This window comes from Amphiura filiformis, chromosome 1 (genome assembly GCF_039555335.1).
Source record: "Amphiura filiformis chromosome 1, Afil_fr2py, whole genome shotgun sequence".
Taxonomy (NCBI): domain Eukaryota; kingdom Metazoa; phylum Echinodermata; class Ophiuroidea; order Amphilepidida; family Amphiuridae; genus Amphiura; species Amphiura filiformis.
The window spans coordinates 33,068,965-33,177,710 of NC_092628.1; the positions used below are offsets into that span (position 1 = coordinate 33,068,965).

The 108,746-nt window shown below is 37.2% G+C and overlaps 5 protein-coding genes across 6 annotated transcripts in view; 2 read left to right on the forward strand and 3 right to left on the reverse strand.

Moving 5' to 3' along the window:
• The window catches only part of LOC140145794 (angiotensin-converting enzyme-like), a 14,212-nt gene extending 13,059 nt beyond the window's left edge, over window positions 1–1,153 (reverse strand). The window contains exons 1-2 of the mRNA XM_072167476.1: window positions 716–1,153; window positions 340–498 (exon numbers count right to left, since the gene is read on the reverse strand). Coding sequence (XP_072023577.1) covers window positions 340–498; window positions 716–985 — 429 coding nt within the window. The 5' untranslated portion in view covers window positions 986–1,153. The remainder of the gene's footprint in view (window positions 1–339; window positions 499–715) is intronic.
• Window positions 1,154–20,783: 19,630 nt separating this feature from the next.
• Window positions 20,784–46,727, forward strand: LOC140145825 (WD repeat-containing protein 18-like). The gene is made up of 10 exons (XM_072167509.1): window positions 20,784–20,943; window positions 28,124–28,234; window positions 30,335–30,468; window positions 31,761–31,905; window positions 39,303–39,446; window positions 40,105–40,187; window positions 40,816–40,940; window positions 41,969–42,186; window positions 43,240–43,305; window positions 45,915–46,727. The coding sequence occupies exons 1-10, from the start codon at window positions 20,920–20,922 to the stop codon at window positions 46,050–46,052; spliced, it is 1,188 nt and encodes a 395-aa protein (XP_072023610.1). The 5' UTR covers window positions 20,784–20,919; the 3' UTR covers window positions 46,053–46,727.
• An 8,748-nt stretch (window positions 46,728–55,475) lies between these two features.
• On the reverse strand, window positions 55,476–71,586 carry LOC140145832 (RING finger protein 11-like). The gene is made up of 3 exons (XM_072167521.1): window positions 71,365–71,586; window positions 67,503–67,651; window positions 55,476–56,736 (listed from the first exon to the last, which is right to left on the reverse strand). The coding sequence occupies exons 1-3, from the start codon at window positions 71,464–71,466 to the stop codon at window positions 56,565–56,567; spliced, it is 423 nt and encodes a 140-aa protein (XP_072023622.1). The 5' UTR covers window positions 71,467–71,586; the 3' UTR covers window positions 55,476–56,564.
• A 5,180-nt stretch (window positions 71,587–76,766) lies between these two features.
• Window positions 76,767–89,123, reverse strand: LOC140145844 (PAT complex subunit Asterix-like). Its single transcript, XM_072167532.1, has 4 exons — window positions 88,926–89,123; window positions 80,588–80,687; window positions 79,846–79,943; window positions 76,767–77,738 (listed from the first exon to the last, which is right to left on the reverse strand). The coding sequence occupies exons 1-4, from the start codon at window positions 88,973–88,975 to the stop codon at window positions 77,669–77,671; spliced, it is 318 nt and encodes a 105-aa protein (XP_072023633.1). The 5' UTR covers window positions 88,976–89,123; the 3' UTR covers window positions 76,767–77,668.
• Window positions 89,124–89,361: 238 nt separating this feature from the next.
• LOC140145853 (protein PET100 homolog, mitochondrial-like) lies at window positions 89,362–108,526 on the forward strand. 2 transcript variants are annotated; one of them, XM_072167552.1, is made up of 4 exons: window positions 89,362–89,518; window positions 102,652–102,750; window positions 103,180–103,221; window positions 105,053–108,526. In XM_072167552.1, exons 1-4 carry the CDS (start codon window positions 89,489–89,491, stop codon window positions 105,182–105,184), a joined length of 303 nt encoding a protein of 100 aa, XP_072023653.1. In that variant the 5' UTR covers window positions 89,362–89,488; the 3' UTR covers window positions 105,185–108,526. The 2 variants fall into 2 exon arrangements, with proteins under 2 accessions (XP_072023653.1, XP_072023645.1); XM_072167544.1 differs by lacking the exon at window positions 89,362–89,518 and adding an exon at window positions 93,674–93,830.
• Window positions 108,527–108,746: the final 220 nt, after the last annotated feature.

Genomic DNA, 108,746 nt, shown 5'->3' on the forward strand with positions numbered 1-108,746 from the left:
CGAAATGAGCAACAAAATGATCGCAATCATCACTCACAATCACTGCCATCACATTGAATCTATTATTTTGCTAATTTACGTATATTAGCTGTATCCACGACAACTTTCCGAGAGTGAAATGATTTAAAAGCACTTGAAAGATAGAATCTATTTTAAAAATAAAGGACAATCAAATTTTTTAATATCCTTTGTGCATGTGGTGAGGGACTTTTTAAATATTCGTCATTTGCACAGTTCTGTCTTTTGCCATTGCAAAGTACAAAGCCAACAGACTGTTCGCTTTTCAAAGCGGCAGATGCCTCAAAGAACATGATGTGAGGGAATATAAAATCTTAATACTTCTTCAATCTTGGCCTCGTCATCGAGTGCTGCTGTCCCAATGTCTTTGATAAACATCAGCTGTCTCTTAACATCTTCAGGGAAATTGGTATCGTCAAAACGACTGGCGTTTTGGTAGGCTTTCTTGTTGAACTCAGCTAAGATCAAAGTGGCATCTATCTGCACGTCATTAAAAAAACATGAAAAAGGGATGGTATCAATAATAATAATTAAAAACCATCCGTTTCATTTGCTTACTAATTTCGATTTTAGGAATCAATAATTTATATAAAGTGAGAAAATTCTGTAGCCTAGAGTAGAGGAAAACAGTGTCTGACCACTTGTGTCCTGCAAATCGAAAATTTAAATGGTACAAAAATTGTAAAATATAACACACCTCTGTTTGTTGGTTGAAATCCGTGATATTGGTAGCGTAATTCCATCTTGCTGATTCGGTATCATAGTTAACTATCATTGCCTGTCGATTGTACTCATCAAGAAACGCTCTGGCTTCTGCAAGATTCGTAATCTGCTGCGCGTTTGAGATACAGATCAATGTACACAATGCAAAGAGCATTTGATGAATACTTTTTGGTGGAGAATTCATTCCCAACATTCTGCTCGATGGTTCATCAGCCGTTATGTGAACATTGCTTGTTCCCATCATATAAAACCCAAGTTTGGAAGGAAGTATGTACGTCTCGCTTGTTATACAAATATTATTGTTTCATTATAATCAAGCTTAATCAAATGCATTCATTTGAGCACCAATGTGATCATGGTGATAATATTTGATAACATTAATTTTTCTTGGTAAACAAAGTGCTTTGAAGTAATAAATTGAACTAGACTTAGCTGTGGTCTAAGACCACGAACACAGCCGTGTTGTGGCCGCTTAATGACCTTTGACCCCAAAATATATGAAAACGCCATAGACATTGCCTAATGCCAATGCATGTGTGCACGTGGCATTGCTTTGCCATGTTATTTGTGGCCGAGCGGCATTTTGAATGTTTTTCGTCTCAGACCGGAAGTGACCTCTTAATGCCCTTTGACCCCAAATAAAAAAAAATACCACATATACATTGGGTAAACACAATGCATGTGTTAAAATACCGTCACACTCCTATGTTTTGTTTAGCTAATAAAAATTTTTGAAGGTATTTCGTTTTATACCGGAAGTGACCCTTTAATGACCTTTGACCCCAAATCTGTGTACACCCTGTAGACACTGGGTAATGACAATGCATGTGTGCAAGTGGCGTCACTGTCCTACATAATTTGTGGGAGAAGATGCATTTTAAAGGTATTTCGTTTTATACCGGAAGTGACCCCTTAATGACCTTTGACCCAAAATAAAAATTACCACATATACATTGGGTAACCACAATTCATGTTTGCACATACCGTTACTGTCCTATGTTTTGTTTAGCTAATAAAAAATTTTGAAGGTATTTCGTTTTATACGGGAAGTGACCCCTTAATGACCTTTGACCCCAAATCTGTGTACACCACATAGACACTGGGTAATAACAATGCATGTGTACTAGTGGCGTCGCTGTCCTACCTAAGTTGTGGGAGAAGATGCATTTTTAGTTGAAATCACGTTTTTGACCCCTGTGTGACCTTTGACCCCACGAGTTTCATGTGGCATGTAGGGGCACGGTCAATGATCATTATGACCAAGTTAGGTCAAAATCGATGTAAGCATGTGAGTGCTAGAGCAAATGTAAAGGTTGACAGAAAGAAAGAAGAACCTGTAAGAAAAAAGACACAGCCGTGACTAACGTCACGGCTGTGTAATTCATGTAGAAATTGTTTTGCTTCAGTCCTGGCTTAAGTAAAAATGATTGAAGTGCACTGCACTGTTACATGTAAGCATTAATAAAGGAAAGGGTCAACAACATTCATTTCTCTTGGCAAACAAGGTGTTTTGAAAGCAATTCAAAATGTTGTATGCTATGCGTGATCTTGAACTTTTTTGTATAGGTACTCAAATTAATTATGTGGGATCAGGAGCGAAAATAAACAAACAACGTCAGCTTTATATAAGAAACAAAAACATTGAACTGTTCATTAACCCGCTCTACAGGGGTAGATGCACTATGAGTTTCATTTTTTTCCTTTTCATTTTTGTGGCGCCCTCTACGGAGGGGCCACATATAGGCATGTACTTTGTGAAAAGCTTCTAATTTCACTCTTGCTAGATTTACTCCTTAATTGTTTTGCTAAAATTATGCCCAGCTCAGAAATAAAACCACAATATGCTAGGATTTTATTTTATTATTGTTTTCTGATATGCACGGGATAAAATGATGTGTGTATATTCTTTGTTTAAAATACAAAATTAATGGACTTATAAAAACACCAAATAACCCGTGACCTTTGTATGGTTTAAACCAGTTTACCGCCTCTTAGAACCCGATAGACGGTGACATTTGACCATTCTAATTATGTATGTTTTGAACATGTTTGCACATGAACTAGTTGTTTACAGTGTGAAGAATCTACAACATGCTCATCTATCAGGGCACAGTTCTTTAACCCCAATACATTTGTGCATTCATTGAATGACCTTTGAAAATGTGAGTACAATAACTCATACTTTGCAAATTAAGGTCAAATTTTGCACTATGATTGTTTAATTGAGGTTATTGATAATATAGTGATTGCACACAGTGCACCTAATCCTTAAACCAACACCAATTAATTATAGTTGACCAACACAACCACTGACCAAACATGAAATCACTAATGGTTTATGTGCTTGAATACAGCTCAGTATCTTTGTGGTGACTATCTCTGATAAAAAACAAAACATTAATTAACGAAAATCAATCCTGGTCAGCAGAGAAAGGAATAAATTTGGAAGACATGACTGTGTTGAAGGTCAGAAGTTTATTTGCAAAAATAATATTTATTGTAATATGCCTAACTGCTGGGAAGGGTTCCTAGCAAGGTAAAGTGAAAGAAACCCCAATGGCTATTTTGTCTGTTTAAAATAGAGTTCTATGGCCGACTTAAAGTCATAATTATGACGTAATTTTGTTATTTATTAATTAATTTTTAGCAGAATTAATAACATAAAAATGGGCTGTGCCTGTTTCATGAAGAATAACGATCGATCTTACCCTTGATTTAACAGGCCTGTCAATTTCTTGGTATTGTTTGATATGAAAGGAGGGTATGATTGTTTTGTATTAGTTTAAGTATTTCCTAGCCTCTCTTAGCCACATGGTTGGCTACAAAAGACACAGAGTAGCCTATACCTTATAAACTGGCATGAGTGCGCCGACCCCAAGTTTTCAACATTTCAGGATTGTTTCTGGACGGAGGTCGGGTGAAAAACGAAATTACGTTTACATGACTTTGTCGAAATTCGTCGTGTGACAAGAATGAGTGTATAGATGACTAGGGGGAAGCTTACTTATTTGTGTCTTCTAGTTATCCATCATATACCCTAGGTCCTGATAACGAAATTCAACAATATTCAATATCCAAAGCAATATCCTCACTACAACGGCCCCAAAAACAGAACTCCCACCCCACATAATCGCAAATTGACACGAAAGCTTCATTCCATGAAGCATTTCTCTCATTTGATCATCTTCTACTCTTCCCTAAAAAATCATTATAATACCAAATCTAATCACCATGGAATTCACCATATCCCGTCCAGCTCACATTGGGCGCCACATTCCTTTTTTAAAGGAATTTTTATTTTACTTTGGAAGGAAACCTTTGTCAATTTCCAAGGTTAATTTGTTATGCCAACTAGTCACCTCAGTCTAATAAGTGATACTAATACGGTTTTCATACGTGATTTTTTTTTCTGGTAAGCCTAATAATAGGCTAGATTTGGTATACACGGGAATAAACAATTACTGGCCCAAGATTCAGAATAAGCACATCATGCATCAAACAGTAAAGTTAAACTTATTTAAATATGGGTGACTTGATCGACAGCCTCATCCCCCGACTTTTTCCTATCAAAATGGAGATTTTGGTATGAAAGGTCATGTTTTTCTCATAATCCCGGTGAAATTTTAGGCCTAAAATATATTCCATTTCGATGTTATGAATGTAAATGTCCAATACCACACGCACCGTTCTATAGGCCGTTGTGAAACACGTTTTTCCGCCAAAATTGAGTTTATATGCTTTTTTATGGGGTTGACCCATAACTTTCATGTCAAAATTTTTGAGGTCTGTTTTTTTTGCATCAGCCCCCCCCCCAAGTGTTTGTGAACGGTATGCACGTATATAGGAAGAAGAAAAAGATACATTGCACAGCCTATGGGAGTTTCAAGTTTGAAGTGCCCGGCCGGGTTGAACCCAGTGGCGTAGCCAGTGGGGGAGGGGGGGGGGGCAGGGGGCCGGTGCACGTCGGTTCATGTAAGGCCGTCGGTAGACGGAAGGCGTTGGTGAAAAAAAAATTGGGTTAACAATAGACTGTTTTTACCCAGGGTGACAGAAAAAAGGGGAGAATTATCAAAAAAATAATGAAAAATTGTGAATGAAATTGAATTTTACATAAAAGTTTTGTGTTTTATGTTGGTACCGCCTATTCTGTCGGTCCGTGCCACGTCACTTCCGGTTGATGATGCGACTCACGGTCGAGTGAAAACATTCGACTTTTGTTGATGATTTCTGTCATTGGTGTTATGTAAATTTCGATCGCAAATAGTCAGTGGAATCAATCAACCGTTTCTAAGTCTTCAGAGTGGAAGAAACGTACTTGATTTACCGTTTATATACTGACAAACTATGTAGCCTCCTTCACAGCCGGTTTCTGTTGTTCATACAAACCGTGAGCCACATGCAGTTTTGTGGGCCCGAGACTAGACTAAATCCGTCAGTCTCCTAACCTATGCGCACGGCCGCTTCTCTGAAACCAGGTCACCAAACTCAAGGTGTAGGGTCTTAATAGTGTGCGCATTTTGGTGATTGCAACAAATTATCAAATCACAGGTACCGTATTCGTTCCATTGCCCAGGGCGCTTAACAAAATCATTTAAAATCATTTTGGGTGGGCGCTGATTTTTTACATTTCTTAGGCCAAGAAGATGTAAATAAAGGTCCAAAATATTCATCTATCATCGTGGTGTGTCATATGTTTCAGATTTGCATGGGCAGAACTAATAATGTAATATTATCAGTTTGCTTGATGTAAAGTCACTACAAATTATGTAGGTGGGCGGTTAATGGAACAAATACGGTACGGTACGCCAACCTAATCCTTCAGCCGCAGAGCGTACACATACAATGGTGGTCTGTTGGAGGTGGCACACTGAAAGTAGGCCCAACTGATGTTAACTATCAAACTTGAAGCAAGTAAAAAAAATACTATGGTTAATGTTTATGAATTCTAAAAATAGGCCTAAATGTAAATAAACCAAGACTTCTAAATGTTTTGTATTGTTTTTTTTTTCAGTACACAACATGACTGTATAGTGTTCAGCAACTTGAAGTTTCACAACTCAGATGACAATCAATTATCACTGCAGGTATGTACAAATTAAACAACAAAAAACATTGTGAGAGAAAGATATGATCACTTCCATATTGAATTTTGAACTGGAAGTCATGTATACAGGTCATAAGTTTTGTGTTATTTAGACCAAAATGTTTTGTGTTTATTAAAGGAGTATTTCGTGATCCTAGCATCCTCTATTTATGTCATTTTTCATTAGATATCCACGAAAAAACCTATTCCCAAAATTTCAGTTGATTCCGATTTTGCGTTCGCGAGTTATGCATGATTATGTGTATTACACTGCTCCATAGACAATGCGTTGTAATTTCGTTCTGGTGCACCAGAACGAAATTCAAATTTCACAATATCTTTGCTAAACGATTTAATCTGCAAGAAATATTTTGTACATAAACATTATGTAGCTAGAGGTTTCCAGTGATATAAAAATCTCAACTTTTTTTGAGAAAAGTGGGGGGATGAGGCTGTGGATCACGAAATGCCCCTTTAAGACAAAAATGTAAACCAAATAACCAATGTAGGCCGAGTATGCCCGCAGGGGGGCAGAGTGCCCCGGGCTTTTCCCCTGACAAAAAATGGAAGAAAAAACTACCTTTCTGACAAAAAATGAAAGAAAAAACTGCCCTCTGACAAAAAATGAAAGAGAAAATCTGGAGGACAAAGGAAAAGAAATAGAAAAGGGGCAAGGAGCTCCTTTCCACCAATATTCACCCTGATCATGGGCAAAAATATTGTAAAATGCATGAATGGTGTTGTTATATGTGCAAAAACAACAACATTTTAACTGTTCAAATGAGGGGCCTTCATGAGGCCTCATCGTACCACTTCCGCATGAAGCCTAAAAAAAATGTTTGATCGGCGTAGCCCGACCGACCCCCAAAAGAGTCCCGACCCTGACTTTTTATTTTTTGCAAAATGAAAAATAAATGAATTAAATTTTTTTAAAGAAGAAAAGTTCAGCTAAATGGGTCATCTGGTTACGCCAATCAAGCAATTTTTATGCCTATTTCAACAACTTTTGAAATTGGAATGTGTTACGATTTTGAAAGCCAACATGCTGTAATACCGTACATGATTGCATATCAATATTCTTTACTTTCTTTTTGCGTTCTTTTTTGTTGTTATTTTGCAGATCAAGAAGATGGATTTCAACTATAACAAGTTTTGCCTGAGACAGCAACAATAGATGAATGATTAGCAAGCAATGGGTGCTGGCATTTTGCTGAACTGAAAATATGAAAAAGAGCAATATTGTAACATTCACAATCATTGTTTAAGAGAGCGATTTTGTAACTCTTAATTCACATTCCTCCAGGAGTGAAATTCATACCGTAGTTTTCCTTACTGATGTTAACAGTAACAGTATCCTGCAGGGTTCATCAAAAATAAATGAAATAAAAGATTGGGTCAGATTTTTATCTAAGTCCACCTCATCTCAGTCATCTGAGTCAGAGCGATTCCATTTGTATCCAGGTCAGTCAGCCACTTCCGAATTCATTTGTGTCTGAGTCCAGACTCGAATCCAAGTCTATCAAGACTATGGCAGATTTCATGCTCATAATCGGAAGTTACAGATTTTATATTTAAGATTCCAAAAAAATTGCCACCAATCCCATTGTAGATGTTCAGTCACAAAAACAGGTGTTATATTTCTTGTAACTCTGCATCCATACATTGTGAATCGCAATCGCAATGCATGTAGAGTCACAAGAATTAAAACACCTTCGGCGGGTGTTGTTTTCTTATGAATAATGATTACTCTTCATGATTTTGTTGTTTATTATGTAGGGTGTCATTTTTGGGTAATTTACTGCCCGGGTACACGGCGCATTTTTTGGGCGGGTAACCGGGTACCCAAAATTGCAAAAAAAAGTTATTAATTTTTTCGGTTTTGTAGGGTCCCTGGACCTAGACCTAAATGCTAGGATCATTCATGGTTGACGATGTTTTGTGTTTTGAATATATGAAAATTTATACTTTGTTTTCATGTCATACTCTATTAATGATATCAAAATGCATTGAATTTGAAAAATGCACAAAACATTGTGCAAATTTATGTTTTTTTTGGTCAACCATGAATGATCCTAGCATTTAGGTCTAGGTCCAGGGACACTGCAAAACAAAACAAAAATTAAATTTCGGGTAACTGGGCAGTGTAATCTCGGGCGGGTACCCGCGAGCCCGTCCAAAAATGCCAGCCTTATTATTATGTCAATGCACCTATTGGGTTGATCTGTGTTTATCATTACCCAGCTTTTTGGCTGTCCGTGCTTCTTGCCATGTGCATTCACTTTCTTCTGGACACAGATCATCTCCATGTACCGTATTTAATTTTAAAATAACTTTCATAATGTGTGATTTGATTGTATGAGCAGTAGTTGATTAAGAGCAGGGGGCTGGTGGTTATTCTCTTTGTACCAGAGATGTAAGTTTTCGGGAAATTTCCTGGGTTTGTTTTGGTTTGGTTCTTTTTCGTGGAATTTTCATGCCTTTCACAGGAGTTTTTTCATGGCTTACATCTCTGTCGTGTGTCTTTTCCCCCACCAGTCCCAAGTACAGGAATAAAAAGGAAAAAGAATTAAAACACCTGTTTTTATCTTTTTCTAAGTTTTATGATTAAGAAATAAACAATAAAAAAAGTGCACACTTCACAACCGGATCAAACTGCACCACTAATAATAACAAAGAAAAAGTAGCATTTTATTATTATTAATAATAAAACATGCAAGAAATCATTAATGTTGTGACGTGACCAGATTGACTCTTCTCTTACAATAAATCATCACTTCCCTGATCATACAAAGTGACAAAAACAACAACACTCCAACCCCTTCAGATGCTCCTTTTTTTGTCTGAATTCAGTTCCTAAAGTTATGTAATGGGACTACTCTGCACTGCACACCCCTACCAAGATTTTAGTTCAGTGCTCGCACCACAGAACCAGTCACACAATGAGTCCTGAATACATACTTATGAAGAGGCAGCTGCTACTATGAGCCCCGACTTAGTAACTCAGGGCAACGCTTTAGTAACTCGGGGCCCGACTTAGTCACTCGGGGCCACAACTTAGTAACTCGGAGCCTTGACTCAGTAACTCGGGGTCCGAGATAGTAAGTCAGGGCCCCGAGTTACTATCTCGGACGCCGGGTTACTAAGTCGGGCCCCAAGTTACTTAGTAACTTGGGGCCCTGACTTAGTAACTCGGGGTCCGAGATAGTAACTCGGGGCCCTGACTTTTTTGTCTGAATTCAGTTCCTAAAGTTATGTAATGGGACTACTCTGCACTGCACACCCCTACCAAGATTTTAGTTCAGTGCTCGCACCACAGAACCAGTCACACAATGAGTCTTGAATACATACTTATGAAGAGGCAGCTGCTACTATGAGCCCCAACTTAGTAACTCGGGCCATGACTTAGTAACTCGGGGCCCGACTTAGTAACTCAGGGCAACGCTTTAGTAACTCGGGGCCCGACTTAGTCACTCGGGGCCACAACTTAGTAACACGGGGCCTTGACTCAGTAACTCAGGGTCCGAGATAGTAAGTCAGGGCCCCGAGTTACTATCTCAGACGCCGGGTTGCTAAGTCGGGCCCCAAGTTACTTAGTAACTTGGGGCCCTGACTTAGTAACTTGGGGACCGAGTAAGTAACTTGGGGCCCGACATAGTAACCCGGGGTCTGAGATAGTAACTCGGGCCCCGACTTAGTAACTCGGGTCCGCGATAGTAACTCAGGGCCCCCACTTAGTAACTCGGGGCCCCCACTTACTAACTCGGGGCCCGGCTTAGTAACCCAGGGTCCGAGATTTTTATTTTCTTTCATGTCACTTTGGGGGCTCCGTAGACATATGACCATCCATCAGGCACGTAAAAAGGATAGAAGACAGAACCTAAGCTACTAAGGGTGGAATTGCACCACCAGCAACTTATGCAAGTTGACCACTAGTGCATAGTGTAGTGCTAGAAGTTCCATTTTAAACCCTTAAAACACATTTTGTGCAATTGACATATTAAAGGTCTGTAGCTGTCTGTGACCCGATTGACAGCCTCATCCCCAAGTTGAGATTTTTATACCATCATAAACCTGAATTACCTGATACTACATCACATTAAAATGTATTTAACTTTACTGCGATATCGTTTGCAGTACGATGCAGTGCGGCACCGCATCGCAAAGCAACGCATCGCAAATTTGCGGTGGTAGTATGAACGGACCTTCATGATAAGATCATGATGTACCGTACCATAAAAAGGTGTGACATAGGCCTAGCCCTAGCTGAGGCTAGCTCTAGTATTAGACTTAGAGCGCTCACTTTTTGGGTATTAGTTCCAAGGGAAATGAAGAAATCCTTGTGACCAGATCCACAGTACCCACACATTAAAGGTCCGTTCATACCACCAACGCATAATTTGCGATGCGTTGCTTTGCGATACCGATATATCAATTACTTTTTACCGCAACTCAACGCAACTCGTCACATTTCCAAGTTAAAATGTATTTAACTTCATTGCGATATCGCAATGCAGTAAGGTTCGTTCATACTACCACCGCATTTGCGATGCGTTGCTTTGCGATGCCTATATATCGATTACTTTTGCCGCAACTCAACGCAACTCGTCGCATTTCCAAGTTAAAATGTATTTAACTTCATTGCGATATCGCAATGCAGTATTTTGCAGTGCGACACCGCACCGCATCGCATTTGCGATGCGTTGCTTTGCGATGCCGATATATCGATTACTTTTTACCGCAACTCAACGCAACTCGTCGCACTCAAAGTTAAAATGTATTTAACTTTACTGCGATATCGCAATGCAGTTCTTGCAGTGCGACAACGCACCGCATCGCAAAGCAACGCATCGCAAATACGGTGGTAGTATGAACGGACCTTTAGTTTGCAGTACGATGCAGTGCGGCAACGCACCGCATCGCAAAGCAACGAATCGCCAGCGTGGTGCCGACGATCAACGATTGTGACACAAGTTTTACTTTCATATTAGGGCATATATGTACAACTACAAGAACTCCAAAAATCATTTGAATTTCAGTAGCCTTCGGTCGCGGCCTAAATGTCGGGCCTAGCAGTGCAGTCGTACATATCATAGTTTTAACATTAAACCATGTATAGGCCTACTAGGCCTAGGCCATACATGCCATATAGTAGTCACAGACACTATAGGGGCCTAGTATAATTTAAAAGAGTCCTGTACTCCTAGGCTATATATTTTTCACCCATGCATGTGTCAGTGATGTCAATGCATTGTGGAGGCTATTTTCACTTACACATCAGCAATCTATGTGGTGTCCTTACTCGTGTGCAGGTGTACACCAGCAATTTCATGGTACGCTAGCTATTTGAACTTGAAGCTGCGCCCAAATGCAATGAAATGCGCAGTCATGTCACTGACATCTACTCACTGCCACATCACAGGTTGCTAAATGGTAGAACTATTATACCAATATGGCAATAATATTTTTGTTGAAAACAAGTCGAGTCGGTCTGGACAAACACATATTAAAGTAACATCCGAGATGACATCATATTCATAGGCCCTAATCCTTTCCCTTTTAAAGTAATTTATTATAAGCTGAAGCTTATACTCGGTTTTGTGAGTAAAGATTTTTACACACTGCACTGCGGCCTCGGCATGATCAGTCTCAGCAGTCAGTATTCTCAGCCTCAGGGCCAGGCATCAGAAACCCGATAATATTGCATGCTTGTGCATAAGCTTTCTTGCAGATCAGGCATGCATACAATGCATAACTATGCAGGTCGTTTGACAAAGATATTTCTCGGATAATCATCCATAATTAATACCTGACTAAGTTGACGGTAGATGAAAACTTGCATTCGGCCTACATGCCCGGGCCTACATGATCATGTCTGAAAACACAAGCCCTTACCCGGCCGGTTCTGCACCGGGGTTCTGCATGCCCTTTTACTGATGATGAAGCTATTCTGAACAAATAAATGTAGTGATTCCTCCAAAATAATCATGAAATACATGATTAAATGGTTAAATTACGATCACCAACGACACAGTTTATGTAAACAACTTCACGTGTGTGATGACACGATCCCGGCACAATAAACCTGTACCGCTGATATTTATGACAAAACAGGACACTACTGCGCACGCTCAAATGGCAGGAATCCTGCCAGAAAGTGCTACACTTTTTAACACACAAGTTTTGTCAGGCCCTATTCGCGGCCGAACAGGATTATGGGTAAAAACGAACAGGATTGTGGGTAAAGTAGGACGCCGCCGCGATAGGGCCTGACGGAGATAGGCTAGCCCGAGACTAGAGATAGCCCGGATGTTGGACCGACAGAATAATCCTTTTTTTTTTTTTTTTTTTTTTGCTCTTCACTTTTTCAAACCATGCAAAACAATTTTGGGTCAACAAATCACAACTTCAGCCGGCAAAAAATATTTCCGTCGGTATAGTACAGGAGCAGCAACCTCAAAAAAATGACTAGTCGTTCATCCCCCACTACATACAAGGTTTGACACCATAGGTAGTTAGTATGGACCCTCTAGATCACTGCTAGGTAGGTAGTGGACTCAAATTGTGGTATCACTTTTTTTTTACAGGTCATTTTATGTATGGACGTATAATCGCATAAAATCACCAAAAATAGGACAAAATTAAGGGGTAGGTGAGATATAAATTCCCATAACTCAACTTTTACTCGTGATTTTGAATTCATTTTGGTATCAATATGTAGCTAAATGATTTTCCTAACTTTCTAGTATTATTTTTAAACAAAAACAGGTTTCATTTGAGCATATTTGGAAGTATATAGTCCATAAATGAGTGGTAATCTGATTTTTTAAACTATATGTGTAAAGTTTGGCATTGGCCTCAAATCTCACAACTATACCACTTTATATTTTCAAAATTGATTCAGTTTCCATTTTTAATTTTTTAATTTAAATTTTAATGTTTAATTTTGTTTTTAATGTTAAGCATATCAAGGGAAACATTATTGTAACAGTTCCAATCATTATAACATGTATGAGTTCGTTGGGGTGTCTGTGGGACGAGGTGTGTGTGTGGGGTGCTGGGTGTACATAAGGTATGTGTGGGGGTGAGGGGATGAATGTGTGTGTACATGTCTTAATATGTCACTTCACTGCACCAACTTCCATTTACAAAATCCGTTAAGTTTCCATTGATGTGAATATTTATGTGTAGGACGTGATTAACCACTGGGAAAAAGACAAAAAATTTTAAAAAAACCAAAAACCCAACAAAAACTGATGTTGATTTCCCTCGTATATCAGCATAACATAGAAAAATATTAAGGGGTAGGGGAAAATAAATCATCAGAACTCAATATTTTACTCATGATATTGACTTCATCTTGGTATTAATTCTATTCAATTCAATTTAATATGTATATCTAATTGATTGTTCTAACTTTTTTGTATTATTTTAAAGCAAAGCGACCATTAGTTGTCAGGTAGATACACAGAAACTGTGAGAAAAGGGTACGTTTTCTATGTCTAACAGCGTAAATATGACAATATTAAGGGGTAGGGGAAATATAAACTGCCATAACTCAACTTTTACTCATGAAAATGAATTCATCTTGGTATCAAAATATATCCAAGTGATTGGTCTAGCTTTCTAGTATTATTTTAAAGCAAAGCGACCATTATTTGTCAGGCAGTATATACAGAAACTGTGAGGAGAAGGTAATTTTTCTATGTCTAACAGCGTAAAATGACAATATTAAGGGGTAGGGGAAATATATAACTGCCATAACTCAACTTTTACTCATGAAAATGAATTCATCTTGGTATCAAAATGTATCTGATTGGCTGTTCTAACTTTCTATAAACAAAGCGATCATTAGTTGTCAGGTAGATACACAGAAACTGTCAGAAGAAGTCATTTTCTATATCTAGCAGGTTTGACACCATAGGTAGTTAGTATGGACCCTCTAGATCACTGCTAGGTAGGTAGTGGACTCAAATTGTGGTATCACTTTTTTTTTACAGGTCATTTTATGTATGGACGTATAATCGCATAAAATCACCAAAAATAGGACAAAATTAAGGGGTAGGGGAGATATAAATTCCCATAACTCAACTTTTACTCGTGATTTTGAATTCATTTTGGTATCAATATGTAGCTAAATGATTTTCCTAACTTTCTAGTATTATTTTTAAACAAAAACAGGTTTCATTTGAGCATATTTGGAAGTATATAGTCCATAAATGAGTGGTAATCTGATTTTTTAAACTATATGTGTAAAGTTTGGCATTGGCCTCAAATCTCACAACTATACCACTTTATATTTTCAAAATTGATTCAGTTTCCATTTTTAATTTTTTAATTTAAATTTTAATGTTTAATTTTGTTTTTAATGTTAAGCATATCAAGGGAAACATTATTGTAACAGTTCCAATCATTATAACATGTATGAGTTCGTTGGGGTGTCTGTGGGACGAGGTGTGTGTGGGGGGTGCTGGGTGTACATAGGGTATGTGTGGGGGTGAGGGGATGAATGTGTGTGTACATGTCTTAATATGTCACTTCACTGCACCAACTTCCATTTACAAAATCCGTTAAGTTTCCATTGATGTGAATATTTATGTGTAGGACGTGATTAACCACTGGGAAAAAGACAAAAAATGTTTAAAAAAACCAAAAAACCCAACAAAAACTGATGTTGATTTCCCTCGTATATCAGCATAACATAGAAAAATATTAAGGGGTAGGGGAAAATAAATCATCAGAACTCAATATTTTACTCATGATATTGACTTCATCTTGGTATTAATTCTATTCAATTCAATTTAATATGTATATCTAATTGATTGCTCTAACTTTTTTGTATTATTTTAAAGCAAAGCGACCATTAGTTGTCAGGTAGATACACAGAAACTGTGAGAAAAGGGTACGTTTTCTATGTCTAACAGCGTAAATATGACAATATTAAGGGTAGGGGAAATATAAACTGCCATAACTCAACTTTTACTCATGAAAATGAATTCATCTTGGTATCAAAATGTATCTAAGTGATTGTTCTAACTTTCTAGTATCATTTTAAAGCAAAGCAACCATTAGTTGTCAGACAGATATACAGAAACTGTGAGGAAAAGGTAACTTTTCTATGTCTAACAGCGTGAAGATGACAATATTACGGGGTAGGGGAAATGTAAACTGTCATAACTCAACTTTTACTCATGAAAATGAATTCATCTTGGTATCAAAATATATCCAAGTTATTGGTCTAGCTTTCTAGTATTATCTTAAAGCAAAGCGACCATTATTTGTCAGGCAGATATACAGAAACTGTGAGGAAAAGGTAAATTTTCCATGTCTAACAGCGTAAAATGACAATATTAAGGGGGTAGGGGAAATTTATAACTGCCATAACTCAACTTTTACTCATGAAAATGAATTCATCTTGGTATCAAAATATATCCAAGTTATTGGTCTAGCTTTCTAGTATTATCTTAAAGCAAAGCGACCATTATTTGTCAGGCAGATATACAGAAACTGTGAGGAAAAGGTAAATTTTCCATGTCTAACAGCGTAAAATGACAATATTAAGGGGGTAGGGGAAATTTATAACTGCCATAACTCAACTTTTACTCATGAAAATGAATTCATCTTGGTATCAAAATGTATCTAAGTGATTGTTCTAACTTTCTAGTATATTTCAAAGCAAAGCGATCATTAGTTGTCAGGTAGATACACAGTAACTGTGAGGAAAGGGTAAATATTCTATGTCTAACAGCGTAAATATGACAATATTATGGGGTAGGGAAATGTAAACTGCCATAACTCAACTTTTACTCATGAAAATGAATTCATCTTGGTATCAAAATATATCCAAGTGATTGGTCTAGCTTTCTAGTATTATTTTAAAGCAAAGCGACCATTATTTGTCAGGCAGTATATACAGAAACTGTGAGGAGAAGGTAATTTTTCTATGTCTAACAGCGTAAAATGACAATATTAAGGGGTAGGGGAAATATATAACTGCCATAACTCAACTTTTACTCATGAAAATGAATTCATCTTGGTATCAAAATGTATCTGATTGGCTGTTCTAACTTTCTATAAACAAAGCGATCATTAGTTGTCAGGTAGATACACAGAAACTGTCAGAAGAAGTCATTTTCTATATCTAGCAGCGTAATAGACCGTTCACAAACACTTGTAAGGGGAGGGGCCTGATGCAAAAAAATTTCATCGCAAAATATTCTTTCGAGCCCCCCCTTTACAGACCTCAAAAATTGTAGGGCCCCTTTTGACATGAAAATTATGGGTCAACCCCATAGAAAATCATATAAACTCAATTTTTCCAGGAAAATTTTTGATCATTTTTTTCAGGCCCCCCCCCTTAGGAGGGTCAAAATTTTCAGACCCCCCTTTTTGCATCAGGCCCCCTTTACAAGTGTTTGTGAACGATCCCTAAATATGACAATATCAAGGTAGGGGAAATATAAACTCCCATAACTCAACTTTTACTCTTGATAATGAATTCATCGAACGTTCTGGTATCATTAGTTGTTATGTAGATACAAAGGAAATGTGAGAAAAAACTTCCATGTGTAACAGTGTCAAATATGATAATATTAAGGGTAGGGGAAATATTACCATAACTCAACTTTGGCTGCATTAACTGTGAAGGGGAACACAGGAATACAAATCGTTGCACCAAAATTTGAATGTAGTATACGATTGAGGTTTCTTACGTTAATTGGTGCAATTGGGCCATTTTAAAAATTTGACATTTGTGATATTGATATATTCGACGTTATAACCCCTAAACTAAGCTTCGTAGAACTATGACAATTGTCTTTTTTTAAATTCTTAGCGATGAGAGGAACAATTTGAGATTACAACATTACAACATGATAGGATAATTTTTTAGTATTGGCCCCATTATGACCTTCAACCCCTCGTGGGAAACTTAATTGCTTTTAAAATAATGCCAGAAAATGAGAACAATCAAATAGCTACATATTGATGCCAAAATGGAATTCATTTTCGTCAGTGAAACTTGTGTTTTGGTGATCTGTATGTCCCCTTACTCCTTAATATTGTCATATTTTACGCTGTTAGACATTGAATATTAACATTTTCATACATTTTATGTCTATCTACCTGACAACTAATGAATTTTAAGTTGCTTTTAAAATAATACTAGAAAGTTAGAACTATCAAATAGCTACATATTGATGCCAAAATGGAATTCATTTTCGTCAGTGAAACCTGTGTTTTGGTGATTTGTATGTCCCTTACCCTTAATATTGTCATATTTTACGCTGTTAGACATTGAATATTAACATTTTCATACATTTTATGTCTATCTACCGGACAACTAATGGCTTAATTGCTTTTAAAATAATACTAGAAGGTTAGAACTATCAAATAGCTACATATTGATACCAAAATGAATTCATTTTCATCAGTAAAACTTGAGTTTGGGTGATTTGTATGTCCCTTACCCCTTAATATTGTCATATTTTACGCTGTTAGACATTGAATATTAACATTTTCATACATTTTATGTCTATCTACCGGACAACTAATGGCTTAATTGCTTTTAAAATAATACTAGAAGGTTAGAACTATCAAATAGCTACATATTGATACCAAAATGAATTCATTTTCATGAGTAAAACTTGAGTTTGGGTGATTTGTATGTCCCCTTACCCCTTAATATTGTCATATTTTACGCTGTTAGACATTGAATATTAACATTTTCATACATTTTATGTCTATCTACCGGACAACTAATGGCGTAATTGCTTTTAAAATAATACTAGAAGGTTAGAACTATCAAATAGCTACATATTGATACCAAAATGAATTCATTTTCATCAGTAAAACTTGAGTTTGGGTGATTTGTATGTCCCCTTACCCCTTAATATTGTCATATTTTACGCTGTTAGACATTGAATATTGATATTTTCATACATTTTATGTCTATCTACCGGACAACTAATGGCTTAATTGCTTTTAAAATAATATTAGAAGGTTAGAACTATCAAATAGCTACATATTGATACCAAAATGAATTCATTTTCATCAGTAAAACTTGAGTTTTGGTGATTTGTATGTCCCCTTACCCCTTAATATTGTCATATTTTACGCTGTTAGACATTGAATATTAACATTTTCATACATTTTATGTCTATCTACCGGACAACTAATGGCTTAATTGCTTTTAAAATAATACTAGAAGGTTAGAACTATCAAATAGCTACATATTGATACCAAAATGAATTCATTTTCATCAGTAAAACTTGAGTTTGGGTGATTTGTATGTCCCCTTACCCCTTAATATTGTCATATTTTACGCTGTTAGACATTGAATATTAACATTGTCATACATTTTATGTCTATCTACTGGACAACTAATGGCTTAATTGCTTTTAAAATAATACTAGAAGGTTAGAACTATCAAATAGCTACATATTGATACCAAAATGAATTCATTTTCATCAGTAAAACTTGAGTTTGGGTGATTTTTATCTCCCCTTACCCCTTAATATTGTCATATTTTACGCTGTTAGACACTGAATATTAACATTTTCATACATTTTATGTCTATCTACCGGACAACTAATGGCTTAATTGCTTTTAAAATAATACTAGAAGGTTAGAACTATCAAATAGCTACATATTGATACCAAAATGAATTCATTTTCATCAGTAAAACTTGAGTTTTGGTGATTTGTATGTCCCTTATTATACATTGCATATTAACATTTTCATACATTTTATGTCTATCTACCGGACAACTAATGGCTTAATTGCTTTTAAAATAATACTAGAAGGTTAGAACTATCAAATAGCTACATATTGATACCAAAATGAATTCATTTTCATCAGTAAAACTTGAGTTTTGGTGATTTGTATGTCCCCTACCCCTTAATATTGTCATATTTTACGCTGTTCAACATTGAATATTAACATTTTTCTCATATTGTATGTTTAACTACCTGATAACTAATGGTTTAATTGTTTTTAAAATAATGCCAGAAAATGAGAGCAATCAAATAGCTACATATTGATACCAAAATGGAATTCATTTTCGTCAGTGAAACCTGTGTTTTGGTGATTTGTATGTCCTCTTACCCCTTAATATTGTCATATTTTACGCTGTTAGACATTGAATATTAACATGTTCGTACATTTTATGTCTATCTACCTCACAACTAATGGTTTAATTGCTTTTAAATAATACTAGAAAGTTAGAACTAACAATTAACTACATATTGTTACCAAAATGAATTCATTTTCATCAGTAAAACTTGAGTTTTGGTGATTTGAATGTCCCCTACAACTTAATATTGTCATATTTTACGGTACTACACATGAAAAATTGACATTTTTAAAAACATTTTATGTCTTTCCAGCTAACAATTAATGGTTATTTTGCTTTAAAAGATTACAACAACCAAATAGCTATATATTAATGCCAAAATGAATGAATTATAATGAATAAATGTCGAGTTACGTTGGTTTGTACGTCCCTAACCTTTAATATTGTCAAATTTTATGCTGTTACACATTGGAAAATTAACATTTTCATCATATTTTATGTCTATCTTATGGTTTTTCTGTTAAAAATAATACTGGAAAGTTAGAACAATCAATTAGCTACATGTTGATACCAAAATGAATTCATTATTATGAGTAAAGGTTGAGTTATGGTGGTTTTATTTCCCCTACCCTTAATAATGCCATATTTGACATGGTTATACATAGAAAAGTAACCTTTTCTCGCATTTTATGGTTATCTACCTGACAATTAATGTTTGCTTTGCTTTAAAATAATACTAACACGTTTGAACAATCAATTAGCTACATATTAATTCCAAAATGAATTCATTATCATGAGTTGAGTTATGATGGTTTATATTTCCCCTACCCCTTAATATTGTTACACACGCTGCTACATGTGGAAAAGTAACTATTTTTTACATTTTCAGTCTATTTTCCTGACAAACAGCGGTTGATCTCACCCCACACATATAAATATTCAAAATATTACATGAATGGCAACTTAACAAACAAATTTTGTTAATAGAACTTATATAGTTCAGCCGAGTGACATATTAAAACATGTAAAACACCCCAACCCTGAACCCTATACACACCCCGCACCCACCCCCACATACCCACACACACCTACCCCAAACCCACACAACACAAACCAACATGCAAGCAAACATGCACATACATAAATATTTGAACCAGAACATCAAAGTTTACCTAGATATGCTTGATATTAAAAACAAAATTAAAAAAAGGAAACTTAATTAATTTTGAAAATAGAAATTGGCACAATAGTAAAATTTGAAGCCAATGTCACAAAAACACCCACCCTGCGCATTGTTGTGAAAAATCTGATTTTTCTCTAGTGTATGGACTGGCCACTTCCAATCATGATCAAATGAAACCTAGGTTTGCTTTCAAATAATACTAGGCAGTTAGAACAATCAATTAGCTACATATTCATACCAAAATAAATTCATTATTATGAGTAAAAGTTGAGTTCTTGGAGTTTATATTTCCCCTACCCTTAATTTTGTCCTATTTTTGGTGAATTTATGCGATTATACGTCCATACATAAAATGACCTGTAAAAAAAGTGATACCACAATTTGAGTCCACTACCTACCTAGCAGTGATCTAGAGGGTCCATACTAACTACCTATGGTGTCAAACCTTGTATGTAGTGGGGGATGAACCAAGTCCTTATTTAGGCCCCCTGTGGGATCTTGCTCCTGGACTAGTACATTTACAAGTTGTACCCCCTCGGTTCCAAAATCCTGGCTACGCCACTGGTTGAACCCGGGGTAGAACTCCCATAAATTCAACTCAACGAATGTAGTGGTGCTCCTACGCACAAGGAGGAATTTTAATATATACGAAAGAAATGGCAGCGCCCATGGAAGTTCTCGTGACGAGCGATTCTGCTGGACAACTTTGGAACTTCTGTATTTGGGATGTTTATTCTGGTGCAGTACTTGCAAACTATAAAGGCGGGTGTAGTTCACAACGTACGCTATCTTGCTTAGCAGGAGAATATTTCATTTCAGCTGCTAGTAATAAAACGTTGATACATGTCTGGACCACGCAAAAAAAAGGTAAGCTTAAAAGTTTAACATATGGTCATTTTCACAGTAAAGGGTGTAACTTTTGATTTTTAGGGTCAAATTTTCAAACCACTTAAATATGTTTCTGTTTACTGAAATCATGCATAGAAGCAACTTAAATTCCAGTAAAATTTGACATTTTCATAACATTTTGGTTAAAATCTAAGAAAAAATGTATTTTACATTAAAGCTCAGAAAATTGTGAAATGAAAGCTGGTATACATGTGAAATTTCATTCCAAAGTAAGTCAACAGATATAAGTTAAATTTTATACCATGTTTTGCTATGTTTGTACTTTTTTGAAAATCTTTAACATCAATGTCAACTTCAAGTGTCATTTACAATGGAAATTTCCCTTTCCCAACCTTAAACATATTTTTTAAGTTTTAATTGGGTTCCTAAAATAATTTGAATGTCTAACTTCATGTACAAATACTACCAGGCTGTTGCAACTCGTATACTAGCGCAATACAAAAAGGTGGCGACAGCGTCGGCTTTCCCTGTGTATTTATACTCTGCACTTAAATGGCGTCCGATGGCGTCGCCAAAAGGCACCAAATTGATTCAAGGGCTGCGCCATATTGGAAAAGTAAAGAAAATGCTGCTGCCACCACGATAGTACTAAAAGCTACGTAAAAAAATATGCGTAGTGCTGTGGAGACTTATGCTAATTAAAGAAAAATGCTGCTGCCATCTACGTCCACATGTTGCAAGCGTGATGATCGCTGACCTCACATCGACGACCTCACATCGAGTTGCAAGTCCATCGCACTTCGTGCTCTATTATACATCCATGATATATACTACTTGATAAAAGGAACCTCCCAGCCAAGTTTCATAGAAATTGGAGTTATTTTTTAGAATTGGCAATTCAAGCGATCTGTGTTTCGGAGACGGAAGCTTCAGTTAACAATACAAGTGATCATAAAAGTAAAATATTTGGCTAAACTACTACAAGTTGACATGAAAAAATAGGTAAAAAATATCACAATTACCAATTTTCATGCTTTGCTTACAAGTATTGAATTTCAGTTGTAACAAAAAGTAAATTATCACAGCAAGTCATGATTTTTTGTTTCGGAGGCTTCATGTTAACAATGGTTAAACATTGCAGAAGTAGTTTTTTGAAAAGAACACTGTTTGGATCATATAAGCTGTTATTTTCTTGTGTGTATTGAATAATTAATTCTATGCTGCAGATATTGTAGATTTATCACACTTAAATTTTTTCACCCATTTGTTAAGGCAGCTGTGTACTCTCAGACATGCATGTAGTAAAAGTGCAATAACTTTGTAATTATTCGCATAAGACATATAAAAGTATACATTTTTATGAAGGCAAGACATCAATAAATCTTAATATAAATACAGATTTGGGGTAAAAACAACAATTCTGAAGAAAATCACAAAAAAGTGAGTTTTTGTCAATATTTGTTAGGTACATCATAACAAAAAAACACTCTTTCCAAAATATTTTATTTTGTTTTTAGCTCAATCTTGAGGGTCCATTCCAAAAACTTTTTTTTAATTTTTTGATATTAGCCTTATTTTTTGAGATATTGACCATATGGCATCAAATTGAACTTTTTAAAATTCACAAACGCCTATTTGCACAAAATGATGCCTAAAATCGGAAATAGACCAAAATATAAAAAAATGAGAAAACTGTTTCTTGAGTCGATCATGCTTTTTATGATGATCATATTTGCTTACCTATAGATGCTGTATTTATTGAGTTATCGTGTACCTAAATCGTCATTTTACCGAGAAAATGAACATTGAAATAATGGCCGTTAAAGTTTAAAGTGGTCACATTTTGCACTTTCATCGAAACTCACAGGAGAATGCGGCAGTTTTCGTTTTTGTACCTTATATTACGTGAACCTCGGTAAATCCACAGCCCCTTGAGAAGTTTGAGCGAAATCCATTCATAACTTGATATTTAAATCGGGGAAATAACTTGAAAAACCCACATTTTATCAGCTAAAACGGAGCCATTTGACCACTAGGTTTTTGTGAAATCAGTGCTTCCGCGGTGTTTCCATAAGATGCGCCAAGCATGCAGATAAGCGTCGGCGTATGTCGTAAGCGTGCGTATTTGTGCGTTAACAAATTGCGCGATACGCAACGCGATGCGTTGTTGCGCTGCAGTACCCTGCTGGTTCAACAAAGATTTTCTTTCCTTTTCAATTTCAAACACGAGTGGAATAGTGAAATAAAATCCTTAAAATATTGCAGTTGGAGTTTACAAATCTGGATTTTCATTCCTTGTATTTATAAAAACATAACAAAGTACAAACATATCAAGAAAACTCAATTTTGCGAAAGAAACAATGTCTAGAGTACACAGCCGCGTTAAGTATGGTGTTAACTTGCATGTGAAGCCTCCGAAACAGGCTTTCTTGGGTACCGTATCAGTATATTTTTCGAACATTAACCATAATATCAACACTTTTTTAAATTTATGACATTCTGCACATATCAAGTAACAATTACAATGCAGATATCAGTATGAAACACACCAATTTAGATGTACAAAGATGATAATTAATCTTATTGTTGTTTCAGAGACTTCATTTGTTTCGGAGGCTTGTTTGTAGTGGGTCCCATTTTCAAACGGTGATGTATAATATATCTCCACTGTTTAAAAACAAGTGACTTGAGGATCTACTTTGCTACATTTTGATAAATAGATTGGATGAGCTCTTTTATTTATATTTGCACAAGCTAGCTGAACAGTTTGTTTCGGAGGCTCCAAAAGAGTTAATGGAAAATCGCCTTTATGAAATCAAGATTTTATAAAAAATTTAAAAGCTTGCAAATCGGCTAATTTTTGTTACCCATTTCAAGTTAAGTTAGGCTATCGAAATTTGATGTTGAGTTTAGCGTCCCATTTTTTTCAGCTCATAATGAGGCAACTATTTCATTATTCATTATTTTCAAGGTTTCATTATCAGCGGCCTTTTACCAATGCTTATGCGCCTTTGTTCATTCTAATTGGGTATCGCCAGTTGGAATATAATGTAACAAACACACATAAACATATATACATGTGTATAACCATATCAAAACGATGCACTTGTCGGCTGCTACATGTGTCTCATTTCACATAATAGAGCTAGGAATAAATACCAGACTCATATCAAGTGCAGGTCACTTCAAATCATCTTTAAGTCAAATTGTATAAGGAATGTTCTCTGTATTCCTAACCCATGTGACTTCGGATGATTTGAAGTGATCTCCACTGCGGAGATGAGTCTGGTATTTAATCTTGGCTATTATGTGAAATGAGACACATGTAGCAGCCGACAAGGGCATCGCTTTTGATATGGATGTACACATATAAAAAGTATATTTATCTTGCTTTTTGTTTTTCAAGTTTTAAAACAAACTAAATGTATTCCGTTATAACCTCTCTGTATACATTTGAGGATAGGGGGTAATGGGGGCGGGGTTGACTCATTAAATACAAAAATAACAATCATGCAGAACATTATGAAATTAATTTTTGGCACCAATTTGTCAAAACTAGGTCTTTCCTAGTTAAATCATTTACAACATCAACAATCTGGTAAAAACATTTTGGCTAGGTTGATTTCTCTTCTACATTTGTACATTGTAGTCTACCCTGGTATCCCAAAGGTATAATTGAAATAATTGGATAGAGCAAGGGTCAAAAACCTGTATATTTTTATTGCCAAAATATTTAGATGGATTCATCTAATAGTTCTCAAGGCTTTCTATAGTTTTTAAAAGGGGTTTAAAAATTTTGCAGAACAAATTTTCTTTCTGGTTTAGTATTAATTTGCAAAATAATGAATTATTTTCAGATTTTACATCTCAAACGGGGCACAAAATTCATAACGCGGGCGGTGGACGCTAAACTCAGAATCAAATTTCAAGTGCCTTATCAACTGTTATGAGTCAAGAAGAAATAAAGAAATAACAAAGAATATGAACCAAAGCTATCCCCACAAAGTTTGTTTTACAATTATTGTTTACGGAAAATGAAGCCTCCGAAACGACAAATATCGAAGTCCGGTTCTCAAAAATACAGGGCTGTTCACAATTAAAACTAATGTGGCAGTTTTTACTGAGCACATGACTACAGTTTCAGCATAAGAAAAATTATCCATGAACTAACTGAAGAAAACACAGGGCTTTACAAAAATGTTACTATTTTTTAGTACATCAAAAAGGCCATGGACATTTTAGCCTGCCAAAACTGAACGCAGTAACTCCCAAAGATGATTATGCTACCCAAGGTAGCTGCTAACTAGATGACTTATGTGGAATTTTGTAGCTTTATTAGACCACTACGGATCAAAGTGTTAAAAATCCAAAGTTCACCCTTTACCGTGAAAATGACCATATGTGTAGTACCGGTACCTTAATGCGTATAACATCCCAAGCCTTGTATATAAAAGTCCAATGTATGGACCAAAGATTTTGTGCACATAATTTTAAGCTAGATATCAAAATGTATATTTTGGACAGCTATCAAGTATCGTTTCTACCCTATGACGTTTGAAAGTTTCTTGTTATCAAAGTGTCCGCAAAAAACTGGTCATCACTAGCATCTTTGATTAAGAAAAATGAGAATATTCACACCGGGACAGGCCGAAAACCTTACCTCAATCGTAAAATCCTGTCGGGAAATTTTGCACATGTCACGTCCTGGTGCACCGTGGTGCTATGTGGCTTCACTTTTCTGCAAAAATGAGCGAGGGGTATAAAGTCAGCGACTCAGCGTCACACCTGTGATTTATGAAGCATATCTGACATTAGTCTCCGTCCCAGCCGATTTGTGCTCCTTCGTCACTAAACAAACCATCTGGCGACAATCTCATAAAATGTCTTTCCTGATTGGCTGAATTGTGTTGCCAAATAAGGCCAGTGATGGACAGCCATGCGGTGATATAAATCCCCGTATTAATCAACATAATGTGTGTGAGTACGCGTTGCGAGTTGCTGACATGAAAGGCGATATCAGACGATTGGCGCCTCAGTGGCTGCAAGCTAGCGTACATTTTGTGTTTGCGGTATCTACAAAGCTTGGCTACAGGCTCGTTTTTATTTCTGTATGCATGCCCAGCGAAACGTGTCAGGCTCTCTCTGATCTTCTTCGATAGCTCACCATACAGTTCTTTGTTCAGGATGTGCTGCCTCCACTTGATGTTGTAAACTGCTCTAAGCATTCTTGTGTAGCAACCTTTAAGTTCTTTACATAGTCTGGAAGACATGGTCCATGCTTCGCATCCATAGGCTAGTACTGTTTCAACGGTAGCAGAAAATATACAGATCTTGAATTTCCTTGGGAGAGTTGACCTCCAGATTTTGTTGAGGCTGTTACATGCCCTCCATGCAGCTGCTTTGCTACATTTTGTGTCAGTAGACTACCCCGCAGTCCACTTGCCCATTGTGCATACTCTGGATATTGAATTTAAGCTTAAAACTCAGATTTAATTAATTTGTGCACAATTGATAGATTTTCACAACTGATCATCTTTTCAGTCACCGTACTCCCTCTGTTTGTTAGCTTCCCAAGTGGAATACTGACTTTGGATTGCGGTTTACATGCTTAACACCGCTGTCTATGAGCTTCTATGGATGAGATTGTCGGATTCCTGGCCTACTAAAATTGGCCATGATGTAATGCATCTTTAAATGGATCTGGCTTGTGATTGGTCGCACAGATCTCGTTATGGTTTAAATACTCCGGGCACCTGCCATTACCATTATTAACTACATGGTACACAACTATGCGGCCTTTGTGTCGGCGGGAACATGAGCGCGTCTTGTACCATGCTTGTATTTCCAGGCTTTGTGCATGCGGTTAAATTGGATGATAAACAAGTATGATTGACAGTGTTTGTGTTAGGGATCAAGGTCCCGTTTAAAATTGAAAGTCCATAGTCTATTTTTAACTGGGACTTATGCGATTAATAAACTGGTAGATTCTAAAATCAGAATTGTTCAGTATTGAAGTGCTTATATAATGACATTATGATGTTGCATTCAATAATATAAGTCTACATCTACTTTACTTTTACAGTCACTAATATAATTATATAAACTTTTTCATAACAATTTTATACTAGTATTTTGATGTAATAAATATCAGTCCCAGAACAACGCCAAATATGGATTAAAAGACCTTTGACCTTGGATGTACAACAGCATGTTATGATCTAATGGGAAACTGTGCACATCAACAAACACCATTTCTATCACTAAGGCAACGTCTGATATAATTTGAAACCACATAAATTACTAGAGTTGGTTCTTCTCTTGGATTTGGACCAAGCTTTAGAATATCGAATGTTGCGTTTTTGAAATAAAACAAACCAGAAATTTATCACCCATTGTAAAAGATATGGCACATGTACCGAATACATGTACATACATTGGCTGACCTTGTGGATTTCCTGGCCCAGCCATGCTAACCACATAAGGAGATTATACGATTTTAAAACCTAGTGCAGCTATTGTCATAGCAGGGTATTATTATGTAATACTCCTGATCCATATTTGGCATTCTCTTGGACTGAATATCAGTATAATTTCGAGTTCAACTGAATGCTTTCATCATGATTAATAACATGTTTTATTTATCAAAAATCGACTATGGCATAGTCTACTGCTTTGCGTGTTTTTATGTCTTCTCTGTGCTAACCATCCATGCACCCAGATATTTGAAGTTGCGCACTTCTTCTAGTTTGGTGCCATTGTTATGGTTATGAATAGCTATTTTAAATTAATAATCTTTTAAGATCTTGCTTCTTGTGTACAAGGCACTTCATGATCAATCACCTACTTATATTGCTCAAATGTTCTCTTATTATGTTACTGCTCGCCCACTCAGATCTTCAAATGATCCTTCACGTCTTGCAATTGACAGATTCAACTCTGTTGCTGGAGAACACAGGTTTCCTGTTGTTGCTGCCAAAGCATGGAATGGTCTACCACAACACATCAGGGGAGCCTCATCTACAGTCACTTTCAAGAAACTCTTAAAAACACACTTGTTCTGACTTTCTGGTTGTTATTGCTTATGTATTTTGCTCATGTTATTTTTGTAAACGCAATGTTGCTTTGGCGAATTGCGTCCTAAGAAACTTTTGTATGTATGTATGTATACGTATAATTATTCATTTTTTTTTCATTACAGGATCAGCACCACTTGCGTATAGTATGTCCTGGGGTAGTATCTTCCCTTGTTGCCTCTCCTGATGGAATGTATTGCATAGCAGGAATAGCTGAAAAGATTTATGTATGGCAGGTAAACTTATATAATCAGGCCTCTTGCAGCAGAAAAACTTGTGTGCATGCCTTATTTTTGGTATTTTAAGATAATGTAATGTAAGATATTGTAAGATGTGGGGGCATGGGAGAGAGAGAGAGAGAGAAAGGGGAGATGCTTAGAGGGAGCAAGAGAAATAAGGGAAAGGGAATTTTAAAGAGATACCTACCTAAAGTTTGTTCGGCTTATGGCCCATTCTCCGTTAAAGCGTCCAAGTTTGGTCTCAGGAATGACAAAATGCCAACCACAAAGAATTCATAAAATTCATTCAGAATCGTAAACTTTAATAGTTTAAGAACACAAAACAGTGCATGGGTGATTTTTCAACAATACTTCATTTTTAAGCAATATTACTTGTACATATTGGGGGTAAATACGTTACAGTGGTAACGTATCTGTGAAACCCTTTCCCATCTTTGTCTTAATCGTGCAAGTGTAAAAACTGACCGACTTAATACCCATACTTGATCAGTCATTACCCAATGTACTAAAGTCTGGTATGGTATTTGGCTTCATTTATCACAGCGTTTTTCCGAGGGAGTAGAATTTAGGTAACGTATCTGTGAAGGCATGAACGTAACGTCAGGACTTTTTGCCATTAATAGACCTGATTTTTTTACTTTGAAACCATTATGTTTTGTTCCATATATATAATATAACTATGGAGACTGCTTGATCCATCACATATGAGAACATACATCTAGCCAATTATTTTCACAGATTATTATCCATTAGAAATATGGTAACGTATCTGTGAACAATATTGGCGACATAGTCTGAAAGACCTGTTGGAAAAATGTAATAATCTGTGTTGTGATGATTTATACTTTATAATTAGGGCATGATACCAGCTAATTAAAAGTACCTATAATCCATTATATGCGCGCATGTTTAGAGAGCAGGGACACATTATACAGAACACACCTTGGCTGGCGACATGGAGGAAAACAGTGGACATGCATAATCAGCTCTATTGTTTTATTCTTTCTAGGCATGTTACAACCTCTAGCCTCACACATTTTAAAAAGCAACTCCTAAGTATAAGTTATATTAATAAAAGTTATTTCTTTCTGGCGAAACAAGTCTGAATACGACTTGAAACTATGGGCGACACATATTTGGCATTTTGAACGCTTTATCGGAGAATGTGCCTTATATAAGGCGGAAAAATAAGACTCATAACACTGTGTATTGATATAGAATGGCATGCACGCTATTGGGCGCAATATTTACGCTAGGTGTGTGTTGTGTAATGCGTGACACGCTTATGTGAATTTACGCAAGTGTGAGTTGGGACCTTATTGACGTGGGCAGTAACAAAAGCTGAATAATTTCCGCCTTATATAAACCGAACAAACTTGAGATAAAATGACATCTAAGAAGTAGCAGCATACAGACTGATATTGGACTCGGTCATATTGATATTTTCTGGCTTAAAAAGTTTCTTTTTCAGAGTCTGTTTTGAGCAGCAGCTTGGCTTGAATGAAGACACTGTGATGGTGTCACAAGCTACGTCACTGCTCAATGCAGAGACTGAAAACTAAGGTAACTTTTTAAGCTTGGGCCAAATAAAGTAAATAACACATATATCGTCAGGATTTTCTCAAAATTTCGTGAGGGAGGCCCTTATTATTTGTTAATTTGTTACAAATTTACTATTCATTTCTGTGTAAAATTGCAATTGCAAAGGCTTTGTCATCACATCATAAAAATGGGGAGGCCCCTAATATTTTGGTTTTAAAAGTCCTACACCTGGCTTGAAGAAAGTATTTGCAATGTGTTTGTATGATAACCAAGAACTTCTACCATGTCTTTTCATCACGACAATTTTAGAAACAAAGTAAGGGACCAAAATAAGAACAATAACAAAAGTGTTTTAAAGTCTCCAAATATCGGTGAGGGCAGAGACAATATACATTTTACTTGGCCTTACCATATCTAGAGAAGTAATTCTGAAGAGAGTAAAGGCTTATTGGCAATATGGAGTTTATTACATGTATGTATATAAACATGGTACTGGGATATTATAGTTCAACACAAAGTGATTAATTTTGTATTTTTGTGTTGTTTTGAATTAAGATATCAACAGGCAATTTGTTAGCAGTGGTATCACGGCATTACCAGACAGTGACCTGCTTACGTATCACAGATGATGGCAGCCATTTTGTTTCGGGAGGAGATGATAACCTGGTTATGGTGTGGTCTTTAGCAAGGTGACTATACCATTCAGCATATTACTTCAACAGTGGTTCGTCTGCTCTGTCAGATTATCGCGTAAAAAGAACTAGGTCATGCATTGCTACACAGCTTGACCAGCGAATGAGGTGCCGATGTGATGATGATGTGATTCAATTAAGTCAATCAGAACCACACTTCCATATATATGCCATAAACTGCACTAAATTGGCTGTCTGCTGAAGTTCTCTGCTGAAAACTATAAGACTTAATAAAATTCAAGAATAATGTGTACATTTTGATATTATTTCAAAGCATTTAAGGCAGGTATGGGCAACCTACCGACCGCTGGTCGCATGCGGCCCACTAGTAATTTTTGTGTGGCCCGCGAGACTAAGTACATGTAGAAGTAAAAAAATTGAAAAAAGCTACCTTCCGTGTTCCTATTGTGTATGTAAAATAATAATTTTTTCCACAGACTGTCATCACCATATGATTTCGTATGTACTTGAAGCATGTGCGTGCCACATAATTTGATATTTAAAGAATATTTTTGGCTTGATGGGATGAAAAGGTTGGCCATCCCTGATTCAGGGTGTTTCACTTTCCAGACTCATTTGATCACTCATTGCAGACAGATATGGAAGCTTGAGAATGATGTGATCGGGCTATTATGCCATCCCAAACAAGCTTTATTTTGGGTATGATGCACCATTCTCAAAGGTCAAAGGGTGTCAGGCAAGAGAGTCATGCCAAATTCTACAAATTCTCCTGTAATTGAAAACAAATAAACAATTAGAATGGCTAGTGATTAGGCCTAGGGTTGCAAATATAACTAGCCCGGTCTTAGCTAGAATATTGAGGTTAGCCTGTCATTTGAATAGAATTACCTGTCCTAATTTGGCCTTTATAAGCATTTACATGTACCAGACTTCTACAGCCCATTTGGGGTTCAAAGAGTTCAAATATATGTTGCTATGGCCTTGTTTTGCAAATATGTTTACTATAAAGGTCAATAGCCTTTCTCAACACCTGCAATTACTCCTGCCTAAAATGATGGGTAGATGGGTGGCTAGCTAAAACACTGGCAACTAGTGACATGCAGTAAGACTTCAAAATATCAGCCCCTCCCCCCCCCCCCCAAGGATTATTATTAGTGTTAGAATGAGGGTTAGGGTTAGCTTCTGTGGTTAGGGTTAGATATTAAGGTTTGGTTCTAGGGGAAGGATAAGAGTTAATCATAGGATTAGGGTTTGGATTGGGAGATTAGGGTTAATATTAGGATTACGGTTGGGTGGTAACCACTATTACTTTTTTATTTTTGTTGCAGTGTGTTACAGGAAGGCCAAAGCACACAAGGTGTGGACCCTGTACATATTTGGTCTAACCATTCCCTACCAGTCACAGACCTACACTGTACAACAGGTGGTATGATGGCAAGAGTTGCATCTGCCTCACAAGACCACACATGCAAGGTAAGTCTTTACAAAGCACACAAGGTGTGGCCCCTGTACATATTTGGTCTAACCATTCCTTACCAGTCACAGACCTACACTGTACAACAGGTGGTATGATGGCAAGAGTTGCATCTGCCTCACAAGACCACACATGCAAGGTAAGTCTTTACAAAGCACACAAGGTGTGGCCCCTGTACATATTTGGTCTAACCATTCCCTACCAGTCACAGACCTACACTGTACAACAGGTGGTATGATGGCAAGAGTTGCATCTGCCTCACAAGACCACACATGCAAGGTAAGTCTTTACAAAGCACACTAGGTGTGGACCCTGTACATATTTGGTCTAACCATTCCCTACCAGTCACAGACCTATACTGTACAACAGGTGGTATGATGGCAAGAGTTGCATCTGCCTCACAAGACCACACATGCAAGGTAAGTCTTAACAAAGCACACAAGGTGTGGACCCTGTACATATTTGGTCTAACCATTCCTTACCAGTCACAGACCTACACTGTACAACAGGTGGTATGATGGCAAGAGTTGCATCTGCCTCACAAGACCACACATGCAAGGTAAGTCTTTACAAAGCACACTAGGTGTGGACCCTGTACATATTTGGTCTAACCATTCCTTACCAGTCACAGACCTACACTGTACAACAGGTGGTATGATGGCAAGAGTTGCATCTGCCTCACAAGACCACACATGCAAGGTAAGTCTTTACAAAGCACACAAGGTGTGGCCCTGTACATATTTGGTCTAACCATTCCCTACCAGTCACAGACCTACACTGTACAACAGGTGGTATGATGGCAAGAGTTGCATCTGCCTCACAAGACCACACATGCAAGGTAAGTCTTTACAAAGCACACAAGGTGTGGCCCCTGTACAAATTTGGTCTAACCATTCCCTACCAGTCACAGACCTACACTGTACAACAGGTGGTATGATGGCAAGAGTTGCATCTGCCTCACAAGACCACACATGCAAGGTAAGTCTTTACAAAGCACACTAGGTGTGGACCCTGTACATATTTGGTCTAACCATTCCCTACCAGTCACAGACCTACACTGTACAACAGGTGGTATGATGGCAAGAGTTGCATCTGCCTCACAAGACCACACATGCAAGGTAAGTCTTTACAAAGCACACAAGGTGTGGACCCTGTACATATTTGGTCTAACCATTCCTTACCAGTCACAGACCTACACTGTACAACAGGTGGTATGATGGCAAGAGTTGCATCTGCCTCACAAGACCACACATGCAAGGTAAGTCTTCACATAGCACACAAGGTGTGGACCCTGTACATATTTGGTCTAACCATTCCTTACCAGTCACAGACCTACACTGTACAACAGGTGGTATGATGGCAAGAGTTGCATCTGCCTCACGAGACCACACATGCAAGGTAAGTCTTTACAAAGCACACTAGGTGTGGACCCTGTACATATTTGGTCTAACCATTCCTTACCAGTCACAGACCTACACTGTACAACAGGTGGTATGATGGCAAGAGTTGCATCTGCCTCACATGACCACACATGCAAGGTAAGTCTTTACAAAGCACACTAGGTGTGGACCCTGTACATATTTGGTCTAACCATTCCCTACCAGTCACAGACCTACACTGTACAACAGGTGGTATGATGGCAAGAGTTGCATCTGCCTCACAAGACCACACATGCAAGGTAAGTCTTTACAAAGCACACTAGGTGTGGACCCTGTACATATTTGGTCTAATCATTCCTTACCAGTCACAGACCTACACTGTACAACAGGTGGTATGATGGCAAGAGTTGCATCTGCCTCACAAGACCACACATGCAAGGTAAGTCTTAACAAAGCACACAAGGTGTGGACCCTGTACATATTTGGTCTAACCATTCCCTACCTACCAGTCACAGACCTACACTGTACAACAGGTGGTATGATGGCAAGAGTTGCATCTGCCTCACAAGACCACACATGCAAGGTAAGTCTTTACAAAGCACACTAGGGACCCGGTGCTTAATCTCGCCGATTACCTCTGCGTCGTCTCGCAGCATTTCGATGGCTCTACTGCGTCTTGCAGTTTCAAGCCGCAGCACGCCGATGAATTAATATAGTGTAGCCATATACCTGGTTGCGAATTCGCGAGCAGTTATGGGCATCGAGTTCGCAACATCTTGTCATCTTCTTGCTCTGCGGTTTGCCATTCATTACTCAAAACCTTTATATTAATGTTTATTGTAGTACGTACTTGAGTTTACTCACCGTGAGCAATTTGCGGATCAGTCGACATAATCCGGCAATGAATCAACGCAATCAAGGACACTAATTTGTAAGGGTATTGTTGTCAGTTGTCAAGTGTTATAAGCCGGTTGCGAGAAATGTAGGAGTTGGGCCGATCAAGCCGATGAACGGGTGACTGAACATGGCTTTTCATCGAGCAGACACACATTTTGTTAGTGCATATCGCAACAGTATTTTATTTCTCAGCATAGGCGCATCGGCTTGGGTCTGCGTCTTGGGTTGCGGGCACGCCGCAGACTTTATCGGCGAGATTAAGCACCCAGACCTAGGTGTGGACCCTGTACATATTTGGTCTAACCATTCCCTACCAGTCACAGACCTACACTGTACAACAGGTGGTATGATGGCAAGAGTTGCATCTGCCTCACAAGACCACACATGCAAGGTAAGTCTTTACAAAGCACACTAGGTGTGGACCCTGTACATATTTGGTCTAACCATTCCCTACCAGTCACAGACCTATACTGTACAACAGGTGGTATGATGGCAAGAGTTGCATCTGCCTCACAAGACCACACATGCAAGGTAAGTCTTTACAAAGCACACAAGGTGTGGACCCTGTACATATTTGGTCTAACCATTCCTTACCAGTCACAGACCTACACTGTACAACAGGTGGTATGATGGCAAGAGTTGCATCTGCCTCACAAGACCACACATGCAAGGTAAGTCTTTACAAAGCACACAAGGTGTGGACCCTGTACATATTTGGTCTAACCATTCCTTACCAGTCACAGACCTACACTGTACAACAGGTGGTATGATGGCAAGAGTTGCATCTGCCTCACAAGACCACACATGCAAGGTAAGTCTTTACAAAGCACACAAGGTGTGGCCCCTGTACATATTTGGTCTAACCATTCCTTACCAGTCACAGACCTACACTGTACAACAGGTGGTATGATGGCAAGAGTTGCATCTGCCTCACAAGACCACACATGCAAGGTAAGTCTTTACAAAGCACACAAGGTGTGGACCCTGTACATATTTGGTCTAACCATTCCCTACCAGTCACAGACCTACACTGTACAACAGGTGGTATGATGGCAAGAGTTGCATCTACCTCACAAGACCACACATGCAAGGTAAGTCTTTACAAAGCACACAAGGTGTGGCCCCTGTACATATTTGGTCTAACCATTCCTTACCAGTCACAGACCTACACTGTACAACAGGTGGTATGATGGCAAGAGTTGCATCTGCCTCACAAGACCACACATGCAAGGTAAGTCTTTACAAAGCACACAAGGTGTGGCCCCTGTACCTATTTGCTCTAACCACTCCTTACCAGTCACAGACCTACCCTGTACAACAGGTGGTATGATGGCAAGAGTTGCATCTGCCTCACAAGACCACACCTGCAAGGTAAGTCTTTACAAAGCACACTAGGTGTGGACCCTGTACATATTTGGTCTAACCATTCCCTACCAGTCACAGACCTACACTGTACAACAGGTGGTATGATGGCAAGAGTTGCATCTGCCTCACAAGACCACACATGCAAGGTAAGTCTTTACAAAGCACACAAGGTGTGGCCCTGTACATATTTGGTCTAACCATTCCCTACCAGTCACAGACCTACACTGTACAACAGGTGGTATGATGGCAAGAGTTGCATCTGCCTCACAAGACCACACATGCAAGGTAAGTCTTTACAAAGCACACAAGGTGTGGCCCTGTACATATTTGGTCTAACCATTCCCTACCAGTCACAGACCTACACTGTACAACAGGTGGTATGATGGCAAGAGTTGCATCTGCCTCACAAGACCACACATGCAAGGTAAGTCTTTACAAAGCACACTAGGTGTGGACCCTGTACATATTTGGTCTAACCATTCCTTACCAGTCACAGACCTACACTGTACAACAGGTGGTATGATGGCAAGAGTTGCATCTGCCTCACAAGACCACACCTGCAAGGTAAGTCTTTACAAAGCACACTAGGTGTGGACCCTGTACATATTTGGTCTAACCATTCCCTACCAGTCACAGATCTACACTGTACAACAGGTGGTATGATGGCAAGAGTTGCATCTGCCTCACAAGACCACACATGCAAGGTAAGTCTTTACAAAGCACACAAGGTGTGGACCCTGTACATATTTGGTCTAACCATTCCCTACCAGTCACAGACCTACACTGTACAACAGGTGGTATGATGGCAAGAGTTGCATCTGCCTCACAAGACCACACATGCAAGGTAAGTCTTTACAAAGCACACAAGGTGTGGCCCCTGTACATATTTGGTCTAACCATTCCCTACCAGTCACAGACCTACACTGTACAACAGGTGGTATGATGGCAAGAGTTGCATCTGCCTCACAAGACCACACATGCAAGGTAAGTCTTTACAAAGCACACTAGGTGTGGACCCTGTACATATTTGGTCTAACCATTCCCTACCAGTCACAGACCTACACTGTACAACAGGTGGTATGATGGCAAGAGTTGCATCTGCCTCACAAGACCACACATGCAAGGTAAGTCTTTACAAAGCACACTAGGTGTGGACCCTGTACATATTTGGTCTAACCATTCCCTACCAGTCACAGACCTACACTGTACAACAGGTGGTATGATGGCAAGAGTTGCATCTGCCTCACAAGACCACACATGCAAGGTAAGTCTTTACAAAGCACACAAGGTGTGGCCCCTGTACATATTTGGTCTAATCATTCCTTACCAGTCACAGACCTACACTGTACAACAGGTGGTATGATGGCAAGAGTTGCATCTGCCTCACAAGACCACACATGCAAGGTAAGTCTTTACAAAGCACACAAGGTGTGGACCCTGTACATATTTGGTCTAACCATTCCTTACCAGTCACAGACCTACACTGTACAACAGGTGGTATGATGGCAAGAGTTGCATCTGCCTCACAAGACCACACATGCAAGGTAAGTCTTTACAAAGCACACAAGGTGTGGCCCCTGTACATATTTGGTCTAACCATTCCCTACCAGTCACAGACCTATACTGTACAACAGGTGGTATGATGGCAAGAGTTGCATCTGCCTCACAAGACCACACATGCAAGGTAAGTCTTTACAAAGCACACTAGGTGTGGACCCTGTACATATTTGGTCTAACCATTCCTTACCAGTCACAGACCTACACTGTACAACAGGTGGTATGATGGCAAGAGTTGCATCTGCCTCACATGACCACACATGCAAGGTAAGTCTTTACAAAGCACACAAGGTGTGGACCCTGTACATATTTGGTCTAACCATTCCCTACCAGTCACAGACCTACACTGTACAACAGGTGGTATGATGGCAAGAGTTGCATCTGCCTCACATGACCACACATGCAAGGTAAGTCTTAACAAAGCACACTAGGTGTGGACCCTGTACATATTTGGTCTAACCATTCCTTACCAGTCACAGACCTACACTGTACAACAGGTGGTATGATGGCAAGAGTTGCATCTGCCTCACATGACCACACATGCAAGGTAAGTCTTTACAAAGCACACAAGGTGTGGACCCTGTACATATTTGGTCTAACCATTCCCTACCAGTCACAGACCTACACTGTACAACAGGTGGTATGATGGCAAGAGTTGCATCTGCCTCACAAGACCACACATGCAAGGTAAGTCTTTACAAAGCACACTAGGTGTGGACCCTGTACATATTTGGTCTAACCATTCCTTACCAGTCACAGACCTACACTGTACAACAGGTGGTATGATGGCAAGAGTTGCATCTACCTCACAAGACCACACATGCAAGGTAAGTCTTCACAAAGCACACTAGGTGTGGACCCTGTACATATTTGGTCTAATCATTCCTTACCAGTCACAGACCTACACTGTACAACAGGTGGTATGATGGCAAGAGTTGCATCTGCCTCACAAGACCACACATGCAAGGTAAGTCTTTACAAAGCACACTAGGTGTGGACCCTGTACATATTTGGTCTAACCATTCCTTACCAGTCACAGACCTACACTGTACAACAGGTGGTATGATGGCAAGAGTTGCATCTGCCTCACAAGACCACACATGCAAGGTAAGTCTTTACAAAGCACACAAGGTGTGGACCCTGTACATATTTGGTCTAACCATTCCCTACCAGTCACAGACCTACACTGTACAACAGGTGGTATGATGGCAAGAGTTGCATCTGCCTCACAAGACCACACATGCAAGGTAAGTCTTTACAAAGCACACTAGGTGTGGACCCTGTACATATTTGGTCTAACCATTCCCTACCAGTCACAGACCTACACTGTACAACAGGTGGTATGATGGCAAGAGTTGCATCTGCCTCACAAGACCACACATGCAAGGTAAGTCTTTACAAAGCACACAAGGTGTGGACCCTGTACATATTTGGTCTAACCATTCCCTACCAGTCACAGACCTACACTGTACAACAGGTGGTATGATGGCAAGAGTTGCATCTGCCTCACAAGACCACACATGCAAGGTAAGTCTTTACAAAGCACACAAGGTGTGGACCCTGTACATATTTGGTCTAACCATTCCTTACCAGTCACAGACCTACACTGTACAACAGGTGGTATGATGGCAAGAGTTGCATCTGCCTCACAAGACCACACATGCAAGGTAAGTCTTTACAAAGCACACAAGGTGTGGCCCCTGTACATATTTGGTCTAACCATTCCTTACCAGTCACAGACCTACACTGTACAACAGGTGGTATGATGGCAAGAGTTGCATCTGCCTCACATGACCACACATGCAAGGTAAGTCTTTACAAAGCACACTAGGTGTGGACCCTGTACATATTTGGTCTAACCATTCCTTACCAGTCACAGACCTACACTGTACAACAGGTGGTATGATGGCAAGAGTTGCATCTGCCTCACAAGACCACACATGCAAGGTAAGTCTTAACAAAGCACACTAGGTGTGGACCCTGTGCATATTTGGTCTAACCATTCCTTACCAGTCACAGACCTACACTGTACAACAGGTGGTATGATGGCAAGAGTTGCATCTACCTCACAAGACCACACATGCAAGGTAAGTCTTCACAAAGCACACAAGGTGTGGACCCTGTACATATATAGTTTTATTAATACCCACATTTTTCCACATCCCTCTTAATTTTTTATATTTATTTTTTTTCTTCAGGTGTGGGACATGTGTTCAGGTGAACTTTTATGCAATTTTGTGTTTGATGTACCGTTAAACTCTGTGTGTATGGACCCAGCTGAGTATAGGCTGTTTGCAGGAGCCATGAATGGGACAGTGTATCAAGTCAACTTATTTGAATCAGTAAGTTATGAGAAATGAAAAACTATTATGTTGATTGTCTATCAAGCTTAAATTATCATGAAAAGTTACAAGTTGGCAAGAATGTACCACCAAAATAATATTGCAGATTATTATGCAAAAATGAAAATTAAGAAAACAAGTAAATGTTAATATCATTATTTATATTGCTACTGAACCTGCAAATTATTGCTGGTAGCTTGTGTGACGATGATGTTTCACAACCCCTATAGCATCATGTACTGCTTCCCACACTACATGTTATTTCTATACAAATTTTGATTGTCAATCTTCTGATGATGTGTTTGTCATCATCATCATCATCATCATCATCATCATCAGTCGGCTGCGGAGCAGGCGACTACTAGCTTTCTCCAACTAATGCGATCTTGGGCAAGCGAAACAATTTTGTTTGGCTGCAGCATCCCTCCAGGAGGTGCTGGACATACTGTAAGTACAGTGTGCACGGCGGTCCTGGTTTCCTCTTCCCATGTGGTGTTTGTATCAGCTTTTAAAAACGACTTTGGGTTGTGGGTAGAGAATTATGCTTTCTATAAATAAATCACATTCAAGTTGAGATAAGAATAATGGCAAGAAACATTGAAAAAAAAAAAGAGTTTTAGGCAACGTTTGACAAATTATTGAATTTGAATTTTTATAGAATTCCTCTAGAGAAAGGCATATAAAGGTCAGGGAGACAGGTGAGGATGAGGATACTACTACTGCAGTATTTGCAGGACACAGGTAAGAAATATGTGTTATTGCAAATGCATACCAATTACCAACAAGTGTAATTTTTACTATTTCTGTGAAATTCAAGAAACTAAGTGAGATAGCTATCCCCGAGAAAGCTATCTGTTGGTACCTGCTAGCTGGTGGTTTTTTAGGTTTTGAAGAAGTAGTGAGCAAGCAAATAGAGGAGAGAAAGTGTGAGAGGATGGAGGAATTCATGGAAATGTTCATGCGATGTTTCAACCTGAGAAATTTATCATTTTGTTTCAGTGTCCTAGCATTTCTGGATATGACACCATTGAAAATACTGAATGTATTCCAAACAAGATATAAATAATGTTTCTCAAAGGTATGAACCTTGTGCAATTAAAACATGGTAACGATGATAGGGTTATACCATGCAACTTCTGTACTATTTGGGGCTATATAAATTGCAAAGATTGGTTGATTTTTGATTTAGGTGCTATAGAAATTGCAATGATTAATTCATTGATTGATATACTACATATGTTCCTGTGCAAAAGTCTCGCTGTATATTCCTTTACCAAAATGACCTTCGGCACCGGACCTACAGCAAATTTTTGAAGTCCTGTGCTTTTAACAGCCATACTGTGTTTCTCTAACTTTATTATTGTTACAGCAAACCAGTGACTTGTCTTTCTGTGTCTTTGGATGGTTCCATGCTAGTATCTGGTAGTCAAGATCAAACAGTATGCATATGGCATATACAAAGCAAGCAGTGTGTTAGAACCATCAACCATAAAGGTAAGGGTAAATAGATATTTGGGATCAAATTCTTCCAAACTGGTACTTACTTCTGTTTATATATCATGGGAGTACTAGTTTTCATAGTTTCAGATGCAACTGACTTTTTCAGTAAATCCTGAAAGTTTTGCGATTGGACCCTAACGACGTATCACCGATGAGCACATGTTTACTGCGCAATAGAGGTTATCCATGTTCTATAAGCTGCATATCCTATCAGCGACTGCTATACCTTGTTTAGGACTTTCAAAAGAAGTACCTGCATGTGCAACCATGACTGTTTCAAGACTATGCAGGTACCTCTGAGGTCGTGCATTGAATTGGTTTGAATGAGTAATACTACAGGAACCAGTGCCTTTTATTAGAAGTCACACATTAGTGGAGTGGATAATCTCTATTCATCATTGCATACATCTTCATTGCGTATGTTGTAGAGACGCCACATTTCCATATTTATACTCCTGCTTGGACATGATATCATATTCAGGAGGAACCTTCCAAAGGAACAATATCATACCTGTTTGCCCTTGATTATGTCCCAAAATAAGTGTCTGAAATTGGTGATTTTTAGTTCTAGAAAGCCTCAATACCCACTAAAATTGGGGGATAGAGGGGTCCCCCCTCAACCCCAACAAGGGGTGTTGCACCTGGACCCAACCAGGGCCCTAAAGGCTGGCCCATGGACCCAACCTGTCCCGTAAAAGTTTTGCACCTCAATGAGATATACACCATTAGGGATCCAATGAAAAAGGCTTTTTGGATTTACCGAAAAGGGGATCTCATTTCCCCATTTACCCATGGCAGTGTAAGGCACCAAGGTATTTGCAGAAGGAAACTATGGGGCAATTTGAATGGTAAATAAGCTACTAAGTTCTGCAAATGCAATACATGCAAATTTTAAAGTGGATGAGAATATTGTTGATGTACTGGTCGTAGGAACAATTATGTGAGACAAAAGAACTGTTCATGTTTATTCAGTAGTCACACTAAACCAAGTATGCTTCTAATTAGGTAATTATGTCTTATAGGTGCTGTAACAAATGCAATGATCATACCCACTCCTCCAAACCTGCAAAGCAGCCAGACCAAACCAACACTACCAATCCAAGTGTTCAAAAGACATCTACATGTACCAAACCAATGGAATGGGCTCCACTCTTCAACACAGTCATCAAGGAATGGGAGTGATAGACACACAGGGACTGTGGCAGTAAAGCTGAAGGGGACAAAAAGTGAAGCAACTAAGGTGAGTAAATGATAACTAGCTGTTCAATTTGGTCACAGAGTTATGAACCATTTGGTTATCAATTTTCTATTGTTTTTGCTAATCTGCATCTGGTTTTTTTAAATTTAATTATAGCCAGGATGAAAACTCATAACTGGGATCAAATTTCATTTCATGTGACTGTAGAGCAGGCAATTACTCAGTTTCTCCAAGCACCACGTTCCATAGCTAGTGAGGCATTAGCATCTGGTTGTAAATCCTTGTTATTAATCCCCAACAGCTTCTGTTACCCTGGTCTCCTTTTGCCATGATGGAACACAAAGAGCATATCTTATCAGGACGTCTCCACTGGCCTCCTCAGGATGTGTCCGAGGAAGTGAATTCGACACTGCTTTACTAGGATAATGAGAGGCTGTGTGTCAGTCATAACATAGGTCTGGGCATTGCTCACACTGGGATCTTGTCTACCTTAATAATTGCACAAGAGACGTTTTCCGAAGTTTGTTATGGATGACCCCGTTTACAATTCCGGGTCATCAACGCTAACGCAAATGCAACTATTACGTCTGAATACAAATCTACATGAAGGACACGGTCAAGCATTGGGTATAGCTTGTGCAAGAGATTGATATTTATATTGCGAAGACCACACAAAGACCAAATCAAATGTGCGGCAGGCGACAAACATTTGCAATTTTTCTTTCTTTGACTGTCACTTTGTGAAGTGCCAAATAGTGGAAGTGTTAGTTCAATACCTTTAGAAAATATTTCTCTGTGATGACTCATGTTGATTTTGGCTCAAAAGGGCCTAGCTTACTGGATAAATACTGTGGTTTTCCCGATTTTTTTCCGATCTTGATTTGAAAAGGTCTATTTACTGCTATTGTGAAGCAAATATGTCATTGTTCCACATAATGGGATGACTATTAGTTATTGGTTAAAGCAGAGGCAGGACATAATCATTATTATTATTTAATGATTATTGTGTGCAAATTGTAAGCATCACCTACGTGTATGTGGGTTAGTTTTACATTATAAAGAAATTCACTTTTTGTGTTTCTTTTGTACTTGAAGGTATCCACAAGTGGCACCAATCTATCCGAAGCTGAACTTGAAAGTTTGTTGGCAACAATAAACCAGGTACATATACAAAGTAAATTCCTAACTATGAAATGGTTTAGAAATAATAATCCAACTTGAGGGACAATCTGAGATTTGTGTAACTTCTCCACTTAGGGATTCAATCATGTTTCACCGTTGTTCATCACTGATTAACAACGATGCGTCCGTGTCGTCTGAGTGGTTTACTTCGCTCGGGCAGCCGCGAGTTGTTAATCGGTGATGAACAACGGTGAAACATAATTGAATCCCTTTCAACAATGAAACAAGCTAAAGCTGTCTAATTCACGCGATTCTTTCATTCGGAATGTCCGTTTGTCATTGCCACCCAACTTTACAAGAAGATTGTGGTATTTCTCTGTTGATATCAGCAATAAAACTAAAGAATAAAGCGGTAATATTTAGCTGCTACCACCAACATGAGAGAGTTCATGTTTATGCATACGTTCCAGGCATGACGAATTTTACGCGCTCATGCGTAACACGTACGCGTAACCTTGCGTTCGCGTATACGCTACTGGACCGTGGATTCATCACCGATTAACAACGCTTGGCTCCTGTACAAAGGTATAGGAAGAGTTGTTGAATTAATGATCACAAACATAAGTGGGTCATGATTTGGTTGGAAGTGTTATGTGCTTGTTTTGAAAATTCAAAAATCTGAATTTTGGAAGAAAGTGAGTGTTTTCTGTAGCAAATCATAGAATGGCCCTTCAGTGTTATAACCACAAGCCTGAATAACGGGTGTGAGAAGCTATGAGATAAGGACAAGTTATTCTTGGCATGCCACGCCTACTACCTACTCCTTACAAGTAATGAAAAAGTTTCATTTTGAACTCTTTTAGTTGTAGTCAAAGAGAACAGACTCCAAACCTGCCTAGTCATGGAGACCATAATAGTGTACCTCCATCACTTAGCAGTAAAAACCAGAAACAGACAATAATTTGCATCTTCAAGCTTGAGCATTACAGTGATTTGTGCATGCAGTGCTTTAATGTGTGTTGCCATGCATCACATGTAAAGTGCATTACGGTATTTATTCCAATAACCGCCCATTTTGGGTGGGCACTCATTTTTTACATTGTTTTAGGCATCAATCACCGTCTGATAGTATTTATAGTAGGAATTCCAATTGAATGAATGCAGCTTTCAACAGCTGTACTCGATCCAACTGTGATTGTATATCACATATTTCAAACTACAATGCGAACGCACGACCTTGGATACAATGATAACCAATCACGAGTGCGTTGGCATGGTTGGATTCAATATCGCCTTACTCACGCACGTCGCACACGCTGGCGTACATCGCGCAGTCTACACACAAAAAATCGTCACGCTATTGAAAGCTGCGTTCATTCAATTGGAATTCCCACTATAGTTACTCACTGTTAGTGCGCCCTCAAAAAAAATGTGTCCATATTTTCCAGTTTATGGATTTTGAAGTTAGAATCACCTCAAATTTGGCCTTTTAAAGGCATTTGCAGATGTTTCTTCTGAAGTATTCTTTAAATCTGTACATCTGCCCACTATGAAATGGCATCAGTGCACATTTTGGATACTTTTGATGCTCAATTTCCCACATGCATGCATGTATAATCACTCGACATGCTCATCAACCGGTAAGCTTAATGGAAGTATTTTGACAACATTGGATGGGCAGCTAATAATTTCACATTTTGCTTATTGTAAAGTCACTGGGTGGGTGCTTATATGGGCATGGGTGGTTAATGGAACAAATATGGTACATGTAGAATGCAAACAAGCATGAACTTGTAAATTTTTATTGGCCGCATGGTGAAAAAATCCGGAGGTACACTACACACACAAACATGGTGGTCTGTTCACTTCAGGTCTAGTCTTTGGATGTGGTGCATCAAATTGACCAGTAACCAGGTGACCATTTGCCATTGCAGTACTTGCAGAATTATTTGCCTTGAGCATTGCCTGTGACACAAGCAAAATTCTAAAAATAATGATAGAATAAGTTCAGTGAACCCAAAACAGGTTATTCCTTCATGTAATTTTACACACGAAATTAGGGTTAGGGTTAGGGTTAAGGTTGGGGTTAGTTTAGGGTTAGGGTTAGGATTAGGGTTTGGGTTAGGATTAGGGTTATGATTAGGATTAGGCTTAGGGTTAGGATTAGGGTTAGAGTTAGGATTAGCTTACACGAAATAATTACATGAAGGATCAACCCCAAAACAAGACCAGACAAATAAATCAAGGTGATATATTGAAGTGACTGATCCCAGAAGGGGCAGAGGGATGGTTTACCTTGTCAGTGTCAAATTAACAATTTTGGACAGGCAGAGTTGGTGAAAATAATGATGGGCACTTGTCAAATCCAGCTATTAAAGACTCTTGCTTTGAGTGAGTTTTTGAAACATGTTTTTGTGAATTTTTTGTGGAATGCAGACAAGGTCTAGGCATCCATCATTTGATTGATTTTGATGGAGTTGCAATGGAATTCAATACCACATTTTATTTGGCTCCTTACTATTCTAATAGTGGTATTTTTGAACATTTTTTACAACCAAAGGCAAACTTTGGTCAAATGATCATTATTTTAGGGTGTATTTTTTTCAAACTTTCTATTATTTTTTTTCTTTTCCTTTTACAACTTGCAGGAAAGAAGCAGTTCATCATCAGAAGCAGACATTGAGAACTTGTCAGCAAAAGAATTGCACCAAAGATTACAGCAAGTACAGCAACTCAACAAGGATATCTTCACCTATGCTACAAAGCAAATCTTAAACACTAGGTAGTACTTGTATAATGACTGCCAAATATCAAAAGTTTTGTGGTTTTCACATTATTTTCGAACCCCAACTAACTACAAACCATAGAGGGCGACATTATCAAAGTTTTCAGTGCCAGGCGGCATAGGACACGCGACATGTGACGTTCGAGGCTGGCGAAAATACAAGGCTGACAGCCCCATTCAAAATACACGGTTAGCAGTTATAAATTGAAAAACAACATACTTACAGTGTGGTACATTGTCGTACCCCAACGGTTTTAGAGTAAGATAATTTTGCTTTGACACCACGTAACAAATTTAGAATTGTTTGTGAAGATTTCATGATTATGTGTTAATCCAGTGGCGACGTAAAAAATGACGATATCGCTTCCACCACCGCCTGTCAGTGCAAAGTCACTTTTGCCTATAGTCGCCAAACCATTTTTCACCCTGATGTGGCAGTGAGGTCATTATGCATTTCATTGGGCGAAGTTTCAAATCGCTAACATTTGATCAAAGTGCTGGCATACACACGCACATGCTCAAAGATGCCACAATTAAGGTTAACTACTTCACAGGTTGTAATACCTTTGGGTAGGGACGACTTACAGTCACATGGTATTTATAAGTATGTGGAAATAATGAGGACATCAACAATTCTATTTGAAGTTCAACAGCCTCATTTGGGCAAGAATAAAATTACATACCTTTATCCTACCTTTGTGTTAATTGTCTGTTGTTTTTATTGCATTGTTCTCACCTTAGTCATTCCCATGTTTGTTTATTCATGCTTGTTCCACAAATATCAAATTCTTAATTTTCATGGATTTTTGGAGGCTTGTCCCTTTAGGGGCTATGCAATAATTATTATCCCTGGGGGAGGGCTAAATTGGGGCGTATAGACCACTTGGCATGTCATGTCATTGCCCGGCAGTATGTGCGCGCAATTATCAAACAATAATCAAAGTTAATTTTGGTCTGAATAAGCCGAAAATCAGATGCACTTTGCAATTTTTGGGTGACTGTTCCATTATTTTGAGGGGGGAAGGTGTTAAACAAATAAAATTACAACAGGACAAAAGTAACAACTAAACTGTACACTCATGTTTCCTTCTGTATGGTTTAATTGCAAACAAAATAAACTTACAAATAAATAATCAAGATAATAATTAAAAACAAAAAAACATACATAATAATATAGTAACTGAGTTGCTGACTTGATAGATTTTTCCAGCTAGTGAATGTGAACACCACATAGGACTAGGGGTACAATACATGTACACTGTCAACACAAATCTTTCCATTTTCAAACACTTGTTAGTGGATCAAAGAATACAATAGTTTCTGATGATAACTTGGTTGTTTCATAATAATGTGTCATGTGATCTGCTTTGATCTTGACCCCATTTCACACAAAAAGCCGTAAGATTAATCTTACGAAGGATTTACCACACATAATCCTCTATTTAAGCGTAAGTCTTTGTGAAATGGGCCCATGATCCGCTCTAGTCCAGAAAGATAATGACCACAGTGACAGATCATTTGTTTCATAATAGTGGAGAAATTAAGTATACTAGGAATATAATTCTCTCTTTTTAAGTAATCTTCACATATAAAATTGGAAGTTATGATTATCTATGGGAATAATAAAATATTTTATTTACAAAGGGCATTTGGAATACAAATCTTTAAGAACTTGAGCAATTCTAGATCAAATCAGACCACTTGAATAATTTACATAACCACATCAATTAGACATTTTTTTCTTGTTAAACCATGCACCACATCTTCACTGGGCAATTCTACATGTAGTTGAAATTCATACACCCCCTATATGGAAGACATGACCTTAATCTCCCACACAGGGGGTGCAAATTTCAAATGGAATCACCCATTCAGGTAATTACCCGATTTGAAATTCACACTCCCTGTATGGAAGATGAAGGTCATTCCACAGTGGGTGTATGAGTTTCAACTGGAACCACCCATTCACTAGCTGGACATATACTACAGTAATTGTAATTTATTGTATACTACATGTATGACTTATATGGGCAATTACAGAAATACCTAAGACAACAAAATTGTGCACACACACATCGCATGACTGTAAAGAAGTCATTACTGAATCATTTTTATATCCATTTGGTATCTGAAACAAACAATTATTGTAGGGAATTTAACAAATTCAATGTTAAAAGTCAAGTTGAGTTCCATGTGTAACACATACCATTACATAATAGAGTTAGGGTTGTGTGCTAAGTCCAAAGATAACAGTTTGTGATGTCTCAAGTTACTATAGTCCTTAATCAGCAACGCCCAATGTGAGGCATGCCACCTGTGACACCTGTTGGCCTTAGCTCTCCCAACAGCTCACCTTGGGAGCAGTACTTAAGTCTTTAACCCTATGAGAACTACCTGCCTATTGGTCAAAAAGAAGTTTTCATTATCAATTAGACCAATCAGCAACATTGTTAGAATAATTTCACCACACAAAAAAATTGGTGTGAATTATTTGCAAAGCTCTTTCTGATTGGTGATTAAAGTGAAGATATCACGAAATTGACTAATAATAATGATAGATCGGCAGGTAGTGCTCAGGGGGTTTTAAACAACATTATTATATAGAAAGACTTATTACCAAGTCCCAGATTTGTCATTTTATTTGATTGGCTGTGCACACGATTCTAGCGTGAGTGTTCAGAATTTTTTTGATATAAACCAAGAACTGCAATGTCAATTTGCAGCTTATTTAAATCATACCAACTGTTATTCTATGAATAACTGACCACTCAAACCAATTGATTTTTTGTGAGCGTCTTTTTCCTTCAGTTATACAGCTGAGTATATATATAGTCCACAACTTGACAAATACATTTCACACAATTTTTAAACTGATTGAAAGACTTCAATGATACCTCTACAGTTAAAACAGAAAAAAAAACTGAATAAGATGCCTTAAAAGTAAATCACACGATAATAAACCTTAAACTAACAAAACTACACAGCACATTTTGTATTACTTGAGCTCCCCATGGCAACCTCGTCAGTGATTGTTTTAATCAAAGCAGTTACATCAGAGTCCAGACTCCAAATAACAGTCTGCCATTACTGGATTGTCATTCATGGGGACAAAAATAGCATACCTCCTGCATAGTGAATTATTTGCCAAAGTGTTGCAAAGGTATGTTGCCCATGTATCGCTTAACATGCGCAATCACCACAAGCAAGCAAGCACATGCCTTTAAATCAAAGTTTGTTGCACATGTGGTGAAATAATCCTGATGTTCACTATTTTGTCCACTGTAAGCGACACATAAAAATTGTGTAGTCTGGCATAAATAAAGACCATTCACCAACAAGTCCAATCATCACCTGTTAATGAGGGCCATTGTTCCATGAAGTGTGACATACAAAACTGCCACCCACATACCACATATTTTATGGTATTTCGCATAAACGTGGAGACATGCAACAATGCTGGCATGATTTGTTAGACACCCACAATCAAATAATCAGCCCTCATGAATATGCGAGAATTCACAGCAACAGCATACAAAGCACAAGGACTTTGGCTTTTAGTGAATAATCTGTGCAGTCTGGACTAAAAATTTGAATATCACATAGCTGACATTCCCCACAACCTGTTATATCCAGCATGAGGAATGACGGTTGCCTGTATTACTACATGTATACTACATATTACATTGAGATGATCTCGTGCAATTTTTTTGGCCATTGTTCACACAAATTTTACACAAGCAGAGTCAACAACATATTTGAATAGAATATCAGTTTGGCATGTTGTTATAAATAATGATGTACAATAGATTTCAAAAACCTGTTTATTGCTGTTAAAAACAAATATTGTCCTTTGTTCCAATATTATGAATGTTTTCCATGCCACTGATAACTAAACTTGTTGCTACAACATATTATCAAGAAACACATTATAGGCTTTTTTCATTATGTGAACTGGCCTGGTTTTGGGAGCTTTCATTGTAATACTAATAGAGGCCGTCAGCCTTTCTCCATCTTGTGGGTAAAAGCTGGTCTACAGGTCAATACAGTTGCATTTCCCTTTATTAATATTATCACGGTGCAAATCTGTGTACTCGTCTTTACAACTGTAGGTGATCACATGATTTCTTTTATACTTATAGCTAATTATATTGACTTATCCACAAGATGGCTGAAAATGAAGTCACGCTGACGACCAGAATACATTTGCCATATACATGTATGTTACGATTTGTGGTTTGATTTTGATTTGAGAAGCAAAAAATAAGAATACAAAGAAATTTACTTTTTTTTTACATCATGCAATGTGTTCATAAATTCATAAATTAGATTTGTATGTTGAAAATGACAAAACAAAACTAAACCTCACACTTAGTGAAAGTAGTATCTATTGAAGTAGTGACGTAAAAACTTGGACCTTGAGCTTTTATGAACTTCAATATGTTGCTTGCAACAGAAACATATACAATGTATACCTTGGTATCTCAACATACTATATTTCTTTCTTGCTGAAACTAACAAATAATTTATTTTTTCTTTCACACCAAAAATGTAACTTTCTCCATTCTTTTGGTATGCAAGTAGTTTCACTTTTGTAATGTTGTTAGATCCATGCCCTATTCTATGCCATAACATTGTACTTACAACATATGTGACTGAGGCAACAACTTGCTCATTTCATTATGGGACACACTACGAGTCAATTCCAAAACCTACAAGTCCATTCCAAAATTTCTGATATTCAACATTCATGTTGGCTCACATGTTTAAAAATTCCAGAATCTTTCATTATCCCATAATGACCCAAAGTCTCAAAGATTACATGTTGTATCTGGTTGCATGAAAGTCTCACTAGGATCCACAACATGCTCATCTATCAGGGCACATTCTTAAACCCCAATACAGTTGCACATTCATTGAATGACCTTTGGAAATTTGGGTACACCAACTCATACTCTGCAAATTTTGCTCTATGATTGTTTAATTGAGGTTATCGAACTATGGCATTGGGATGAGGCCATTGTGATCCATAGTGTCTACATGTAATGATTAAAAAACTGCACAAAACAAAATGTGCTACAGATACTTGTACACATGTACTATCATGGGCTATCCCAGTTAAAATCCATACACTCCTATGGAAACATGACCTTTAATTTCACACACAGGGGGTGTAGATTTCAAATGGAGTCACCCATTCAGGTAACTCCATTTAAAATTCACACTCCGTATGTGAAAGATTAAGGTCATGTCTTCCATAGGAGGTGTATGGATTTTTTACTCGAATAACCCATATTGCAGGACAACTTCTTTGTTGCAATGGACAATGTTTGATTTATTTATGAACCTGTCTCAACAACAGCTGAAGTCATTGCTTGCAAAATTGTTTTGTACAGTTTAGAAACTGAACTGAAACATATCATTAAATGTTAATTTTCACATTAAAAACTGAAACCCATGATACCACAAGTCTAGTGTAGATTCTACATGAGATTAATAATTTCCAAGAATATAGATGATACAGATAAAGCAAAAAAACACCCACTTCTTACAAGAATCTTCAACAAAACAAAGGGGGGAAAATGAACATGCACGCAATGGTCATGTCACATTTTAACAATAATATTTAAATATACTTTTTTTTTTACTTTTTTTTTTTTAATTTAAATAGTTAACCTTTTTTAAGTTAATATGAATTTATAGTTTTAAACTTTTTTCTCTTAAATATGTTGATAAGTTGAATCCAATTCAACTGTTTAAAAAGCACACACTACACAATACACTATATCAGCGATTTAAAAAAATCACAATCATAAAATCACACCAGTACTAATACATGTAGCAATAAATCACCTTTTGTAAAAAAAATACCACTGTTGAAACTGGTATTGCCTTCCTATTCATCTGTGAAAGAACATATAAAATATAAAAGGTACCAACAACAATGTGTGATTGTGAGTGACTTTTTCCATTCCCGTTACAAATTTTACTCTTGTTCCCTCAACTTTCACAGGTCTCCAAGGTATCTTTACCCCTTGCAATATCTACCCACAGGTACATTAGCCTTTTATCTTCCAATCAACATCATTTTGATCACCATAATATACCCCATCTACTTCCTTTCTTAAAGTCTACTTGGCAATATCCTGAATGCTGATCAGTCCCAACAATTCTAAGTACAGATACATGTCAGTCAAAATCCTGACATACATCATCAAAACCAACATAAGATATTACCATCTACATTTTGTTGCCGGAAGTCAGTTTCACATTGCTTATCATTAGATAACACGGTTATGGTCAGGCCAATCTCATCGATATCAAAATTTGACAAGAATGATAGCGATTACTCAACATCCTTTTCTTATCACATGTCATTCATTAATATCAAAAAAATTTACAGAATCCACCATCTTTGTGACAGCATGTGACATAACATCAAATTTTAGGTAAAAAAGGGAAATACCCAAAAGTTTCAATCAGATCTACATGCTATTCTAGCTGAAATCCATACACCCCTAAGGAATACATGACCTCAATCTTCCACACTGGGGTGCAGATTTCAAATGGAGTCACCCGTTTAGGTTACCCCATTTGAAATTCACACTCCCTGTGTATGAGATTAAGGTCATGTCTTCCCTAAGGCGATATCTGGATTTCAACTGGAATAGCCTAATATGCCTAGTCTTGATTCTGGGTTCTTCCAAACTTAAAACTTTGCAGTTGAGAAAGTGTTCAGCAAGTGAAAAAATCAATCTACTGGGCTAGCAACTTACATTTTCAGCTACATGTACCTCCTTTGTGCCCAAACAGTAAGCTTTGACCACCAGCCATACCACTGATGATGTACAATGCAATTCAATACACTTTACTTAACAACATTAAAATCTGAATTACACTGTAAAATGTATTCTGACTTCCGCAACAAACAATACTAAACTGAGCTCAAAAAGAAACTTATAATTTTTTACAACTTGTGAATCACAAGGTCATATCTTAAAATAGTGTCAATCAAAATAAACCAAAATTACACACAGGATTACTTTAATACTCTACTCAAAACACATGTCAGTAACCAAGCAGTTGTCCAACTGACACAACAGCAAAATGCACTGTCATGGGACAACTTCCTGGACTTCCTCCACTTTCACAGCCCAATATTTGGCACCCAGCACAAAAAATCTGTGAGAATGCACACAAGATCCTTGAACAGATGATAAAATGGTGCTGCTTTCTGCTTTTCATACACTTTTTTCATGAAACAGGGCTGGGCTGTGAATGTGGTCCACGGCTGTTCCATGTCAGTGCATTTTGCTGTTGTGTCAGTTGGATAACTGCTTGGTTACTGACATGTGTTAAGAGTAGAGTATTGAAGTAAACCTGTGTGTAATTTTGGTTCAATTTGATGGACAGGATTTCAAGATATGACCTTGTGAAAAATTATAAGTTTCTTTTTGAGCTCAGTTTATTAGCACCACAATGAGTTCCTCTCCTCACAATAAGAAAATAACTTGCCACAGTATGCTGCATGTGCTACCAAATTCAAGCAAATCGATAATATTAATAAAGTACATGTATGTAAAAAATAAAGGGAATGGTCGTGAGGATTACAGTGTTTAAGTACCATCTCTTGATTAAAGAAAGACCTTAATATATCAGTGCCTACATGTGTTACATCAAAGGGACAAAATAGTTTTAAACATACGCAAGTGCAAAGTTGTAGGATGAGTCAAAGTTATAAATGAAGACAAGCAAGACAATTGTGCTATTCCAGACAAAATCCATATCGAGTCATCGGCACTAGCTTTGAAGTTAAGTGTGAGCTGTGTTGGCTTAGCATAGTTTCTTGCGTGTACATATGCGGCAGGTTGATCGCGCTCGTAAAAGTATGTACATGCACCAAGTAACGCAAAGCTAACGCAGAACACGCTGCACTAGTGCCGGTGACTCAAGGTAGTTATACAGACTATACATGGAAGACATTACCTTAATCTCCCACATAGGGGTGTATATTTTACATGAAGTCACCCATTCTGGTAACCATTCACACTCCCTATGTGGGAGATTATGGGTAGTCTTTCAATTAGAATAACCCATACTATCAAGCACTTAAAGCAGAGATGCCGCTCCCCTTAACCGTCAATCTATGTAGGAAGGTGTCAATCACACACTGACTTGCTCCTGCTCAACAGAAGTAGGAGGAGCTATGAATATGGCAAACATCTGAAGTACCGTAGTACATGTAGTACCGCACACTTTTTAAAATGCCCCCTAAGCCCACTGAAAAATTGGAACCTCACAACGAGTTGTATCCCTTTGAGAAATTGTGCCCATGTGTGGGTCTCTTTGGGTCTACAATCCTTTAAATTAACCACCAGTATATGAAGTACATGTACGGCATAAAAGAATTCAAGAAGTGTCAATGTATATGAAAAAGCTGGTTTAACTATTCAGGTTAATATTTGGGATTACATCTCTGTGAGTTGTATAATGATTTAACTGGATGCTACTTAATACTGACTTTGTTGTAAAATTGGGCTATACAGACTTTGTTACTTTGCAGTGAGTGACACAAATCTCCTCATGGCCAAGCCTGCAGGTCTTCACTTTCACAACTTGCACCTGGACATCATGGTCATCAAGCTCCTATATATATGTAATTTTTATTTCAACCATTCTAGTTTGTTCAACTTATAAATGGCAAAAATCATTTGGCTTTTTTGTTACTCCTTGCGCCAATGAAGTCACAAAAGCACAGACACTCAGTGTAAGTGCTGCATCAAATTGTGTACACACCATTCTATATCAATCCACGATGACATATGTCTTGCCATTTATAGCTTGTACAGTGTATAACTGGATTATTTATATGTACACAAAAGTAATATTACCAATTCTCTCATGAGAGAACCATTATTTTTGTCTTCCACATATAACATTGTACATAAACCATTTGTGTAAATGCCAATAGCGCACAATCAGGGCTTGCATTGGTAAGTAGTGTGGATCACATGCCAACCATACAGGAACTGAAGTGTTTTCAACTAAACTTTGGTTACTTCAAGGTAGGTAGTTGACCGTAGACAGGACCTTATTTCGCTGGTCGCAGTATCGAATCTCGTATAGTTAATTATGCATAGCGTAACGCAAGATTACAACAGCACACAAACACCAATGTTACTACCAAACTTGAGGCAAACCAAGCATAGAAACTTGATTTTAGACACTACCTTCGACAGTAAATGAAATTATAGCAGATAACCTAAATGATGTACATACTATAAAAACAACCAGGACTTGATGAAACAGAGAGCTTTCATTTCAGTCAGAGGGCATCATCATCAGAAAGCAAGAATACTGTGCTTTTAAGTATTGCATTCTCATAGTTTTGTGTACTACTGTACATGTATAACAGGACATTTTTAAGTTCTCATTTTCAAGCTTTCCGCTGTTTATTTTGTTACAATGAATTGAAACATACACCTAATAATGTAGGACTATGACAAATTGGAACAAAACCAATCACTGACAAACTGGTCAGAACTGCCCATTCATACATAATATCTTAATATTAAATTCTGTTATACAACAACTGCTCTGTTTCAATAGCTCTACTAACCTTTGAAATGGGCTATTCCTGTTGAAATGCATACACCCCATATGGAAGACATAACCTTAATCTTCCACACATAGTATGAATTTCAAATGGGGTTACCTGAATGGGTGACTCCATTTGAAATCTACACCCTCTGTGTGAGAGATTAAGGTCATGTCTTCTATATGGGGCGTATGGATTTCAATTGTAACAGCCTGTAAGTCAGTGTCTAATCAAAAGTACACATGTAAAAGGAAAAATGCCTTGAAGCATCCTTGACAGACATTACTTCAGCTCCTCTATCTGTCAGCAGTATGATTTTACAGCATGTCTGCAACCTTTTTAGACTCAATCCCCGGAGAATACAATGTCCGATTAGTGGTACATGACTATTAATATAAACAAAATGCTTTTATTTATACATTGTACCATAATATGTAACAGTTCTACATATGTCATAAACAATAAAAAGATTTTGTAACATGTACAATCTTGTTGTTAGTTGTTGGAAAAAAAAAACAAAGTTGAAATATATTATTTTCTAGCATTGAGACTCTCACAAAATAATCAGTCAGTCCATTGTTTTAAGATGCTTGACAAATTACAGGCCCTGAGCTTCGATGCACAATTATCAGTCGGTAACTCGGCATTCCTTCGTATGATGAACACCAAATCCTGGGCGTTAAAAATCATGCTTCACATGCTCAGGTCAAATCCATTTGAAATAAAGTTTGTATTGCTGCTACTTGGCACAATTGCTGCAGCAGCACAAATTTCCAGGCATTCCTGGAGCGTTTTCTTTGCACAATAGAAATGATGCATTGTCTTTTACCACATCATCTGAAGTTTTCTTTAAATATGAATATTTAACAGTAGTCTCTTACATGTGTGTCACTGTCATCACACACTCAGCGTTTGTTCTTAATGAGTCTCATACGTAGATAGAAGAGCAGCATCTACAGGTTCCATACACGAGGGACATGTGAAAGATCGCATAAGCCAGTCGTCGATGCATTTGACGTGGTAGGTGTGCATACATGGTAGGTATCGGACTGGATCCTTTATTTGGAAATCTAACATACAAATTACACATCTGGGGAGGAAAGAAGAGTGGAAAATAAATGCGTTAATTCAGACAAAATATTACAATGAGATGTTTAGAAAGTTCTGGCAGCCAGCAAGGATTTCTCGGCCAGCTGAAACAGGTGGGCAGGTGATTTTTAGCAAACCATAAATAATTGTGCAGGCCCCTTAAAGTGCAAACTCTCAAAAGTTTTTATTAGGGGCTGTACAATTAATGACGTGCCCTGGTGGAGTGTAAAATTAGGTGGGGGAATTTTTTTTTGGTAAGCCAAAATGGGGGACAAGCAATTTTTTGCGAAAAAGAAAGGGATGTGATTATTTGTACTTAAAAAAATGCTCTAAAGAGGATTAAGAAAACAAATGCAGACTTTCCTGCTTGCTACATGTATGCTCATATTTAAACCATTGAGATTTGCAAATGGGGGGGGGGGCAAGCATGCCATTTGGAAAATTTTCCCCCAGACAAGCTCATAGTTATTGCAGGGGCCCATTTTAAGTCACTTGAACCCACACTTTAGTACAATGTATGTGTATAGTTCAATGACCCCCATTATGACCTGTGCGATTCCTAGGTCATAGTTCAGTTAGATTCTTGGAAAAGAAAGTAGGATATAGGAAAACAAATTAAGTTTAAATTAAATTATATATAATTTTATTGGTTCTTCTTAAATCTGTAATTGATGAACTTTGCTTTGTAGCTCTCTCAGAAAAACATCGCACTCCAAATTATACATGGATAGTGTACATAAAATTCATAAATTTATTTAACATTATAATAAAAGGGTTTATGGTTTTCAAAATGTCGGGTTATATAAATGTCAGGAAACCGTTTTAAACCATTTTTGTAGACATTGTTAAAAATGCTGTCAACCTGTTATTGTAAAATATTTTTTTGCAAATATTGTTACAAAATATTGTGTCAATACTTCAAAAAGATTACCGTATGTTAGAATGTTTTGCAGCAAAACTGTTTTTGAATTATTTAAAAAAAATATTGTACACCTTAAATTACATTCATATGTAACCTGATAACTTTTTCTGGTAACCTTTTCAAACCTGTTGCGAATGATAGCCTAGAAAAAGCTTGTCTAAAATAAACCGAGACAAATTCAAAATCACATGACAGACAAATGTAGAGTAGACCTATCAATTATCAGACCACTCACTCAATTCTCCAGCTCGAAGCTTGCCTCTAGTATTCTAGTACATGTACAATCAATGATCTATTTCCGGAGCACTGTGCAGTAAATATAGCTTGGGTTGATTAACATGTTAGCCGTCAGTATCAATTACAAGCTTACTGATAATTATTGATGCTCAGCAACCACATTGCATGTTATGAAGGGTATAATATTATATTTTTTAATTCACTGCGTTGCTTAGGGTGGAAATCTTAAATTGGTATAAATCAAGCACGTAACTGCAGTGCAGCCTGGTCATTGCAAGAGGGCAAAATATTAATTGAGGACTTTGTCATGGTTAGGGACTGTTCACAAACACTTGTTGGGGGGCCTGATGCAAAGAGGGGGGCTGAAAAAATTTGACCATCCCAAGGGGCAGAGTCTTAGCCAGAAATCAGAAACCACCCGTAGCAGATACGGTACCAAAATTTGACCCTCAAATATAAAACAACTTGTCTATACCCATGGAAGGGTCACTGGGGTCAAATATGTCCTGATTTGGCCTTTACATGTCACTCTGAATTAGTCTCAAGTTCACATCTGTTTTAGAGCTATCACATCTGTAAAATCCATTAAATCCACCCGTCTAAAATTAGATTAGCCTGTCTTAAAGACGGGTGGACGCAAAGGGTATATTGCTGATCCATTAATTATCCTTTTCTGGTGCATTGTGGGATTGAAAAGGGGCAAATCGATCGCTAATTTGCTCCTTTTCTATCCCACAATGCACCAGAAAAGGATAATTAATGGATCAGCAATATACCCTATGGCTGGCTGAGACCTTGCCAGGGGGGGCCCTGAAAAAAATGACCACAAATTGCCGTGGGAAAATTGAGTTTATATGCTTTACTATGGGGTTGACCCATAATTTTCACATCAAAAGGGGGGGCTGAAATTTTTGAGGTCTGTCCGTCTGTAAAGGGGGGCCCGAAAAAATTTCGCGATGAAATTTTTTGGCATCAGGCCAAGTGTTTGTGAACGGACCCCTAGTAGGGGAGAAGTTTGACAGTGATCCTAAATATGATGATGATTTTCATTCTTTTTTATAATGTAACCCCGAATTATTTTTTTCTGAATGGCAGTCCCCTCTGTCACTTACTGGTGTAAATTGGGGGTGTGGATGTGGGGAGGCAGGACACTTTCATGAAAATACAAATGACATATTGTTTTGTTTCATGGGTAACAAAACTAACAAATATTGCCTTTTTAGTACATTTTTTAAAATATTGAAAAATTCAGTAAACTAAAAAGTTGGAACTATCAACATATAAAAAGTATTGGGTTAATAATGTGTTTTAGTCTATGTGCATGATGTACTACATTTAGGCACATGTACTCTTAAGAATACAGTAAGGTACATGTACATGTAGAAAAAAATCTAAAAATACTTGTTGTAATGCTACTTGCCTTTACCACTGACAAGAAGTATGATCAGTATTCACATGATTTAAAAGGTAGCATGTGTTAGGGTGGAGGTCCTGGACCCCAGGAAATAAATAATTATCACTCGAGGAGAGTGCAAACCCCTTAGTATAAAGGAAAATAATAATTAATAAACACCTTGAAGGTTTTCTGTCGCCTGTGTAGCTTACTACTTTAAAAGGATTTTAAACCAATGGGAAACAATTCAAACTACAGGCAAATGGTGGTCATAGACCACAAACCTAGCTGGGGCATGTTGGTGTTGTGGAGGTATCTGACCCCTGCAAAATTTTCCAAAAATGTTCCCCTGTCATGAGGTTTGTTGTCACCGAGTTTTGAGTCCTGTACTCCTCACAGATGTCCAGAAAATGCAATTCTAAGATTTGACCCAGATGACCTTCGACCAGACCCCTGCAAGATGTTCCATAATTCACCCCTGGTCATGAGTTGTCACCGAGTTTGAGCCCTGTACCTCTTACAGATGTCCAGATAACGCAATTCTAAGATTTGGCCCCAGAACTTAGTGATGTCTTTTGAGCTGACCCGTGCAAAATGTTCCAATATGTTCCCCAGGTCAATTGCAAATCCACAGTAGGGTTGCAAATATACCATATGTCACTTTCGGAGTGCGACAATTTGTACAGATAAATTTATCACAGGTATTTTTTTATTAATTTGACCATTCGTCTGCATATTACCAAATATAACCCATTTTGGGCTACCGTTTTTTCAGCGCGAAGGTCATTTATGTCGACAAATTGTTCACAAATCCACAGTAGGGTTGCAAATATACCATATGTCACTCGTAGTGCGACAATTTGTACAGATAAATTTATCACAGGTATTTTTCTATTAATTTGGCCATTCGTCTGCATATTACCAAAAATAACGCATTTTGGGCCACCGTTTCTCCGCGAACATCATTATGTCGACAAATTGTTCGCAAATCCACCACAGGGTTGCAAATATACCATACGTCACTCATAGTGCGACAATGTGTACAGATAAATTTATCACAGGTATTTTTCTATTAATTTGACCATTCGTCTGCATATTACCAAATATAACCCATTTTGGGCTACCGTTTTTCCGCGAAGGTCATTTATGTCGACAAATTGTTTGCCAATCCACAGTAGGGTTGCAAATATACCATATGTCACTCGTAGTGTGACAATTTGTACCGATAAATTTATCACAGCTATTTTTCTATTAATTTGGCCATTCGTCTGCATATTACCAAAAATAACGCATTTTGGGCCACCTTTTCTCCGCGAACATCATTATGTCGACAAATTGTTCGCAAATCCACCACAGGGTTGCAAATATACTATACGTCACTTTCGGAGTGCGACAATGTGTACAGATAAATTTATCACAGGTATTTTTCTATTAATTTGACCATTCGTCTGCATATTATGAAATATAACCCATTTTGGGCTACCGTTTCTCCGGGAAGGTCATTTATGTCGACAAATTGTTCGCAAATCCACCGGTTACTTTTAAGGATATTAATACATGGCATAAAATGTGACAATTTATCAAAATAATTTTATAATGAACGCTTTTATGGATATTTGCCAATACAATATACCGTACAAATTTGCCATCAAACTGCATCATTTTATATATCAAATTAAAGCTCTTGAGCAGGGGTAGCGTTTTAAGGGGTCTTGGGGTCCAGGACTCCTTGATTTCATGGCAGGTCCCCGTGATTTGGACCCCTTAATTTTGTGCGTCTGTGTAGAATTAGATGCCTGGACCCCTTTATTTGCCAATTTGGACCCCTGGACTCAGCAGGTCACCGCTAACCCTGCTCTTGAGTAAACAAAGCCAAAACTGAAAACCTTTTTTTCATAGCACTTTCCGTAGCAAAGTTACCTCTTGTCTAAGATTGACTTTCATCAAAAAGATTCAGCTAGCAAAATTCCCCAAAGCGGCATTTCGGAGGTGTTTCTAGATCTTAGTCTCATTATGATAGCAGCTTTTTTTAATGGAACTGCTATCAAAATCCCTCTAAAATTCCATGTGTGAGTGTCTTATCACCATAAAAATCATATATTTGGGTCAAGTGAAGTATAGAAAACATATTTATGTAGGTTTCCTTCTTGACCAGTTGTTTTAAATTTCTATGTAAATATGCACATAGATGAACTCCTGGATGGGGCAGCTTTAATTAGCATGAGGCCACATTGATATGTAAATAGCGTATTGTTATTTAAATTTGTGCCCAGACGTATTGAGGGCGACAGTCATGTTACCCAGACGGAGAATGGCTGCATCCCGGGGTACTCAAGTTTGGTTTTGGTAGGGACGTGCAGCTGAGAATTTGAAAGTGGACCCATAAATATACCAATTTGTCAAGAAATTTGGACCCATTGATATACCAAAAGTCAAAATTTTCGGCCGAATTTAACCCAAATTGTCTTAAATTTTACAAATTTTCCCAAAATTTTGGGAAAATTTAGAAAATTTTGGCTGAATTAAGGAAAAATTGGGCTATTTTCCGAAAAAATTTAGAAAATTTTGAAAAAAGGACCCATTCATATACCAAAATAGGCTTTGAAAAAGGGGCCATTGATGCCATTGATATACCAGAAGGCTGAAAATGCTACCCATATTTGCGGCACGTCCCCGTATGGTCATTTGTACTGAGTACCCCCCCGGGGGGCTGCATATGCCAGGCATGTCAATTTGCTGAGTGAAGGCTGATAATCACCTTTCTGTATAGGTAATAAGCTAGTATATTTCGTGTACCAGTTGGTTATAACAAAAAATTAGTATCATATTAAATATATTAAATGTATAAACTTTGAAATTTACATGAATTTGAAAAGCAGAGCTCGAAATCTAGCTAAGTCAGGTGATGTGAAATTCTGCTGCGTGACCCCCTCTGCGTGGTAGAATTATATTCATAAAACATTGAATTTAACAGATATCATGGGCAGCCAACCACGATTTATCAGCATTTAAAATATATGTTAATTAACAAAGATAAATAATAAAGAGTACAAATGGCAATTAACTAGTAAACAAGCCTGAAATCTTAAAATGTTGCCACGTGATTTCCCGAACACATGATATTTCAACATGTGACCACTATTCAGATTTACCGTAAATATTTGGAGTATGCTTGCACATCATGCATATACACTACTGTGCATTTCTTTACCTCCGTATAAAATCAATAATTCATGCTGGGAGCCAAGTAACATTGCAGATTGGTATTTTATTTTACTTGAGAGCATAATAGAAATACATAAGACGAATAAGGCGCCATGATGGAAGGTCAGGTCGGGTATCAAAGGTTATTATAACTTAAATACTACTTGTATTTCCCACATTGCCTCTGTCACATATTTCCTTCATATTATTGCCAGCAAGTCCTAATTTTGACTTTGCAAATTGCAAAATGTCATTTCATATCAAATTAGTAGACTTTCTTTGAAAAAACATATCACTGGTGCCTGATGGGAATACCCGTCCGCCATTTCATTAAACTGGATCGATTACGCCTGGTTTGTGCCCAGATGTATTGAGGGCGCGCTATACTCTCATTGAACAGGCAAAGTTCGCAAAACTAACAACGTTGTTATTTGCGAAACTCAATTAACATGATCCAAGGGGTCGAACATGAATTATTCATAACGAGCTATAACGGATCGATAACTGGCCTCACTTTCTAGCTAGTAAACCAGCTGAATTTTTCATAGATTTTATGCGTTGCTAATAGAACAACCGTGAATTTAGTGTCACCCCCTTGATTTGCATTTTGTCGGCGAATTTGGCCGACTAGCAAATGTGTTAACTAAGGTTTGCCTGGGATGAGTACATCATCAGGTTGTAGTAAGCTACAAATTTCAAATGTTTGAGGACTTGTTCTCATTGCTTACCTGTGTTTTCACATCATATTTTGTGGTCAAAATGATTACAAATGTGTAATTTGCCGGGGGTAATTTGCAATCATTTCCGACGGCTAAGTACGATGGCCTTGCACAGGGATCTCTGATTTGAATGCACACTAACCAGGGCCGTGACACTCGTATTCAATCCCTGTATATCAGTAAACTTAAAGACGAAATACCTAGGGGAAACTGGGGAAAAGTGGAAAAAAAATTTTGTCCAGCCCAAACAGGATTACTGAAGCAAGGCAAGGCAAAACTTATTTTACAAGATACATATTTGGTGCATACGCACCGATATGAACCTCGCGCCAATCAGGCCGTCTTCACGTACTAGAGGTAAAGTTTGACATATCAGATATCGCACGACTCTGTGGTATTTGGTTAACAAGATAGAGGGTTAAATGCACAAAGTGCTATATCTCATTAACCAATGATCCTACAGAGATGTGAGCACTGACTTTTTTGTTCTTTATTACCAGAGGAAAAGTTTGACATATCGCACGACTCTGTGGGATATTTGGTTAAAAAGATAGATTGTTAAGTACACAAAGTACAAAAAAGTGACTATATCTCATTTACCAATGATCCTACAGAGATGTGACCACTAACTTTTTTGTTCTTTATGCCCAGAGGAAAAGTTTGACATATCGCACGACTCTGTGGGATATATGGTTAAAAAGATAGAGGGTTTGGTGCATAAAGTACAAAAAAAGTGACTATATCTCATTAACCAATAGTGACTTTTTGTACTTTGTGTACTTAACCCTCTATCTTTTTGACATATCGCACAACTCTGTGGGATATTTGGTTAAAAAGATAGAGGGTTAAGTACACAAAGTACAAAAAAGTGACTATATCTCATTAACCAATGATCCTACAGAGATGTGACCACTGACTTTTTTTTGTTCTTTATGACCAGAGGAAAAGTTTGACATATCGCATGCGACTCTGTGGGATATTTGGATAAAAAGATAGAGGGTTAAGTGCATAAGTACAAAAAAGTGACTATATCTCATTAACCAATGATCCTACAGAGATGTGACCACTGACTTTTTTGTTCCTTATGACCAGAGGAAAAGTTTGACATATCGCACAACTCTGTGGGATATTTGGTTAAAAAGATAGAGGTTAAGTACACAAAGTACAAAAAGTCACTATATCTCATTAACCAATGATCCTACAGAGATGTGACCACTGACTTTTTCGTTCTTTATGACCAGAGGAAAAGTTTGACATATCGCACGACTCTGTGGGATATTTGGTTAAAAATATAGAGGGGTAAGTACACAAAGTACAAAAAAGTGACTATATCTCAATAACCAATGATCCTACAGAGATGTGACCACTGACTTTTTGTTCCTTATGACCAGAGGAAAAGTTTGACATATCGCACAACTCTGTGGGATATTTGGTTAAAAAGATAGAGGGTTAAGTACACAAAGTACAAAAAAGTGACTATATCTCATTAACCAATGATCCTACAGCGATGTGACCACTGACCTTTTCGTTTTTTATGACCAGAGGAAAAGTTTGACATATCGCACGACTCTGTGGGATATTTGGTTAAAAAGATAGAGGGTTTGGTGCATAAAGTACAAAAAAGTGACTATATCTCATTAACCAATGATCCAACAGAGATGTGACCACTGACTTTTTTGTTCCTTATGACCAGTGGAAAAGTTTGACATATCGCACAACTCTGTGGGATATTTGGTTAAAAAGATAGAGGGTTTGGTGCATAAAGTACAAAAACATGTGCAATTTCACTTAGTTGCCAGCGGAAGAAAACGGGAAGATTACAGTGGTTTGTTGCCAGCGGAAGAACCCGAACGATTACAATACCTAGCTGGGGGGTGTAAACCCCCCAGCTAAATAGTATATTTTAATATTTCTTGTTTCAGGATATAACAGGTCTGCAAAGTCAAAATGCATATACTTTTGCAATATATATTCAAACATACATGTACAGTACTGCAGGTAAATTATCAGGATAAAAAATAAATGTCAGGATTTTATTAATCAATTTTTTTAAGAAGGTGAAACTTTTATGCAATATGTATTTCACCAAGGCTATGTACACACACCAGCAACATGACCATGTATATACATAAATGTAAAAAAATACCTACCAAGTGATTTATCCTTGTAAGTACCGTATTAAATAACTTTTAAACAACCAATTACTACTCCCGATTCCAGAAAAATACTGCACTAATTTTTTGTTTTAAATCTTGTATTGCCAAAAGAAACATAATAAATCATAGGCTAATCCTAAAATAGTTATAGACAAAAAACATTGAGCATACATACTTGTATAAATTTTCTTTACAATTGTTAGTTTCAAAATTCTTGGCCCTTTGGCCCATACATTGTACGGTATATTATTTCCAAAAATTGACCAAATATTAAAATTTTCATAGCAGGATTTATGTGTTTCATTTACAAGATATCTTTTCATCCAAAACATTTTTCTGGAATTTTGTGACATATACATACATACATATTTTATTTCCTGGCAAGAGAGATAAATTTCCCTCCAACTTAGCAGGATTTCCCACCATTTCATTACATATCCAGAAAAGCAACATTTCCCTCCAAATGACCAAATTTCCCGGCAAGGAGATCGCCAAATTGCCAAATTTTTTTTAAATTCCAAGAACTGGATAACCCCATGAAAAATTCAAAAGCTACCAGTGGAATTGCTAGACATATGCGCAATCCTATCAGGTATTTACAAAAATTCAAAACATGTTTTTACAGGAAGCAATTTTAGACTTTACAATACATTGGCAAAAAATTTGGCAAAAATCATAGGAAAAAACCTGTTGAATTCTGCACCTTGAAGATGAATTTATACTTAGCAATAGATAAAATGTCATCATAGAGGTATTGAATTGTATCCAAAAGTTGTAGAAGCATTAGAAATGAAGTAAAACAGTCAATTTAAGAAAGAAATTAACTTAGTTTATAAATAAAAAATGGTAAAAAAATGAAAAAGTTGATTTAAAAATGATTTTTTTTGAAAAATTCATGTGATTCAATGATTTAACAATCCTGCTCAGAAATGACTCCGTGAGAGTTATACAAGGGTAAAAATTAAACATGCTCCCCATAATTATGAGCCCTGGTGGGGCGGGCAAAGCAATTTTTAGTACGCCGAGAGGAGGGGGGACGAAAAACAGGAAAACAGTATGAAAACGCAAAATGCAAATTTTCTTGCTCACTGCACTTGCAACATTTATCTAGACCATTTAAGGTTTGCAAATTGGATCCAAATATTTTGGCATGGCAAAGGGGGGACAAATATTTTTTGGCAGGCTGCTAGAAGGGGGCAAGCGATTTTTGGCAGGCCGAGAGGGGGGAAGCAATATTTGGTGTATGCAATTCGAAAATTTTACCCCCAGCTCATAATTATTGTACAGTCCTTCTAATATCATATCAAATTATCCATCTGGTCACAAGGAACATAAAATTAATTTTGTGTGTGTACGACCTATGGTTATGTAGGATGATTGCCCAGGGTATGGTTGCTAGCCTGTTCTATTGTTTTGCTTTGTTTTTTCAATTCATGGTCTTTGTTTTCTCATTTTTATTCAGTTAAAAATATTATACTTCCTTGTTTCGGGTGGCCTGAGTACACAAAATACTCCATCACAAAAAGAGGAACTGATATTATGTTTCATATCAATGCTTTGCAGGTTTTTGATTGTGTGCACAGTGTAGGCCTATATACATGTAGGAGAAATTCACACTGCATAATTACTTCCTTATACAAATGTACATGTACGGTACTTGGAACATCCTGTAGGCCTAAAGTTAAATCAACAACAAGTACCTGGAAATTAATGCATATATTCTTTGTATTCAGGTCCAAGCTTGTGCAGGTCTAAATCATTTTTTTTACATAATACCATACTTTGATTTTCAAGAGATTTTTATATAAATTTCCATAATCTAAAATATTTTTCAATGGACAAAAATGCTTCCCCCATAGAGTAGTTATCTTTTCCATACCAAAAAGTATTAAAAGTTTAACTTTATAGTAGTGTACATTGTAGGCCTATATACCCCTGATTTTCATCTTTTCATTAAGTAGGCCTACACAAGACATTTTACCACTTTTTAATATTTAAATGCATTTTCAAAACCTTGAAGGTAAATATATGATCATCTCTTCAAACTATTTAAATCATACTCCATCAAATGCAGGTTCTTGAAATCTTTCATGGAAACCAGCATAAACTTTTTTGACAGTCATTTTCTATACTTACTCCCTAGCTTTTTTGCTACCATCATATGATCCTGTCGGTAAATGTTGAATAAGTCCTATTCTTTTGGCTATCTTGATTTGTTCTTCTTCTGTTAATTGGTTCACTGTTCTCCGTTGATTTGGACTAACATGATACACAGGTGCCTCCTCCTAGTACATTAGACAAGAAAATGTGATTAGAACAACAACAACAACAACAACATACAACAACAACAACAACCATAACAACAACATCATTACATCAACAACAACAACAAAAGAGTCTGAAAATCATCTCTATGTTTCTGTAATAAATTTATCACTGAAGAAGTAGGGGAGTTTATACCTGGTAATATTGACCAAGGGCTGAAAAACAAGGGAATCATGTCCAGGTTTGGATTCCAGATCTAGAGAGATGTTGTTTGTACGAGACACAGCCAAAGGACTAAACTTGGATCGAGCATTTCATGCATTTTAAAGTACAGTAACATTTTTTTTATAAAATAAAATTCAATAAAATTATGAAAACTTGAAAGCCATTAAAAATTTATGCAATTTAACGAAAATGTTGTTTGAACTTTTGCAAACTTCCTAATGACATAATGTGGTCTAAAAAGCTGGTCTGAATTCAAGCTGGGGTCCCAGCCTGGGACCCCAGCTTGGCATTAATTTAGACCACCAGCTTCAAATTTGCATACGGTCATTTTCACAGTAAAGGGTGTAACTTTTGATTTTTAGGGTCAAAATTTCAAACCACTTAAATATGTTTCTGTTTACTGAAATCATGCATAGAAGCAACTTAAATTCCAGTAAAATAATGTTTCAAGGCTTAAACCTTTTGATTTCTAATAAAAAATTTGACATTTCCATAACATTTTGGTTAAAATCTAAGAAAAAATGTATTTTACATAACCTCAGAAAATTATGACATGAAAGCTGGAATATGTGAAATCCCATTCCAAAGTAAGTCAACCGATATAAGTTAAATTTTATACCATGTTTTGCTATGTTTGTAATTGCAGTTTTGAAAATTTTTAACATCAAGTGTCATTTACAATGGAAATTTCCAAACCTTAAACATATTTTTTAAGTTTTAATTGGGTTCCTAAAATAATTTGAATGTCTAACTTCATGTAGAAATACTACTTGATGAAAGGAACCTCCCAGCCAAGTTTCACAGAAATTGGAGTTATTTTTAGAATTGGCAATTCAAGCGATTTGTGTTTCGGAGGCTTGGTTAACAACACAGGTGATCATAAAAGTAAAATATTTGGCTAACTACTACAAGTTGACATAAAAAAATAGGTAAAAAATATCACAATTCACTGTTGGCAGGGCACCCTTTTTAAAGGGTGCCACTTGGAAATTTGGAAAATCCTTAAAAGGGTGGGGGTTTAAACTTTGTTGGTAAAAAGGGTGGATTGATATAAAGGGTGGGAGTAAAATAAAAAGGGTGGGAGTGCCACCTTACAATATATTTTCATTCATGCATTGAATGATAAAATCATCCTAGAATAAGTGCCAAACCACAAGAATAAGTGCCAAACCACTGCCAGCAAACCATATCGCAAGATAAAATTCCATTTGATGCATGTTTACATCCACTAGTCTAGGCTATCGTGTGATGATAGGTGCAGAATTCGGCGTACTTGATTACTTCGAACCAAACTGCCTGTGACTTCATCAATGTATACAAATAGAGGAAAAAAGCAAAAAGTGGTGGGGTCAGGAATTTTCAGTATAAAGGGTGCCTCAGCAAAAAGCATGGGGGTCAGGAATTTTCAATATAAAGGGTGCCTCAATAAAAAAAAGTGGGGGTAAAATAAAAAGGGTGGGGGTCAAACCCCACTGCCAAGTATGCAATTACCAATTTTCATGCTTTGCTTCTAAGTATTGAATTTCAGTTGTGACAAAATTAAATTATCCCAGCAAGTCATTTTTTTTTTGTTTCGGAGGCTTCATGTTAACAATTGTTAAACATTGCAGAAGTAGTTTTTTTGAAAACAACGGTGTTGGGATCATCTAAGCTGTTATTTTCTTGTGTGCATTGAATCAATGATTCTATGCGGCAGATATTGTAGATTTATCACATGTTAATTTTTTCACCCATTTGTTTAAAGTATGGTGTTTTTTGCATGTGAAGCCTCCGAAACAGGCTTTTTGGGGTATCAGTATATTTTTCAAACATTAACCATAATGTCAAATTTTTTTTAAATTTATGACATTCTGTACATATCAAGTAATAATTACAATGCAGATATCAGTATGAAACACACCAATTTAGATATGCATAGATGATAATTAATCTTATTGTTGTTTCGGAGGCTTCATTTGTTTCGGAGGCTTCAATTGTTAACGGAAAGTTTGTATTGGGTCCCATTTTCAAACGGTGATATATATCTCCACGATTTAAAAACATGTGACTTGAGGATCTACTTTGCTACAATTTGATAAATAGATTGGATGAGCTCTTTTATTTATATTTGCACAAGCTTGCTGAACAGTTTGTTTCGGAGGCTTCAAAAAAGTTAACGGAAAAATGGCTCTTTGAAGTCAAGATTTTATAAAAATTTTAAAAGCTTGCAAATCGACTAATTTTTGTTACCCATTTCAAGTTAAGATAACAACTGTTATGAATCAAGAAGAAGTGAAGAAATAACCAAGAATTATGAACCAAAGCTACACCCACAAAGTTTGTTAACAATTGTTAACGGAAAATGAAGCCTCCGAAACAACAAATATCGAAGTCCGGTTATCAAAAATACAGGGCTGTTCACAATTAAATCTAATGTGGCAGTGTTTACTGAACATATGACTGTACTTTCAGGATAAGAAAAATTATCCATGAACTAACTGAAGAAAACACAGGGTTTTACAAAAATGTTACTGTTTTTTATAGTTTTTCAAAATGGCAATATTAAGTAGGCCTACATTTAAGCCTGCTAAAACTGAACGCAGTAAACTCCCAAAGCTGATTATGCTACCCAAGGTAGCTGCTAACTAGATGACTTATGTGGCCAAAAATCATGGAATTCTGTGGCTTTATTAGAACACTACGGATTAAAATGTTAAAAATCCAAAGTTACACCCTTTACCGTGAAAATGACCATACAATAGTGTAGGCATGAGGATCAAGTCCTAAGCAATCGTTTTTCTGAAGATCACCATTGAAATTCTTTGCAACGCCTGTTTAGGCCTATACATTTTGTTGATGTTTAAATTTGAGTTGCAATTTTAACAAACAGCATTTGATTCTTCATCATGTGATCGCCTGTTGAACTTGTGATCAGCCATGTTATACTTCTGGAGATAGCTTTAATTTACATGGCATAATGATTCATCGCTTTGTGGATTCTACCCTAGCTTGCCTGAATTTCTTGAATAAACTAAGAAGGTCAGGAGACCCATCAACTCATATAACTCATAAAATGATACCAAAGCCAAACCTATAGTATACTACACTGACAGAAACTTCAGCTTCACGAACTTATTCAATTAATATTTGACGCTGAGTTATGAGTCGGATTGAGTCCTTCTTTCATGTCTTAACACTGTACACGTTTGTTAAATTGTGGAAACTATAGAACGTAAAATTACTGCAAATATTTTGACAAAATGTATTTAACAATATTATTTTAAATAATAAATAATTTTAACAATCATATGATAGGAAATTCAATCTTACTTATTTTTATTTTATTCCCAATAGATTCTATTAAAGTTTGACGTGCTTGAATCGATGTATTTGTGTAGTTATATAGGCCTATGGTTTAGTGAGTTAACAAGTTTAAAGAACAAAAACGTGAACAGATTGTTATTGTCAATATTGTAAACAACAACAATAGATTATTTTATAGGCACAATCATTTTTTTTCTGTACGTACCTGATACGGTGGAGGTGGCCCAAGTCTTTCATTTACTACATCAGTTTCATCGTGTAATAGTGAAATATCATCAGCTGTGTGACCTTGTAGACAATTCCCCATGTTGTTTGACTAAATTGATTACCAAGAATGGAACATAAAGAGCATAATTTTACGTTAGATATCTGGAACGTAATGCTGGACTAAGCAAAATGGCGCTGTGCTATCTGCACAATAACATTAGACGAATAACACAGATTTATTACTACGCAAGAAAAATAATTTATCACTTCCGGACTATTCAAATCATAATTTATAATTATATCCGGACAATAAAATGGCAATTAATTAACCCAAACATATTTTACTAGTTTTCATAAGATAATTTGTGTTGATTTTAATATTTTTACTAAAACCAATCCGTCGTATTACTCCGCGGTGATTTCCATTTTGGTCAAGAATGACGTCATGCACTATTGTAAACAAAGATCATCTGGTACCCCGTCTGTGCCACATGAGAGTCCAGACAAAAAAAGTTATTAATAGATTCATCCGTTTTACACAAAAGGCCTATTTTCAAAGACAAAGAAAATGCGAATCATGACTTTTTGGGAAACGATATTTACATGCTCCCGGAAGTGTGCTGATTATTATTAAAACATAACATGCCTATTTGTTTATTGGGTTATTTTATAAATATTTATCATTTTACTCATTCAAGAATTTTTAACATTGAACGTTATATTTATTTATTTGTTATTATTTATTTGTTTATTTATTTCATTTTATTTATTGTATTCATTCATGAACTTGATAATTCATTCATTCATTCATTTTTACAATTTACATAACACCAGGGTCCAGGGGGAATGGGAGTTTTGAGAGGGCAGTCTAGCTCGACACTACCAAAAGATTTTACACCAAAAATAGGGGGGGGGGCCGGGGGGGGGGATACATTAAAGGGCTGGTGACTCAAAATTGCCACTAGGCTTGCTATGCATGCAATAATTTTGCACATGCACTCCACACAAATCCTTTATTTACACACGGCGTGCGCAGCATGTTGAAAGTGGGGGGCCAGGTTGTTCAGTTCCCCTGAATGGAGATTTAGGTGTGTAAGGTGCAGTTTTAGCGTTTTCCCCCGAATTACCAACAAAAGTGGGGGCACACGTGCCACCCCCCCCTTTGTGCATGCCACTGATTTACACTTGCAAAATTTATGATTACAAATTTGTCAGTCTTAATTCCAACACTGAAGAGGCTGGGCAATAATTATGAGCACTGGAGGAGAGTAAAATGGGAAGTTGGCCAGCCAAAAGGGGAGCAATTTCGGCAAGCCGAGGGGGCAAACAATATTTGGCATAAGTCAATCCGCGCCTTTTAAATAAAACAATCTAAAAAGCCTTCATATGAAAACAGTATGATGGAAACGATTTTCCTGCTCGCTGTGCTCGCAATATATATCTACACCATTTAAGTTTTGCAAATTGGGACCCCAACAATTTGGCATGTGCAAATTAGGTGGGGGCAGGCCAAGTGGGGGGGCAATTTTGGCATGCCATTTGGAAATTTTACCCCAGGCTCATCATTATATGCTCAGCCCCAAATTGTGTTTTGAATCAGTGGAGGGGGGGGGGGGGGTCATACAAAATATTCAACCTGAGATGGGGGTATAAAAAAATTCAGCCTGTGATAACATCAAGGTCATAAAAAATGGTCTCTGGTCACCAATGACTCCAGTTAAGTTACCAACATATTCACGAACCCCCTTCCAAAGAAAATGGGAGCCTCCTAAATGGCGAAATTGGGAAAATAAGGGTGGAATCTCAACATTTTGTATCCTTGGCTTGGGGCCTACAAATTAAAGTCACAGAAAAACACAAAGACCTAGCTATATCTATTCAACCATTGCTTAATATGTCACCCTCCTTCATTGTGTTGTCTCATATCCCTATCCACCCTACAATAAATGTGGTTTCTTTGATGTTTATCACTGTATAAATGGCTAGTATAATTATAATGGATCCCATATTGGACCTGGCAGTCACCTAGGGGCAGTGTGCTCTTTGCCAGGTCACAGGGCTAGCCTGACCTAGGGGCAGTGTACTCTTTGCAAGGTGGGGTACGTGTTAGGGGCTAGCCTGACCTAGGAGCAGTGTGCTCTTTGCAGGGTGGGGTGTTGGGGATTGAACACCTAATGAGTTGGTTTGCCAACTCAACCCCAAAAAGAAAATTTCAACCCCTCCTAAAACAACCCGATTGTCAACCCCCCAAAAAAAGAAAATAACCTCTACCCCCATGTAAATTGAAAATTGGCCCAGTAAAGTGAGTAAACACATGATTTTCTTAAATTTTGGGCAAAAATATAGTAAAAACAACATTTTTTGTTTAAGGTTGGTCTGAACCCTGGAATTATGGAAACTTTCGGGCCTCATAACTTCTAAATTGTTTGTCTAAAGTATATAAAAGTATACATATTTAGAATGGCAAAGACTGGATAAGTTCATCTGTGAGGTCAAAGGTGGGCCAAAATGCCATTTTTCGCCCAAAATCCCAAAAATAACAGTTTTTGGCCCACTTCTTTTGTGCACCGTAACAAAAAAATTCTTGGCCAAAATTTAATTTTATTAATTTTAAAAACTAGATCAAAATATCTAGGACCCGTTTTTCATTTTTTGAATTTTGACCGATTTCACCAAAAATATTTGAAATTTGTGCCAAAATCGGGCTTTTTTATGATTTTTTTGAAAAATCAACATTTTTTGACCATTTTTGGCGCAAATTTCTGAAAGTTAGTCGAAATTCAAAAAAATGAAAAAACGGGTCCTAGATATTTTGATCTAGTTTTTAAAATTAATAAAAAAACTTTTGGCCCAAGAATTTTTTGTTATGGTGCACAAAAGAAGAAGTGGGCCAAAACCGTTATTTTTGGGATTTGAGCCAAAGTGCCATTTTGGCCCAAATTTGACCTCACAGCTGAACTTATCAAGTCTTTGCCATTCTAAATATGTATACTTTTATATACTTTAGACCAACAATTTAGAAGTTATGAGGTCTGAAAGTTTCCATAATTCCAGGTTCAGACCAACCTTAATTTGAGCTCAAATACACCACTGAACCCCAAATAGGAATTTTACAAAGACCACACTGCCCAGGTGCTATGTAATAATTATGTGTACCGTACTATAATTAGCTCCCTTCTCTACCATCCGGCACTATGCTCAGACAACAGACCACTCATTGCAAGGATATAAACAATTAGGAATACCATTCCCATCAGGATTGACTTCATTTTCAGTTTATTAAAATGTTTCCATTCTGTACCCATAATTAAAAACAACAACAAGACATTCATTACCATTGTTATTCAAATGGGTCTTCATGATATACTGAATTTAACATATTAGGCGGGACAAAAATGTTTATGTGTTTCCAGTCATCCGACCATCGACCAACACCTTCTCAACCACAGCTACCCAAAATAGTTTTTTGAGGGCTGGAACAAAATAATTTTTAGGATTTGGGTTTCCTGACCAACTGACTAAAACAGTGCTGACCCAAAATGTTTTTACCTTCTATAGTATTAGTTCTATAATTGTTATGGTTCCATTTACCCCAGCTGCCCATTAAATTTTTTTTTAAAAGATGAAGAAAAAACTGTTTTCTCTGCCCAGAAGATGAAGAGAAAAGTTCTTTTCTTCACCCCATTTTTAAATCACTGACCAAGAGCATGTGGCCGGAATTCAAAATATGTTAAAAATATATAATAATTAGCCTATACAGACTGACTGCTCCTTAGAGAACATATGCTAATGGAAATACATAAACATTTTTGTTCAGCCTTATATACTAACTATTGTATCCTTCATTAATATATTCGTGTTCATTAATTGGTTAAACAAGTATCATTTGACCAACATTAGTTTTAAGTCAAAAAGATGATTGATGAGGGAATGGGGTACTATTGGAAGTATAGTACTACTATTTCCCTATTAGTATAACTTTGATGCTGCATCACAGATCCTAGTGGTCGGTCCAAGTGCAACTCGCCACATACGTGGGATTTCTGTACTGGTTTCAGGGTATTAATGTATAGAATGTGTATTGCATAGAGGTTACAACATTTTCACAGTAAGCTTTCAACTGTGTGTGTGCAGCATGCATGTGCATCTAGGCCAGCCTAGCCTTGATTAGGCCTATTTAAACCTACATGTATACCTAGGCCTATATGTCTATGATAAAAGCCTTGTGTTTCTAATATCAATGAACAAAGAATATATTAAAGAAGTATATAAAACAAATATTTACTGCTCTAAATTCGGGATCTGGTGGAATCTATTGGTCCCCTCGGTGAACTGAAGACTGTGAGCCTACTATTTTCGCTCAACCTGGCGGTCTCGGGAAAATAGTAGGTCCACAGTCTCCAGTTCACCTCGGGACCAATAGATTCCATCAGACCCCTCATGAGCAGTAAATATTTGTATAATATTTTATGTGATGCCATTTAACTTATCCTGGAAATAATGTTTATATTTTACAATGTATATACATTTTAGTACCTTTTCAGAATAGCATATTGGAGACCCACTTCCTTAAAACCAGGACTAAGTCAGATTTCATTATATGATTTGTCACTATTCAAGTATTTCACTAAACCCCCACCTTGGTCTGATCCCTGTGAAAGTGGGGAAATAAAGTTCAGTTCAGTACATTCCCCAACCCGGAGGAACTACCCCAGGTTTGCAGGCTCGGGAGATTACGCAAGTTTCAAACTGCCGGGGCCCCTACTCCTGGAGTGAATCAACCGTTTAATCCAGATGTAATCCCAGATTACAATCCCTACCAGTGCCCAACATTATTTCCCAGATAGAGTAGTAGGGGAAGTACTTGAATATAGTGCATTACATAATAGATCTATAGCAACTTTGTCCAAATTTTGTGTAAGTAGGTCTTATTAATATGTAAATACCAATAACAAATATGAAGACCATCACTCCTAAACAAACATAAATCTGCATTAATTTGGTATCTTACAACTGTTTGTATGTATAAAAAAAACATGCTTCTGTAATATTTATGGGTTTTTTTTCTGTATGTGACATAATCTGCTCCATGGGGCCAAAGGAGGCATTTTTGAAACTTGAGATATAATCATTATAATACAAACATTATACTATCATAATACTGAAAACACCAAAGGTCTAGTACACTTGTTCTAAAGTTCTGAAATTTAGTGATGTTTATTTTCTAATGTATTTTATAGACTCTATGCAATAAACAAACCAGAATGATATAACAATGGCATCCATGTTGGGCAAGATTCTAAGATGACAGAGTGTCAGGTGACAGGTCTCTAGTTTGATTCCACAACCATTCATTCCTATCATCTGTTTTATTGTAGTTTAATGCGAATTGCCTAGTGGTACCTTACGGAGGTCATAATTTCCTCTATTGTTTTTTTTTACTCCATATTTTTGCCTTTATCTCAATTTCAAATTTGTCGCCTTTGATCCCCATGGACCAGACCGTGTCACATAATATAGAAGTTATTGGAGTACTCGGTGAAAAACAAAATTACTGATTTATACTGAACTGATAAATACAAATTAATGACAACCAATCCGATCCAATTAGTCTATACTCTTGGCTCCCACAAATTTGAGCAAAAAACTACATGACAGAAATTAACATAATTATTTAAGATCAAACAGTAAACAGGACAAAATTCTTACCATTAAACAAAAGTACATAACATCAAAGTGTGTCACAAAATAGTCAAGTGCCAAAATACCTTTTCTTTAAAAAATAATTAATTTAAAAAAAAAAAAATTATTAAACAGAAGTCTGGAGCCCATACTCCATAATAAGCAATATGCAATGTATCATGATTCTTGGATGAATGGTTCTCCAATTGTCAGTGTTGGTTTGCTCAGTTAATATAGAACACACTGTTCTTGACCTGGGCTACATTTGCATATTGCAAGACTTCCTTGGTATTCTGCCTTTCCATTTGACCACAGGTGGCTATCCTTATTAAAGAAAGACCAACCCCACAATCTTCAAGTGAAAAATATCAGGCCATTTTACTTTGGGTGCCATAAAAAGGTGATCAATTAAACACATAAGGTAGCAGCTTTAAACCAATTACGTGTTTCTCTATTTAATTCATGGTGAAGTCATTCCATTCTACCAAGTCCATATTAATTTCTGATCAAAATGTCCCGATATCTTCTACTTAAGATTACCATCCAAGATTTATGGATCAATAAAAAGGAATTGTGGCACAAAAGTCATTGCAGCATCTTATCCTACTCTAGAGTTGGTGTTATTGCCATGGTAACGTCATGGGTTGAGGGCTCTGTAAATATGACATGACGACTGCTGATATTGATAACCTGTAAGGAGGAGAAAACAAACAAACAAACAAACAAACAAGTTACTTGATGCCCTTAAGGTGGTACTACACCCCCTGATCAATTTTGTGACTAATTTTGCATTTTTCTCAACAAATAACTACACACTGGTAACAAAAGTTATGTATATTATAGGGGCAAGGAATCCAATTACTTCACTGAAATTTCAGTGATTGAAGACAAGTGGTTCATTATATATGTTAAGAAATGAGGTACATTCTAGCAGTACCTCTTTTCTTATCATAAATAATGTACCGCTTATCTTGAGTCACTGAAATTCCAGTGTAGTAACTGGATTCCTTGCCCCTATAATATACATAACTTTTGTTACCAGTGTGTTATTATTTTTTTTGAGAAAAATGCATAAATACTCACAAATTTATCAAGGGTGTAGTACCACATTAACTTGGTGAGAGCATACCATTGTACTACACAGTAAAGAAGTTTGTCTTATAATAATGTAGAAACTTATTAGGTTTTTATTACTGCGTGCGTCCATTCAGTCCCAACTAACGCTTGTGTAAATTCATGTAAGCGCACGCCAGCCGCTAGTCACACATTACACCATGTGCAAGTAGCATAGGTGCTGTGCTCAACTGTGCAAGCCATTCAATTATCAATACACAATGTTATGAGGCGAACAACATATAGGCCTCATTTTATTAAGAAGTAGGTCACCCACCATTACACAGTATTTTTTATTGGGCCTGAGAGCACATCAGGCACATCAAATTGCATTCCGAATACAAGGAATGTCCTTCTGATATTATATAATTTTTATTCTTTGAAATTCGGGATATAATAAAAAAAATTATGGCAAATTATTAAAAATTGATATTTCTTATATTTTTGATATTTAACAGTCCTCAAATTAAACTAAATCTAATGATATGTATTTAAAGTGTATGGCTGGGATGAAAAGCCGTCCATCGTATGAAAATTTTGACCTTTCGTATTGAAGATATACATTTTTTCCCAAAAACATCTAAATATTTCAGGTCTTTTAACAAGTTAACTTCCTTTCATGTGTTACTGTCTTTTATTCTAAATAGCAGAGTCGGGTGTATCACATAGTAACATATATGTGTAGGTGTATCACATACGATGTTGATTGCAAATTGATCAAGAAATGAACATCGGGAAAATGTTGAGGATGTTAATTGTATTGTGAGTGGGTGTAGATTATAAACTTGCCATTAATGTACAGCAATTCATATGTCTATTAAAAGTAGACCTTTGAAGTTTTCCCAAAATATTAAAATATTATAAAATCGTACTTCTCACATATAGATTATCACTATGTTAAAGATATCACTATGTGATAATCATTTTCATGAAATCTAAACATATGATAAATTAAAGACCCATTCACTGATCCTAGCGCAAGTGTGAAAAAATTAAAATTGTTTCATATAAATTGCTTAAAAGTGAAGGATAAGTCATTCAAATTGTCATTTGGTACTTTTGAAATTACAAATTTGGCAAAAAACTAAGAAAACAGTAGTACTGACGAAGTTGAAGCCCCATTCAAATACACGTAGCTAATTTAGATACTGTCAGTATCTAAATTACAGATTTGTGTAAAATGTTTTATTTTGTCTTAAATACACGACTTTCGGCTGAACCACTCGCAGGCTATGTTAGCACATCTATGACAATGACAAAGGTACCAAAATCTGAATTTGGATGATTTTTACGATCGTCCGGATGAGCAAATCACTGAATGGGCCTTTAAATTGTCAATATGGATCCACCTGGACCCGATTGTTCATTTGTCAATGTAGGTCTACAGATTAAGTCCCGAGATAAGTATCTGACCGCTCATCCTTAACCACGGTGGTAGGTGAGACCACATATCCATGGTGATTTTGACTGGATGGCAGGAGTTATTAGGCACAGGGAAATGACACATACATGTCTGGAAAGAAAGACATGCTCGTTTGCGTCTTCACCAAAATTGTTGCTAACTTGCTATGCAGTGTCACTGCGTGCACTGAAGACAGTGGTCTATAACTCTATATACTTGTTGGTCTGGGTTTGTCGGTATGTGATACACGCGATGATATTTGGCATATAAATAGATACTTACATAAAACTACTGAACATTTGTTTTCCATCTTCTGTGCATCTTGTGTTAGCAAAGCTTATAAATGAGCAGTATACGGCAATCCAGGCACACCATTTCATCTGGAAAAAAATAAAGCAACAGTTGTACTGCACACATGTAAAAGGGGATTCAAATGATAAATCAAAGCTGGAATGGCAAGTGGATAATTGTTTTATCTCACTCAATACATAAATTCAAAGAACATCTCATATTTCACAAAACACGACTAAGCATACATGTACTATGTCAGACTAATTTCTGCGCAAAAGAATTATGCTCTCACAATAGCTAAATGTTGAAGATTTCTTGAGATATCAGGAAAACACAACAAAGCAATGCAATGAATAGACTCAACATTACCCTTATGATCATGAGGGCCATTTAATAAGCTATAACTATCCAATAATTTTATAGCCATTATGACATTAATATATTTGAGATAAATAAAGATAGATTTCATCATAACAATTTTAAACAAAGACATATGGGTATAATCAGAAATAATGGCACCAAAGTGTGACAAAAAGGTCAAAATTACAAACAGTGTTCAGAGATGTAATTATTATTTCTTTGCTGGTCTATTTCATTTGCACAGCAGGCATCAACAACCAAACGGTGCCATTATTTTTAACTTTACCCATATATAAATATAAATTAAGATAATTAATGACAGCAAGCATACTAAATTATTTATCTTCAGCTTGCTTACTCTACTGCAACATACCTTCATCATCAGTCCAAACATGCTGAATACCATTCCTAATAAGTTCATATAATCTGCTGTGGGATCATCTGGTGCCGCTCCTTCTTCTGGAACTTTGTAACTGTAACAAAAACAAGGACAAGTAAGTTCAAACTGATTAATTAAGTAGACAAACAAATGGCAAAACAGTCCACATCTGAAAATTATGGGGTTGTGGGCTATTCTGTGGACTGGAGTGATGAGTTAATTTTATTCCAAAACTTGCATTTTTATTGCTATTTGGCAACCTCTTTTAAGGAAAGAAAAAAATATTAAAGGTAATAGTTGAATGAAATGAGAAAAATAACTTTATAGAAAGACTAGGAAGAATGCGTGCAAAAGAGTGAATTATATAAAAACAAATTAACAAAACAAATATATATATTCTTGAATTGTCAAATATGTTTTATTGGCATGTTATTTTCAACATGTTCCTCAGGTATTTCAATGCATAGCAGCACATGTGAGAAGGAGATCTTTTAGGGTTATTTGCAAGAGAATAGTTAAGTCGGTTATATGCAATAGATCTACAAACAAAAGGGTTAAAATATAGTACGGTTTTGACAAGTTTACATATTAGCTTGTTTATTTGCAATTTATTTATTTCAGATGCCATAGGTAATTGAGAGGAAAGTTTTTAATCATAGATCTCCAAAGATAATGAGATCTTCGAAAGTAAAAGGTGTCACAAAACTCACAATATAATAAGATTTCCCTCATAATTATATTAGCTCCTGGGAAATGGAAGAATTTCAAAGAATTAATGAAATATTGGACGAGACGTAGTTGAGTCCAATATTTTAAAACTCATAGCAAGACCAATAAATATTGGGCGTTAAGCATACAATTTTATCATTATTATGTTTTGGATCCAATATTTTCACACACTTGGATTCATCAAAACATAATAATGTTGTGAAGTGGAATCCGATATTGGCCATCATGTTCAAAATGTTTCAATTATGTGAACTTTGAACCAAAGCTATGCTAAGCTTAAACCGAATATAAAGAAAACCGTTAACCTCTGCCTTATTTGATGGCACTGGCACTAGCCATTTAATGTGCATTGACACCTTGGAGCAAAAGCTCTCATAAATGGGTCACCACGACTAGAAATTACCAAATATCAAATCAGCAAAGGATCAACCATTTTTGCACAGCCATTGCAGTAACTGCTTCTCCATCAAGAACCTCTAGGGCCCATCAGCCTCCATATTATCAGTGAGCCGTCTTACTTACAAATAATGTACAAATTATGTCAAGTCCAGATTGATTGATTAAGTCAGAGATTAATGCCAAGGCAGTGGCTTCTCTGAAGTAGTTTACATGTCTCACATGACGATCCTGCCTGCCGAATTGAATCTTAACTGAGTCTGAGAATCTAATTTGAGAAAAGTATTAAGAAAACAAAACTGCTCCTCAAATTAACCAAAGCTGCCAAGGGAATTTAATTGTTTTAACATTTTCCCGGCAAGCGAAATTATTAGGGTCCATTTTTAAATTGCCCCAATTGCCCCTCATTGCATGAACGTGATTGGTTTAGCGTGGTAATGGGGCAAAGTGAATCGATTGATGGACATGAGAAATGCTCCGCCCACAATATTTTTAAATAGAGGGCGTTGGATCGCTCCAAGGTAGGGACGCTCATACAATTTTGAAGTTCAATATTTTTAGCTGAAAGTTCTTTCATTTGAAAGAGAATCAAATTACCTTTAATCAGTGATTTGAGGCATAATGATACCTGGGGCGGGTACAAAAAAAAAAAAGGTGTTTTTTTCGGTTTTGTAGTGTCTCTGGACCTAGACTTAAATGCTACATGTAGGATCATTCATGGTTGACCTAAAAAAAAAAAAAAAAAAAAAATTTCAAGATATTTTGTATTTTCTTGAAAATTGATACTTTGTATTCATGTCATACTCTTTTAATGATTTCAAAATGCATTCAAATTCAATGCAGAAATCATTAATAGAGTATGTCAAATACAAATTATAAATTTTCATATTAAAAATACAAAATATCTTGAATTTTTTTTTTTTTTTTTTTTTTTTAGGTCAACCATGAATGATCCTAGCATTTAGGTCTAGGTCCAGGGCACAGAATTAGAGAAGGAGAACCGGGACTCCCTATACCGCCACGCATAATCACGCCGTCAGCCATGGGGAGAAAATTGGGGTATTCGGGTCCTTGCCGGCGTGCTTGGAGACGAACGAAAACAATTCTGCGTCTCATCTGAAGCGTCTTGATACTCGCGTACAGGTCGCATGAAGTGCGTCTCTCAAATGCGCCCACACACTTTGCAGTCCACGCTTTATAATGCGTGCCGGTTCGAAATTCTGAAAATTGGTGAAAGCGTGGGGGTTTAAACTTTTTGGGTAAAAAGCGTGGACTGATATAAAGCGTGGGATTAAAATAAAAAGCGTGGGGCTTCTTCCAACTTACAGTATATTTTTATTGAATGATAAAATAATCATAGTTCCAAGAAAAATCACCAAAACTTGCACACTATGTCGCAAGATAAAATTCCATTTGATGCAGGCTCGTGCTTGTTTACGTGAATCCAGTGCAATGTACACAATATCCTCCCTGGAAGCGCTGCCAAAACACCTACGTCATATGCAAATGTCCGATTTTCCATGACGTGTTATTTTTCTTTACATTGATCGTATATGAGTGGCGCCATTAACATGCATAATTGATTGAGCGAAGCAGCACGGAAGAAGTAGGATATAGTCGCTGAACAGGGCGGAGGTCGAGTGTCGTGGCGAGAACAACATTTGAACACCATAAAAGTACAGTTATTCATTAAAATGCTTATTTTACAGTGCAGTAGTAGTTTTTCACATATAATTTGCATTGTTCACGTAATGTATCAATTAACTTATTGGAGAGAAAAACATCGGACTCGCACATGTGAAATAGGTGCAGAATTCGGCGTACTTGATACTTCGAACCAAATTGTGTGCGACTTTGTCAGTTTACAAATAGCGGAAAAAGCAAAAAAAGTGGTGGGGTCAAGAATTTTCAGTATAAAGGGTGCCTCAGTAAAAAGCGTGGGGGTCAGGAATTTTCAGTATAAAGGGTGCCTCAATAAAAAGGGTGGGGGTAAAATAAAAAGGGTGGGAGTCAAACCCCACTGCCGAGTATGGGCCCATCATCCATGTCGCGCTTGCATGACAACGAATGCCTCGAGCGCATTCCGAGGGAAACCGAATACCCCCAATTTTTGCTCCGTGCCTGTATCAAGATGGCGGCCGAGTCCTGGTTCTCTGGTTTTAATTCTGTGGTCCAGGGACACTACAAAACCAAAAACTTTTTTTTTTTTTGAATTTCGGGTATCCGGGCATGGAATTCCTGCCCGGGTACTAGGCTACCCGGGCGGGGCTCTTATTCCCGGGGCGCAGTCCCTACCTTAATTGCAAATGTCATTTTTATCTGTCAAATCCGCTGTGTATGTGCTCAGAGATTTTATGATATGCTCCATAAATCACCTGTGTGAAACTGACTTTATACCACTCGCTTCGCTTTTAAAGCTAGCAGAAAAGCGAAGCCTCCGGCTACCTCGTGGCATGACGTCATCATGGACGTGTACAAAATTTCCGATGGGCGCCTTATTTATTTGTAACCCGTTTTGTGATTGGTTGCAAACACCATTCATCGCAATCGTAAGCCAATCAATGAAGGGGACGGCCTTTTACAGTATGAATTTATGTGACCCGCCAGTAAAGTACGTCTAACCTGATTGGTTTACAAAAATAATTGGATATTTGCTAAGCCAGTCAGCGTGCTCGATGCTTAACAACCTGGTCGTAGAGGTTTTTTTTTTTTTTAATACTAATAGGCGAATTCACATGGTGATCCAGTGATCGAGTATAAATTCAGCATGACTTCTGCTTTAACAGGTGCAATAACAATACGTGGACACAATCAGTGACATTTACACAATGCAATAATGAATTATTTATGACATGCATGGGATGGATCTTACGATCGAGGTAAGGTTTTCGGCCTGTCCCTGCGTGAATATCGTTACTTTTCAGCATCAAAGATACTTGCGATGACCAGTTTTTTGCGGACACTTTGATAACAGGTAACTTTTATAGGTCATAGGGTAGAAACGATAGTTGTACAATTGGCTGAGCTTTACTATACCCTACCACATTTGGCCGTCGCCGAAGCTACCCTAGTTTTAGCCCTGCTACACCGACGGCGCGAAACTCGATGATAGGATTACATTGAATGATGTATGGATTAACTCAGTGCAATTAATAAATCACTTAATTCAGCAAATTAAATAAACGAACGAGAGAGATTCAAAACAACATTGTAGTAATTTAATTAATAATGCCACTATATAATGAAGAAGAGGAACATTAAATTTAATTAATATTCATAATTATTGCTTTGCTTCCCATAATCAGCCAGGAATCATAAATCTGCATAATGATCGGTTTCCATTCATTAATTATCTTATTTAAAGAAGAGATAAATAATTATTAATTAACTTAAGAACATTAAATAAAACATTAACTTTTAACAATACTCAGTCATTAATTACCGTATAATATGTAAATTATGATGCACACGAGGAAGGTTACCGTTGTTGCAGGCTACAACGACTTACGCCGTTTGATAATTAATCAATTAATTAACGTTCTTAAACAATTAACTTTTAACAATATTCAGTCATTAATGTTATGCCCATGAGGAAGGTTATCGTTGTTGCAGGGCTACAGCGACATCGCCGCTTGATAATTAATGAATTAATTAACAAACAAACAAACAAACAAACAAACTTCTATATAAATATTCACCCATTAATGCGATGCCTATAAGGAAGGTTATCGTTGTTGCAGGGCTACAGCGACATCGCCGTGTGAACTTTGATCGACAATTTCTCAACAACCCTACTACCGATTTCCATGATTTTTGTACCAAATTTCTTCTTTTAAAAGACCTTGCTAAGTATAGGCCTAAATGATTATCATGATTGTACGTCGTTCATAAAACGCCCTACCACTCACAAGCTTTACTTTACATTGACCGTGTTCTTATGTTCAATACAAATCTGAATAAAGATGGAAGATAACAGTTCTGTTTCATTCACAATGTTTTGTTGAACTTGTAAAAGAAATGTCTTATGATGCTTATTTTTCACCTAATTAGTCGGGAGTGTATGACCATTTTCTTCTTAATTAACTTTTCAGTGGTCACGGTCCTGTTTTTATTTATAACAACTGCAAAGTATGAAATCACATAAACCAGTGTATACGTGTTCATAAAAGGCACCAACAAGTGATAACCAGGTGCAAAAGTTCTGTTTCTTCTTAATTAACTTTTCAGTGGTCACGGTCCTGTTTTTATTTATAATATCTGGAAATTATGAAATCACATAAACCAGTGTATACGTCGTTCATAAAATGCCCCAACCAGTGACAACCAGGTGCAAACAAATGTGCATTATGCGATTACCAATGGCAACTTAACTTAATATTTCCTCTTGTCAACAAACAAGCAACTCCCCATTTCACATGTTCATCATATCATTCAAGGCGTCGCTGTAGCACGGCAACAGCGGTACCTTCACCCAATGGCAAGGTATAGGTTAGCGGCGTCGCTGTAGCACAGCAACAGCGATACCTTCCTCCTCTTCATTACATTTATTTGATCAAGTCACTACAAAAACGCAAAAAGTCTAGCTTTGCGCCGTCGCTGTAGCACAGCAACAACGATAGCTTCGCGCCGTCGGTGTAGCCCAGTAAAAGGTATAGCTTCGGCGCCGTTGTTGTAGCACGGCAACAGCGATACCTTCAGCGCCGTCGGTGTAGCCCAGTAAAAGGTATAACCCGGCGCCGTCGCTGTAGCACGGCAACAGCGATACCTTCGCGCGCGTCGGTGTAGCCCAGTAAAAGGTATAGCCCGGCGCCGTCGCTGTAGCACGGCAACAGCGACACCTTCCTCCCCACATTAATTTGGTGACATGACCAAATAAGGTATATACCTAAGTGCCGTCGGTGTTATCATACGGAAATAGGTATACTTTCGCGCCGTCGGTTTAGCCCCTCAAAAATGTCTAGCTTCGCGCCGTCGCTGTAGCATGGCAACAATGACACCTTCGCGCCATCGGTGTAGCCCAGTAAAAAGATATAGCTTCGCGCCGTCGCTGTAGCACGGCAACAGCGATACCTTCCGCCGTCGGTGTTGCCCGTAAAAGGTATAGCCGGCGCCGTCGCTGTAGCACGGCAACAGCGATACCTACCTCCCCTACATTCATTTGGTGACATGACCAAATAAGGTATACCTCAGTGCCGTCGGTGTTAGCATACGGAAATAGGTACACCTTCGCGCCGTCGGTGTAGCCCATTGAAAAGGTATAGCCGGCGCCGTCGCTGTAGCACGGCAACAGCCATACCCTCGCGCCCTCTGTGTAGCCCTGTAAAAAAAGGTCTAGCTTTGCGCCGTCGCTGTAGCACGGCAACAACGATACCTTCCTCCACCACACTCATTTGCTAATATGACAACTTTAACAATTAGGCCTACATAAGGTGCACCTTTGCACCGTCGGTGTAGCCTTACGGAAATAGGTCTACCTTACCGCCGTCGGTGTAGGCCCCTCATAAAGGTCTAGCCGGCGCCCGTCGCTGTAGCACGGCAACATCGATACTTTTTGGGCGTCGCTGTAGCACAGCAACAACGATACCTTCATTCACCATCACATCATTATTCAATATATGATACTTAACGTATTTACTCCATGAAATAAATGCTGCTCATTCTTAATCAAACCACTCATTAACAATTAACATTCCTCTTATCAATATAACTTTAATCACTATTAACAATCATTGTTAATTACTTACAACAACCCTCTTATCCCTCACACTCATTATTATTATGTCATAATTATTAATTAACTACCATCGCCCTCTAATCCATCATAATAATTAGAATTATATAATTATATATCATTCATAACCAATTACAATCGGCCTCTTATACGTCACAATAATTATAATTATATCATGCTTATTAACATCATCTTTTGATGCGGTCATCATTATTACTTGAGTACATTAAAATCTATTACGCATAATTTTAATTTATTAATTATTTATTTTAATTTTATTAAAATACTTCTAAGCCACTATATAATGCAATATAGTTATTTCATTATGCTTAAATTAAATTCAAATGACATTACTATTATCTAGAAGTAACCACAATAATTTAATCGTACTAACACTTATTACCTTGATGAATGCAAACTTCATTAAGTCAAATTTACACATACTGTATTAAAACCTGACTCATATACCTCTAACTTAATTTAAATCTATGCCATTAATAAGTAATTAAGCGCCGACGCCGGTGTAGTTTTACAAAAAAGGTGCAGCTTCATGGCGCCGTCGATGTGGTAGGGTATTCTAAAGGTACTCCGTACAATTGTACGAAAATATACATTTTGTTATACATGTAGGCCTAAAATGTTTACAAAAATATATTGGTCCGTACGTTGTGCATGTATTCAGTTGTTCGACGTATATTTCTATCCCGGGATTTCTATTCTACGATTTGCGCATGATCAATAGCACATATGGTGTTACTATTATAGAAAATTTGATTTGTTTTCAGGTAACACGCAGGTTTTGTTTCCAGTACACTAACTTTCGAAAAGCAATACACTAATTAGCGGGGCCTTGCTGTTTGCTGTGGATATCTTTAACTGCATTTTATAAGTAAAGATTTTGAAATCCAAAGTAAAAATTGTGATATTTTCAACTGTTTGACTTTGAGAAATGAATTATACAAAAGGAACCTGTGTAAAACCCAGGTGCTGTATCTATAAGGCCAAGGAAAGTCGATTTTGAGTTTCCCGCCACCCGCCCTCACTTCATTTTCTGACCCTCACTTGAATTCATTATTGTGATTTTCCAAAAAATACCGATAAAAACTGGTTATATTTGCAAAAAAAATTATTGCACTTTGTACTACACCTCTGAGCGACAAAGCGATCGATTTGGCCAGTGTTATAAATATAAACTTAATACTCCGTTGGTGAGCGACGCGGCGGGCGATTGGTATTTCACCGAACGCAAGAAAAAGGAGGCCTACCGTATCTGATTGGCTAGGCTAGCCAATCAGATACGGTAGGCTTCCTTTTCTTGCGTTCTGTGAAATACCAATCGCCCGTCGCGTCGCTCACCAACGGAGTATTAAGTTTATATTTATAACACTGGCTGTTGACACTGTGTGGGAGTGACATGAACTGGAAGTGCATGAGTGACGTGTATAAATTTGGCCTAAAATTCATAAGCTTACTTACTTTATAATTTTAGCTGGTCTTTTGACATCATTCTGGTTATTAGACGACATTCTACTTCTTAAGCTAGATCAATTTGTAAGCTTATGATGCTTAAATTCTGCTAGTAAAATGATGAAAATCGCGTCGAAAACGCTGTGATTTTTCTTCGCGATCGCAAATTACCGGAAACAATTTCCGATTTTCTCTACTCCTTGGGAGTAGTTCCGGTGTTTCTTGTAAGTGTTGCATGTGTACTCCAAAACATAGATTTTTCACAATAACATGCCTAGTATTACAATATTTACATTACAAATCGTTAAAATAATATCCAAATTAAATCTTGAAGTTAATAGATTGATCATTATAGATATATTTTTGTAAATCATTCGCATTCTTGAAGCAATTTTTATTTTAAAAACACTTTCAAGTTTCATAGTTTCCATCGATTGAGAGAATGATTACCAAACACACACATGCACATGAAGATTAGAAGCATAAAGTGATAGTAAATTGCAGCTTTTCTTGCTGTGATCATGATATATTTCCTGGTCTGTTTCACGAAAACGTAAACATCTTAAGTAACAATGGGTGACTGGAAGCTTGAAGTGTTCAGGGTAAGCCCGAATATTAACTTATTTACTTTTTTTACAAAATATAAAAATATTATAAACACATGAACAAATAATTACAATTGACAATGAATAACATGATTAAACTTAAAGGGGCATTTCGTGATCCACAGCCTCATCCCCCACTTTTCCCAAAAAAAAGTTGAGATTTTTACACCACTGGATACCTCTGGCTACATAATGTTTATACATGTACCAAATATTTCTTGCAGATAAATTCGTTTAGCAAAAATATCGCCAAATTTGAATTTCGTTCTGGTGCACCAGAACGAAATTACAACACATTGTCTTTGGAGCAGTGTAATACACATAATCATGCATAACTCGCAAACGCAAAATCGGAATCAACTGAAATTTTGGAAATAAGCTTTTTTCGTGGATATCTACTGAAAAATGTCATAAAAAGAGGATGCTAAAGTATTAATATTCAGATTTCCTTTTACAAATTAAGCGTACTGCTAGCCGTCCAGCGCGTATTATTTTGCACAATTCTGTTTCATTCACAATGTTTTGTTGAACTTGTAAAAGAAATGTCTTATGATGCTTATTTTTCACCTAATTAGTCGGGAGTGTATGACCATTTTCTTCTTAATTAACTTTTCAGTGGTCACGGTCCTGTTTTTATTTATAACAACTGCAAAGTATGAAATCACATAAACCAGTGTATACGTGCGTTCATAAAAGGCACCAACAAGTGATAACCAGGTGCAAAAGTTCTGTTTCTTCTTAATTAACTTTTCAGTGGTCACGGTCCTGTTTTTATTTATAATATCTGGAAATTATGAAATCACATAAACCAGTGTATACGTCGTTCATAAATGCCCCAACCAGTGACAACCAGGTGCAAACAAATGTGCATTATGCGATTACCAATGGCAACTTAACTTAATATTTCCTCTTGTCAACAAACAAGCAACTCCCCATTTCACATGTTCATCATATCATTCGCGCCGTCGCTGTAGCACGGCAACAGCGGTACCTTCACCCAATGGCAAGGTATAGGTTAGCGGCGTCGCTGTAGCACAGCAACAGCGATACCTTCCTCCTCTTCATTACATTTATTTGATCAAGTCACTACAAAAACGCAAAAAGTCTAGCTTTGCGCCGTCGCTGTAGCACAGCAACAACGATAACCGCGCCGTCGGTGTAGCCCAGTAAAAGGTATAGCTTCCGGCGCCCGTTGTAGCACGGCAACAGCGATACCTTCGCGCGTCCGTCGGTGTAGCCCAGTAAAAGGTATAAGCCATTGCGCCGTCGCTGTAGCACGGCAACAGCGATACCTTCAGCGCCGTCGGTGTAGCCCAGTAAAAGGTATAGCTTACGCCGTCGCTGTAGCACGGCAACAGCGACACCTTCCTCCCCTACATTAATTTGGTGACATGACCAAATAAGGTATATACCTAAGTGCCGTCGGTGTTATCATACGGAAATAGGTATACTTTCGCGCCGTCGGTTTAGCCCCTCAAAATGTCTAGCTCGGCGCCGTCGCTGTAGCATGGCAACAATGACACCTTCGCGCCATCGGTGTAGCCCAGTAAAAGATATAGCTTCATTGTCGCTGTAGCACGGCAACAGCGATACCTTCCGCCGTCGGTGTTGCCCGTAAAAGGTATAGCTTGGCGCCGTCGCTGTAGCACGGCAACAGCGATACCTACCTCCCCTACATTCATTTGGTGACATGACCAAATAAGGTATACCTCAGTGCCGTCGGTGTTAGCATACGGAAATAGGTACACCTTCGCGCCGTCGGTGTAGCCCAAAAGGTCTAGCTCTGCGCCCTCGCTGCAGCACGGCAACAGCGATACCTTCAAGGCCCCGTCGGTGTAGTCCTGTAAAAGGTCTAGCTTTATACGCCGTCGCTGTAGCACGGCAACAACGATACCTTCCTCCACCACACTCATTTGCTAATATGACAACTTTAACAATTAGGCCTACATAAGGTGCACCTTTGCACCGTCGGTGTAGCCTTACGGAAATAGGTCTACCTTACACGCCGTCGGTGTAGGCCCCTCATAAAAGGTCTAGCTTCGCGCCGTCGCTGTAGCACGGCAACATCGATACCTTTTGCGTCGCTGTAGCACAGCAACAACGATACCTTCATTCACCATCACATCATTATTCAATATATGATACTTAACGTATTTACTCCATGAAATAAATGCTGCTCATTCTTAATCAAACCACTCATTAACAATTAACATTCCTCTTATCAATATAACTTTAATCACTATTAACAATCATTGTTAATTACTTACAACAACCCTCTTATCCTCACACTCATTATTATTATGTCATAATTATTAATTAACTACCATCGCCTCTAATCCATCATAATAATTAGAATTATATAATTATATATCATTCATAACCAATTACAATCGGCCTCTTATACGTCACAATAATTATAATTATATCATGCTTATTAACATCATCTTTTGATGCGGTCATCATTATTACTTGAGTACATTAAAATCTATTACGCATAATTTTAATTTATTAATTATTTATTTTAATTTTATTAAAATACTTCTAAGCCACTATATAATGCAATATAGTTATTTCATTATGCTTAAATTAAATTCAAATGACATTACTATTATCTAGAAGTAACCACAATAATTTAATCGTACTAACACTTATTACCTTGATGAATGCAAACTTCATTAAGTCAAACGCCGACATACTGTATTAAAAACCTGACTCATATACCTCTAACTTAATTTAAATCTATGCCATTAATAAGTAATTGCGCACCGACGCGGTGTAGTTTTACAAAAAAGGTGCAGCTTCATGGCGCCGTCGATGTGGTAGGGTATTCTAAAGGTACTCCGTTACAATTGTAATGCGAAATATACATTTTGTTATACATGTAGGCCTAAAATGTTTACAAAAATATATTGGTCCGTACGTTGTGCATGTATTCAGTTGTTCGACGTATATTTCTATCCCGGGATTTCTATTCTACGATTTGCGCATGATCAATAGCACATATGGTGTTACTATTATAGAAAATTTGATTTGTTTTCAGGTAACACGCAGGTTTTGTTTCCAGTACACTAACTCGAAAAGCAATACACTAATTAGCGGGGCCTTGCTGTTTGCTGTGGATATCTTTAACTGCATTTTATAAGTAAAGATTTTGAAATCCAAAGTAAAAATTGTGATATTTTCAACTGTTTGACTTTGAGAAATGAATTATACAAAAGGAACCTGTGTAAAACCCAGGTGCTGTATCTATAAGGCCAAGGAAAGTCGATTTTGAGTTTCCCGCCACCCGCCCTCACTTCATTTTCTGACCCTCACTTGAATTCATTATTGTGATTTTCCAAAAAATACCGATAAAAACTGGTTATATTTGCAAAAAAATTATTGCACTTTGTACTACACCTCTGAGCGATAAAGCGATCGATTTAGTGTTATAAATATAAACTTAATACTCCGTTGGTGGCGGCGGCGATTAGTATTTTCACGAGCGCCAAGAAAAGGAGGCCTACGTATCTGATTGGCTAGGCTAGCCAATCAGATACGGTAGGCTTCCTTTCTTATGCTCGTGAAATACTAATCGCCTCGTCGCTGCCGCTTTCACCAACGGAGTATTAAGTTTATATTTATAACACTGGCTGTTGACACTGTGTGGGAGTGACATGAACTGGAAGTGCATGAGTGACGTGTATAAATTTGGCCTAAAATTCATAAGCTTACTTACTTTATAATTTTAGCTGGTCTTTTGACATCATTCTGGTTATTAGACGACATTCTACTTCTTAAGCTAGATCAATTTGTAAGCTTATGATGCTTAAATTCTGCTAGTAAAATGATGAAAATCGCCCATTAAAACGCTGTGATTTTTCTTCATGATCGCAAATTACGGAAACAATTTCCGATTTTCTCTACTCCTTGGGAGTAGTTCCGTGTTCTTGTAAGTGTTGCATGTGTACTCCAAAACATAGATTTTTTTCAATAACATGCCTAGTATTACAATATTTACATTACAAATCGTTAAAATAATATCCAAATTAAATCTTGAAGTTAATAGATTGATCATTATAGATATATTTTTGTAAATCATTCGCATTCTTGAAGCAATTTTTATTTTAAAAACACTTTCAAGTTTCATAGTTTCCATCGATTGAGAGAATGATTACCAAACACACACATGCACATGAAGATTAGAAGCATAAAGTGATAGTAAATTGCAGCTTTTCTTGCTGTGATCATGATATATTTCCTGGTCTGTTTCACGAAAACGTAAACATCTTAAGTAACAATGGGTGACTGGAAGCTTGAAGTGTTCAGGGTAAGCCCTAATATTAACTTATTTACTTTTTTTACAAAATATAAAAATATTATAAACACATGAACAAATAATTACAATTGACAATGAATAACATGATTAAACTTAAAGGGGCATTTCGTGATCCACAGCCTCATCCCCCCACTTTTCCCAAAAAAAGTTGAGATTTTAACACCTCTGGATACCTCTGGCTACATAATATTTATGTACCAAATATTTCTTGCAGATAAATTCGTTTAGCAAAAATATCGCTAAATTTGAATTTCGTTCTGGTGCACCAGAACGAAATTACAACACATTGTCTCTTTGGAGCAGTGTAATACACCTACTCATGCATTACGCGCAAACGCAAGATCGGAATCAACTGAAATTTTGGAAATAAGCTTTTTTCGTGGATATCTACTGAAAAATGTCATAAAAAGAGGATGCTAAAGTATTAATATTCAGATTTCCTTTTACAAATTAAGCGTACTGCTAGCCGTCCAGCGCGTATTATTTTGCACAAGGTCCAATGCACGCGCTTGACGTCGCGCGCGTATACGCGATGGTTATGCTGTCAAAGGAAATCTGAATATTACTTTAGGATCACAAAATCCTCCTTTAAGTCAGTAAGTTGTTTACATTACATACATAAACATGTAAAAACAAATTAATGTGTTGATATACATGAATTCTGTCAATAAAAAGTGAAAAAAGGATAACTTTTTGTTGTAACCTTTTAATATTCATGACACTTTTTTTAAATGTCAGAAAATGTTAGTCCGAATAATCAGACCCAGAACAAAATATTAATTTCTGACATGATCGTGTTCTGGGTCTGACAACAAAAACATTATGGTGGCGCTATTCAAGATGGAGTGTGTTTGGCGATTGCTCCGATAATCGAAGCAAATTTTGCAGTTTCTTTGCTGATAAACCAACCAAACTGAAGATTTGCAAGTACCAGTAGTTGTAGAATTAGACATAGATAGTTGTGGCATGGGTAGGGGCCCCAAACCCTAATAATATTTGCATAAAAGCACTTGTCATTTTTGCTCAATTAACGTGCATGCTTGTCAGGTTTCCAAGATGGCGTACTATGTAAACAATGGCAGTGACACAGAAGATGGTGCGAGCGGTAATTTGCCTCCACTGAAGTTTACATTAAGCCAACAACATGGTTTAAAACCTTTGTCAATGCAGAATAGAGATAATAGTGATGATGATGATGTCCATTTTTGTGGAAAGTGCGATGAAGAAATTGATGATTTATATAGTGATGGGTATGGAAGCCCCAGTGCAGTAGCATGTACATTGTAGTATATGCAAGACGTGGTATCACCAGAAGTGTGGCGATTTATCAGATGAGTTGTTCAATGTTATTAAACAGTATGGTATGCAAGGCACACATGAGTTACCATGGCATTGCAAGGTGTGTAGGAAGTATGCAGAGAAGCTGGTAGGTGAAATGGTTGACTTACGAAGGAAGCATGAGAAGTTAGAGAAAGAAGTAAAAGATATAAACAGTAGATTGAGAGCCATAGAAATCAATGGTACAACAGTTCCTGTAGGCCGTGGAGACCAAAACGTGCAGAAGGTAGTGAAAGAAATCATAGAACAAGATAAAAGAAAACTGAATGTCATAGTCAGTGATCTACCAGAGATCATCAAGACTAGTTCGCCAAGAGTTGTGTTGAAAAGCGTTAAAGAACTTTTTTCAGAGTAAGCTTGAAGTAAGTCCAAACGACATAGTGAAAACTGATGTAATATCCACTGAAAAAGGTTGTCTCGTAAAAGTACAAATGAAAAACAAAACGGCAAAGCACACAGCTCTTACCAATGCCAAAAATCTGCATAACGATGAAGTGTACAACGATGTGTACTTGAAACCAGATCTGACGTATGAACAAAGGAAAAAGAGGCAGAGCTACGCCAAGAACTCAGGCAGCGTAAAGCGGAGGGTGAAAAAAACTTGAGGATAGTGAGGGGGAAAATTGTCACAGCCAGACCTCCTCCCTCACAAGAAGAACAGTAGGTCAACAAGACAAGAACTATGTAAATAGCGCACTAATTAGCACCAAGCACCAAACTTCCACTGGCCTGCAAGAACCAGAGTCTTCAGAGGAAAACCACCTTGAAGAGAATTTGCAGACAGACATTGAAGAAAAAATTGTTGATGCATACCAAGAGACTGGAAGGAAAGAAAACCGACCAGTGGATGCAGACAGACATTGTTTTGATGGCCAAAAACCTGGCGAGACAAGGAAACGACCAGCAGCCAAGAGAAAAAAACAGTACAGCCAGAAATCCAAAGACTGGTAGGAAAAGTAACCAACCAGCGGATGGCACAAGAAAGAAGTTAAAATGCACCTTCTGCAACGCACAAAGTATTACAAATAAGAGAGACGATTTGAGATACCACATTGAAGAAGAAGATCCAGATATAGTAGGCATTGTAGAGACATGGCTTCACCAAGATATTGCAAATGCAGAGCTTCAAATACCTGGCTACCAGACTACCAGACTAGACAGACAGTACAAAGGACATGGTGGTATACTACTGTATACAAAGGATGGTATAGAAGTACAGGTGAGAGAAGATGCAGCCTTAGCAGAGTATGAGGATGCATTATGGTGTGACATCTCATGTCCAAGCACGGAAGCTGATATGCTACTGGGGATCATGTATAGGAGTCAATACAACACCAATGAGCAAAATGATAGCCTGAACCAGGTATTAAAGAGCCTCAAAGACGAGAAAAAAGACATCATGGTTATTGGTGACTTCAACTACCGAGAAATTAACTGGGAAATCATGCAAGCTGGATCAGGAAGAGCAGAAGCCTTCATGGATGTTATCCTGGACAACTTATGGACCCAACATGTTACAAAGCCAACTAGACTGAATTCCTTGATAGACCTGGTGATAACCTCAAACCCAGATATGGTTGACGATGTGCAAGTTGTAGCCCACCTTGGTACAAGCGACCACTGCATGTTGATTTGGGATACAAATTACCTGGTCGAACCAGTGAAATCACTGCCAAAGAGAGACTTTAGAAATGCCAATTTTGACCAAATGAAAGCCAAACTGAGACAAATAAAGTGGAACGAAGATTTGGAAACAAGATCAGCAGAACAAGCTTGGAACTATACCAAAGAACAATTGCACAACGTAATACATGATCATGTTCCAATGAAGATCCAAAGAAATAAAAAGAAACCAATGTGGTTGACCAAGAAAGCACAGAAACTTGTTCTTGCAGGAAACAAAGAGCCTGGAAAAGATATCAGAAGAGAAAGACTAGTAGAAACTTGGAGCACTACCACAAGAAATGTCAGAAAGAAGCTAAGTATGAAGTAAGACAGGCAAAGAGAGACTTTGAGAAGAAATTAGCAGAGAATATAAAGGAGGATTCTAAAAGCTTCTACGCCTCGTGAGATCCAAACAGAAAGTAAAAGACGCTGTTGGTCCACTGAAAACCGACACGGAGAAACAATACCACCAGGGCAGCCCACAGCAGAAGCATTGAATGACTTTTTTTGCATCAGTCTTTACAGTGGAGAACCAAAATGTACCTGAACCAGAAACTATTTACACAGGACCAGAAGAAGAGAAACTTGAAGAATTTGTTATTACCAACGACTGTGTCAAAGAAAAGCTGAAAGGACTTGATTCTTCCAAAGCAGCTGGCCCAGATCAAATTCCCCCTTCGGTACTTAAAGAATGTGCAGAGGAACTGTGTACCCCATTGGCGTATATCTTCAACAAGTCATTAGCAGAAGGCATTGTTCCTGCAGACTGGAGAATCGCGCATATCATACCACTCTTTAAGAAGGGCTCAAGATCCAAAACAGGGAATTACAGACCTATCAGCCTCACTTCAGTAATTGGCAAAGTATCATCAAAGACCATCTAACAGAGCATCTTGATAAGCACAATCTCATCCATGACACTCAACACGGATTCAGAAAGGGGAAGTCTTGCACTACAAATCTTATTGAGTACTTGGAAGTCATCACCAAGACAGTAGATGAAGGCATCCCAGTAGACGTTGTGTATCTAGACCTGGCCAAGGCTTTTGACACAGTACCACATAGAAGACTAGTAGAAAAGATTAAAGCTCATGGCATTGAAGGCAAGCTGTTGTATTGGATTGAGGCATGGTTGACAGATCGGAAGCAGAAAGTAGTTACGCAAGGAGCAGAGTCGGAATGGAAAGAGGTGACAAGTTCGGTGGTTCAAGGATCAGTATTAGGACCCTCTGCTTCCTGATATATATGAATGACATGGAGAGCAATATTAGTACATCAGCTACAGTGAGCAAGTTTGCAGATGATACAAAGTTAGCAAATCCAGTGGCAACAGATGACGACATAGAGAATATGCAAGACAACATAAACCACCTGCAAGCCTGGGCAGAAAGATGGCAAATGAGGTACAACGCAGACAAATGTGCCGTTATGCACTTTGGGCATCAGAACCAGCACCACACATATCACATGGGAGAAACAGAACTGAGAGAAACAAAAGAAGAAAAGGATTTGGGAGTGCTGATTAGCAACACACTGAAGGTATCCTCGCAATGTGCTACTGCAGCCAAGAAAGGGAACAGAGCATTAGGCCTCATTAAGAGAAACTTCGCCTTCAGAAGCCGTGACATCATATTGAAGCTCTTCAAGTCTCTGGTTAGACCACACCTGGACTATGCTATGCAAGCATGGAGCCCGCACATGGAAAAGGACAAGAAGGTCATCGAAAAGGTGCAGGCAAGAGCAACCAAACTCATCCCGAGTATCCAGCATCTTACATACGAAGAACGACTAAAGAGACTCAACCTCACCACAATGGAGAAGAGAAGGGAAAGAGGGGACATCATCCAAACATACAGAATCATGAATCAAATCGACAGGATCAATCCAGATAACCATTTCCAGAAAGCGGACTACCAGGGCACCAGAGGACACTCCCAAAAACTGGCCAAATCAAGATCAAGACTAGATACAAGGAAGTATTTTTACAGTCAAAGAGTGGTGGAAAATTGGAACAAATTGCCTGAAAGTGCTATTCAATCGCCCACACTCCTCTGCTTTAAGCAGGAACTAAGCAAATTGGGTTTTTAATGGGCAAAAAGCCCCCCAAACCCTGCCACACTATTATCATCTCAGAAGAAGGTGAAGGTGTGGCATCTAAGGTATGTCTAAGGTATGTCTAAATCGTACATTAAAAATGCGATATATTCAACTGTTTGAGAATTGAAATCAGATCCACACGCTGTATAGAATATTAAATCACAAGTCTAATACAATGCACATTATCGAGACACTATGCAACTTTCTTTATCTGCATCAATAATAGAATATTGATTTGAATAGAATTGAATACATCCCTACATTTTGAGTTTGCACTTCACCACTGAGCGATCTAGCGATCGATTTCTAGCCAATCATATAGGACTTCTTTTCTTGAGTTCGGTGAAATACCAATCGCCCGTCGGTCACCAACGGAGTATTAAGTTGCAGGGAAAAAATGGTTTATAATGTAGCAAATGACTACAACTAATGACCATGTTCATAACTTATCATTACTTTTGACCAATTTGGATTGGCATTCAAAAAATGACGTGCAATGGTGACAAGTCAAGGACAGAAAATGCTACTTTGTCACATTAGCAGTTGTTTCATTTGCAATTTTGATTAACTCCTGAGTAAACATGACTTTTGCAATAATTTTATAGCTTTATAAACATGTTGCAATTGTTTAATGAATTATATGGAATAGAAGCCATGATAACCATTTTGACCCATGGTTTCATTAGTTTCCCCAAAAACTTAGAGTGCTACGGTGACAACAGTTGGACATAATTTGTTATTTTGTGCAGGTTGTTTATTTTCGGTACCGGTATGTAATTGAACCATGTTTGTGTATGTACAATGTATAATATTCCAACACAACAACTAAACTGTCTTTTTGATCAAGATGATGTTTGTAGATTACTGTATTTGTTGCATTTAAATCCCAAAAGAACCCAAATTATGCTATCAAGACCGAGTTTTGGACATTTCTCATTGTTTGTATGAAACTATCATCACTATTATTAATATCATGCAGTCCATTTGGACGGACAACGTTAACATAACTGTTAACATAACATGGACTAAAGCTCCATAAAATTAACAAAATATTTCAGATTTAACTGAAATTATTTCTAATATGAAAATACATACATGTACATAAAATAAACAATACTAGCTATTCAGTTGCTGAGAAATATTTGGACTGCACTTGGCCATATTGCTATGGTGATTTGCCGTTTATTGTATTTTCTGTCATAAGCTGTATACTCCGTCGCTGTCAATAATTAGGTATGAAAGGTGAATTCAAATTTGCCATCAAACAGCATCATTTCTACAAGCATATAGAGTGCTTTTGATGAAAGCTAAATTGATCCAGGCACTGTTATGGAATTTGAGCAAATAAGTTACAGATCAAGCATACATGTATATGCGAGGGGGTATCCAAAAGTTTTTGACATCATCCAGAAGCAAAGGAGCTATAGACAAATCCAAATACACGCATTCCTACACCTGACTAGCAGCCTTTAGTTGGGTAGCCGTGGCTACAATGCACTCAAAATGTGAAATGATTCGCCTTGGCGGAAATTTTAAACTGCATTCCATCACCCGTTTTACACTTCCGCGAAAACACAGGTAGACAAAAGAATAACACAATACAGTTCCTTCGACAAAACACACAGCATGGTCTATTCGTTGTTGAAGTGACATAATAATCGGATTAACTATACGCGGTATCTATGCATTGATGTACTTGCGAGCAAAAGGACTATGTATATGAATAGATGCGACGGGATTACCTGCAGAATTATCTCCATTATATATTATTAGCTATTATTCTATTAACCCTCCTCGTCCTTGCATCTTTTCTAGGTGTTAGGCGGCTTTTATTTGCACAATCGGACGCTCAAAACACCAGGTTGGTGCTAGCGGCTACCCAAAGATGTCCGACCAAATCCTGACCATGACTTGGCTACTTGGATTCGTCTATAGCGATGAAATTTTGTCAGTGTAATTACTGGTCCTTATGTGCATTATGGTCCAAAAATGGTCTCATAAGTATGTTTACCTTTATTACAGGTGGCGCTAGATGGGCAGTAGGCGCATAATCTTTTCATGATAAGATCCTCCACTTTCTTGAATTTTTTCACTGTGGCCGCATCATCCGAAAGTGATGGACGACCAATTCTTGGCTCATCTGTGAGGGACATGTGGCCAGTTTTGACATTCCTTTTTCAAAATCAACAGTGCCATATGATGGGCAATCATCACCGTAGATAGCTTTCATTTCATCATAGATTTTCTGAGCATTGTAGGCCTAACCCTTCAAATGCAGGAACTTAATCACGCTAAGTGCCTCAATTTTCACCATTTTACAGGTTATGCGCCTACTGCCCATCTGGCGCCACCTGTAAAAAAGTAAACATACTTATGAGACCATTTTTGGACCATAATGTACATAAGGACCAGTAATTACACTGACAAAATTTCATCAATATAGCTCCTTCGCTTCTGGGTGATGTCAAAAACTTTTGGATACCCCCTCGTAGATGAGTTGACCTCAATGTCTATCAACAAAGGCAAGGGATCGGTATATTGATTTGCTTGAGTGAAGCGCATGCAACCACTACACTATTCAATAGCCTTATTGTGATGTGGCGGTTTTTTTTAAAACACGGGGGCTAGGTATTTTCACCCTTTAAAAAGCTCAACGTTCTTAATGAAAAGTAAATTATAAATACCGTATTGTTTGTAATAAACGCCCGGGGCGTTGCATTTTTCCAAAAGGGGGGCGTTTATTGGAAGTGAATTGTCAGTGAAAAAAGCTTAAAAATCGTGTTCAACTTCCCGATGGTGCTCCTATTAAAAGGAGGGATTTACGACTATACATGATGGCGGAAAATTATATTTTCGTGGGAAATACAACAAAATTACACCTGTAAGTGCATGGAATTAGTGAAATTCTACCATAATTAGGCAATGAAATGGATGGGAGTTGAGTCATAATAGGTTTTGTCCATCAATTTAGCGATCGTGACTGACATGACTGATGCAAGTTTTAAGCTTACCTACGCGATATGTCATGGAAATGTTCGCATTTTTGTCAATTTTTCACAGAAAAATTGGAGGGGGGCGTTTATTAGAGGGGGAGCGTTTATTACAAACAATACGGTATAAATTTTATATTCAATATGTGACATGATCTGGTCCATGGGGGCCAAAGGAGGCATTTTTGAAAATTGAGTTACTGTAATTATTACATTATACATACAATAGGCTAAAACACCAAAGGTCTAGCATACTTGGTTCTAAAGTTAAGAAGTTTTTTGATGTCTATTTTCTTCTGTATTTTCTTGTTTTTTTACTTCATATTTTTACCGTACCTTTATCTCAGTTTCAAGTTAAGAGAGATGTCAATATTTTTACCAGTTGATTTTATAGATGAGTTGACCTCAATGTTTATCAACAAAGGCAAGGGACTGGTATATCGATATGCTTGAGTGAACCCCATGCAACCACTATAACGTACACTGTTCAATAGCCTTATTGCGATGTGGCGGGAGTTTTAAAAACACGAGCCCTGAACAAAATATGATGCGCGTGCATACTGCCAGGCATTGACGTCAGAAGTCAACTCATTTATAGCTTTTGTTACTTGGACTTACATGTAGTAAACAATCCCTATGCCTATCAGTTGAGTCAATTGTCATAATGTGTGTGTACTACAAAGTGTAAATCTACATGTAATGTGTGTTTTTCTTTATTTCAGATGAGTTTTTATGTTTTCTTCCCTTTGAGTATCTTCTACCTGTGCAATCAAACTGATTACTTCAAGGATGGAAAAGCCATGAGTTGGCTCTATGAAGTGGTATGTATAAAGCATTAGGCCTGTTATCGATACAGTTTTTTGAAGTCGATATATCGGAAGCAAATTATGCGACATATCGATACAGTATCGATATATCGACACATTTTCAAAATGCAATTTACGTTTCTTCAATGTTTATTATACAACAGAATAGCTTGAAATTGGGAGACAGTAATTTGGAATAATCTAAGCATGTGTGCCATATCGTTTGTGTATCGATACTACCATTGAGGGTACCAACATGTCAGAAGTCTATGAATTTTCCGACTATCGATACTTTCGACAATCAATAACGAGCTTTAAATAATAAAGCATTATAAATAATGTTAATTTTTATGATTCCACTTTGAATTTTTCTTGACCCTGATATCTGCTATAAATTGAGAGCTGATGATGCTTATTTCTTTATTTTCTTTCCTTTATTTTCAGGGAGATAATCGACAAGGAACCCCTGAGCAGATTGCTGAAAGAGTAAGTCTAAATCTTTTTTAATATCCCTCAATTACCAACTAATCAAAGAAATAATCTAAATGTAGCCTAATTATCATTTAATTAATCTAAACGCATCCCAAAAAGAAAGTATCCAGTTTGATTTTGGTCCATAAATCAAAGATGGGGTCTTAAATCAAGACCTACCATAAGTATGTTAAAGATGAATTTATTCCGCACAGTTTGTTACCTCATTTGTCCAAATCGATGCAGAATTGATGACACAATGACTTTTTGAATGCAATCACCTCAATTTTAAAAGTTGCAGTAAATTCCTATTGATTTGGTCCTGCTACTCAACATGTGTAGCGATAGATCAAGAGCATGCGCCGCAGATGTCTGGCAGTCATTGATGCAGCTGCAGGAGGACATATACCAGATATTGACTTTTAATTGTGAAGGGTAAAACATTGAGGAAGGAGTAAAAAAAGTATCTGTAGCCTATTACATAAAACACATGAAGTGAAGTCAAACAGTCTTAGACCATCTCTGTTATTGTGTACCTTTATGAAGAATCTTGAGAAGCAGGAAAACCACATCAATAGGGATTATTGCACCTTTTAAAATTGGGGTGATTGCATTTAAAAGATCACTGTGTTATCAATTCTGCATTGATTTGGACAAATGAGGTATCAAACTGTGCGGAATAAATTCATCTGTAACGTACTTTTGGTACGTCTTGATTTAAGACCCCATCTTTGATTTATGGACCAAAATCAAGCTGGATACTTTCTTTTTGGGATGCGTTTAGTAAAGATGCATATGTCAGCATAAATGTGTGCATGATCAAAAATAACCCACTTGGTTGTTGTTAATGGTTGCCCAATGCCCAACAAAAAAAAGCAAAAGCACTTATGTGGAAAAAAAAAACCTACAAACATCTTGGGTAGAGGACAGCAGTAAATTGTTACCCCAGAATTTTACTGGATTACATATATATGTGTACCAACTGGTACATTACAAAATTACTTGAATACCAAATTCAAGGCATCTTTGGTGCCCAATTCCAGGAAGTACTTGGTCTGTGGCTTTACCTGTTTTTTTCCTGGTAAATTTGCCCACTAACCGGTAGTGTTACATTATTTATTTGATAACAATTTAATATTATAACTGCAATACAATCTGCCACCCACTGATCCATATTATACACTGTTGGCTTATTTAGAATACCGCCATCTGTTGTTCAAACCAAGCTAGTTTTATCATTCCAAAATGCTTTCAAAAAAGCTTATAATGAAGAATTGATGAGCTTCTTCTCCATAAGGTTTTGTTTTTCCCTAAGTAGCCATTAGCTAGTTGCTGTTCATCAATATTAATTTATTCAAAATTAAATTGTTTTGGAAGGAGAAAATTAATTATGAAAGTATTGACTTTTTGCAAAAATGAGAAAATTAGTTATGAAAAGTATTGACTTTTTGCAAATCAAATTTACTGAAGTCATATCATACATTTTGCCAACTGTTTTAAAAACTAAGCTTAAATCACATTATGCTGTGGACATGAATAAATTATATTTTAAACAAATTATAAGTAGTGTGACAGTAGTGTTACATTGAGGATGTTCAATTCAAAGGCTTATAATTTGACCCAATTTTAGTTCACATGTTGATATTTCAGTTCGTCAAGTCCCTTTTAAAAATCAGTTCTTAGTTCCCAGAGTTCGAGTGCCCCGAGGTGATTGTGAACTATCAACCAGCAGAAGATTCAATTCAACAAGTAGGCATGTAAGATATATTCAAGAAAAGATCCCACTTTATGTACAACTCGTATAAAGCCTATTTTTCATATATATTTTGTGTGTTTTGATCCACAGAAAAGAGAGCACCGTGAATTTCTGGAGAAAAGATGGCAGGAATTTGAAGCAAAAAGAAAAGTGAAAGAAGAGGCAGAACTAAAATTACTTGAAGAAAAACGACAAGCATTTAACTCATCATCATCGTCATAAATGCTGTAATGACTTCTGACCTTGGATCAGCACCAGATATGAGACCTTTATTGTGTGCAATTATATGTGACTTGAGCTGATCCAATGAAGCCAAAGGAGGCAGTTTTCAAGTTGCTTTTTTGTTTACTCCATTGTAGGTATATCTCCATTTCACAATGCTGCCTTTGGCTTGTTTGGATCAGAAGTCTTCATATATCCATGTACCGTATTTGTTCCATTAACCGCCCAGGGTGCTTAACAAAATGATTTTGGGTGGGCGCTTATTTTTTACGTTGATTAGGCCAACAAGACGTAAAAAAGGCCCGAAATATTCATCTATCATCATCAGTGTGTCATATGTTTCAGACCATGATTCAGATTTGCATGGGCACTTAATAAACTAAAATCAGTTTGCTTGTTGTAAGGTCACTGGGTGGGTGTTTATAGGGCCATGGGTGGTTAATGGAATGAATACTGTATATCTATCCTCTTGGGCTCCAAAGTTTGTGTATGATAATGTATCAAACACATGAAGGCTATGTGTTGATCATGTTCAAATGTACAAATCACACATGCAATGTTCACTATGCAAGGTCTGTTCATACTTTACCACAGATATTACCATAAGTGAGCACTACATTTTGTTGCAGTTAATTTGGTACACAATCCATTGCGCTGTCAAGACTGTACTACAGTACTACACTGCTCAGCACCACATAGTAACAAAAAGCATGGGTGCCACACCTTTGATGCTAATTATGTTTGGCTGCAAGATTCTGATAATAGGTCCTTTTTATGCAAATATGTAATTGGCCAGGGTTAATCATTTTGAAACCCATACTCCCCTGTATTATGGCTTTACCTATATCTTCCACAACTGGAGTGAGTATTTCAAATGGAAGCTACCAAATTTTCTATTCTATTCAAAATTTTTATTCCCTCTGTGGAAGACTTTAGGTAAAACTTCCACAGGGGTAGGGTGGATTTTAAATGATATAGCCCATTGCTTCAGTAACAATTACTGATGTTGCAGTAAGTTGTGTCCAGTTGCAGTGGGTTGCTTTTAAGGTATTTGACCACAACATCCCATGCGTGTAGCCAGCCTCTTGTTCGCCTATAGGTGAATTGGGTGATTCTTGAAATAGCTCAAACGGACCTGTAGCGTAGTAATAAGTGTGTACGCAGTGTAAGGCAATCTTCTGGACTGTGTTATACATGTGTGTGTTTACCGCAGGGCTATAGTGACGAGTGTTTGAGATTGGCCAAGAAATACCTAATTTACCTATGGTGCAAATTGTGTTCTGTTCATTTCAAATTTTACCAAAAATATTGGTAATATTACTAGAGTAGACCATACAAACATACATTTTTATATTTTGACTGCTCCAATTTTAACTTTTTCAAATATTCAGCGGCCAGCCTGTCGCAGTGTGCACCCTTTGCCTTTGTACCCTCCTGGATATGCCACTGAACATCATCACATATTTGAAATTCAAAGCCATTTTACCTTCAGTTGGTCTCCATGCTTCACACACTCCACACTGAGTGCTTCATACATGTAGGTCATGTGTACAGTTTTAACACATGATTCTTCGCTAAGAAGATACCACAACAACAACAATATCTGTGAAGAAATTTGACAGTAATTAGAAGTGTATTTTCATAAAACTTAGAAACATGGGATTCTTGCTCTGGAAGAAATCACAACAAACTGTATGTAATGAAATATACTGTAACTTATTTAAAAGAGCATTAAAAGTGCCGACCTATACTTTGTTACACCTCATATTTAGTAATGATGTCAGAGCTTGCTTGACATGGTTGCGCCACAAGCATGCAGACAAGCTACTCTTGTATGTTGAAACAGGTTCATCAGGTTTGGTAATAACAAAATAAGCAGGTTTTTAATTTGTCAAATCCAGTGAAGAAACTTACTATTTTCTTGCTACGAAACTGTCAGCAAGAAAATAGTAAGTTTCTTCACTGGTTTTGACAAATTAAAAACATGTTTATTTACTCAATGTATTTGAACTGTGGAATAGGGTTAGCGCATGCCATTTGATGTGCAAACCAAGCAAAATAACGCCACCTACATCACTACGAAATTTGGATGTGAAGCCAAGTGTGCATGCAAGAGTATTATTCACTTTCTATAGACTGTTAGACTTACCTTTTAGAGGTAATTTTATTTGTAATAAGATTCCCACTTTGAGTTTACAGAACTTATTCCTTACAGTTTCAAAGATGCATATTTCCAATGTGTTGGGCCGGATTTAATAAAGAGGCCAGATGGACCAGGGCCCAAGACTCAGGGAGGATAAAAGAAATACAAGGAAATTAGTGAAACACTGGTTTGGAATGAGAAATAGGCGTGGGTGGGGAGTGTAAGACATAGATCCGAATAGCCACGTGGGACCTAGAATAAATATCAAGATGCTATTTCAAATCATTTTCATCAAAATTGATTTTAAAAAGGAGATGAAATCAAACAATTTGTTCTATTCTTGCACTTAACTTCACATGAGAATACTTTTATATCATGTTTCTAATAAATATAATTATAAGTGTAGATATTGGTGAGTAAAAGATGCAACACATTCTAATGATTTACAACTAAATTATTTTGTTGCTTTGAAAGGCATTTCCCATCTGTGCACTGCTATGTTCTTTTGGTTGATCATGCTGAAAATGTTTTACATAAATCAAGTAAAAATCAATCATGTGTTTGAGAGTGAAATTTATTCCACCTTTCACATTATTACCTAATACTAATCATACTAGATTGTTTGGAATATTATATGCACTACTCAAAATATTTGAAAGGTCAAAAACCAAAAATCCTAGTTTGCTTTTTTTTTTTTGTATGTTGTCATGTAATTGTGCTGACAAAAATGTTTTTCAGTGTCGTGTGACTTCAGTACTGGGTAGTGCAAGTGTGCAGTTACCTGGACATCAATGAATGAAACAATATTTGTATGCTGTTTTTGAAAAATGTTAATACATTAGTTTAATCCTTTAAATATTTTGAGTAGTTTAGTCAAGCTTTTCCACCTGCCAGGAAATTGTGAAAATTTTGGAAAGTGCACAAATTGAAAGGAAAATCAAACAAATAAGTAAAGATAAAGTAAAAAAGAATTTATGAAGGAAACTAAAAGGAAAGTGTTCATTTGTCGTAATACACTGGATATCTTCTATTCTAGTAATTACATTTTACCTCTACTTTTTGGAAACATTTTTCTGATGTTGTAGACTAGATGTTACAATCCTGTTCTTCCTAAGCATGTTAATTTCGTTCCAAGTGTGTGAGTGAACTACATGAGAAATAAAGTTGAGATCCATGTGAGATCTGGAATTTTCTGTAAACAGGTTTTAATTAACATGCCTTTTCTCTTGAGTCCAGTGTCACTTCAACATGTCTGGGTTACTACTCCTGATTCCAGGAAAATATTAGGCTTGATATGCAATGAAACATTCCATCTAGAGATCAGAAGGGTGTGGGTTCAAATCCCATGCCGGCACATTCCCTTGCTTTTTTTTTTTTCTTCAAGTTGTGTTGTGTGCCGGTTTATTTGTTGTCTTGTTG

Coding starts and splice junctions, on each gene's coding strand:
- LOC140145825 (XM_072167509.1), top strand. CDS start 20,920: ATGTCTGGACCACGCAAAAAAAAG. Junction 30,469..31,760: donor ATGGTGTGGTCTTTAGCAAG/GTGACTATACCA, acceptor TTTTTGTTGCAG/TGTGTTACAGGAAGGCCAAA. Junction 31,906..39,302: donor CACAAGACCACACATGCAAG/GTAAGTCTTTAC, acceptor TTTTTTCTTCAG/GTGTGGGACATGTGTTCAGG.
- LOC140145832 (XM_072167521.1), bottom strand. CDS start 71,466: ATGGGGAATTGTCTACAAGGTCACACAGCTGATGATATTTCACTATTA. Junction 67,652..71,364: donor GGCCACCTCCACCGTATCAG/GTACGTACAGAA, acceptor CTAATGTACTAG/GAGGAGGCACCTGTGTATCA. Junction 56,737..67,502: donor GGTAGCAAAAAAGCTAGGGA/GTAAGTATAGAA, acceptor TTTCCTCCCCAG/ATGTGTAATTTGTATGTTAG.
- LOC140145844 (XM_072167532.1), bottom strand. CDS start 88,975: ATGTCGTCTAATAACCAGAATGATGTCAAAAGACCAGCTAAAATTATA. Junction 79,944..80,587: donor TGTTTGGACTGATGATGAAG/GTATGTTGCAGT, acceptor ATTTTTTTCCAG/ATGAAATGGTGTGCCTGGAT. Junction 77,739..79,845: donor CAAATGTTCAGTAGTTTTAT/GTAAGTATCTAT, acceptor TCCTCCTTACAG/GTTATCAATATCAGCAGTCG.
- LOC140145853 (XM_072167552.1), top strand. CDS start 89,489: ATGGGTGACTGGAAGCTTGAAGTGTTCAGG. Junction 89,519..102,651: donor GGAAGCTTGAAGTGTTCAGG/GTAAGCCCGAAT, acceptor TCTTTATTTCAG/ATGAGTTTTTATGTTTTCTT. Junction 103,222..105,052: donor CTGAGCAGATTGCTGAAAGA/GTAAGTCTAAAT, acceptor TTTGATCCACAG/AAAAGAGAGCACCGTGAATT.